This window comes from Cajanus cajan, chromosome 5 (genome assembly GCF_000230855.2).
Source record: "Cajanus cajan strain Asha chromosome 5, NIPB_CcT2T_4, whole genome shotgun sequence".
Taxonomy (NCBI): domain Eukaryota; kingdom Viridiplantae; phylum Streptophyta; class Magnoliopsida; order Fabales; family Fabaceae; genus Cajanus; species Cajanus cajan.
In genome coordinates this window covers 71542516-71684340 of record NC_138521.1, presented here as the reverse complement: position 1 = coordinate 71684340, position 141825 = coordinate 71542516, and the positions used below count along the sequence as shown (strand labels likewise).

Genomic DNA, 141825 nt, shown 5'->3' with positions numbered 1-141825 from the left:
GTGACTAGCACAAGAACGTCGGTGACATTGAGGTTCTTCATGGAGAAATAAGCGGCATCAAGCATGGCGTCGAGAACGTTAGTATAGTGAAGCAAGGTGTTGGGGTCGACCATCTCTTTATTAGGAGTGAGGGGGTTGAAGAGGGCGTTGTCGAGGGGAACGACGCCTTTGTTCTGCATGAAGACGTAGTAAGGGTAGAGGTTCATCATGAGAGGGGAAGCGGTGCGGGAGAGGAAGTTAAGGAGAGGGAGAATAACAGGGAGAAGGGTTTGGTTGAAGTAGGCCTGAGAGGGAGGGAAGGGGTCGAGGATGATGGAGGCGGCGTGAGGGGTTGAGAGCTTGATGTGTTGGTGGAGGTTCGAGGCCACCAGGGCGTTGTGGAGGGACTCCAGGGCGGGGAGGATGAGTGGGGCGGAGGAGGGCACGCTGGTGAGGACCTCGTCCCCCACGGAGATGCCCGTGATCAGGGTTTCTGGGTAGTAAGCCACCACGTTTCGGTCGATCCATGAGGCGGCGGTGGCGTTGGAGGAGCCCATGGCCAGGAGCTGGTTGTTGGGGACACTGATGACGACGCCAATCTTTGTGCCCGACAGGGCTTTCAGGATGTCCGGGTTTGCATCGTAGATGCGGACGTGTGTTATTTTCTGCACTTGGAGGAACGCCACCAGCTCCGAGGCTTCTGGAAGGTTCGATACGTCTGTGCCTATGTTCACTCCCACGAATGGAACATTCTCTTCTGCTTCTGCTGCAATGCAATGCAAAGTGCGTTAGTTACTAATTTGGGTTTTCACATGTTTGTTGGCTGGTTGAATAAAATTAGATACCCAAAGTAAAGAAGAGGATGTGAATGAGGAGGAGGATGAACTTAGATATTGCCATTCACTGAGAATGAGATGATGAAAAGGAGCGTCCACTTTACTTCCTCATCCCCTGCTTCTGCTTCTGCTACAGCTACAGACTCTTGCATTATCTCATCAAAACAGATTATTATTTATTTGTTTTCTAGTATATAAGGTAGGTGGGAGAGTGAACAGAAGAAGAAAGGGTAGAGAGGGTTAAGAATTTAAGCAGAGAGAGGGATGGTAAATGGTAATTGGTAGTGCATGCATACTCACTTCACTCTCTTCTCCGACTTTACTGCAACCTCCTTCACATTCTCTATAATGCCCTTCATGGAAAGGAAAAAATAAAAACAAGGAAAGATATCATCCAAAAAACATTTTTAAACTGTCTTTAAGATTTAAATATTTTACACTTTTTTCTTTATTCAAATTGGATTCCCTCTGGCCTCTGCTATGTATTAAAATTAGGATTAGGAAGAAATACATCTCACGGACTTAATTTGGGAAAGGGGGTTGGCTTTCTTTGTCAGAGTTTAACCATTTGCGTTGCGCACAAGAAAGATAATTGTCGGGACTTCGGACAACATGGCTGGGGTAAAACTGTAATTGAATACTTATTTGGTGGAAGACAGTAGTTTGCCTCCTAGTATTTCTTTTTGCTACTATTTGCCTTCTTTTTCTTTCTCAACAAAAATATAAAATGGCCTTCTGTAGTTCTGTTTCTACTTTCTACCCAATGTATCTTCTAATGTGTGTGCTCAATGGGGAATGCTCCACACTCCACACTCCACAGAGATATAGAAAATTAAAGCCAGAAATAGAATGAGAAGAAATTGAAAAAAAATATATTTGACTTTAAAATAATTAAAAAATAATTCAGAAAGGTAGAGTGACAGTTTTACTCCGGAAGCAAACACACAAAAAACAGGTTGCTCGTGGCTTTGTTAATTACCATATGAGCTAAAACAGTCATACGGAATATAATACATGATGTAGTGAACCAGAATGACATAGTGAACCAGAATGACAGAATCACATGTGCTCTCATGTAGAATATCACAAGCATCGAATCAACCTTTCACCATTGTCAAGTCATTGGGTAGTTGAATACCCCTTAGCATAATCTATCTTTTGATTGCTTATTGCTTAATCTCAAGAAAGATAACTTTGGGCCACCAACAAGCCCCACTCATATATTTGCTACTTTGAAGCTTTATATTTTAATAATAATTACAATAATTAGTGAAAGACTAACAATCATTATGTTTGCTTAGATGGGCGATTTTATATCAACAAGGAAGAAAGGGAAAGGTATTGGGATGTCCCAACTCGTGGCCACTAAGATACTCTCTATTGGTACGATAAAAGAGCTTAGGATACCATTGAACCATCACACTGGGGTTGCTCAACCACAAACTAGCCACATGTTCCCATCCCTATGATAAAATTAAAAATAGAATAGACCTTAAATAACGAAAAAGGCAAAAAGCCGAGCATAAATAGACATAACAAAGTTATATATATTAATGTACTAAAAGTTATGTCACCTTGCTGTTGAACTTGAAACAGTAATAAGCTGTTCTGTCAACCTAGCAAAATGGTAACTGTAACTTGCAACAGTTTACTTTTCTCACTTTCCATTCACTGTTTCTTTTCCTGCAAACAGCACTTTGTCGGGTCAATTTTCAAATCAGACCATCACTAATTCGCTGCAAACATAATTGAGAAGGCAAAATTTCTTAACATGTACTAAATCTTGCCAAACATAAAATGCCAGTTATTCATCGTAAAATTACCTAACACATATAAGGCATCACTAATTCGTTGAATTATTTACTTGTCCCTGTATCTAAATCTAATCCCACATTACACAATAGTTAATTTTACTTGACAAACTAAACTCCCACTTAAGTATCTGAGTAATTGAATTTAAAGAGCAGGGAGTAGTGACAAGAACTCTGCAAGTTCTGACAGACCAGTACACTGCATGAAGCTATTGGATTGGCCGCCAAGATTGCTGCATCCATGAATGGGAGGAGAAATGTGTCATTCATGCTTTTGCTTCAATTATGCCTGCAATTGCAAAATTATATTTCATCCTAAGGAAAGGAACGCATATTTTACTGCAAAGAGAAAGAGCGTTTCTTTGCAAACACCAATATTTAGGCAAAATTAGATAAAATATTTGCTTAACAACATCAACTTGATATTAAAAAATGATATAATTAACATGTTAAACCCAATTAAAGGAAATGGATAACTCGAATTCAGATAAAAATTTAAAGAATAAAAAAAACATTTTAAAATGATTAAAATTAAAAGTGATAAACACGTATTAATTTATTAAAAAAATGATATTTCATGTTAATATTAATATATTTAAGTATATGAAAAATAGAAACAAAAGAAATTTCCAATTTTAGGAGCTAAATTAATAAAATTTATACATGAGAAACAAATTTAATAAATGATATATGTTCAAGGAGTAAAATAAAAGTTGAGTCTAAAATTAATATATAAGGTATCAAATTAAAAGTAATGCCTTCTTTTAAGACCTAATTACCTAATTAATAGACATATATCTTATAATTAATCAGAGTATATGTCATATATTATTTTTTTTCTTCTAATTAATATTTATCTTTATTCTAATCTATTAGAGTGCATATTAATTAAAGAGTTTATAAATAATATATTTTATTAAATTAAGAGAACATATTTTAATTAGAAAAATTTTAGTCTAAAAATAATTAATATATAATAAAATATAAATTGAATCTTATATATAAAAAAGTGATTATTTTAATTAATCTTATAAATAAGAATAAAAATAGTTTTTTTTTTCAAGAAATGTATCTATACTAAGGATTACTTATTAAAACAAACTAAATTTTTTGTAAAAAGTTATATGTTCCAAAGTCTTACTTGTAAAGAACTAGTTTGAGATATGAAATAGGAATAGGATTGGGATATATTAACTTGAGAGATGACAAGTAATCACTAATCACCTATGAAACAGGATTTTATTGAATAGTAGTTGAGGAAGAATGTTTCAAATATTATGTGATACATACGTGATTAATTTGTATGAAACATGATTTTATTGAATAGTAATTGAGTAAGGATGTTTCAAATATTATGTGATATATACGTGATTAATTTGTATTAAATCAGAAGTTATAGTTGAAAAGAGAAATGAATATTAAAAAGATGGAGTGTATATATTTCAAATTGAGTGGTAACTTTTGAACACTCAAATAAAATAACACACTATTGATATATCTAATTTGTGTTTATCTTTTTTTATTATTTTTTTTACATATTATCAATTATATTAATCACTTATCTTTTCTCTTATTTTATATCTTTTGAGTATAATTTTTTTTCTTTATTCTTTCAATTTTTAGGAATTAAATGATAAATTTTACATCCGAGAAACTAAATAATTGAGAGTATAATTTTCAATAACTAAAAGAAATTCTAGTGCATACAATTATGGGGTGCCGAGAGGCAAGTTTCACGCCTCTTTGACTATTAATCTATATATTTTGAGAAGTATGAAATATAATAATAGGATAAAAGTAGCTATTAATGAAGTATATCTCGATATATTCATAATGGAAAAACTCACATAAGCATTGTCTAATCATAAATAAATCATTCATCTAGAAAAGAAGAAAATCAATTACTCCCCTACAGACTATCACAATACCACCATAGCAAGATGGTCTAAAAGTAAAACTATTCAAAACTGAGGATCTTATTTGTATAGACTAGAATCAAACCCGCCATTTTCACTTCTAACTAGTTATCGGAAGAATCTGTGAATGAATGAATGGTATACCGTGTAAAGAAGGAGCCTGTACGTATGCTCACACTTGAATTGCAAACCCAAAAAAGAAAAAATTTCATGACAGTCCTCATCTCAAGGCATTTACAAAAGCCATCAAGGAATCAACATCTCTCTTCTCTGAGGGATACTTTATCGGGCGAGACGAATGCTTTGGGAAAAATAATATCGTGGGGAAGCTTCCCAATTCCAATTCACGTTTTGCAAATTCTTTCTCCTCTCCATCCGCTCTAAATTTTCCAACCTTCACCCCTGACCCTTCTAACTTGTCCGCCAACTCAACATAAGATTCCTCCATTGCCTGTTGCAATTCAGAATATAGACCACATTAGAGAACAAACATTTCAACCTACCATCATAATGAGTGACACAATCTTAACAAAATACAAGATCAACAAGTTGAGTTTACCTGGCAGTAGGGGCACCATGGTGCATAAAGCACAACAAGCCATGGTTCTTTCCGGTTCTCCAATTTTGCCAAATTCTCAATTCCAGTCCTACTCAAGTTAACCACATTATGGCTATTGAAAATGTCAGGCACTGCGGCAGCACCATTAGCCTGAGATTGGGATACCCCATTCCCATTTCCATTAAGGTGAGCATTAGCATCCTCCCCCTGCTTTATATTTCCTTTGTGAAGACCACATTCTTTGGCTTTGGCATCCTCCCACCACCACCTTCCTTCCCTTTCATGTTGTCCAGGCAAAACAGGCCTTGTGCAGGGCTCACACCCAATTGAAACATATCCTTTTGAATGCAAGGAATTCACAGGCACATTCATGGTCCTAAGGAAGTTCCATACGTCATTTCCCTTCACATTAGCAACCGGGTTCCACTTCACCAAACTGCCAATTCCACCATCCATTCCCTCAAAAACAGGATCAACCTGAACAACCGGTATTTCGGACCTAGTACCAGGTGACTGGTCTTTTCTCTGACCCGTTATCCATGCTCTGAGACCCTTAAGGGCCCTCCTCAAGGGCCTCACCTTCCTCACCCTGCAGCACTCTTGATGACCATCCTCATAAAACGAGAACAATCCCTTACTCCTCACCAATGCCTGAACCTCAACAGCATCAGGGAACATGTACTCGATGTGGATTCCATAATGCTTTTCAACCGCATCAAATAATTGATAAGTTTCCGGGTTCAGTCTCCCAGTGTCCAAACTGAAAACCCTAAAGGGTCGACCCGTCAATCGTGCATACTCAATCAAAGCAACATCTTCAGCACCACTGCAAAGACATCAAAATCCAGATAGAAAAATATAAACAAGTCACAATTTTTCAACGCCAATATATAAAACACAAAAATGAATGGCACGCAATTGAATTTTGAGTAATAAAAGAAATAATGGATGGAATGAGGTACCTGAAGGCAATGGCTATGTGGTTGCCGAATTTGGCGAGGGCTGTATCCATGATTTCAAGAGGTGAAGCATTCTCAAGATCAGTTGCTATTTGTTCAAAATTTTCCTCTTTTGTCTCTGCAAATTGAACACGTCGTTGCTCATTACATTATCTACGATTTCATTAGTAACATAAGGTGAATGTGTTGATTGATTTATAATTAATTAATTATACGTACCGGAAGCAAGGACGGTTGCTGCAAGAGGAACCAGGGAATCCTTGCGTGGCGATTCGGCATTAACGGGCTTTAGGAAGCTCCGTCTTTGAGCGAAATTAAAATTAACCGCGGCTCCATTGGGCCTCTCTGAAATCCTAATTGATCCAATTTGCGGAACTGAAAAAAAAAAAAAGAAGAAAGAAATGGGCCCATAAAAAAACGCAATTGATGAGATGAGAGTTGAAAATAATGTGAGAAGAGAACTGAGAAAGAAAGAGAGGTGTTACGTTGTTTAGGGTTAGGGTGTGATGATGGGAAGGGGGAAGATGGTGCGGAAATCGAAGAAGTGAAAGCGAGGGCCATTAACTCTTGTTATTCGGAAATGAAATGAAATGTGTTATAACTTATAAGGGAGAGGAGAGTGGATATATCATATATAAAGGCAATTTAATGGGTTCATTGAATGTGGACGTGTTTTCGGCATCCACTTGTGCCCTCATCGCTTCCGTCAGATCTTCCATTCACAACCACAACCACACTCGCTTCCGGGATTCTTCTCCTTTCTTTTTCTTTTCTTTTTTCCTGTCCTTTCGATTATATATATTGCATTTGCATCACGTTTTTTACCAAAATTATTATTCAATATTCACTTTTATTTCCTTTCCTTCACTTTTTGCCTTTCTATCATGTAAGCCACATCTTAGGTTCTATTAATAGAGAGATTGTCAAAGTAACACAGCCATAATAACCACATAATTAATTAAAATCTATTTAAAATCTTTAAATGGTCATGTGGTAGAGGTTGGAACTTGGAAGGCCCAGCTGTAATTAATTAACGAATGATTTGGTTAATGAAAATTAAGAATATAATTTGGTGTAAGCAATAAAATTAAGTGCATAAAACACTTAACAATCCCCACAACTAACCCACCCAATGATTCAATGAACGAAGATCTAAAAAATAGCCTCGTTGAATAGACACTAGTTTAACAGTACAGAAGAGGCTTGAAAAAGTTCAAATTGTTTATCACTGGATGCTTTCTGTCAATTTTTGTATGAGGTTCGTGGGATGTATCCAATGCCCCTTGGAGAAGCCAAGAGATTTCATAATAGTATTATTTATGAGAAGTTAGCAAACTACCCACACGCAGTACGTACTCAAAAAGGAGAACAACATCTAGGATAATTATGTATCATATGTGAAACACATGTAATATATAAAGGGATTAATAAATAAATAATTAAGAATTAAATTATAAATATGTTTAATGGAATAATTTTGAACAAAATTATTATTTAATGAGAATAAAAAGGATATTTGGGAGATAAATATTACAATAGTACCCGTGTCTATTTCATTAACAAATAATCATCTTCATCATGTTGTGAATAATTCATGATTGTATTCACTTATGTAAATATTTTTTATCATTGTATTCTTGTTTAATTAGTAAAGTTGCGACACTTTGTGTCTTTATATTTTATTTAATAAAAATATTTAAAAATTATTAATATTTGTTTAATTAATTGGTGTTGTGTTTGATTTTCAAATCTCAAAACCTTGAGTTTGAATCTTATTTTTATAAAAAATAATTAATTTTTAATATTATTATTTATTATTTAAAAGTTTCTGGATTAAATCATCTAAAAAATTGTGTGCATCAAATTCGGCTTATTGCCTTTATATATGTTATAGAATAGGGGAAAAGTGACACTATGTTATGGACTATGGAAAAAAAAGACACTACTTATATATTTCTAAATACTTTTAAAAGTAAAATAAACAAAAAATTATAATAGTATGAAATTATTTAGAATTTGTTCTTACCGGAAATCTGCTGTAGAGCTGATCCTCCGAGTAAGATTGGTGAGCCTCCTTCGCTGGTACGCTTGATGCTCCAAGATGGGGGTGATACCTGCAAAAGAGACTCCGATGTTAAAGTTAATGTTTGTGGATGTAAGAGTCTCGTATAAGTAATGCACGTACCTTTGTGTGTATTAGGGTTTTGTTGGGCCTTGGGCCCGAGATCAGTTTATGACCTAATTGGATAGCGAGCCGATGTCGCATAGCGCGTGTCCGAGGTCACTCCGCGATGTGATGCCGAACTCGAGCTCGACATAGCAGTACGGATAGTACACTAGCCCCCCGAGCTCCGAAGACCGAGCTCGACAAGGGGTCATGATTTTTCGCGTACGCCTATTTGTCATGACGCCATGTGTCATAACCGTCACCTCGTTCCCATAGCGCGTGGGCGGCGCGGTGACAAGATTGTATTTTTATTTGTTTGATGACGTGGCCTCTTTGGGCCGATGTGGTGTTCCGATGTTCATGTTTCATGGTCGGGCTAAGGAGCTCGGCAATAATGAGCTTACTGCTTGGTTAGGCTGGTAAACCTTTGACCGAGTCAGCAGATTGGTGAGGGACAAGTCGACAACTCGGCTGGCCAGTACACTTGCCCCCCAAGCGCCGAGTGATGTAAGAGCAAAGGGGCTTCTAAGGAGTTCCCAAATTTATTGTTTGAAGGTTCAAATTCGACCTTGTTAAGTAGATGTGATCTTAAGGTTCGGACTCGACCTTGGCATATCAAGGTTCGAACTCGACCTTGGTTAAGAAAATGTGATCTCAAGGTTCGGACTCGACCTTGGCATATCAAGGTTCGAACTCGACCTTGGTTAAGAAAATGTGATCTCAAGGTTCGGACTCGACCTTGGCATATCAAGGTTCGAACTCGACCTTGGTTAAGAAAATGTGATCTCAAGGTTCAAACTCGACCTTGGTTAAGAAAATGTGATCTTAAGGTTCGGACTCGACCTTGGCATATCAAGGTTCGAACTCGACCTTGGTTAAGAAAATGTGATCTCAAGGTTCGAACTCGACCTTGGCATATCAAGGTTCAAACTCGACCTTGGTTAAGAAAATGTGATCTCAAGGTTCGAACTCAACCTTAGTTAGAAAATGTGATCTCAAGGTTCGAACTCAACCTTGGCATCAAGGTTCGGATTCGACCTTGGCAACGTAATTTGTATTTGAAGGTTCGAACTCGACTTTAACATCAAGGTTCGAACTCGACCTTGGCAAGTCGTCATGGTTAATGTGCCAATACCGAAAATGTATGGGAATGGAGTTGCTTTGAAGATTTATTTCTGAGGTGTGCCTCGTTAAAACCTTCCTTGGCCAAAAATCCTTTTCTTTAGTGGGAAAAAAGGCTGAGGAGGAAAAAAGAGTACATCACCTGAATTTACAAGTTAAGAGAAATAAAATTTAAGGTGGGTGGAATTCCAAGTTCCAAATTTTCCTTTGGAGGGGTCTGTTCTTACTTCTCCCCGTAATCGCCAAACAAGTCGCCAACTTTAAATGTTCGTGGCCTGACCTTGGTCTTGCTTTCCTTGTGGTTTGTCGCGAATTGCCTTGCGGAACTCGGCATGCTCCTCCATCTGGATGTACCCAGCAGCGCGAGCTCGGAGCTCGTCCATGTCGGGAGGAGGTCGTCGGCAAAGGCTATCGACGAAAGGTCCTGGCTTTGCCATGAGCATGGAGTGTAGTGCGACCTCGGGATTCAGATTTCGGATCTTTACCGAGATGGCGGCGAATCGTTCCATGAACGTCCGGAGTGGCTCGTCGTCACTCTGTCTGAGACTGGCCAGGGCAACTGATGTTATGTGATGAGGTCAGCTCGTCGTATACTGTGCTGTGAATTGTCTGACCAGGGTGCCGAAGCTGTCAATTGACTCGGCAGGTAGCTGGGTGTACCAGTTGAGCGCGGCCCCCTTCAGTGAGGTTGGAAAAACCCTACACAAAATAGCATCGTTGTTAGTGTAGAGGTTTACCTGTGTCGTATACAGGTCGATGTGCTCGTCTGGGTCCGTCGTGCCATCTTAGCGGTCGAGGTGGAGAGGCTTCCACCCATGAGGGAGTGGTGTCTCCATAATGCTATCCACAAAAGGGTGGCGGCGGAAGGTTGCCTGATCCCCCGCGACATGAGTAGGAGCCTTGCTGACTTCATGGGTCGGCTTGTGCGTCGGTGCATGAGACCGATGTGAAGTAGGTCTGGGGGTTGGGACCCTAGTTGCAGTCCGGGATTGGGAGACTGAGTGCTCCTCCTCCTCATTATGGTTGCTCGTATGAGGAGGATGATCAGAGTGGTGTTGAGGGAGTTGAGCGCGGATTCGCTCGTTCTCGGCGCGTAGCGCTGCCAGGTCGGCTTCATTGGCGGTCCGCATCGTCGCTAGGTCGGTTTCGTGCTGGGCACGCATGTTTCGCAGATCGGCGTCGTGTTGCTGCTGCATCTGTTCGACCTGGTCGATCAGTCTCCTCAATGTGGCTTCGTTGTCCATGGTAGTTGAGTGATCTGCGTCGTCTGTTGCGCGTCTGCTATGGCTTCTGGTGAATACCATAAGCGTGGCCGATAAGAGCTGTCTTGATCAGCCCCACGGTGGGCGCCAAATGTTCTTACCGGAAATCTGCTGTAGAGCTGATCCTCCGAGTAAGATTGGTGAGCCTCCTTCGCTGGTACACTTGATGCTCCAAGATGGGGGTGGTACCTGTAAAAGAGACTCCGATGCTAAAGTTAGTGTTTGTGGGAGTATGAATCTCGTATAAGTAATGCACGTACCTTAGTGTGAATTAGGGTTGCTTTGGGCCTTGAGCCTGAGATAAGATATGATAAGATTAGATAGTGGATCTCGTCTGAAGCGAGATCCCTCGAGATCAGTTATGATCTGCTTAAATGCCGAGCTGACGTCGCGTAGCGCGTGCCCGACCTCATCTTGTGTTGTGATGCCAAGCTCGGAGCTCGGCTTCGCGGTACGGACAGTACAAAATTAATTAATAGATTACTAAAATTATTATTTTTTCTTAATAATTAAAGATATAATTATGTGGAGACGAAAAATATAGTTATAGGGGGAAGTATTCCTATTATGTATAGTATAGATAAATAATGTAGAAAGAATCGAACGAGGGCCGATAAATTAAATTTAGCGGAGAATTGTTCTTGCTTCAGATTCATTGCAATGGCTATATACAGTTCAATCTTATTAACTAGAATATCATCTTTGCATTCGAACGCAGTAATTTCTAAAGTTGGTAATCCTGACTTTAGAATGAGATTTCTTCCCTTGTTTTTCATATAAAAAGATAGTGTTAGCAAAAAGAACAAAACACGTTTATAGTATAGTTGGATTTAATTTTCATTTCATTATGTGGAATTCCGAACGTTCAACTCAGTTGCATTAACTGAGATAGTATATAGTTTATAAGTTTTAAGTTTCTTTTCAATCCAGAAAATGAATAAATTGAACTCAACTATAATATTAAAAAGGTAAAAAAAAAAAAGAAGAAGAAAAGTAACTCCTTTTAATGAACAAAAAGAAACTATTTTTCTATTGGCTTGAAAGGTAACCTAAACTATTTGTACTATATCTTATAAGACTTTTTAAAATAAAAGGTTATATTTTTTTATTAAAAAAACCTTATACTTTTTAAGAAATATAGGTCAAACACTGCCTAAATATGTTATTTCTTCCTCATTCATTTTACATCCGCAACTAGAGAGTGGGAATGAAATTAATACTTGACAATAGGGAAAAAAAGTTCCCAGGTATTGACTTTTTATTGGCCTGAGAGACATAGGATAAGGACTGTACTATAGCTTGTTCTTTTAAGTGGGCCGAATTTGTACTACGAAAATTAATTTCTTACTTTCGACCGATAAGAAAAAAGGCTCATGGTATATATATATATATAAATTAATGTACACTTTTTTTAATAAATGAATAAAATTTTAAAATATTTTTAATTTTACATTTAACATTCAATTTAATACTTTTTTCTTATTTTTTATACATATTTTCTCTCTCCAATTTTTGCATGTACTTCTATATCTTTTTTTTCTCTCTATTTATTTTAGTAAGTAATTTTAATTCTTTTGATTTTTCATTACTTTTTTTTCTCTTCTTTCAGTTTTCACATTATTACCATTTCCCTCTCCTCTTTTAGTTTTTCCATACATTTGAAATGTAGAATTAGTTTTCGATAATGTTATAAACGCATATGACTTCTCGATAGTATCAGGTCAAATTTGCATTTTTTCTTCAAATATTTTCCCTCATTTACACGTCTAATTTTAAAAATAATTATTTATGTAATATCATGTGTTGCGATAAATCTAAATATGGTATACATGTACTTAGATATATATATATATATATATATATATATATATATATATATATATATATATATATGTATATATATATATATAAGAAATTTCTTCTGAGGCAGGTATATTTAAAGTTGATGGAGTTGAATGAGCACGACCTATTATAAGCCTTAGGTGCAAACAATATAGTCAGGTGTTAGCCACTAATTTTTAAAGAGGTCTAGAAAACTTTATGTTTTGTGATCCTTTATGGATCATATTGTCACACATTTGTGGATAAGATAACTATCACAAGCTCAAGGTGGTTAGCCATGTTAAAATGTTGCTTTTTAAGATTGAGCATGAAAATGTAATAAGAAATGTTTAGAGGTTTAGGCTAATGTCACTTCAGCAATCACGATATTGGTGTCTTGTTTATCTTTGTTGAATGGTTGTAGAATGAGACTAGTTCCTTCCATCTTTCAGTAAAGGAGATGGCCATATCACTTTAGATGATGGGTCATCTCTTCTACATTTATTTATAACTAGGAGGATACGTTTCTTCTTGAAATTGTGTTAGACAAAGAGACACAAGTACGTCATGCATATAATCAAGGTTACCATTGACCAAACATTAATTGAGACATCAAAGTGTAGAAAAACACACGTGATTCAATTGCTTGTGATACTTATATGGTGCATGCACTTGGGTCAAAAACATCTAAGCAACCAAGTGTTTTTTGCTACATTTGACAGGTTTCACCATCCTTATTAATAAGAGTGACACATTAATGGATGCATCATTATTGATGCTTGTTTTGCAACCTTGATAAATGTACTATTTTTGTGTCTATTTCTACGGAATGTAATTAAAACTTTGGTTAGTATATTGGTTACATTTTTGACAATATCACTAAAGAAGCATGTGTCCTTAATTTAACACAATGCATGGACAAATAAATTATTTGGTTTCACATATTTTTCATCCGTATATCATACTTGCATATGAAGAAGATTCTTCATAACATCTCCTATAAACAATTAGACAAGTATAATTCAAGTGACTCGTTATTTGATAAGTACACACAAAATTCACACAAATATATTTGTTAAGTATTGAATAGTAATTACACTTTAATAATACTTAGTTGTGTTTTTCTAGGAACAATTTGAAAAAATTTGAGATATTTTGGACAATGCTTGATCAACTAATGGTCACTGAAAAGACTAATACTTAAATTTTATGGTAAAATACATTGATAGTTGCACAACAAACATAAAAGTGAGTTGTGCATATTAGAAAAAGAAAAATAATTATAAATATTTTTTTATTGTGTTATTTTGTATCTAATATATATATATATATATTATTTGATTATGTTGATGTATTTTATTTTATCTATTATTTTCCCCTTATGTATTATCTATCAAGTTTTTCAACTTGAAGTTTTTCACAATAAATAAAAATTAAATGTCAAAATAAACAACATTAATATGTTAATATGTACATTTCATTTAACAGATTATTCAATTCTTAAATATTATTTGGTGTAAAAGAAAACTCATAAATATTATTAAGTTATTTAATTAAAATTTAAAAAATAAAAACATGCAATAACTAATTTAATTACATTACAGAAATTAATGATCACAATGTATAAAGGAGACAAGTAAATCGGATCTCTGATAACTTACGAAAGCATGATGTTTTCATGCTAGTCCGCATGTCTTTGATTTGATTTTCATTTGTATTTACTTATTATGAATGAAATGATATAAGTGTTCCCACTCAAATAAAAAGATATAATTACATTAAAAAAATTAATTTTGGTATGATTTTACGTTACATAAATTAATTTCTGTAAAAAAAAAAGTAAATAAAAAAGGGTAGGGGTAGGAATCGGACACAAATTAGAGGAATCTCCGGACAAAGCAGTACTAAAGTGGTATGGAAGATCACGACTTTATTCGAAAGTCGAAACCATCCAAAACACAAAAACAACTAAAGCATTCTACTTTAAAAAAAAAATGATTTTGGCAAAGTTGTGTTTGTTTTGGCAATAAGAGCGAGATGAACCAAAGCTTCACAGAAAAGCGGTGAGTCGGTGACCCTACAACGCAAAGTGCTTTCTGCTTTGCTTTTAGTTTATAAGAAATCCATATTATTTTAAAAATAAATATATATATTCCATATGAGCGTGTGAGCATATCAGTAATTTTCTCATACACTATAGGAATATTTTTAAATAAAAAATTAAGAAGAATGTAAATTTTATTTTTTTAAATTTGCATAAATTAGAGAAAATATTTTAAAACTAAATAAAGATAAACTATTTTTTGTCCATAAATATAATTCACGAGTGTGTTACAGGATGAATTTCATTGGCTAAATATTATTTGTATTAAAAATAAACTATTTGTATTAAAACATATTATTCTTATTGTAAAAAACCCGTTATTCTTACAAATGTGGTGTGTTAAAATTTTAATTTTTAATTAAAACTAATCGAGAGAATGACAATCTTAAAATTTAATGTATTTAGTAATTTTTTATTTAAAGATTGAATTGGTTTTCATATATCAAGTGCAATTGTCGATCTTGAGACTGATTTGCTGGTATGCTTATTACTACAGTCACATCACAGTGTCTCGATTTCAACACTGTACACCAAATATTTACTGTACTCTATAATCACTGGGCTGAATCCACTGCATTTTTTTTTTTAAAGATTTCAAATGTAAATTAAAACGAATTATTAGTAATAATATTCGAGAGAAATAGTAGATTATACATACATAAATAAAATAAAATAAAATATTAATTTTTTTGGTAAAGAAATAAATATTTAATTTGAAAACGGCACAAGATTTTTTATAAGAAAATAAAATAAAATAAAATAAAAATTCATTAGAAAATGAGGAATATGAATGTAATTTATTTCTTAAAGTATAAAAATGATTGCTATGGCCACGCGGCGTGGGCTGTGATTGTGAAACGCTGTATTAAATTCGATTGTTTTGAATAAAAAAAAAGTAGTTCGTGTGAATAATAAATTGACGCACTTCGCCCGTTCTAGACACACACAACAGTCTACTGGTTAGTCACCTCTCAAATTTCTCAGACATTTCTTTCATTATAATTTGTGTTTCAGCTGAGATCACATGATTTACTCTTGTGGTGTTGTGTTTATTTGGTTTAATTATCTTGAACCCAGAACCCCATTCTTCTAAACGTGACATTTTGTTCATATTTTCTGATCCTAAGAGGTTTTATTTACTGTTGATGTTGGTGCTATGCTCCTAACAATGCCATAAGCTTGGTACTCTACCTCTTTGTATCTTGTTTAAGTCTTAAAACAAACTGATCTGGACCAGTTATCGGGCTTTCCCATCTTCTTCTGTGACATTTTTGCTTGCTTAAAATTATGATATTATGCATCTTTAGTAACTAAATCATATCTTTTCACTTTTTGTTAATGCAGAATGACGGGGTTTAATTTGCTTGTTTTTGTTAAAGTTATAGTTTTTATGCACTGTAACTGTAAAACCTTTTTGGGAGATTCTGTTTAATTGTTTCTGGCTTGTGTTGCAGAAGCAGACACTGAATATGGCTGACTTGTTGGAATGGGCAAAGAAAGATAATCGCCGCCTGCTTCATGTGGTCTACCGTGTTGGTGACCTTGACCGCACCATCAAGTTGGTTTTTTGTGACATGGGTTCTTGTTAATTATTACGTTCTTTGTGTTCAATTAGATGCTTAAAATTTCCTCATTGTTCTTTCAGGTTTTACACAGAATGTTTTGGGATGAAGCTTTTGAGGCAAAGAGATATTCCGGAGGAGAAATATGCCAATGCTTTTCTTGGATTTGGCCCAGAAGAAACCCATTTTGTTGTGGAATTAACATATAGTATGTTACTCTAATAACAGTTTCCTAGCTGCATATGTGTTGATCAGTGGTTCTCTGATTATATGTAGTTTTTTGGTACAATGATACAGTTTTAATGTTTTTCTGTCAGTTGCTTAATATTTGCATGTGTTGTACTACATGTATTTTTTCTTGTAACTACTTAAGTATATTTTTCTTTCTGTCAGATTATGGGGTGACCTCGTATGACATTGGAGATGGCTTTGGACATTTTGCAATTGCAACTCAAGATGTAAGACAAAATCCACTTTTAAAAAAGTTTGAGTATCTATTTAAGCAGTGAATGAACTGAATTGTTTATTGCTTCAATTTTTTAGATTTACAAATTGGTTGAACACATCCGAGCCAAGGGTGGAAACATCACTAGGGAGCCTGGTCCAGTTCAGGGTGGGACTACTGTTATCGCCTTTGTGAAGGATCCTGATGGTTACACTTTTGGACTCATCCAAAGACCTACAGTCAATGACCCATTTTGTCAACTAATGCTCCGTGTTGGTGATTTAGAGCGCTCAATTACCTTTTATGAAAAGGTAACAGTCCATTTTGTTTGTGTTCTTGTTTTAATATAGTTTAGTCATGTTAAAACTCAACTATTTCAGGTTTCTGTTATGTTATGGCTTTTAGTTAGTTACAAGGGAATTCTTTTGTGAAGTGTGAACTTTGTTGCACAGTTCTCTTCTTATTCATTTCATTCCGTCTTTATTGAATTGATGAATTTTTTCGGTGGGTTACAAGACTAGAAGATCGGCTAACTGTGTTGCTGTGGTTTGCAATTTGTAGCAACCACAGAATGACTGAAACTTGATCTTCTACTTTATATGGAACATATTTGGATTAGTTACCAACAAAGGACCTGGAGTAGGAATTGATAGCTTTTGCTTGTGAAGCACAAAAGTAGAATCACAAAACTGCTTTGATGAATTATAATTTTTTTTAAATCAAATGCATTTTATTAACTAAGGCAATTTTCCTTTGGGTCATATTTTGTACAGGCTCTGGGCATGAAGTTGGTGAGGAAGGTTGATAAACCTGAGTACAAGGTGAAATTTCTTGCCTATATCTTTGCAATATACATATGCTTACTAGCTGGAACATTTTTCATGTGAGTCATTCTGGTAACTAGCAACATGTTGCATGTCCTACAGTACACTATAGCCATGCTCGGGTATGGAGAGGAGCACGAGACAACTGTGTTGGAGTTGACATATAATTATGGTGTCACTGAATACTCTAAGGGAAATGCTTATGCACAGGTTTGTTAATAGGTTGTATTACCTGATCTTCATGAAGCCCTAAACTGGCTTTCTATACTTTTTTCAGTTTCTGCACTCCTTAATGATAAAAATTGGTGTGCCATATATAACAGATTGCTGTTGGTACTGATGATGTATACAAGAGTGCTGAGGTGGTTGACCAAGTCATACAAGAGGTTGGAGGAAAGATTACTCGCCAACCAGGGCCAATTCCTGGCCTTAATACAAAAATCACTGCGTTTTTAGATCCTGATGGATGGAAAACTGTAAGCCTCCTATCCGAACCTCCAATATCTAGTGTCATGTAAACTTAATGTTTGAAAAGGGAGAGGCTGGGGTTCTAGATTCTGTCTCATGACCTAAACAAACATGGATAATATGCTAACCTCTAAGTGGCTGGTTTAACGGAACTTGCATTATTTTGAGAACAAACCTTTTGTGCTTTTGAAACTACTTATGCTGGATATGAGCAAAAACTATTGTTCTAAAGAGCTAGATATGAATTGATATATGATCATTAATATAGAACAGAAAACATCTCATGGTAGGTTCTTAACACGTGATGATTCTTTCTTAACATGTGAACAAAGAAGTGAAGTGGCGTACACTTTCAACATGTTCATCATGGCCCGTATCAGCTCCTATTTTGTTATTCTTTCGTCGTATTAATAATTAGTTTGTATGATTCATTTTGTTTGAACTTTGTAGGTCTTGGTTGACAATGTTGATTTCTTGAAGGAACTGAAGTGAAGGGCGAGCTTTACGCGAAATAAATAGTTCTGTTGCTTATGTATGGCTAAGTTGTCTCGCAGTGTATCATTATTATGTGTGGTATCAGTGTACCAGTCATCAACATGTTTGCTTTTGCTTGCTTTAGTGAGGTTCTTTTGTTGACTTGAAAGCACAACTGAAACCTCATCTTGCATGCTACCTATGATTAATCTACTAATTTATCATATATCGAGTCCTGCTGAACAGTGTTTTAAAAGTGAGTTTATGCAATGGTTTAGAAAAGTTGCTGAGTTCGGATCAATTTGTTCAATTGTATAATCGTTTAAATCAAATATTAAATTGGTTGATGTCATGAGTAGAGATAAGTTTAGTTGATAACTTAAATAACATGACAAAGTATTATTTTTGAGTTTTGATTAGACTGAAAGCTTGAATAGATTTTAACATGAATAACATAAAAAAATAGATAGCTTGTATTATAATTTTCTTTAGAAGTAACAAATAATCAAAGTGGGAACCACATCTTAATCACTACACCAACTTGATAAAAAATGTAATGGGGTCATATCATTGTGGATTGATTGGTAGAGCACTTAATGGAAGAAAATTTTTGGTGGCAAGCCACTCATATATTTGCTATAATTCAATAGAGTCGTTATTTATATACCTTGGTCATTAAGTTTGCATCGCAATTCCTTTTATTATAAAGGGTCTAAAATCTAAGAGAAAGAAATTACACAATGACGATGCCCGTAGCAGCATTCACGTCGCTGTCAAAACTATGATGATACTCCACAGCACCTCCTTAGGAGATGAAAAGAATTTTGAAAGAGGTGAGTGGGGCAATGCATTTAAAGGATACTTTCTCCCCATGTTACTGATTGAAGATGAACATCTGGTAGTAGCTGCTTATGTTATCAGCAAAATGAACAGCATTGACTGTTGCTCCTAGTTAAGGCACTAACACTTTATAGTTCTGTATCTATAGCATAACAACCAAGAATTCGAAGAAATCTAGCAAATTCCTGAAATGGAAATGAAATAAATAAATAAACAGATGTTAAAAACAATTAGAGATAGCATTTAATTTGAAAGCTACCTTTGAAGAGTCCTCAACTAGTCAACTTGGTTAAAGAGTTAGTCAACATAGACAATAAATCAATCTTACTTTTTTGTAAAAACAGCGAGGACCGCTGGGTTTTGTGATTATGCACGAATTATGAGTAGTTAAAGGATTTTTAACAATGTGCTGCGCAACTGATATGGAAAAAGAGTTATAGTTAGTAAAGTAAATTTATCAAACTGGTGCGCTGCTTAACAAAACAAAAACGGTTTCCTAGCAGGATTCTGAAATATGCAAACGGGTCAAGCAAGTTGCGAGAAACAAGATTTCTTTTCTCTACCATATTTTTTTTATTTACAAAACTCAAATTTAAGATGTTATTTAGAGAAATAGAGTCTAATATTACTCGAATAAATTGTTGGTGTAAATTGACATATTTAATACTAAAAGTAGTTAGTATAACTAACTCAATCATTATTAATTTTAATTATTTTTCTTAACTACTAAAGTATTTCTACTTTTTTTTATCATCTAATAAAAGTACTTTTTACAAAATTTGTCATCCTTTTGTTAGTTTCTAAAACTCAATATTGACTAATTAGACTCATTATTTATAAATAATAAAAAACACGTATTATTAAATAATTATACAGATACACCTGCATAAGAAATTTATAGATTCTGACAAAAAGATAAATAAAAAATATGACTCAATAAGGAATAAAATGAATAAAATATTAAACTCGAGTTATGAGATAGCGGGCAGACCTGCAACTGTCCTAAAGCATTTTGTGCACGAGGTTCTGCCATAGAAGCTTCAATATCAATGTAGAAAAGGTAGTCAAAGTACCTGCAACCAAAAAAGTTTTATGCCAGAATTATAGTTTTGCAATACACTTCCAAACAAAATACCAGAGTCATTATATCATAATCATGAAGTAAAACTGAACCCCGTTTCAGAACTCTTTCCTTTCAGTTTTTGAATCGAAGGCTTGGAATTTTTTAAAGCTTTTTATAATAAAGCTATGATATATATCGGTGGGTGCTTGGAAGTGTTAATGGAAACACTTATCAAAATAAGTTTTTTTTTCAAGTTATTTCAGTAAATTTCATAGTCAACCTTACGAACAAGTTCTTATTAAATAAGTGTTTAATTAAGCTTTTTACCCAAATACACCCTTGATAATATAGTACTTTGACTCTCTAGGGATTTCAACATATCATGAATTATGTCATATGCCCTCCCATTTTTACTCTAACAAGCTTCTTGCCCATCAGTTGTATACTCCATCCACACTCCCATTATCATCATAAATGTTCACAGGATAAATTATGAAGCATGAACCACAGGTCAACTTGCATTTAAACTAAAAAAATTACACCCAGAATTTTACTGAGGCAAATCTTGAACAGTAAACATTACTTACTTAGCAGTCCCTTCATTTAAATCATTCACAACCCTTACCGGGCGCTGCTTCAGTGGACGACTCTCTATCTGAATTTACAAGAAAGAAATAAGAGTAATGAATGTGTTTTAATTTCAAAAGACCAATTTCAATTAATATAACCCACCTTTGACAAATTAATATTTCTCATAGCAAAAACTGCCAAGGCTTTGAACAGTACACCAGGACCTTCTTTTAGACTGAAAACAATGCTAGTCTGAGAGAAAAGTCATGAACTCATCAGCAAATTCCTAAAAATATAAATGTAAACACCTAAAATTTGAATACCTTATAGGGCCTGTCAGTTCCTGGAATTCTAGGCTCCCTTGCAAGGATCAAGAAACGAGTAATATTCTCATCTTCATCCTATCAAAATTGCAATGAATCAGCTAAACTTTAATCTTGACTTGCCAGCAACTACAAACATGTATTTATGGAGAAAGGATTTTATTTTATTTTTAAAGTATATGTATTCCTCAATGAATAATGCAATCATGAAAACTGTATTATATTTTCTTTGAGCAGCCATCACAGAGCACCAGCTGATAAACTAAAAATATAATGTTGAATACTATGATCACACACAATACAACAATACATTTGCTATCCCAAATACAGAAGTCTCTTACAAAATTTTCTCTTTCCACAAACTGCAAATAGCTACACCCTCCCTAATTACACAACCTATTACCAAATATATACTCCTAATGCATAACAGTTATTTTCTATGCATAATTGCCATCATGCAGTTTCTAATATGGAACTGCTTTCTAATAGACTTGCTAATACAAAACAAAGTTATTTTCTATTACATGTACTCCTAATAATCAGCTACCTCCAATTCATTAATGAATCCTTTCCTTACTAACTTGGATCTTAGTTTCCATCATTACTGGCTGCTGAAAAATCCTCCTTGTCCTCATGGATTAATGCATGAAACTAGTTCTTTCTCATTATTTTTATCCATTCAATAGCAATTATTTCTCCATCTTCATGTAGGGCTTCATTATCTCTCAAAATTACCAAACTTAGTTGTTTCTCTGCCAACTGATGTAAGGGATAGAACTTTTCTCCACACATAAAACACAAACCCTTGCTTTTCCTTTCCATCAAATCTTGGTATGTTAGATGGCGTAGGCCTTTACTTTTCGTGTTAAAATTATACCTATCTCTAGTCACTTTTTTGCTCAAAAGATGCTGAAGTGGAAAGACAAATTTTATCATGCGAATCTCTTGGCTTACTCAATCCTATGTTTTGATTTTTTCCTCAATTCAATTTGTTGCTCTCTTTAGATAAGGCAGACACAGAACTTGAAACTGTGACGGGTCCCATGTTGCTTCCTCCTGTGCTGCTTTTCAATGGCCAAACGCCCACAAATGCTGAAACTGTTACCACCATTCCGCCACCCACAACTACCCACAGGTGAAGACATATGTGAAGTTTCTACGTCTAATTACCGTGCCAATTGCATGGCCTGAGCCTGGATTGAGGTTTGAAGGTAATGTGGTTTCTTTTCAGTTTCAAGTCACAAGTTTCCTACAAAATAACCCAAGTATTGGTCCTCACACCTCTGGCATTTCCTCAATTGAGAAGACAAGAATTTGAGAGCTTTTATATAGTCATCCACTGTCCCTGTTTTCTTCAAATTTTTCAACTCTTCTCAAGTATTTTCAACATTTCTCCTTCCAAACCTTGCAACCATGGCTATCTTAAATTTTTCCCTAGTCAAAGGTGCCTTGGTGTCTCTTAATAAATTGAACCGATGGATAACTCACTCATCCATACTTAGTGTTGTCAATGTAATTCTGTCACCATCACTTGTGTCTTGCACTTACGAATAGGTTTCGGCCCTTGTCATTCATCAAATGCGATCTTCTCCATTAAAAGTTAAGGTAGGCAGTTCCACCATTTTGACTATCATAAAATATTCATCGAAGTTGTGAGGACAATCTGAATTAGACCCATTTCCTGCAAAATCTATCTTTTTAAGGTTGAAACTTTCATGTTCTTCCTCCACATATTTTCCCAATACCTTCCTCATTTAGGTCAAACAACCTCTCAGCCATGGAAATTTCCATATTTCCTTTCTTTTTCTACCAAGCTAGCATTAATTTTGGCTCCAACCCTTCATGTTTTTCCTCCAACAAATACATATGCTCAATCACCTTAGTCATGCTGAAATGAAGAATTTGCTGGCTGTAAAACCTCCTCTTTTAGATCTGGCGGGTTGGAGCAAAATGATACAACACCAATCGATTAACTCAAAATATATTACTGGAGACTGAAATCACATAGAATACAACAATACACTTGCATTCCTAGAGACAAAAGTCTCCTACAGAGTATTCTCTGTCGACATACTGCAAATAACTACACCCTCCCTAATTACACAGCCTACTACCAAATATGGTTGATTGACCATATCCGGCAGTTCCCAAACTTATTTACATAAATGGGGTATATTTTAAACAATATACACTTTTGGGGCACTTTTTAACGGTGTCGCTATGGTCCATAGCGACACAGGTGACACGTGGCATTTTTGTAACTCCAGCGAAATCATGAAAACCATATTGATAATGTCGCTACAGCCTATAGCGACACAAAACAGCTTCACTGAAGTCGCTATAGCCTACAGCGCCACATATTTAATATAAAAAAGACAGTTTTAAAAAAATATAAGTAAATAATATAAAAAAGAGAATTTGTGAAAGTGGCGCTATGGCCTATAGCGACACTGTGTCGCTATAGCCCATAGCGCCACCCGTTTAAAAAATAAAAAACAGAAATAGAAAAAAACATATAAAATAAAGAAAAAACAGAAAAGATAAATATATAAATATATATTTTTATGATATTCATAAAATAAATTAAAATTTGGGAAAAATTAATTTCTTTAATAATTTAAAAAAAAACGTCAAAAATAGTGGCGCTATGGCCTATAGCGACATAGTGTCGCTATAGGCCATAGCGCCGCTTTAATAAATATTTAAATAGATAAAAAACAAAAAAAAATATGTATAAAATAAAGAAATTACAAAAATAATAAATTTATAAATATAAATTTATATGAGATTGATAATATAAATTAAAATTTGAAAAAAAGAAATTAATATAAATTAAAATTTGAAAAAAAGAAATTAAGTTAATAATTTAAAAAAATAATTTACTGGAATTAAATAATTTTTTGTAAAATAATTTACTGGAATGTTGAGTGTATAATAATTTTTAACAGATATATTTTATTTTAAAATTGTGTATAGTGTATAATAAAAAATGAAAAAAATAAATTTTTTCTACGGATAGAATTTATTTATATAAATGGAAATAATAAAAAACACAAAAAAAATGAATTAGAAAATAATTTTTAGAAAAAAAACTAGTACAATAAATCTGGAGAAAAAAAAAAGACCCAATAACCCAAAAAAAACGAAAATTTTGAAAAAAAAAAAGCTGGTGTCGTTACGGGCCATAGCGACACAAAGTCGCTATGGCCCACAGCGACATCAGCCTTTTTTTTTATTTTAATTTTTGTTTTTTTTTTCTACCTAAAGTCGCTATTGGCTATAGCGACAAAAAGTGGCTATGGGACAAAAAGTCGCTATGGTCCATAGCGATATCAGCCTTTTTTTATATTTTAGTTTTTCGTTTTTTTTTTACCTTAATTTTTTTTCTTTCAAAATTTTTGTTTTTTTTGGTTATTGGGTCACTTTTTTCTCCAGATTTATTCTACCAGTTTTTTTTTAAAATTTGTTTTGTAATTCATTTTTTTTGTATTTTTCTACGTTTTTTCCCTTCACTTATTTTTTGCCCAGTTTTTTTTTTAAATTTACATATAAAAAAATATTAATACACTTAAATAATAAATTTTCTTTAAACTACATAATTAATTATTTTTAATTAAATTTATTAACAAATTACTGAAAATATATTTTTAATTATATTAAACAAAATACTTAAAATATAAATTTAATTAAATTTGTTTATTTTTGTACTTATTTAATTAAAAATGGTGTCGCTGCCCGTAGCAACACCTATTTTTCCTTTTTTCGTTTTTATATTTTATTTACTTATTTTTTCCACAATTTTTATAAAATTTAACATATTATAATATAATTTTATTTAAATTATTTAGTTTATGTAATTTTAATTAAAAATTAAAAGACGCAAAATTAAAAATAAAACTTCATTATTGCAAAAAAAAAATAATACAAAATGTGTGGCGCTGTGGGCCATACCGACATAGTGTCGCTATGGCCCATAGCGCCTCCTTTAAAAAATACATATAATTTAATTTATAAATTAGATTTTTAGAACACTTAATTTTATTTTTATAAATATATAATAAATAATTTAGTTTATTATTTTTATTTTACATTTCTATTATTTTCATTTTTTTTTAATTTTTTTTTACGGAGTGTCGCTATGGACTACATCATTTTTGTTAGTCCATTATCTGTGCTGGCGAAGCCTATAGCGACACTCATGTGGCTCATTCCAGCCCAACCAAAACCAAAAAAAAAAAATGCCGCGTGTCAACGGTGTCGTTATGGGCCATAGCGACACCGTTGTAAATAGCCCCAAAGGTGTAAATACTTACAAAACAGCCTCATTTATGTAATAAACTTTTAAAATAACCCCACTTTGATAAAAAGCCACCAAATATACACTCCTAAGTACGTATTTTCTATGTATAGCTGCCATCATGCAGTTCTAATATAAAATTGCTTTCTAATAGATTTACTAATATAGAACCAGTTATTTTCTATCACATATACTCCTAATAATTAACTACTTCCAATCCATTAATGGATTTTTTTTTTTAACTTAGATCTCAGTTCCCATCAAGCCATGTACATTTCAGCACCGTCACATATCAAGGCATTCTAGCATATTGCACTTTTCTTTGTATGTTACATTACATTACAGGCTTTTTCTCCAGCTTTACCGTCAAACTTAGAGCCTTATATACTTGACAAACAAACTACTTTCATATCATTGAGCCATAACATTTCAAAGACAAGTTTTCAAGCAGACAACTGATTGGAAAAAACAAGATATATGGCTTCCTTTTCATCAACATCTCGGTCCAACAAGATATAATCTTCCACAGAATCAAAACATGGGAAGGAGGGATTACTAGGGTTATGTTATGGTATTTGTCTATGAGATATATTATTCGAGAGGAGAGTTAATTATATTTTGTTTTTATCGGTTATTTACACATAACTGCACAATAATAAGATATTGTTCACTTTGAGCTTACATCCTTATAGTTTTGCTTTCAACCATCACCCAGAAGGTCTCTTATCAATGGAGTATGTCTATATTTTATAAACTTTTATTTCTCTTCTTATTATAACAATGTGAAACCTTATTTATATTTCAATAGGAGACACATGACAAATACAATGTACAAACGCTATCACCAAGCAAAATACAACATGTTCAAATTCATTTTAAGAAAATTATTAATTAGGGTAAAGCCCAATGCATTTTTCATTCTAAAAATGATTACCATGGTTCCTTTTACTCTCTCCCTCTTATAATAAGCGTTGTCCTAGGTTTTTTACACAAAGCAAGAAAAACAAATAAATAGATGAATGAGAATAATAATTTTATAAAATAACCTTATTATAAATCTTATTTTCTGAAAACAATGCAACACAGCGACAACATCCTAAACCAATATTATTAGAAGCATAAATGGAAAAAAAAATTAATATTATATTGAAAAGTTAAAATGACACTTATTTTAGGACTTGTTTTTTCTATTTACACAACACTTATTATAGGACAGACAGAGTAAAAGATTGGCACAAACCTCTAGAAAATATCAAATAAAAATTGTCCAATCCTATCTCAAAGGAAATCAATAAGTGGAAGAGGCATTAGCTCCTGACCCTTGGTGAAGATGATATCTAATGCAATAATTTGCATGCATTAAATTCCGTGTTGTGATAAAAGAAAAACATGAGCTAAGGCAATATACTCAATCTTCCATAACATGTAAAGGAAGTCTTACCTGAATTCTTTCTGCAAGAATGTCAAGCCCATACACTTTTCCAGCTCGGGAACTTGCAATAGCTCCAATATCTCTTGCACATTTTGAGGCCACTGTCTGTCCTCAAGAACGTAATTGTTAGGACATGCCAATGTACAACCTAATCAATGCTTACTTTAAGACAAAAAGAAAATTCAAAATAAACCTCAGCAGCAGTAGCAGTATCACGTGCACCAATCTTGAGAACACCTAAATCGCTAAGGAGTATCTCACATTGAGCTAAAGCCTGCATGTAAAATTATCATTTTGTAATATTTTTAAATTTCTTAATAAGGCTAGATATTTGGTTGCCAATAGGTATGCTTAGTTTGGCGACAGAGTCAGCTGTCTCAAAAGTCTGCAATCATAAAAAACCAATTAAAGACTTGAAAGTTGGCATGTTGAGGTTAGCCATTAGCAGAACAGTAAATATGATTGATGCAATCCAATAAATTGTACTATTGTGAAGTTGCTGCTATCTTAAGGCAGAATCATGCATACCCATTCACTTTGTTCAAATGGGAAACATAATTATATTTATTCACTCTTTACGACAACGGGAAAAACAGAAAAGAACTATATGTAATAACCAACCTGGGGATGACTGACAACAGCTTTGAGCTCCTCCTTTTTCACACCATGCAATCCCAAAAGGCAGTGGTTAACACGCATCTGCACCTCCCCAACAATGTGCAGCCTATGGCGAAGGAGTAAGTCATAATTGCGGTGGATGCTTCCACCAACAGAATTTTCAATGGGTAGAACAGCTTTATCCACTAACCACAATTCAACTGCCTGCAGAGAGGAGGAATACAAATAAATCACTGCAGTAGGTACGGTACCCATACACAGAGAAGATACAATAAAATAAGAAATGGAACCTTAAATGCAGCTTCAAAATTGTCACATGGCACAGTCTCACATTTTGGATACGCTTTCAAAGCTGCATCCTCACTATACGCCCCTGGAATTCCCTGTACGAGCCAATTGACTTGTTAGCAAAGGCAATAATGACATGAATCTTTTATTCGAAAAGAAACTATTAAGCATCATACCTGATAAGCCACGCGCACCATTGATCCATCCTTTTGAGAAGAGGAAATGTCAGTTAGGGTTAATGGCTCTGCAATTGTTGAAGTTACATAATTGTGATAAAAGGAAGAATTAAATAGTAAAGGTAATTACATCACTTACAGGCTACTGCTAGCATAAAAACATAAATTGCACCCATTATATTATAAAATTTTGTTTATCTGCTTGCATATGCTAGCATTGGTGCATAGCGCAAAGTGCATTAAACTAAAACATCAATTTAATTTACTGTAAGAAGAAAGAGCAATTTGATAATGATAACACTATATAAGAAAAGTACAGTTGTAATTAGCCGAATAACCTAGAATTTATTGGTTAAGCAGCCATGAAGATCATTCAATTGCATATATGTTGTTCTGGTACAATTCATAATATCTGAAACCATAACTATATAGACACTTAAAATGTCAACCACTCTTCGTTGATGCCATCATACTGAGAAAAGAGTCTAGCCAGTGTCACCTTGAGTCCATGAGATGACAGATCACCAAAATGACATCAGATGCAATGGACATCGTCAACCATTTGGAAAATTTGGTGTTCCATGCCATAATTACTCTATCGCCTTTCTACATATCTTACAAGCACATTACAATTGTAAGTAGTCACATCACAAACAATATCTTCTCTTTCTGGCAGTTTTCATTTCCAACAAGAGAAGCCAAGTCAGAAAAGGGAGAGGTTTGACCCGCGGAAAAGGGAGGGGGGGGGGGGTCGGTATATGGCATGTCATCTCCCTCTTCTCTACATATTTGCAAATTTCAGATTTTGTGTGTTTTACATAGTAGGGTCTTCTTCTGTCTTGGCTATCTTTACAACAAAAATTCAACCAAGAATACATGTAGCAGAAGAAAAAGATCATTCAGCTGCAGGGGGGACGGTAGGGAATTACAATAAAATCTTTAAGATGCATCAACCATTAACATAGGACAGCCCCCGGGTGGGCTTGGTTAGTTATTTATTAATGGAGAGAACATTCATATGTCAACATTTGAATGGAGAATTTGATGGCAAGGATATGAAGAACTTGATCTCTATGTTTTATACTAATTAAAAAAAAAAGTGGTCCTTGGAAGAGAAAAACCCACAAAGATAAAAGTAGCTCAATGCCGATATTTCATATGCGGTATACTGTGAAAATCTTGCCTTGCCAGCTTCAACCCCAAAATTGTATGTGAAAAGTGAAAACAAAAAGCATCCATCACTAACAAAATTATCCCTCCAAACACCAATCGGATAAACATTAGTTGATAAGCAAAATTTGATTCTGAAATATATGCAACATTAATAATTTAAATCATCAGCACAGCACTATAATTCTCCGAATGCCAATTAAACACAAATAAAAATTTTATGGTGGGGAGGGAGAAATCATATAACTCACTAGGAAGGAGGTTTATGTCCTTGTGAAACCCCTTTGACTCATTTTGGAGAAGGCCATCAGCAGCACCAGAAGGGTGAACTGAAGGGGGGACAACCCTGGGCCTCTCATCTTCAACAGCAGTGGTAGCTTTCTGAGGTAAAACTCCCAAACAACAACATTCCCATCTGCGGCATTTGTCAAAATCATATCTTAGATTCCCAATCAGAGAATTGGCAGCACCCAATTGAGGAGGAGGTTTGGAACAAGCCCCGATGGATACAGTCTTAAGAGCCATCAAAATGAAGCAAACCAATCTACAATGTGAGGGAATAAAGAGAGAAAGTGAGAAGCTGAGAGTTCAGAGAGTGGTCGTGGTTGGTGAGTTTGGGCGATTCACAGTATGACATTGTTTAAGTAATACGTAGTGTGGATGAATGAAAGAATTACGGTTGGTTGGCGCTTGGAGTAAGGGTGACCCCACAATTAAAGGGAACAGATGGTATGCATATATGTATGAGAGAATTATGAACTGTGCCTCCACCAGTTGCCAGTTTAAAGGTTTTGTTTGACTGGGGATTCAACTGTGAGAATGAATTCAGAAAAAAATGACCAACAAAAACGAAACAAACAGTTGGCGAACAAACGGGTTGGTGAACCGAATTGTCGCTAGTTACAAGTTTCCTTAGATTGTAATAATGCTAAATGTTGGAACAGTCATAATTAATATATAACATATTGTAATTGTATCTAACGTGACAGAAATGGAATGGACTAGCTTCTCCAAAGTGACAAATATTAATCAAGCCTAACCCTTGGCTCATCAAAATGGCCAATTTTCTCCAACCATGCTCGATGTACATTTTATCTATAAGAGGAATCCTGACTGTACTTTTTGACATTTTCTTCAGCATTTGCTTTTATTAGGTAAATGACTGGAGTATGAGGATCTTCGTTTTTGTTCACTGAGAGGGACATGCAGACTAGAGTAGATAAAAGTGCCAATCACAGACATATTTATCCTTAATTTGAATTAGCTTCATCTCCGGTAGTGAGGATTGCTTATAAGCAACTTCCTGTGCCACATCATTGTCATATTAGCTCTGGTTTACTTTATGACTTACTTAAATTTTAGCAAAGTTGTTTCTACAAGTAACTTTACAAAAATTTAAATAACTCATAAAATGAACCAGAACTGATATGACAATGTGGCATAGAAAGTTGCTTATAAGCAACTCCACCCGAAATTTATAGAATGTTTCGATTTCAATCCACAATATATACAAATTTCTATAATATAATACACTTTATATATTTATAAACTTTTTTTTATTTCTTTATTTCGTTATGATTATATTATTGGTGTGAAATTTAATGTTAGAAATCAGGTTGACTTAGAAATCTTTCTTTGTCAAAATATAGATTTGATTATTTAAGAGATATGAATTTAATTTTATTCGAATTAACAACTTATTAATGTTTGTAAAATGACGCATGCGTACTTATGTGAGAACCAATATATTTTGCAATTAAAAAATTTATTTTGGTATAGAAAAATATAGTTTTAATTTTAATAGTAAATAATATTTTATTTTGATATAAGGAAATATAGTTTTTATATTACTTTGTAATTGCAAATATTCAATTGATTTTCTGTGATGAATTACAAAAATATTTATCTATTAAATTTTAGTTTTAATATACTTTTAGGAAATATAATTTAAAGATCAAAAGAGATACATGGTTAAAGAAATTAAGTATACAAATAAAAATATAGTTTGATGTGGTTGAGAAAAAAAAATTGTCTGCTAACATTCGAAAGAGAGGAGAAAAATAATACCGTATGTGAATCTTTTTATAAGTTGTTTCTTATTAAAAATTGATAACTTAAAAAAAATTAATTTTAAAATAAATAAGAAAATAATAAAGTGAAAGAAATAAGAAATTAAGACAAAATTCTAAAAATACTATTGCTGGAGTTTATATACAGAGAATAACTCTTAAAAATGTTCTTATTCAAAATAATTATTCTAGTTTATTTACAGAGAAAATATTATTTTAACATATTTGGTTACTTGAAAATTTTATCTAATTATCTACAGGGTCCATTTACTTGCATTTTCATTTTCCATTGTTATTTTCTATTTTCACTATTAATTGCAAAAAACATTACTTTATTTTTAATTTATTTCCTGTTTTGAAATATTTGTATAAAAATAAATATAAAAAAATACATTTTTTGTACAAATATTTGAAAATATGAAACATGCAAATTAAGAATAAGAGAGCAATTTTACAGTAAAAAACAAAAAAAAGAGTAAAATTCTCTTAATTTCTAAAATTAGTCACACTTCCTAACCATCACTTTAGTCTTCTGATGGTAGATGGTGTCAATTTGGTACAATTAAGTTAATAATCTTTTCAATATCTAAAAGGCTAAAACATTACTTCAAACCTATTATTTCTAGAGTAAATGGGCAATTTAGCTCTTGAACTTGTACCTTTTCGTTATATTAGTTTCTCAAATTAAATATTAAAAAAAAACTCAAATAAGTTTATGAATTATTTTAGGGTTCCATTTAAGTTTTTAAAGTTAAATACTTTTTTCATTTTCATCTCTAAATATATGTTATTATTATCACTTAAGATTTCAAATTAAAGATATAAAAAAACATTTTAAGGGTTAAAATAAAATCCTAAAAAATTCAGGAATTTATTTGAACTTTTTTAGTTTCAAATAATACTAATATATAGCTAGATGCAATTTCAGAAACTAAATTAGCCAATTCTCTTACTTTTCTAATTTGGAATTTTAGTTTCCAAAAATTTGATAGAGATACGTATCATTATACATTGACTTATTGTTAGAGATACGTACCAATATTATACATTAACAGTTTCCCTGGTGCCAAAGGCTGATACATTAACTTATTGATTAAATTGCTGTTTTATTAAAGGTAGGTTGTTTTTATTACATTATACCCAAACAAAATTGTTAAGCTAAGTAGTGATTTTTAGTATGAAGTCATATTTGTATCATTTTGAAAGAAATTGAACTGCATTTTTATATAATATTTTTTATTCGTAGAAATTTAAATGACAAAAATAGAATTTAAACTTAAAATTTTATGTACTTCTTCAACTTTTATCACATAACATGGATACAGTTTATTTATTTTATTTAATTATTTTTTGTAAAAAAACTATCACTTGGATATCACTGTGCCACGTTGCAACTTTTCAAAAATTTTAATTAAAACAAATTAATCTAAATATATTTAATTATGAAACAAAATTAAAATTAGTAAAAACTTAAACAAAATATTAATTATATAATACATTAAATCAAATATTAATTATTAAACATATAAAATATTAATTATTCAAGATATTAGATAAATTATTAATTATTAAATATATAAAATAGTAATTCTAGAAATATATTTACTGGGTATTATATTAATTATATAAAATATTAATTATAAAATAAATGAATAACCTTAAATAAAAAACAGGCTTTTATAAAATATTAATTACTTAAATATTTTTTTTATTTCTTCAAATATATGAAGTAAAAAAAATATTTCATCAAATTTATAATTATATATTTTTAATTATACAATTCAACGAAAAAAATTATTTAAGCCATTGTAATAAAATATTATTAATGAATCTGTAAAAAAAAACAAAACTTGTATATTATTAAAAATATGATACACAATTATTATTAGTAAAAATATTTTATTAAATTTAATATTAATATACGATTAACTCAATTATTGATAATAATATTACATGGTCTTAAGAAACTAAAACACTTTGAACTTATAAAGACCAAACAAAGGAATTTGTATATTTGTGAGATTAAGTGACATCTTGTTGAGATAGAAAGTCCTACATCAATAAAATAAGAAAAAAATAACAACTTATAAATCATACATATAGAGAGACCTTTTGGGTAATGACTAAAGCGAACAATATTTCATCATTATAAAATATGCTTGTGTAATAACCTTATAAAAATAATTCTTATAAAATAACTTCATCTCTAGTATCAAAGTCGTAAGGTAACCCTCATATTGTTTGAGGAAAAGATTGTTAGGATATTGATAAAATAAGAGAAAAAAACCTTTTGGGTAATGATAAAAAATAAAACTACAAAACTGTGAGGGCTTAGGTCCCAACACAAAAATCATTATTAATTATTGTGAATTTTATTATGAAAATTGTTGCATATTTGTATAGATTAAAAAAAAGAAGATATTTATATGATCGATTAAAGCTGGGTAGAGGATGAATGCAGAAATCACCAACCAGTTGTGTCAACAACTACACATTTCCTGCTCCAATTTAATACCTTCAAATATTAATTACAAATAGGTAAGTCAATGATAAACGATGAATATACTTTGTAATCACATAATTTGGGTCAAACATCAAATGTAAATTTTCCACTCTTCATACACCACCAACCACTTGTGTCAACAACTACACATTTCTTGGTCCAATTTAATACCCTGAAATATTAATTACAAATAGGTAAGTCAATGATAAACGATGAATATACTTTGTAATCACATAATTTGGGTCAAACATCAAATATAAATTTTCCACTCTACATACACCACCAACCACTTGTGTCAACAACTACACATTTCTTGGTCCAATTTAATACCTTGAAATATTAATTACAAATAGGTAAGTCAATGATAAACGATGACTATACTTTGTAATCACATAATTTGGGTCAAGTATCAAATATAAATTTTCCACTGTACATATACGTGAGGCACCACGTCTTTTAAGTTTCCGCTGTACACGTGTAGATATTTAAGTCTAAACTTTGAATCAAGAAGGACGATACGGAAAACAAATACAAAGGAAAGTAGAACACTCCCACTCTGAAATTTGGACCATTTTCTGAACAAGGGTGTGTTTTATAAATAAAATAACTCAATAAGAACATTTTTTATAGTGTATTTTAAATATATTTTATTGAGTCTTACAATCTCGTGTCATATTTAAGCCATTATAAGAAATTTATGTACACTTTGATGTAATGGCTTATCCTAATAAGCGATTCACACTTTTATATTTGTTTTTTTTTACATTTAAATAAGTTTTTTTAAAAAATATATATTTACGAATAATAAATTATGAACGATTATATATATCGACTCAACAAGTCCTTATATTTAAAATAATTCAATTATTTTGCAATGAAAATATTAATTCAAATTAATTATCTTAAAATTTTCATGCAACAATTACTTGGTCATTTATATAATATATACATGTATAGGGCAAAAAATAAAACAACTACAATCAACAAATTTCCTTGTGAGATTATATATATATCCTGGGTACATATATACATACATACATATATATATATATATATATATATATATATATATATATTCTTTTTAATATATATATTCTTTTTAATAAAAAAATACTAGTACCAAACTATTTATTTAATCCTTAAAAGCTCCCTTAACAATACAAGATTTGTAATATTAAAAACGTATTATAAATGGTATTAAAAATGTCATTATTTTTTTTTCCAGAGTTAACAAAAGGGTGAAGTCCTACTTTTGTTATTAGTAAAAAAAGTTATAATAATAATAATAAAGGTCAAATTTAAATTTTCAACTCTTCATATCTCAAACTTTTTCTACTAATCTTAATAATTAAAAACAAACATTAAAAATTTAACATTAACTTACCATGTATTATAATAAAATATTTAATGAGTTAAAAATATGTATTATATATGTAAAAAAAATTAGTATAATATATTATAACTTTTGATAATCAATAATTAAAATTTTATTTGGACCAAAATCAAAATTTACTTATTTTATAAAAACAAAAAATAATGTCTACACATCTTAGAAGGATGAAAAATAAATTCAAATTTTATAAGAATCAAAATTAAAACACATTCATTTTACATAGATTAAAGACATATTTAAATTAAATATGTGTAAATTTGTATGATGAAATAATCGTGTAAACTTTACATTATAATGTTAATCACTTACAATGTGGATGCAAATATGAGTGTGCTTGTTTACACAGTGAAAAATTAAAAATGTTTAAACATCAATTCAATCCAAACTATTAAATAGAGTATGGAATAAACTCTTTTAATAGGGTAAAACGTCAGCTGAGGTGAAGTTATCTTTTCAAATTTCATTATCCCCACAATTTCATTACTTGTGTTAGTATGTTTAATTTCACATTCTCTCCATAATCACATCGAAATACCAGTTATATGAATTTGACTAGTATATTATTTTTAAATAAAAACATCCAAACATAAATTACATCATATTAAAATCAATTTTAAAATTTTAACAAAATTTTATAAAAGTAATTTAATTGAAAATTAACTTTACAAAATTAAATTCATTCAAAATCACTTTTTTTAACGCTAAGGATACTAGTTTAAAATTATATTTAACAACAAATGCATTTTGATGAAGAAAAAAAAACTTGTAAGTATAATTTTTCTTTTTTCAACTGGAATAGAGCTTCCGAAACACACCCTAAGGCTTTGATTGGATTTGAGGATGGAAAATGGAGAGTGGAAAATGAGGGATTTGAAGAGAAAGTGAGTGGAAAGTGAGGTTGATTGGATTAAGGGAAAGTGAGTGGAAAGTGTAGAGAAAGTTTGTGAAAGTTTGTGAATGAATTGATTGATGTGATAGATAAAAATAGATTTTTTAATTAATAGTTGTGAAAGATTACTATTTTGCCCTTAGGTTAATTTTTTTTATATAATTATTATAATTAAAAGATAAATATATAAATTTTAACTAAAAAAATTATAAAAAATTAATTTAAAAATAAATTAATTTAAATATTTGCTTTAAATTTAATGATAGATAAAAAATAAAAATTTAAGAGATGAATATATAATTTACACTTGTACCCTTGGATTAAAAATGAGTATAATATTATTTATTGTAATTAATAATAATTACAATAAAATTATATTAATAGGGTTTATTTACTAAAAAAATAATAAATAATGATAAGAATAATAATAAATATTAGAAAAATAATAAGAATCATAATAAATAATAATGATACTATAATTATAATAAATAATAATAATATTAATAAAAATAAAAATAATAATATTTATAATAATAAATAATAATAACAAAATATATTATGATAATTATATTTTGTAACATTATTTTATTAATGTTTATGAAAGTGTTATTATTATAATTTTATAAACATGTTTTACTTTATTTTTTTTATATTTTCACTTTTTGATGTTAATATTTAATATATAATACCTTAAATTAAATATAATTATTTAATATTAATATTTAATATATATATATATTAAATATTAATATTAAATAATATTTAATTTAAGGTATTATATATTAAATATTAATATTATATATATATATATATATATACACGTATTAAAAACAAATTAATGTGCCCAGAACGGCCCGTTCCGAAAGTGGAACGACCGTTCTGGGGTTATAAAGTACTACGCAAAGGCCAAAAGTGGAACGACCCGTTCTAAACGTGGAACGGCCCGTTCCAAAATTGGAACGGCCCGTTCCAAAATTGGAACGGCCCGTTCTGCTTTCTTATTTTTCTCATAACATGCATTTTTGGAACGGGCCGTTCCGATTTCCACTGACAGCGAAAATACCCTGCATAATCGATTATGGTTGCCACATAATCGATTATGACCTTGCATAATCGATTATGGGTGAGGCATAATCGATTATGCAATGCCATAATCGATTATGTGGCCAACCATAATTGATTATGGCCTTGCATAATCGATTATGCCTCACCCATAATCGATTATGCAAGGGCATAATCGATTATGTGGCCAATCGATTATGCTCCTTCGTTGAACGTGAATCCTCTGCTGCATGTCACATGCATGGGAGGGGCATTTTCGGATTTTCACAAATCATACGTGTCTTTCACCTCTTTTCTTCCCTCTCGTGCGAGGAGAGCAACAGTGCTTCTCCTCGCTTTTCTTCGCCTTTCCATCGTCGCAAATCGGTGGAAACAAACGCCAACTTTCCTCGCCTTTCGTTGCTCGTAAACAGTAAATCACCCGAAATAAGCACTACGTAAAACATGGTTTTGGTCCATTAATTACAGGTGGTTGATATTTAACAATTTACCCATCAGAAGCTGCAGCAATATGACATTTTTTTTTGCCTTCGTTATGCATCCATCAGACTAGTACTCTCATATTTCTGATGTGCAAATTGAGCTAAGAAACAAAGGCTCTGAATAGCCTTTGCAAGGTTTGTTGCCGTCGTTTGCTCCACTTTCTGAAGCCATTGAAACATTGTCTGCTGCTGGTTATCAGTAGAAATAAGACTCTTGCAGAGTTCATCATTTGTTGCTGTGCCTGCAACTGATGAACTCTGTCCATTCTGTGCCTGTCGATGATTATGACCATGGCCAGGTAGTTGTCGTTCTTTGTTTATGTATAAGCAAACTTTGGTGCAGATTGTAGAGGAGTTAATGTTAATGTATCCTCGTCCCTTCATATTTATAGTGAAAAAATTTACATGAAGTTTCATATTATCATTCTGTATTTTATATTTATCTTCATTTAATTTCCCTCAGAAAATAAAAAATCCAATTCAATGTTCCAACTGAAAAATGTCTTTAATATATAGTACCCTAGACCACCTTCGTCTGAGTTACAGTGAGATTAGATGTCCCATTTAAACAAAAATTTGGCTCATTTTTTGTTTTTTTTAGATACTTGCATCAAGTACATTTAGCCAAATATGCATTCCATCCTTGAACACGGGTATTCACGAGCTGCTTTAGCTGGATTTGCTGCTTTGATGATGCCACCCCCACAATGATGATGTCATTGCCCCTATTAGGCCTGAATTTAGAAATTTTGGACCTTACGCAAAAATTAAGATAAGGGTCTACGTTAATATAACTTAATAATTTTTATATTATTTTTTTTATTTTTAAGTTGTAAAATTATTTATAAAAATTTTATAATCAAGTAATTCTAACATATCACTCTCAATAGATAATATAGTTAACTCATTCAATCTATTTTATAGTATAGTTGATCTTAAATATGATTGAATCAATTTTAATTTTGAAAAACTTATTTCAGCAGTCTCAACAATTACAGGTAATGTTAATAATATTTTATAAGTAATGTTTGTATTTGGAAAAGAACATGATCTTTTTATATAGTTCAATATTTTTAATGGTGTGTTAATTTCATTTGTTAGAATTTCTTTCAATAACTTTAATTCTAAAAACAAATCAAGACCATCAATATCAAAATGGTTCTCAAAACTCAAAATCTTTTCAAGATTGATACAATATTTTTTCAATTCATCTTTCCCCAAAGTTTTTAAATTTATTTGAATCAAATAAAAAACAAAACATATTTTCATATTCTAAAAATTGTTTAAGTCGCCTCTCAATAGAAGAAATAGATTGATGTAATATATACAAAAAATAATCAATGCAAAAAGAATCTTCAACAGAATGAACTATTTCATCACTATCAATGTCATCAAAATATTTTTTCCTATGAATCTCACGTTTTTCATTGAACTTAGGCTCTATATCCATTTCAATAGTCATTTCTTTGGTGGATTCTAATATAGATGCAGAACCATTTTTCTTATAATTTTTTAAATAAGTTATAAGGCCTCTTAAATGATCTATAGTAACATATATATGCATATCTTTAGATTGTATAATCTTACTTACAAAATTAACTACAAAAAGTATATCATACCAAATAATCATTCCTAATAAAAATTCAAAATTATCCATCTCATAAGTCGCTAAACACATGACTACACTTTTTATCTTAGGATCTTCACTAGTTTTCGATAATTAAACAAGTGCATCCCTTATTTTTTGTGCTTGAAACTTTATAGCTTTAACACTTTCAAGTAATTTTAATAATAAAAAAATAAGAAATATAAAAAATGTAAGATATGTATTTTATAAAATATTGGGCCTTATCTCAAATATTATTATTTTTTTAAAAATTAATTTATATCAATAATACTACTATTAAAAAAATTTGGAGATCTTATAAGTTTGAGAGTTCTAGGCATTAGCCTTACTTGCCTTATTAAATGTCCGGCCTATCATGGACTATCTGAAAAAATATTTGAACTGACAATATCAGTATTTTCAATACAAGAAAATTCAAGGGTTAAATGAGACAACTATCATCTCTATACCACAACCACAAGACAACCAAGTTATCCGTAAGCGAAAATAAACTCGAAAAAAAAAAAAATTAAAATCACTACAGTATGTGTTAAACACACCGAATCCTTCCTTGTGTATGCAGCCGCGTTAAATCTTGGGGCCAGCTATCCCACCCTTTGAGGTGCCTCCAACGTAGCGAGGAGATTAGTCACTGCTGTCGGCGGTGGATACTCCAGGGACGAACCAAAAAAAAAAAAACACACCGAAGTAAACTAGGACCAAAGGAAAAAAGTTCTTAATTCAGAGGCCAGAGAAACTAGTTAGTTTGCCCATATGAAAGCCAATAATTCATTTTGCATCTTATTATTTTTATCCTAATAGTGATATCTACAGACTAATTCCAAAATATCCTTATCACTTATAATTTGAATGGCCAAAACCATATTTGGTGATATCTAATTACCAAGACAGTGTTAACTTCTTTTAATTCAGCTTCTGTTTCATGCTCAATGCAGAAAGCAGGGGGCTGCACTTTCCTCAGCTCGTACTACTGATACACATATACTAGTATACCCTCCCGTTCCATTTCCCTTATCCTTTTTTCTCCACAAAAATTCCTTTTCAACCTAAGAGTGTACAACAAATAATGGGGGAAAAATACTTTTGCATGTTTTTATCTTAAGCCGAAACTTACAGAATATGGAGTGCTATATTGCTGCCCTAAAGCATCGCCACCAGTTACCATTTGAACTCCAGGGGTTGCCTGAATGAAAGAAGGGTTCATAGGTGCCCCTGGCCATGATGCTGGATTGACTGAGATGAAGCCAATTACAAAGTCAGAATGATCCTCGGCAATTTTTACAGCAGCAGTGGTATATAATCTCCTTTGGCAAGGTTACCAGCTGAACTCATTTCAGCAAGCAGTAATAGACCCGTACCACGAGGTAAATCCTGAACATGATTCAAGAAACATGCTAGGCCATGAGTTGAGGTGTTGCTATGGTATAGTATAATTAAATTACATACCTTCAATTTTAATCCATCAACAATTCCAGGACCTGAGATTATGCGAGCATTTACTATATGAGCCCAATCCAATATATGAAAGATCCCTCTGAATTCTGAAATAATGGGATAACAACAAGTCACATTGAATGTAGAAAAAAATCAGAGGAATTCAGAAAAGGTTGCAACGATAGTTGAACAGTCTTACCCTTCATATTGCATGGTCACTGTGTTACCAATATCAGCAAATTTACGATCCTCAAAGATTAAAAAGTTATGTTTTTCTGCAATCTTTAATAGAATAAAGCATATATTAGATGGAAGTATGCAACTAGAACAGAGACGTAAAAAATTGCCTAAAACTTATCACACACAATGCTCACAGTACATAACACCCTTATCATAGGTTAAAGGCATTTAAGCAAAATAGAGCATCTTTTAGTGCTACACCTTGAGAAGCTTAGAGCCAAAATCAGGAGTAAAATCTGGAAAAATATCCACATGAGTCTTCAGCAAACATATCTCAGGTCCAACTTGAAAGAGAAAACCAACCAAATTAGTTAAAAGAAAAATATATGATCATGGCCAATCTTTTAATTAGAATATGTACTAACCGTACTTCGCACCCGGGTTCCTAGCCCGGATTAGTGTTGCAAATAAGTAATCCCGGGCACGCGGTGCATGACGTCAGCCCGGCATTTGAGCGAATCATACCTGATTCCGAGGATCTCGTCCCAGACCAGATCCGCCCTTCAATTATATCATATCATATCATGATATATTTTATCTCAAGGTACGTGCATTGTATATATGAGACTATTACTCATGCAAACCCTAACTTTAGCATTGGAGTCTTTTTTGCAGGTACCTCCCCCATCTCGGAGCACCAATACACCCAGCAAAGGAGGCTCATCGATCTTACTGGACGGATCACCCCCACGACCAAATTCCGGTAAGAACAGAATCCAATTGATGTTAATAAGCTAGAGAACACAGGATTCTTTCATGCATATAAGCAAGAAAACAAAATTAAATGACAAAGCCTTGAGCTTAGTTGCAAGCTTCTCCACCTTTGCATTCTCCTCTAAAATTTTCATAACAACCCCTACCATATCCTGATCAAATTTTCCATGATTGCTCAAAATTTTCACCATTTTAGTCAATTTAATAATTGCATGTATTGCTATTCTCCTCCAAATTCTCTCTCCCTCCTTGCTTTCTATCAATCAAAACAACAGCATCACTGATCTTCAATCCCACAGCGCGCAGTGGTTTCCAAAACTCTGATATGTATTGTAAACAAAACATAGAAAGGAAAAATGTGATGAAATTGAGTTGGAAGAGAATGAAGTATATATTTATGAGGTCACTATCCTTACATTAGTAAGATAGAATATAGGAGTTTAAAAAAATAATAAGTTAGCTAGTTGTATTTAAAGTATTTAATGAAATCGGTTAATAAAAAACTGACCAAATAAAAAATAGCGAAAAGACTAACTTAGACATAGGACACATTTATTTATTAATTATTACTATATATACAATAATCACTTTCAATATTTAAATTTATTTTTAACAACTTGTTAACTTTTTTAATCAATAACTTGTTAGCTTAAAAAGTATGATAATAATTTAAAATTTATATTAAAAATAGTAAAAGATTGATAATTTTATAGTATGGAAAATTAGCCTATTTAGATATAAGTTATAAGCAGGTTTAAGAGTTCTTCTATTAAAAATAAAGAATAGTTTTAAATATTTTTTTTTTAAATTATAAATTTATATTCAAATAATGTATATAATGTTTTGCCGGGCGTACAAGTTACATGAGAAGGGGTGGAAAGTTTTCCACTCTAGTAGAGATTTTTAAACAGATAAATTTCTCTAAATTTGAATTTGTCGTTTACAACTTTTTTTTTCTCAATTAGTTTTCCAATTTATCATTCATAATGTCCTTTTATTTTTTTTTTATAAAAAAATCCTCTTTGTCTCTGAATGTGTACTGGATAGATCTGGAAGTTGAAATATCGTGAATGAGAACATTTGAACATGACAAGTAGAGTTGGTCTTAGTGGCAGAGAGCTTTTACCAGCGCTTGCAATTTGAAGGACCCAGTGCTTTCATCCCTATGCCCTTGTTACGAAAGCATGGTGGAGATCATATACTTCTTGGAGACACTTGGCAGAGTAGTTTAAAAAAAAAATAAAAAAAAATAGTTTTAGACGTGATCATTATTGAGTCTAGAGCGCATCCAACGGTTATTTGTAACTTTGGTGGTCTATAAGTTAGAAGTTAGAATTAGATATGAGGAAGAAGTAATGGTAAGCACGTGATGGCATTGATTTGATTTGAATTAAAGCATAGAGCAATGTCAACTGTGGTTTTAATATCCCAGTCTGAGGCTCTGGCCTCTGAGCAAAGAAAGTAAGGGAATGACAAAAAGGCCCCTGGAATAAAGGGAAGGTGACAGAGGTGAAGTCCAATTGACGAGTGCTACCTCATCCCCCGGCACAAGCAGTGCAAAATGTCTTTCAACAGTATTACAAAAAGCCGTGCCCTACCAATTAACAATTATGACAAAAATACCCTTTATAGTGCTAGTAATTCATGACATAACATAACCCTCGTTCTCGTTCACTGGGAAGTGAAAATAGAAAGCCTAGGGTAGTGGAAGATGGCCAAGTCCGCCACTCCTCCCACGATAAAGCCGGAAAACTACGCGCACAGTCCGGTTCACTACGCCGTCGCATTGGCCGACCACACCACCCTCTCCAGAATCATCTCTTCCCTCCCACGCCTCCCCGATCCTTCTCTAATCCAAACCGAATCCGATTCCCTCGCGCAAGAAAACATCGCCGATCAGATCTCCGCCGTCCTCGACCGCCGCGACGTTCCCTTCCGAGAAACGCCTCTCCACCTCGCTGTCCGTCTCAATGACCTCTTCGCCGCCCGCGCCCTAGCCACCGCCGGCGCCGACGTCTCCCTCCAGAACTCCGCCGGCTGGAACGCCCTCCAGGAGGCGCTCTGCCGCCGCGCCTCCGACATTGCGCTCGTCCTCCTCCGCCTCCACCACCGCAACGCCTGGTCCAAGTGGCGCCGCCGCCTCCCGCGCGTCATCGCCGCCCTTCGCCGCATGCGCGACTTCTACATGGAGATCTCCTTCCACTTCGAGAGCTCCGTCATTCCCTTTGTAGGCAAGATTGCGCCCTCCGACACCTACCGAATCTGGAAGCGCGACGGCAACCTCCGCGCCGACACCTCCCTCGCCGGCTTCGACGGCCTCAAGATTCAGCGCGCCGACCAGAGCTTCCTCTTCCTTGGCGACGGCGACCACGCGCACGACGTCCCCGCCGGTTCGCTCCTCGTGCTGAACCGCGATGAGCGGAAAATCTTCGACGCCTTCGAGAACGCCGGAGGACCGATGAACGAGTCCGACGTTGCCGGATTCTGCTCGCAGACGAGCGTGTACCGTCCCGGCATGGACGTCACCCGAGCGGAACTCGTAGGAAGAACGAATTGGCGAAGACAGGAGAAGACCGAGACCGTCGGGGAGTGGAAGGCGAAGGTGTACGAAATGCACAACGTCGTTTTCAGTTTCCGGTCACGGAAAGTGGCCGGCGGCGAGTCCGACGTGGCAGGGAGCGAGCAGGTGCTGCCGTTGGAACTGGACGAAGACGACGACGGTTTTCTCGTTGCGGAGAATCCGAGTTTCGCGTTTCCCACGGCAGACAAGAGAAGACACAGTAGCTTCGTTCGAGAAGACAGAGAGTGGGTCCCAATGGGAAGAAAAAGCGTAGACCTAACGTCCGTGACGGCCCCAGCGCCGCGACGAGCATCGGCAACGGTGAGTTTGGCACAAAGCAAGGAAAAGGAATACGTTAGAAGCTTACGGCCGTCAGTGTGGCTAACGGAACAGTTTCCGTTAAAGACGGAGGAGCTTCTACCGTTACTGGACATACTGGCGAATAAAGTGAAAGCAGTGAGGAGGCTGAGAGAGTTACTCACTACGACGTTTCCGGCGGGCACATTCCCGGTTAAGGTACGGACGTTTCGGGAATAATTGCAGTTTTAGTGTTTTTTATAATTAAATTAATCCAAAATGAGATTGTATTTGGGTCTGACTCTGGGGATTAGAATTAGAGAAGGTGAGTGGATGGTGACGTGGCGCTGGATAGCGATGTGAATGTCGGGGGGGTTGACCGTGATTTGTCCAGCACTAACAGAACAGGAAAGTGGTGTGAGTAATAATTTTTATTTTTGGTTTTGGTGGGTCAGGTGGCTATACCGGTGGTCCCTACAGTTCGAGTGGTGATTACGTTCACAAAGTTCGTGGAGCTGCAACCTTTGGAGCAATTCTACACTCCATTCTCGAGCCCTAGGCATTTGGTGAGTGATGAACAACATAAACCGGAAAACCGCGGTTCCTCCTCCACGTGGCTGAGACGGAATACCAGCGTGTCGGGTAAGCATCAACGATGTTCCTCCATGCCATTGGATTCGGACCCTTTTGCCATTCCCCCGGGTTATACATGGACCAGTGTGGATGATAAATCGCGTAAAATGAAGAAATCTAAGTCCCTCAGAAAGTCTAAGTAAAGTGCAATATTGTAGATTGTAGATATACCGTCTAATTTTTTACTCAACAAAGGTCGTTAGGGCTACAATATTTCTTTATCTCTCTTCATTTCATACATTCTTTTCTTTCAATTTCTTAATTCTGCATACTCGGGTCGGGTGCGGAAGGAAGTAGTGTGCATGTTAATTTCTCCTTGTAACTTATATCCAGAAATTAAAACTGGGGCAATGCACTTGCTTTGGAGTATCTATTACCTTCTCTTGCATGATGTTTTGGGGGTTGAGTGTCCCCGATTGGTTTTGGGGCTTGGCTCCCGTGTAGAGTATAGTGTCATCCAAATAGAAATTATCAAATCCTGGATTGCTTACATCAGTGGTCGTAGTTCATGCTTTTTAATTGGGAGGATTTTATTCCTATCCTTACCAACCATTTCTACCCTCGAATGGTCATGGGGAAAAATATTTTCAATTATTTATATCATCTCTATAATGTAATAATTCATTTTAATTTCTTAAAAATATATAATGTTATTTTTGGATAGCCATGTAATGTTGTTTTGACTATACTGACTAAATAGAGTCATAGTAATTTAGTCTTCTGACTATTAAAAAAAATATAAGTTTAATTACACTTTTGGTCATCAGAATTTCATAAATATAGTTAAAAAAATTATTTTTGTCTTTAAACATTATTTTTGTTCTCTTTATGTTTGTCTTTTAAGAGATTGAAAAGAGAAAATTTATGTAACTAAAAATTGAAAGAATTTTTTTTTACAACTATAAAACTAAAAAAAAGTATTTATTAAAGGGAAAATTTATGAAATCATAAAAGTTATAATAATAATTAAATCAAGAGTATATTTACTGTCTCAACTCTTGTTCATTGAAAAGTTCAGCATAAATTAAGTATTGACATTAGTTAATTAATTTTGTCACGGTCTTAAAAAGTAGGTTTAAGTATATTTTTAGTCTTTTAAGTTTAAGATAAATATATTTTTTGGTTCCTCAAATTTAAAATTGTTATTTTTAATCTCTGTAATTATCAAAATTTAAGTCTAGCAAAAATATTATTATAGTATCACAAATTATTAATAACATATCTGAAAGCAACAAATTAAGACGGTTATGTAATATTAATTAAATTTAATGTGATATTTTCAATAATATAGACATCAATAGATAGATTTTATGTAATAATATTTGATAAATTTTTTAACAAAATTTGAATATTAGGACTAAAATAAGATTTTTTAAAATTACAAGAACTAAAAACATCAATTTTAAATTTTTTAAGGGATTAAAAATAAATTTACCCTAAATTTAAAGAACTAAAAATATATTTAAGCCTAAAAAGTAATATAAATTTGATCTTGAAGATGGAAATTTTAATATCGACACCGACTTTTTTATATTATTCTTGTATATATTTTTATTATAAAAGCGAGAAATTCAAATAAGTTATTATCCCCTTTTAATAATAAAAAGTGAGGTAATATGAAAATAAATCATGTGAAAAAAATAATTTTTATTATCCCCTTTTAATAATAAAGAAGTGGTATAAGATGTGATGAGTTCATTTAACAAGGACTAGAGAACAATCAATCAGTTTCAAGCATTAAGGCGCAAAGAGGCTTGAGTTGTGTTATGAATTTGGAAGATGAAACCTATAATAATACATAATCCCTTAACCTTGAACATTAAAGCATGAAGATGATTGGATTTAGAAGTCGTTCACTCGAGCATGAAGTGAAGTAATACATAACTTTTTAACTTTAATGTCAGGGAGTTAATGTGATAATGGGGACTGAAGTGGTACACTTTCTTATTTTATATTTCTCTTCCCTCAATTTCTGTAAAAAAATAATAATAAATTTTTTTTTATTGTAATATTGTATGTTTTCGAGTAAAAAAATTAACAATAAAGTTAATTTTATAAAATTATTATTTATTTATTAATTTTTCTTAATGTTTATCAAAAAAAACTTAAAATATATATAGAACATAACGAGTAAGATAACACATAAAGAAAATGTTTAACTAGTTTAATAAGTCTTTATTATTATTTTTTATTTATATAACTTTTTACTAGTGGTAATTTTTTCTGTTTTTCTTCAAATATTTTTTCATCAATTTTATTTAGTTTTTCTTTTTCTTCTAACGTAAGCTTATATATCTTTGACTATGATAGCATATTTTGTTTGTTTTAAAAATAATTAAAAAATGAAAAAATTACACACACACATATATATATATATATATATATATATATATATATATATAATTTCAAGGGACTATAAAATAAGAAATTAGTATAATTTTTAAAGAATGTCTCACAATTTAATATAGAAATGGATTACTTAAAAATATTTTAAATTTGAAATAATCACAACTTGCAAATTATACTAATTTCTTGAAAAATTGGCATTTGATTAAGAAGGTGAATATAAAATAAGTAAATAAATAAGGAACTAATAGGAAATTAAAAAAGAAAAATTTTGCACTGTTAAAACAACTTTTTATTTTTATTTGATAAATAGAGACATGTAATCTTCAAGAAGTTATTATCACTCTCAAGTGTAAAGGTAAGTAATTAATTCATCGTGTAATAAAAACATAATTAGGTGTAGTTGAGTGGATTTAAATTTGAATAAGATTTAGGTTTCACATACCTTGACGTTATTGTTGGATAAATAGAGCCTCCTTCGTACAGAAGACGTTCCTTTTCCTGTCTGACTCTCTTTTGACAAACCTTCCTTTTTCTTTTTAAAGTTTTTTGATTGTAGCATTCCACCACATTTTTGGCTGGATCCAATTAATTCAAGGGCTCGGTCCCCGCATGAATCCCGGAACGTTAATATTTCAAGAGTTAGATAATTTTCAGATTTTTCTTTTTTTTTTTGCGTTCCGTTTTTATATATAACAATAAAAGCATTAATTTTCTAAAGATAACAACAGGGTACTATTACCACCATGCAAATTAGTTTCCCAGGAAATTGTGAAAGCAGGTTTCTTGGAACTTAATAGCAAAGAAAAACAACAATAAAGGTGGTTGAAACTAGTAGTCTAAAGATAGATAACAGGATACTAGACTAGTGTTTATTATTGTACCTTCGAGTCATAAAAGGCCACCCACTAATCATAGTTTGATGAATATATGTTCTTTATCTTTTTGCCAACAAAAGTATGGGTGATAAACAGTAATTTAATGCTTGTTGGGGCTCTAAAAAAGCAGGGTTAAATAAGATTTTTATCCCTAAAAAGATTTATATAAATATTTATTAATGAATATTAGTCTCTGTGTTTAATTTCTTGTCCTTTTGATGCTCATTTTTAATTTTTCACGGAAACTAAAAATCTATTGTATTATCTTTAAAAATTATACTTGCATGATTTTTCATAGGTTAACACTAAAACTTTTATATAAATTAAGCTCTAAGTAAATATAAACGAGAGACTACAAATAGGCAATTTTTTTTATATAAAAATTAAAATCAGAAATTTAAAATTTTGTAGGAATGATAAACTTATTTGACCCCGAATAAAAAAGTACGAGAGAGTGGCAAATCCATGCATTGTCAAATGTCAATGGACAACAACGTTGGATGATAATTGACAAATACCTTGGGCCTTCTATGACAGTGGCTCACAACCACACCAAAGCTGAACATGACCTTAGTTAAAAAAGTATCCATCCACTATTATGAGATAAGGTTTAGTATTTAAAATAAAATAAATAAGAAAGATTCCGCACCTAGTTTGCTTAACCAGATGGGAATACTCAAACAAATGGGTGAGTTGTCAAGTCCTATAATGAAAAAGATAAAGATAAATTAGAAAAAGAAAAGGCAATGTAACAGGGAGAGTGATAGACAGGCTAGGCCATCTAACATGGTTAGTTACCCTTAGCCCTCTATATAGCTATCAATATGGTTTACTCCTTCTGTCCCTTTTAACTCCTCCATCAACCTTCTCAAATCTTCTGCATCCAACTTCACCTGAGTCCTTTGAGGTACTGTTCGTGTCTTTTAAGTTTTTCAGTTTCAAGTTTTCAATGCATACACTTGCCAAATATTTCTAGATTTGAAAGCTTCTTTAGTTTTATGAGATGTGTCTTGGATTTATATGATAATCATGTGCTCGATTGATGTTGTAATATATTTTTCAAGACAAGTAAAATTTCTTTCCTTGGTGTGCCTAAGATCAAATTGGCTACAAATTCACCCTAGATTTGTTCTGCTGCAATGATTTAGAATTTGTACAAACTTTAATTAGTAGTATTATTTTATACTCTAGACGTCAGGAAACATGGAAAGCGAAGCACCAAGTTGGGCTGATCAATGGGGTGCTGGTGGTATTGGTGCCATGGAAGATGATGACACAAGATCTCAAAAAGACACTGCCAAGAACAAGAATTCAGGTTCTAAGGGTGGTCTCAGCAAAGTCAAAGCAACTGCCTCAAATTGTGTCAAATGGATAAAAAGCCTGTGCAAGAAAAAGAGTACATCCAAGCAGTAAATGAGAGAATATACAGTGTGCACTTGTAATTCAGCACCATGGCAGATACCAGTTTTGTAACTTTTTTTCCCTTTTAATGAATTGGTGTTTCACTCAGTTATTAGTTAAGCTCAATTGAATGCCATTAGTTGATTCCCGAGAAAGGCTCTGTTTAAAGTTGGTGTTAGTGGGTCAGTAACTCACTATTTTGCCGGGAGAAAAAATCACTACACTGCATGATTCATTGCTTAAGAGACAAGGCATTCTTAAGTATAGTGGGTCATTATTTCGCTTAACAATCCATGATGACAGTAGATTAAAAATAATTCTCAAGTTCATGTTGGGAAAACATTTAAGGAGCTTATCATACTAAAATTTATTTTATTATTATAGGAACACGTTGCTGTGAAGTTGTTGTCTCTCTTCTGTCATAGGTCAGTTGTGTTGGAATTATGGAAAGATCAAGAGTTGTGGTGAATGTCTAAATCCGTGAAATTTAACATTTAATTACTTTTATTGCATGTTTAAAGTAACTTATTTTAAAATAAATAAGAAAATTCTAATCGAATTCATTTAAACAGAGTTCCACATAATTTTATTATTCCAAACCTCACTTAAAGACTACTCTAATTTAGTCTTCGGAAACGATCCAAGACGACAATTACAGAAGACAACAAAATATGGATAAAACCACATCAACATTTTTCGTAATTTCTGAGTGTCTAGTACATAGACAGCATTTTGAAGCGTCATAAATATTAAACCCGGATAGAACAACATTTGGTTAGGATATTGTTACAACCTTACTTCGAGGGAAGGAACCTCCAGAGAAAAAGAGAAAAAGAGAGAGGAAGAGATGATCAAATAGGAAGAAAAAGAATAATGCTTAATTCATTATCCCCTTCTCAAAGTTGACACAGTATGTATATATAGAAAATATATAACTGATTTCAATTTTCACTCCTTTACTACCCTTATTGTAATATCTAACCCTTTATTCACTTAAGCCTTAGGATTGGCTCATAACAGACATGAATTGAACAGAGGAACCAACTCAAAAGGATAGGATGTCAAATCACTAGGGCCACGGTTTTCAAGCAGCATAAATTAAAACTACCTTGTTCAATTGAGCAATGGCATGGACCACAATATGGTCTCAGGAAAGATCACAAATTCAGGACATAGACCTGAACAGGTTCACACTCTTTTGTAGCACAAAGCTTTTCAATAATGCAATAATTTTTTAACCATTGTGTGACAATCATGGAGTTGGGAGCCAAAACTCACTACCAATCTCTGCAAGTCACTGCATTACCCCTTTTTTTTTTTTTATTGTATCAGTTGCGATCCTTAATCACAAAAAATAAGCACCATAGAGTACTCGTTACCAAAACCAAAAGAATAAAACGAAAATAAGAATTACAAATTTCTGCCCGGGACTAAAAAGAAAAGAAGAATTAAACGGTGAGAGCATATAATCTAAATTTATATATTGAAATCCATAATTTAAAGACAGGGCACAACTGCACATGATCAAAGAGCAGGAATACTGCTCAAGTGATACGTAAACCATAAGCAATCAACAGGATAGGCATTGACTATCAACAGCAGAAAGTTTACATATTGCAGCATCTATTTACAGTGGATATAAATCATAGAGTTTGACCCTAGCGGAAGCCGAAAGTGTTCTCTCCACTGTATGTCATATAAAGAAAGCCATCATCGTCCTTATTTTCCTCATAAATAGAAGACATCAGGGCAGCTGTAACGAGAGATTCAATTCATCAGTACATCCAGAACTGCCAACATAATTTATAATTCTGCTAGAGCAGTGACTAATACTACTTACCAGTTGGAGGTAGAGTGTTGTTGATAAAAACGAAAATAGCCTTCTCCGCACCGACCTTAATCCTTTTACGAACAACATAAACAAACTGACCAACAGTCAAATCCGCTGGGACAAGGTACCTACAGCATCACAACAAGAGAAACAGAACCAAGTGAGAATCCACTAATGCACAGAATCATAAATTGATGCATTCTAGCCTAACTTACCTAATGATATATCAATCTTTGGCAAATATCTTATTAAGATGAAGTTGTGAAGTGGCTGCAAACTAGTTCATTAAATAATTTTCTACATACAGGTGATAAGCATTTAACTATTTACATTAAAAATTTGTTTTTTTATAAATACAACCAAAGGAAAATATTTCATTCATTTGGATCATAGAAAAAAGTAGCTGACTAGGCTACAAAAACAAGCTGCAAATTGATAGTCGTTCAGTAATTAAGAGGGCATATAGGGTATACGTAAGGCAGGATAATAAAAAGGAGTAACTAATTCTAAATGATTTTGAGATACTATAAATAGGTGGGCTCAACAAGGAGTTAGACGGTTATGAAACCAGTACAATTCTGTTAGCGCACCATGTACTTGGAATTCTTGGCTACCATAGCCTTCGCTCTGAATAACAGTTCTTGTGTCAATTTTGCCCAATTCCTTCATTCTTTCTCCTATACCAGTTGAGTAGTAGAAAGATCACATTACATAAGTGTATCCTGATGGTACGAGCTGCCATTATGTTGCCATATAGAGCAGCAGCCACTGAATGCGCCAATAACAGAATGTTTCATTCTTATGAATCTATACTTCCATGTAATATAATGCCAGTATGCCACAGCTAGGCTTTGGTGATTGGTTTCTCCCACCACACAAATTTTATCACTAAGTTACAAGGTTATAGTTAGTGACATGGATATTTGCTACCACCAGTAGTATTGATCAATACCAGCACTCTGTATGTTTATCAGTATCAACTCTGTAAGAATATTGGGAAAAGAAAAGAAAAATTAGAAGTAGCTAATGTTTGGAAGCTATTAAAAAATGAAAGAAAGTATGGTGTTTAAGAAAGCTAGGTCGAGGTGGCTGAAAGAGGAGACCTCTAATTCAAGGTACTATCATGCTTGTTTAAATAGAAGAAGGATAGACTAGGTGGATCTGCTTAAGAAGGAGGTAAAAGATAACTCAAGTTTCCAAAACTGTTTTTTTTTTTTTTTTTGGGGTTCTGTAAGGTGAAGGAAAAAGAGTGAGGGAGGGTTGGGTATAAAAAATTTAAAGGCTTTTAATGTTTCTTTATTAGGTAAATCAAATGGAAAGGGAGAATAAAAAAAAGGAATACTGTGGCATGGAGTTTTATCATCCAAACCTCGCAATCAGAGACCTTTTTAATTTCCCCCAACTGAGATTATCTATTGTTTCAGTCAAAAGATTGAACCAATGGATGGTTGATTCCTATGTTGCACTTCAAAGGGTATTTCTACCCTGGTGATCTATCCCACAAGGCCTTCCCCATTGAAGGCTGGCAGTTCCACTTCCTTAATTTCCACATGATACTCTTTCTAACCTATGAAATTCGAATTTGATCCATGATTAGAAGAACTCCCTTCCTTATAATTGGAATTCTCATTTTCCTCCACTGTTCTTTCCTAAACAGACTCTACATCTTAGAGAGCAGCCTCTCTCCACGCATTTTGTTAGGTACTAAACATAGAAATGGGAAACAAAAGAAAGATTTTAATTTAATAATTAATGGAAAGAAGAGAAAATGGGAGAGAGAGATCTCCTCAAAGGGCTTCCTCTTCACCAAGGATTTCTCCATTCATGAAGAGCAAAAACTCAATCTACAATTGATAACTGAATAAAACGAATCCTTTCCCCTTAATTTCCCCTATTTATATCTAATTAATTCCTGTACCTAACTAATTGACTACTCCAACTGTACCCTTGAAACAAAATCTTCACAAAAAGCATAACTTCAAGCAAAAAAGAAAAGAAAAACAATTATATCCTTGAGACAGCAAAACTATACTCAAATAGAATAGTGTATGTGGCATATGATAAAATCACTAACTTCTTTTTATCGATGTCTGGGATGTCACTTCTTTCAGCTTTCTCAACAATCACCTGCACACAATGACTGCATTTCAATAAAAGTGCCTCAAGAAACTACAAACAACCAAACAATCTATATAAAAAAATCTTACAGGTATTCTATCAGGATACTTGTCTCTAATGCGAGCAGACTCAGCCTGTCTTCTTTCTGACAAGGGGAGGACCAAGAAGTTCAATTCAAGAGTTCAAAAGGAAAAATATGCCACAAAGTATGCCTTAGATATCAAGTGAAAATACAATTGCCGTAAAAGGGTGAAAAAAATTGTCGGAGAGAAAAATACATATGAGCCATTTTGTTTAAACTTCTCTTTTTCCTAAAAAGAAGCACTTCTTTTGATAAAAAAAAGGTATTCGTCGAAAATTTAGAGATGTTTGGGTAAACTCTTCTTAAAAATTAGAAGCAGAAAAAAGCAGCAACTAAAGAGATGAAGGTTTAAAAAAGTGTTTTTTATAATTGTAATCAAACACAAATAAGCTGACGCTTATATAAGAATCTCTTAAACACAAATCAATTGTTTTAAAATTACTTTTTTTAAGCCTAAACAAACTGGAATAACCACCGTTCAGTATTCTATTCGAACAGAGAATAAGCCAAAGATCCTTTTCAGTTGTCCTAGACTAAATAATCCCAATCAATTCGATTTCGATTTAGATGATTTATCCTATACCATAGTTTTTTATTTTCTACATAATCCAAAAGCCATCAATTTTGAATTCGACGAATCAAAAGGTTTCAATTATACTAATTAAACACAATTCTACTAAGCACAAAGCTGTGTTGTGGCAAGTGGCAAGGGAGCGAACCATGGGAACCGAAATAGCACAGTAATAATATTAAAAAGAAAAAATGAAGAAAAATACCTAAGGGATGTTCAAGCTTGAAGGAGCTTTTGGCCATGGTCTCTGAAAAATTGAAACAGCGAAACATTAGAAATCTGAGTTAGGAAAGGAAACATCGGAAGAGAAAGGATTGACATACCAAAGGGCGAAGGGCGAAGAGGATGAATGATTGAGAGTTGGGAGAATCGAGATTGAGAGAAGAATGGGAATTGGCCTCTTTCCACCTTTATTTTGTTTTTTTATTCCTAATGTCACCTTCCTTTCCCCTTACTCATTCCTTCCCCCCCTTTTTTTTTTTTTTTAATTAATAAATTCCATATCTTATAGCATATTAATAACAAAATTTAAAAAGTTGATCACCTATACCTACATAATGACTAATTAATGCTCAAATAAAATTTTCTACTGTATTATAAAATTACTACTTTATTATTAAATGTTTATTTTATTTTATGAGTAAATAAATTATGTGTATGTCCATCACAAATCATTATATGCACTCTTTTCCGCTTTTAATGTGAAGCCCCTTTCTTTTTCCCCTTCCCGTTATTTTCTCCCCTACCCTTACACACTCTCAACTCTCACTCTCATCTCTCTTGACTCACCCACTCTTTTTGCTTGGATCCTTCTTCTTGGCTGATTCACTTTCTTGGGCTCAAGGTGGTAGTGCGGAGTAGCTGTGGTTTCATAGCTGAGTTTCGGAACCTTCTTTTCCCCTCCTTCGGTTGTTCAAATTCTTCTTCAACCCTCTCCTCCATATCTCATTCCCGGAAGCTCGAATTTCGTCACCGAGGTAAGGTAAGCTAGTCCTTTGTTTTGTGTGGCTGAAAACGAGTTCTAAGAACTCTTCGGTGGTTTAATGGTTGCTAAATTTGAGCTGAGAACTGCAGAAATTGATGTTTTCGGGTTTTCGGGTTTTCGGGGTCTTTGAGGAAATTTTGAGAAATGCTTGTTATATGGTTGCATGTTGAAAATGAAGCGTTTTTACTGATCTTGGATGAAAATGAGAACTTTTGGCTGGATTGCATGCTAGTTTTCTGTTAAGTTTTGCAGGTTTTGGGCAATTTTCGAACTTGGGGAGAGTTACTGATGAGTTCGCGCTGGGCGCTGTTCTTCGCGCCGGACGCGCGACCACCAGGAGACTCTGTTTAGGCAAGCCCGCCGGGCGCAAAGCTGTGTGCGTCGGGCGAGCTTGCAAATGGGAGTCTCTGGTTGGCCCGCATCGGGCGTGACTTGGGCTGCGCCAGGCGCGATATCAATGGTGACATGTTTTGGGTACTCTGGTGCCACGCTAGGCGCGCGTTTGGACTCGCTGGGCGCGGAGGCTCCTTGGGAGTCTCTGCCAAGAGGGCGCTGGGCGCAATGCGAATTGCGCCGGGCGCGAGACCTTAGTAGGTCTCTGCCTTCCCCACGCTAGGCGCGGGTTAGGCCTCGCTGAGCGCATGAGACTCCTTAGAGTCTCTGCCTGGCAGGCGCTGGACGCAACTTGGAATTGCGCCAGGCGCGTGACAGCCTTGGACTCTCGGGTTGAGTCTCGCCGGGCGCGAGTACTCTGGCGCTGGGCGCGATGGCCCCTGGTGCTCTCGGGTTGAGCTGCGTTGGGCGTGACCTCGAGTGCGCCGGGCACGAAAGGAAATATTGAGATATATGATGTTGGCTGTTGAATCGTGCTGAGATTGTTAGTCAATGATGTTGTATGCGGAACTAAGTTATATTTGATGAACATGTTGTGATGACTAGGTGATAGTACTGAGAAAATGATGTGAGGCTGTAATAGGGATATATTGTTGAGCTGGAATTGATGAATTAAAATGAAAAACTTTATAGTATAGTGGAACTATATAGAGTGTTGGGCTGAATCGTGAAAATAAGTATGTTGAATTGTTGTGCTGTGCTATGTTGTGCTGTGTTGTGCTGTGTGGTGCTATTAGGGATGACAAATATACCCGTACCTGCGGGTAATACCCGAACCCGTCCCGACTTTGACGGGAAATACCTGGTTTGACCGGGTACGGGTACGGGTACGGGTAAAACCCGATATATTAAATCAGGTACGGGTACGGGTATGGGTATGTACTTACCCACCCCGTACCCGTCCCCGTTCTTATTTTTAATTTAATATTCACTTTCAATTTAATTATATTAAAAAATTTTAATATTTTTTTATGTATGATTATTTATTATAATATAAGATAAATAAATAACCTAATTATAATTATAATATAATAAAAAAATAATTTAAAAATATCATTTTTTTTTACAAAAAATAAAAAATAAAAAAATTGACGGGTACGGGTACGACGGGTACGGGTATACCCGATACCCGACGGGGACGGGGATGGGGATGAAAATCTATACCCGACGGGTATGGGGACGGGGATGGGGATGAGTTTAACTTGCGGGGACGGGGACGGGTATCATGAAACCCGTACCCGCCCCGCCCCGTTGCCATCCCTAGGTGCTATGCTGAGTGGTGTGATATTATAGCCGCTAAGTCGGTGCTGTATTTAGCCACATATGTGGTGCTGTGATAGCCGCTAAGTCGGTGATGTTGTTGCCGCTTTGCGGTGCTGTTAAAGCCACTTGAGCGGTGCTGTTATTGCTGCTGAGCAGTGCTGATATTGCCGCATTGCGGTGCTGATATTGTTACGTGTTGTGAGTGGTATAAGCTGTACATGTGTGCTGATAGCTGTAGCTGTTGTTTATCCTATTGATATATATTTGTATGTTGAGTTTTAATTACACTAGCTTACCCTTTGTTGTTTCCATGATGTTTGGACTGCAATGATCATACTATGTATGGGAGCAGAGCAGGGATAGGTGGGAGTCTTGTGGTGAGTCTCCAGCAGATCGGTGGAGCTAATCTCTTTTATGATTCTTTTTGTTGTTGAGCTACTTGGGACAGTAGTATATGATTGTATTCCTTTTTGGTACACTTTAACTCTGTTTCAGATTGGATCATGTATATGTATATTCTAGACTCTATATGTATAGAGTTGTTCTTTTCTGTGCGGTGTTTCTAGTGTGCTGTGCCGTGTGTAGTGACTAGCCGGGTCTTTACATTTAATATAAGAGACGATTTAGAAATGAACAAAGATCATTTTTATAAAACATTAATTTTAGTTTTATTTTTATATTTATAAAAAAAAATTATGGGTAGGTGCGCTTTTTTAGTTTAATAATACTTTCCTTATCCATAATTTTTTTCATGTTTTATTTATTTTTTACATATTTCTTAAAAATATTTAATAGTAATCATATTTTTAACCAGAGTAATTATTAAATAAGAATAACAATAGTTAAGCATGGGATATATGTGAAAAAAGTTTACTACCCTTTCTCTTTATTTTTATAATAATAATAATAATAATAATAAAAGGAGAAGTACGAATTTTCTAGTCCAAATGCACTCTCCTTTTCGAAATTTTATTTTATTTAATCATGATTAATTTTATAAACTAATATAATTAAATTAGGATAATTTCTAAATAATTACAATAATAAATATAATAAAAATAAATAGTCATTATTTTATTTATTTATTATTTATCTATAAATTTCTCTCAAATTCTTCTTCTCTTCTAATTCAAATAATTGTAACTCTTCTTAGATATGTTTGTTAGCTTGGACAATATAAGAAAACTAATAATCTAAGTAAAATTAATTAAATTATTATTATTTTGGCTCAAATCAAATACAAACCAAATTAATAATGCTTTACAAATATATTTAATCTCACACTAACATTAATTATTTTATAATATTATATATTATTATTTTATAATATTAACATTTTATAGTTTTATTATTTTATTAGTTACACAATACACTTAGTTACTTATCAATTACTATATCTAGATCTAGTGTTCTAACATTGACTAAATACCAAACAAATTTTAATAATTAGTTTCACTTAATATATTATTTGCAAGTTAATATTTATGTTGAAAAAAGAATGCACGAAAATTACTTACATAGTAAATGTAATTTAAATAATTTAGTTATGTTCGAGAGATACCTAAATTTGAAATGTTGGACAATGTTACATTTTGCGAACTATTTTTTTCACTTTACTCTTTTATTTATGTTAGAATATTATTTACACTCTTTTAATAATAGTTGATATTTAAATTTTGAGAAAAAATAATGTATTTTATATGTTTTTTAAAAATAAATATATATCTTTTTTCCTTCAAGAAAATCAATTAATCCAAACTAAATCAATTTATTGTTGATTGGTTTGGTTTGGTTCAAAACATAATATTTTTTGGTCGATCTAATCTGAATCATACCAATCAAAATTAATTGGTTCTTAGTTTACCTCAAATCCAAATTAATTTGGTCCATGAACATCTCTACTTTTTCTTTTCTTTCTAATATGATCTCTCTTTTCTCTACATATGAATATACTAGAGATTCTTTTATCTCTATGTAATATCACTATGACTACTATGTAAAAATAAATATACCCATCTCTACAATATTAGGGAAATTTCAATAAGAGCAACTCACACGAATTGTTTAGTGATATCTACTATGTTATGTCATTATTAAACAACTCATCTAATTTTATTTCAATAGAAGAAATTATAAGAAATTTCAAGAAATTTGTAATTTTAACTTTATTTTTATTTTATTTTAACTTGATAATGTAATAGTTGCTTGGTGATTTCATTGAATCTAAAATGTTTTATAATGATTTAATTATATAATGATAAGAAATAATTATTTGCTAAAAAAACTAATAAAAAAAAAAATTAGAAAACTTTCATCACCATGTCAAATTGCTCCAATACCATACTTCTAATAATTGGAACTTCATTGAAGTACCTCAACAAGCATTTCCCATAAAAAATGCTCCTAGTACAAAATTGAGTTGTCTTTACAAGGTAAAGTTTTTCTTTTCTTTGTTATTCTTCTTCAATGTTTGGCTAATTTGTCTATGTTTCATTTCTCCCATTTTTTTAATTCATTTTTCACTCTAAAAATGTATTTTTTTTTTACTTTGACTCACAAATAGATCATAAATTTTAACTGAATTAAAAAAAACAAGCATCATGTGTATATAATAAAAAGAAATGTTGTTCCTTACATACGAAGGATATTGTGTCAAGTAATATCACTTACATTCACGTCAATATTTTTTGTATAATTTTAAATGACACATTAATAGTAGACCAATATTGTTTAATTTTAAAAACTAGAGAACCAAAATTTACAATAAAAAATTTGGAGGAACCAAAATTACACATTTACGAAATTATAGAGACAAAAGTAGATTTAGTTTTTTTTTTTATAATAATTTTCAAGATAATTATTTATATATATATATATATATTATTTTTTCTGATTCCATTGAAAATAAAAATTGTTAATGAAATGAGTTGAATTTGTTTTTTATGCTTCAGTATATATCATTCCATTGGAATTGGAATCCAAGTTGTGGTTGAGTAGATCCTTGGTATTAATCCAGTGAATCCAGAACCCAGAAGTCGATCTGTTGTGGGAGGGCCACTGTGTGAGTCAGATCGTACCAGGACCACTATGCCATTCGAAAGTGATCGATGCTCATTCCCAATTACTCCTCCATACATTGCTCAATTCTCTTCACACACATACACACACACTTAATATTCCTCTCTTACACTCTTCACAACAACATAGGACACACAACATGGATAACAACCGTTACTCTTCCACACCTTCTAGTTCCACACAAACTCAACCACATCGCTGTGAGGAGGCTTCAAGCTTGAAGAAGAGATTCCTCAAAAGAGCCAAGGAACACAAGTCCAGACTCTATATCCTAAAGAGGTGCATTATTATGTTACTGTGCTGGCACAAGTACGAGCAATATTGATGATATTCAAAACCTCTCTTTAGCAGGTCGATACCATTAACTACACCAACCCCACTTTTTTTTTTTTTTTTTTTTAAGGTAAACTTTCAACTTTCAAAATCACAGTATTACGGTTTTACTCAGATGGATGGAGCTAGCTATTGGTGCTGTATGTGCTATCCCTTATTCCAATGACCATGTTGAGCACTTTATTGCACCTATCTGAAGATTCCATGAATTCATGAACATTAAAGGAGATACTAGTTCAAATTAATACTCAGGTTTTATTAGCCAAAAGGAGGTGGGATATCACTTGCAGGATTTACACGTTATAGTGTAAACAGGCATTACTCAATTCAGCTTGTTTTCTAGTGTAAAAGAAGCCGAAAGAAAAGGCATTATTTCACATGAGGATAGGGACATATCGTGCCTGCTAAGTACATTAGCGGTTTTGGTAGGACTTTGGTCAAGATTCAAGAATAACATTTCCCTACTTTTCTGTTTACTGTGCCACTTATATTACATAAACCTTTAATAAGTTCATCTAACAAGCTTCAACTTTTCTCTCTTTTTTCCATTACGGTTCCGAAATTCGTCTTTGATTTCTTTGTTGCCAGCAATTAGCTACTGCATTGGTTTTATTAATATGGGATGAGTGCTTGAACACAGAGTACAAGACTTGTGTACATTTTGTTAGACATAAAACAATGAATGAGTTTTTAGCTAACAAGCTTCTGGAAATGATTATTGATACGTGACGGTGCATGTGCTTCTAGTAGTTTACCTAGTTAATTAAAATCGCATTTCATATACTTATACAAAATTAAATTAACTAAATTATGTATTAAAAAAATGGTTGAAACAACCTGATTAAACGCAGAGAAGATGAGCTATGACATTACATAAACTTTACATGCAATGTCAACCACCAGTCCTATACCTTAGTGACCTATTGATGGGGGTAAGGGTTTCCTCAGCTCCCTGCTGTTTTTTATTTTTTTATTTTAATATTATAAATATATATAGGCTTTATTTTTTAAAATTATAATCTTAATTTATAATGTAATTATACTTTTTTTAATCATGTTATTATTATGAAATATTTACTGATTTCTATCAGAAAATCTAACTAACCATAATATAATTATATATAGAGTTTACTCATAATTTGGTTCCTAAATGTATTTTGTATAATTTTAGTTCATTAATGTTTCATTCTATTACTTAGTTTCTAAAAGTTTAGTTATTTATTTTTGGGGATACCAATAAATAAATTAAAAAAAAAAGTTGCAGTAAAATTCATGTTTGATCCACCAATTGTATATGTTTATTGCTTGGTCATGTGTTCGAGATTTTGGAAGAAAATTGACGCCATATATCTACACATACAATATGATTTGATATTCTAAATTTTAAGGTAATGTTTTGTTTTAAGGTATATTATTGTATTTTCAAAAATCATATTCTTGAAAATATTGTGCTTAGAAGTATTATTCTCATAAACATGTTTCATTAGCCTTTAGTAAGTTTTTAAAAAAAACATTTAATTAAAAATTGAAAAATAAAAGTAAAAGAAGAAATGTAGAAGGATGAAGTGAAAATAGTTAATTAATGTAGAAAGTAGCTTCTATTTCCATATAAAAATAAATTATTCACCTATGAGGAGAACAAGAAGTAAGACAATATATAAATATTTTATATTGATATGAATCAATAATATTTGAGAATGCTTTTCTATAATTCGTAATATATAGAAATATAATTTTTCCAAATTGTCGTTGTCGAAGATAATATTTGATACATATAAATTTTCTGGAGCAACATTAATTTCTGTATATTAAAACACAGAAGGTACTTGGAGACAGCGTGTAAAAACAAAGCTACACCCTTATCTGGGTATTTATTTGAAATTGACATTTGGCCAACCCTTTGGTATACCAAGCTTCCCGCTAGAGTTGGAGATTTGAAGTATTTATTTTTAGACTCCAATACTCGTCATTTTTGGGGTCTGTCCCCAAAATAGTGTTCAGATGATTGTATAACGCATGCCCAAAACATTGTATTACTTTATTAGAAACTCAGTGTTCTAAATTCTAATAGTACTCTGTTCATGTACAATGCAAAATAGGACATGTAATGTTCATAAGGGTGATTGCCGCGGTTATAAGAAACGCACTGTTCAAATAGTACTTTCTGCTTTTCTTTTTTAAACTATAGTCATTAATCACGTTTATACACAATTCTTCAAATTAAAGCTTAATGCAATCTCAGCCAGCATTGCTTCATGTTTTGCTCTTGCATGCATGATCAGAGTACATAGAGGTTAATTCATAAAAAAAACCATTGCAATTTTTTAGTTATTTTTGAAACCTTCAATTTCCCTTGCCATCATAACTGGTGGTGCTAACGTGTTGATAAAGTAAAACTTTGGGTCCAAAAACGTGTGAGAACAAATCTTCCCCTTAGTTATGGGCATTACTGGCGGAAATACTAGAAGCAACAGTTGACATCACAGGGTCCCTCCAGGCATGCATGGGAACTAATTAACACTGTCAATGCTAACCTATTATTCTACTTCTGTCACCAAAAGGGGAATTTAGGTAGAACCAGCTGGCACCACAACTATATCAAAAAGAGTAATACCACATAAACAATTCTTTTAACAACAGTTTGTTAAAATTCATGTATCTTTGTCTAACATTCATTAGCTTTAACTTTAACTTTGTACAGTACTATATAGTTCTTTTCTTCAAACAAGCATCTATCATATTTGAGCTAAGGTAATATAAACACCTCCATATATGTATACCACCAAGTCCAACACCTATTTTCCTAAGAGTGCATCATAATGAATTGAACATTCCCACATGATGTGGATTTTGTAGATTCAGTTCATATGTTTTCTGAAGAAGAAAGAATATTAATTAATCATGAATTGAACAACTAAGACCTCTCATATTCCAAAAAGAATAAAATGAAAGGAAAATCTTCCCTGTAAATGATGATTCATGAATATACTTTCCTATGAGCTTTTTTTTATGGATTTATACCGAAGACCGTTTCTTTGTTTATCTTTAACTAACTCCACTCACAGGTATATCTATCTATCTCTGCCTTTGAATGTGGAAGAAAGTGAAGATCCGTTTGATATTGACGAAATCAAACTTTATGCACACATAGATGTTAACTGAAATTGGTTCCAAATAAAAAGGGTTGAATAGAAAATCCATGAAATGAGCTAGGAAGACTCAATCAAATCAAATAATCACAATGTTCACACCAACCACTAACTCACTAACTTTCGAAAAGCCAATTCCTATTTGAATTTCAAATGTGGTTGGCAGCAGTAGCAGACCCTCTGAGGTCATAAATATAAAAACCTGGAAGCTAGACTCAGTTTCTTGTCACAATTCAAAATATGCCTTTCTCCATTTGTTTTCACTCTCAAAATTTAATGTGCCCCCTCCTATTCTTTGCTGAGTCGTTGGCAAATTAAATGCCACCATATTTAAGGCTCTGCATCTCTGTCTCTGTCTCTGTCCAACCCTCTCTCTTCCATTATATTTTAAGAATCTCACAGGACACTATACTTACTCCATGCTGCCTTCTTCATCACCCTTCATCAAACTTTCCATGTATTGTGTTTTCTGGTGAAGGACATATTGGAGTTACCAAGGGGTAAGCTTTTCTTATCACACATACATATATATTAACCAATGGTTGTTTCTTTAGAAGGTGCAGGAAGTGGTGGAGGATCAGACTTCAAACGTATAATTAAGAACTTGGGATATTGGTGCGGTTCAATCAGAACGCAGTGTTTTATGATCCAAAAGCTCTGTGTTATTTGATTGAGCCGTGCCAATATCACATGTCATCTTTGGCAATTGCAGCACCTGAAACTCAAAGGTTATTGTTTCATGAATTGTATTATCATATACTTACATATGTTGATTGCTGGCATGTGCCTAGAGTTATGAGTAGCAATGCCAACTAAACTAACTGTGACAAAGAAAGTGAGTGCCATAAATTGGTTCTTTTTTTCTGCAGATTTGAGCTTCATCCTTCTAGTTAGCCACTTTATGATTGATGGCCCACCTTTCAACCTATTTTCTTCTTGGTGTCTCCCATGAGTGATGATCAATTTTTTTTGGTGTGGGATCGAATGAATTGGTATGGTAGGTAGGAATTTTGTTTCAGCTTTTTTTTTTCTTTCTCTCGAGTGGTAGGGACTTCATTAGAGGTGGATCAAGTGGCAACATAAATCTTTCATTAGGTTTACTTTGCTTCTATTTAAAGCTTCGTTCTTATACCAACTATAATTGGTCTAAGTGGTAGTAAACTTAATTTAATAAATTTTTCGAGTTTGAATAAGCTATATATTAATAAAGCGGATTCCGAAAAAAATAAAATGATTCATCTCAATCTTTTTGTTTTTTAAGACAATATAGTAGTTGACTATTTGAGTGTCTTTAATATTATCATCTAAACCACTCGTATTAATTTTGGAAATGTTTTCAATTATAAAAAGTGTCAACACTAAATTGGTTCTCTGAATATATTTTGATTTGAAAGTATATTTATTGTCCTTTTTGATTGACTATTCAAAAAGAATGATATGGGTTACATCGAAGATAGTATATCTATTCTCTCTATTCTTTTTTACTTGTCGATTTTTTTAGTAAAATTTTGTTTTTATTTAATTATCATTTTCACATTTTAAGATAACATTAATAGTTGTGTTTTCAATTATACTTTTATATCTCATCTAACTTTTAATTATTTTACAAATGACAACTAATATACATTTATTATGAAGCAAAAATGAATGAGGATACAATATGAAACATTAAAATTATTTTATGAAAAATAAAAAAAATATTACATTTTTTAATTTATGTAAAATAACCTTAAACAACTATTATAAAATAACGAAAGTAATAACTTATATCCTCCTTTTCCAAATTTGATGAAAATATTTTTAATAATGTGCTTCTGAATGGATATCTATACATGCACTAAATGAAATTTTGATTAATTGTTTAATGCTACCTCTAACTGCAATAATTCATTAGATGTGCTATTCTTTTTATGATATTAATTGTAATAATATTCTTAATGATATAAATTGTTACCTCTCCTAGTTAGCTTAAAATTATCTATTTGTAATATTTTTATTTTGCATTAACAAAGTTGTTTAAATTCAATTTTATTTTATAATAATAATAATAATAATAAATATTCAAATAATATATATATATATATATATAATACATATAATAAAGGGGTTTACTTTATTTGGTGTACGTATTTTTAGACACTTTTATCTTTAAAATTTTAAATAATAAAAATAATATTAAAAATTAATTATTTTTTACAAAGATGAAACTTGAGATCAAAATCTTTAAATTTGAAGACCAAATACAATATCAATTAATCTATCGATAATTTTTAAACATAATGATTAAATAAAATATAAAAATATAAAATATATGGATCCCATTAATATATATATAATTATTGTAAATACTTAACAATTTTGAAAAGAAAAAAAAAAGGATTCTTTTATTCATTAGCCTATGGTATAAGGCTCACTTGGCGAAAGAGACCTAACGAACGAAGGTAGCTTTGCCCCGCGATGGTTGACAGTTGACAATAACCGTCTGTAACAGTCCCCCAATCGTTGCAACCATTTTTCGTTACAAGGACACATGGCAGTGTACCCAACCCAACGCAAAAAAATAAATATCCAACAATATCATGTCCCAGTGGCTTCATATTACGAGCCAATAACTTTAATCTTAAGAGCAAGAGGTATGTACTTGTTTGTGTAAATGTCTTTTCTTCTAACTTTTTTTTTTTTTTTGATTTGGTAGAATCCAAAATCCAGCTTAGATTTAAGTTAAGCTCCGACTAACCTTTAACTTTGCTAAGCCAACTTCAATTCGTTCAACTAATGTCAAATACAAGTTCATAGTGTTCAGGTTAATTAGTTTCTTGTAATCACCAAAAAACAAAGAGTTCAGTACATTTTTGTGATGCACGATGTTCATGGATAATTTTTACAATTAAAGGTAAAAGTAGAAACTGTTTTTTAAAAACCAAAACATTATTTCTATAATTAAAGAAGAAATAGAAACTTAAAAAAAAATCAAAATATAAACAATATATTAGAAATTTAGAACCATATTTATCTTAGCCAAGGTTGCTTATATATATTAAATGTAGTTATTTTTTCATTTAATTTATTTTTCCTATAACAAGGAAGATACTGCAAGCAAATAAAAACTTGATTAGAAATTTTCTTTCTATATAAATTATACTAGTTATCTTCAATAAGAAGATTATTACGAACTATTCTTAGACAAAAAAACAGGTAAACTAATAATGGTTAGTGAGGAAAACAAAAATGACAAAGTAACACTTTTGAGAAACAAATAAAAATATAATATTAAACTTGTAATAAAAGACACAAGTAATTATTAACAAGCGTTAGACGTGGCAGAGAACTAGAATACAAATTACAAAGGCCTCCAGCCACTTAACAAAAGAATGGGTTGGTTGGTTGCTACTATACTCTTCTCTTCTTCATTCTCTTTGGCTGCAGAAGGGTTATCTCCTCAGTTATGATAGCAAATAGCAGCTACACCTATCTATATTAATATTATCCTACTACTCTCATACTTACTTACGTGTATATTATAGCCTGCATGCACCATTCATATTCTTTAGCTTAGAAGGTTGCACTCCACAATGCGTTTTCATCCTCTCCACAACGCTGGTGAACTTCTTTCATCCTCTCAACAGACCTGCAGATTCCACTGCATTTCCAATCAAATGAAGCCACGCAGATGTTACCGGCCTGCGCCTTCCACTCGCAATCTGCACAAGGGTAGCACGTAAATAATTAAAATCTTGACATACATGTTATGATGTCTTCTATTCAAGAAACACCACGGAAAAATGATCATTATGTCAGGCTTAAATGGAATTGCGGCAGCCAGAGTATCATAAAGGATGATATCTCAAACATGTATGAACATTCAGATAACAAGTTTTTCATTGGTGTTGAGATTTATATATAATGCTCCTGAAAAAGTATTGGATCAATGATACTGGTGTGATATGAATTTTCTTTTAAATAGATCATGTTAAAAATAAAAATCAACATACCGGGGGGTGTGCCACAACACATTCTCCTATCATCAACATGATCCACATCTAAACCAATAAACCAAGATCCCAATGAGACATCTTCATTAGCATATTTATGCAGCACCTCCCTGGCATTTAGAATCAAATTGTCATCAATCAACCAAAGAAATACTATATGCCAGACTACTTGGTGTAATATTTAATTCTATACTAGTAGAGAAGACTCCATGAAATTGTTAGTCTGCACTTATTTCTACCTAATGAAAATCTCAATTTCACTGACATCCAAACATCCCCTTGCCTTTGTGTGCCTTAACAGTTTTGAGCAAGGAAAACAAGACTTACTGATTTATTGATATATACGAAGCCAAATCTTGTGAAATGACATATAGTTGTCCCGTAGCATGACGGAAGTACTTGTTTCCCACCTCTCCAAACTTCCAGTATTCTGGTTCATGGTATTTCACTCCCCTGTGGTAAGACAGTTACGCTAGGAAAGTGTATGTAAACTATAACTGTAAAAATAAAATACAGGTTTTCTTACTTCTGTGCAAGGACAGGACCAGATTTCATGCACCCAATATACACCCGAGGTTTTGTACGGTGCATAGTCAGAGTCGATCCAAGCGTTGCTGAGATAGAAAAATAAACAATAAGCACAATGAGAAAAGTGATGCAATGTTTATATAACAATTATGGTAGCATAGTTACATAACAATGATCATGACTTTGCCATTTGACCGAATCCACACAATCTACAAAGATAACGAAGTATATATTATGATTTATGAAGTGTAAAGAAGCTAGTCAAACAAAACCTAAATAATCAAGAGTCAAGTGGATTTTATGCATTTCGTTCTTCTGTCAATTTGTATTTAAGTCCATTCAATGAAGCAAAAAACTTCAAATACAACTATGAGAACAACATACAAGACTGTTCGATAGAGAATGCACCAATCCTCAAATCACTGCAGAATGCATAAAATATAAAACTATACCATAAGCTCAGAGAAGATTTTAAGCATTGTCAATTGAAAACGTATGTAATGGTGCCTTGTCAACCCTATTGCAGATATTTTAGTCTAACCCCAAGTCCTCAACTTTTTAATGCAATCAATTAAAAAAACTGCAGACGGATAAATGAAACTAGTTGTGCTACGAGATATGGGATTTATGCTCTCATACAGCACAAGAATACAAGTAGACAGATTTCAAAAGCCCATTGTTAGTTGAGCCACCTGTGTTGTTTCTCCTACAAAATCAGTCATGTGTACCACCCTTAGATAATTTATTTTACTTCATTATTTAGTACCACCCTAGGCAATTTTACTAATAAAACAAAACACAAAAAAATCCTGGTCTAATATAATGTTAAATCACAAAGTAAAAAATTCAATAGGATTTTTTACGGCTAAAAACCTAATTTAGTCCCTTATTATAATTGTTTGTTTCAATTTAGTCCCACTTTAATTTTTTGTCTCAATTTGGTCCCTAATAAATTAAATTGTTGCAATGTTGGACTTCCGTCCAAATTATTTAAACGGAGTTAACTATTGGCCACGTGGATGCATAGGTGGATGCCAAATTTTTTTAATGCATTTGGAACTAGAACGGCCCGTTCTGATTTCATTCTTAGTGTGTTAATTTTGCACCTGGAACGGGTTGTTCCAGGTCCAAAATTAACACACAAAAAGTGCAACCAAAACGGGCCGTTCTGGTTCAGAATGTCAAACACAAACGGTCGATGATTATAGTTCACGGTTGTGAATCGTGCAAGGAAAAAGATCCAATGTACAAAGCATTTCAAACACTGGATTTGGTAATATTGTCTATGGGGATTGATAACTTCAATTGCTAAACATTTGGGCTATACAGTGTATCATTAAGGACAATATAGTATATCACTAAGGACAATGGTAGCAAGTTTTATTTCATTGTTAGTCAAACTGGAGTGAATCACTTACTACCAAATTGACACTATACAGTCAAGGATGAAACGACATTGTGTTTCCCCTTGAAGTCATTGACCGATGTACCCCAACAACAACCTCTTCTTGAGGAGGTACAACCTGAAGTAAAGGAAGAAGATACATAGGACAAACATTTCACCACACAACCACATGTACAGGTAGATAATGCTGATATCCTATCAGCCATTCAGTGTTATATGGTGGATAAGATATATTATTGATACCTTCAACGTTATCCAGATGATTTCCCTTCTCAGTAATTTCTTTGAACTTTTTTAGTATATGTTATGTTACGTTATGAATTTTTATTTTCAGTTTCTGAACCATATTTCTGTCTTTGAATTTATGATATGTTATGAATTTTTATTTTCAATTTTTGAATCACATTGCGGCATTTTGTTGAATGTACGTATGTGGTTGGCGTTTTGGAACGGCCCATTCTGAATCCAGAACGGCCCGTTCTAGAACCAGAACGGCCCGTTCTGCTGCACTCGTGGTGTGTTAATTTTGCATATGGAACGGTCTGTTCCAAATTCAAAATTAACACACAACATGTGCAACCAGAACGGGTTGTTCTGATTTCAGAACAGGCCGTTCTGGTTCCAGATGCATTAAAGAAATTTTGCATCCACCTATGCATCTACGTGGCATCTAGTTAACTCCGTTTAAATAATTTGGACGGAAGTCCGACATCGCAACAATTTAATTTATTAAGGACTAAATTGAGACAAAAAATTAAAGTGGGACTAAATTGAAACAAATAATTATAATAAGGGACTAAATTAGGTTTTTAGCCGATTTCTTACTATCATTTTTAGTAGTACCCTTCCTCATTCAGTTATCACATTCATAAAACATTTGTTATAAATTTAAATGATTTATTGTTCTTTTATAAAGGCATGTGATTGTGAAGTTATTGTCATGCATATACAAGTAAGACATGTGACTTAGACTTATCACTCCAATTCATCGGAGTTACTTCTCCTATGATTCCATGCATATCATATAATTATTAATGGTAAAACAATGAATATTTTTTCTATTTACCTAAATTCACATGAACATCATCATCAACTTTGACATAAAACTCTGCATCCCACAAGGCAACAACAGTTGAAAAGTAGGTCTTTGTCTTAGCTGATAGTTCTAGGTAGCCCTCAACGTGATTCTGCTTAACACAAAATGTAATTTGTTTAATCAACAACAATAAGTCAACACAATATGAATAAGATATAGGAGTGTGCATCTAAACAAAAGGGTGGCAGGAGAGAAAGATCACCAGCCTCAAAAAGTCATCATGAAGCTTCTCCTCTGCTTCAATAGCTCTGTCAAGAATGCCACCGGATGTAGAACTACATATAAAAAGGCTAATTAAATCTAAGGTTATTGGTTAATTTAACTCAAGGACATACAAATTCAACCCATCATGTATGAGACACCCAAGGTTTCATGACTTCGTATCATTGATTTTGACAATAATTATTTATAGTTCCTTCAACTAAAAGAATGAGTATACTACCAATTAACAACGTAAAAAAAATTCTGTTGGATAGAAAAATAAACACAACTTGCATCAGAATGAGAGAATAACAAATATCTATTGGAAATAATTTGATGAGCACAAAGTTATGCTGAGCAGATCATGTGGGAAATTAAGTGCAACAGAATAATCATAAATAGGTAAACATGCCAGAAAAGGACAGCGGATATCAGGAATCTAACCTGTGACCTATAACAAATCGTATGACTATGCCCTTTTCTTCCTCTAACTTCTTTCTTTCCTCAGCTAATGAATTTCCATTAGAAAACATGGATCAGATACATGAGGCATATGGAATCACGTAAAGCCTTAAACAAGCTAAAGGAGAACTTTTAATAGAGGAAAAATTAGAAAATGTTGAAATATCATTAAATCACCTGGTGGCATCCATGTTGCACGAACAGAATCTCTTCGCTTTCTGCTACTAAAAGCTGTATTGATGCCTATAATCATGAAATATTTTTTCCTTGCAGTTGAATCAACTGTCTCTGACTTCCCTGATACAGGACAACCATTCAGCATAAATTCAGGAAGTAGCGGAGCAAAGATTCAGCTCCAAATTAGATATTGTCTTACTCGGTTTCCTGCAATTCATGTATAGAAATAAATTTAGCATTGTAGTTATTTAATAAGTGTATAAGTAAATTCAATGAAAAAAAGCATTGGCTTGACTTACTTGACAACATTGTTGACAACATTCCGTGTATTTGAAACTTCCACTTGACTGTAATTGGAGTTTGGCCTTACAACCTTTAGACAAAGGCAAAACATCAAGTAGAACATATCATGATTATATATCTTTTTACTTTTCATAAATAGCAGAAGATGATGTAGCCATTAGTTATACCCTTAGATTTAAACTATATAGATATTAAAATTTCAAAAGCTACCTTAGGGTAAAATGTAATAGATAAAAAGCATTCTTGGTTTGCACCTAACACCTAATCTTTTGAAATAGTTGGTCAAGGGCCCTGCAACCAAGCAAGAGTTCAACCCTTGTTCCCCTTGTTCATATTTTAACTAAATTAAACTTAAATCAATACAATGTATTGGTGCCATGTGCTTGTTGTCCACACTTCAGTCCATATGAGAGAGCATATCAAAGACATGAGAGGTTGGGCAAAATACATTTTTCCCCATTCCATTAGTGACATGTCATGGGGAGGGAACTTTTAAGGTTGTTATAAGTGACGGTCTATTGTCTACATAATAGGGGATGGGGGAAAAATGCACGAAAGAATAATATCAATAATATAACGTGTAAAAGAGTAACTGGTATACACTTACTAGATTTAGATTACAATCCTCGGAGTTTAATTTTATTCTTTCAATCTCACTAGAAGTCCTTGAAAATTCTTTATATTCAGACATTGACCATATCCTGATACAAAACAGGAATTAGCAGCATTACACGTATATCATAATACTTGGCATAGAATTTGGACAAAAAGAAGACCTGCACTTCCAGTTTCTGATAATAAAAACAAAGAGTGTGAACACTTAATTTATAAACCTAGCTTCATAAGTGGACATTTGTTCTCAAACAATAAGGGCGAAAATCAAGGGAGATGAACAAAGGTCAATAAACTGATGATGACAGGTCATGCCATATGAAAAGAAGCCTCCATTTAATTAAGCTCACTCCAATACCTTCATTCGATTAAAACTTCACGATTTTCAGCAACTACATGAAGAGAGAGGGAGGGAGGGGGAATAAAATATGGACACCTACTTATCCCTTTCCTGACTCAGCGGAATTGAAGGAGATGCAAGAAGTGTATGACTTATGAGGGAAGAATAAATTGAGCTTGGTCATTTAATGAAACAAATAAAAAATCATATGGGAAATTGTACACAAACAATTACTACAATCTACATAGAAGCATAAAACAAATAAACAAAAAACAAAAAGAAGAGTGGATTAAATGCCCTAATGCAGAAGGCACAGGGAATAAAATGTTCTTCCTTAGAGCATAACCCTTGGAAAACCATAAGCAAATTACCTATTGGTGAACAACATTCCAGCACAGAAACTTGCCGCACAAAGCAGAAGAGCCCATTTCCTATGTAGAAAATTCCTAGAACTCAGTTCTAAACCTCCTCCCTTGCTCTTCATAGACATTCTCCTTCTTCCTCACCTCACTATAATGATTAATACCCACAAATGCAAACAGTGTAAAAAGCACAACGAGAACCAAAGATGAAATAAATGCAGGGAAAAAGAAGCAAACTTTACAGCTTCTGTGGTTCGTTGGTGGCAACAGAAGAAGACCCACCAAGCCCCCCCTTATCTTGCAATGTTACGGGAACCGTCCCTTTTCAACAAACGCCTGTTCACACCAGAAGCGAAATTCGGAACAACAAGTAACGGTAACAGTTATTGAAGTGTTCGATCACGGTTTCTCTTCTCAGATCTTCTCTACCTTCAGTTATGTTTCTCCACACTGAATGTTTCGTTCCACACGGTGTATGGTTTCATAAATCATAATTTATTAACACTAACCCGGTAACCCCCAAAACAAAACCCATTGAGAAAAGGGTGAAACAAAATTTGTGAGCATTAATTAGACTTATTTCAAGAGAATGGTGTTTTAATTAATTTGTTTGCTTATAATTTGCCTTAAAAAGTGTCGGTTGGTGTTAAGTAACTATTATTTTCACAATGCATTTGAAGTTTTGTAGAAAGTGGGTTGAATCCAGTTCAAATGGATCCCACCGAAGCCGAGTGTAGTCTCTTAAAGTAAACGGGTTTGGCTTACGGTCAGAATCACCCAAAATTAGATATGCTGTTTTACTAGCTGAACTAAGAATCAGTAAAAGACCACTCACTCTGACACCAAAAAATGTTGAGTTATCCTAGGCCTAGGGTGGAAACGCGCTCACTATAACTTATCGTTGGAATATTAGAGAAAGGGCCATAGAAAAATGAATGTATCAAGAATAGAAGATCGTGCCTAAGAGACAAAGGGAATCTCTAATGTTAGAAATTTACGCTCAGCTTAATCTTAATCCCATGGTAGGTAGATTAACACAAAACGACTTAATCTCCGCTAACTCTAAAATCATACATAATGGTTAAGTTAGAATAATCCTATGATAAGCATAAAAAATCCTATGTCAGTTGATTAATACTTTTAATTGTCATAGGTTAATTTACCTGCAATAAAAATACATTAGATGATTTTAGCAGTGGAATTTGCCCAAAATTGTTTGACATGATTGTGCAGTAAGTTGCATTTTTACCCCGGACCAATCTGATGAGAGTGTGATTTGACATTATGGGAACATTAATTTATACTAATTTGTTATGCAGTTTATATATTATAGGTGCACAATGGCCAAATAGACCAATATATAAATATAAAAATAGAAGAAGAAAAAGGGATGAGTGGTTGAAAACGAAGCAAAGCAGCCGAAAGTTGCACCTATTTCAGGACATGGCAAGCCGAAAAGATAAAGGGCCGTTCCATAATTTATTCAAATTAATTTCAAACACTGAAATACATGTTTTAATATAAAACGTTTTGTTGTGATTAACTTAACTATACTATTTTAATCAACTCTTTTATCGGTGGAAAACAAAAACAAAGACAAACAGAAATTACAATCTTAAAATAGATAGCATCAGCTAATAAAAACTGTCTCAAAAGTCCATGTAACCATTGTACTTGCTAAAAGGAAAACCTTGCCTAACAAACCAATCAACACACTGGTTATTTCCTCTGTACATAGGTTGAAAGGTAAGTTGCCATTACCTATTTTAATCACATTCAGTGATATGAATTATTTTTATTTTTTGAGAAATAAATTAATTGTATTAAAATTCAAATAACCAAATACAAGTATTAGTTCCTCCATGGGAAATAAGTTAAAACAGCAACTGAGGAAAAATTAAGCACACAATTAAAAAGTTTATAAAATTAATGATATTGTTATCAATATTTATTTTATATTTTTCATAATTTACTTCTCATAAATAAAGAATTTTATTTTTGTGGGCACGAATGAAATTTTTTTCGTAACAATAATACTGTAAATGGGTCGAATTTATCCTAATTTAGAATTCGGCCCAATTATGTTAATGAAACATAATTGAGCTGAAACAAAATCCAGCCCATTTTTTTTAAAAGGGGAAATCTGCCATTAGACATTAGTGATTGGCAGATGATAAACACACCTCCACTCTCATATAAACACACCTCTTTTTTAAGAAAAAATATATAAAATGTCTAAATTACCTTTAAAATAAAATAAAATTTTTAAATTTACACCCCCTTCCCCGCACCCTACATCCCCTTCCACCAGATTCCCGGCGAACGCGGTGGCTCCATCTCCGTCCGTTTTCTCTCTTTCAATTACGTCTTTCCTTTCTCTTCCCTTAATCACTAACATCAGGCTTCAAAATCTCAGGTGAAACAGGGTTAGGCCCTCTTGCTGAAAATGATGCCACCACAGGAGCTGGCCTTACACCAAGCCTAGTCCCTTTGAACACAATTGTAGCGGTCGCTGGCGACCGCGAATTCCCAATGTACCTCCGGATTTCGTTGCCGCCGGTGGCACCGACCGAAGTGGCGGGCAACACGTGGCAATCAGCCACCAATCCTTCACCATCAAACACACCATTAGCCAAAATCATGCCAACCGCTCCATTTTTTTTCACCTCCGCACCCTTCGCAGTCCTTGAATTAATGCCTCTATCACACACAACAATTTTCCCCTTCACAAACTTGGGATCCAAGGAACCTTCTAAACAAAGTGAAGATGAATAACCATCACCACCACCAAATTGTTCTACACCAGCATACACGATCGGGTACATTCGACCCGGAGTTAAACCCGGTCCATCGTAGATGCCAACCTCAGGTACAATTTTACCATTTCCAAGCTTCACATCCGTCGGAAAATTCCTATCCATGGTCCCGGCGCCGACAGTAGTCACCCACGGCGCCACATTGGTCACCGTAAGCCCGCCGGGGCCGCCGTTTCCGGCGGAGGCGGAGATAAAAACGCCGTTAGAGGCGGCGCCGAAGGCGCCAATAGCAATCACATCAAGGTGGTAGGGAACCACCACGCCGCCGACGCTCAATGACGCCACGTCGACGCCGTCTGCGACGGCGGCATCAAACGCGGCGAGGATGTCGGAGTCGAAGCAGCCGCTGCTCCAGCAGACCTTGTACATGGCGAGGCGCCACCGCGTTCGCCGGGAATCTGGTGGAAGGGGAGTGTGAGGGTGCGAGAAAGGTGAGTGTGGGGTGCGGAGAAGGGGTGTAAATTTAAGAATTTTATTTTATTTTAAGGATAATTTAGATATTTTATATATTTTTTTTTTAAAAAAGATGTGTGTTTATATGAGAGTGGAGGTGTGTTTATCATCTGCCTTAGTGATTTGATGGTGTGTTGGTTATGGAATGATCTTCAATTTAAGCCTGAATTGGGCTGTTATAAACTTTGCAGCTCAACATGTTTGTTCACGGAATTTAGACCCAACATGTCAGTCTAGAACAAATTACAATCAATATAACTATTTTTTAAAATTTCTTTTTAACTTCTTATCATATATTTTATACATACCTTTTATATACTTGAAAAAAATTATTTTGCATTTCTACATATTTATTAAAAAATAAAATAAAAATATACAATCATACGGGGAAAAAATAAATATATATAATTACCCGATTGTTTTTGTATTATTTTAAAAAAATAAAATTTAGAGACATTTTTAATTTCTATAACATGAACATGTTTTAATTTTATTCTTTATTTTTTTTTATCATTCTAAGAAATAATATTTTTTCTTCTAAAATGAATAAATGTTTATTTTGGTCTCTATAAAATATTTTCGTTTAGTTTTTATAAATAACTTTATTTTGATTTTATTTTGTAAAACGGATTAGTTTTTATTTTGATTTTAGTGTGAGTTAAGTAATAATTCACACTATATTTTTTTTTTTAAATTTAATCTTATAAACAATTTACATTTTTATAATTTTTTTTATTTAAGCTTTACTTTTGATAATTTAAAAAGTTAATGAAATTATTATAATTAAATATAATAAATAATAATTTTTTTTATTTATAGAAGTTATTTGTATTTTAAACAACATTACTTATTTAAGAGTCATTATTTATTTTTAAGTAATTTATTGTATCATATTATCACACTCCGATAGAAGTCGCTAATAAGTAATGATACTTATTAGTAAGATACATCACAAAACACTGTACTGGAGAAGAATTCTAATTAATGTTTATTTATTTTTTTAGAATATCTCAAAGGAAAATAACAGTTCAAAAATTGTTTATTTGAAGGGAAATATTACTTCAGAAATTGTTTCTTTTTTATTTTATTTATTTATTTTAAATTTTCTCAAAATTAATAACTAATATAATTTATTATGCTATTACAATTACAATTTCTTATAATTAATTTTTTTAGAAATCTCAAGATAAAATAATGCTTCAAAAGTTGTTTGGAAAGAAATAATATTTAGAAGCTCTTTATTTATTATTATTTATATTTATATTAAAACTGCCAATAATTAATAAAATTACTATTTTATTATGTTGTTACAATTTTAATTTCTATAATTAATTTTTTACGTGAATTTTTTCATTATAATTTTTTATATGTAAAATATTCTTTATGTGAATTTTGTGAAAGAAAATTTAGTAATTTTTCATATATATATATATATATATATATATTACATAAAAAAATTAAAAAATAAAAAGTGAATTTCCATTACAATTTTATATACGAGAAATATTATTTACAAGATTTTTGTAAAAGAAATTTTAGCATACTTTTATTTTCTTTATTTATTTTAAAATTATTCATAAATAATAATTAATATAATTAATGAATTTTTATTCTAATTTCATATACATGAAATATTCTTTTATGTAAATTTTGTGAAAGAAAATTTAGCATAATTTTTTTATTTATATTACATAAAAAATGTGTGAATTTCGGTTACAATTTTCTATACGAGAAATATTCTTTACAAAAATTTTGTGAAATTTTTTATAACATAATTTTATCATTTATATTCATTTTAAAAATGCTCATAATTACTCATTAATATTTTATTATGTCATACAGTTTCAATACTTAATATTTTTTTAAAATATTGGAAGAAATAATATTATAAAGAGGAATTATTACTTAAAAATAATATAAAAAAATTATTACATAAAGAATTTATGATAAAGTTGTAAGTAAGATAAAATAAAATAAGATAAGGTAAATTTAAGGATATCTAGAACTAAAAATAAACACAAAAGAAACAAAATATATATAGAGAGAGATAAAAGAGTGTAAATTATATACTCATCTCCATCTATTTCTCTTATCATTAATTTTTCTAATTATTATTTATAACTTAAGCATAATTAGCATTATTTTAAAATTCCTAAAAATAACTGTAAGAGAAATCCAATGTCTCGAAACTGGATTTGTAATGAAAAACAAGTGAGTTTTTTTTATTAAGAGTTCCATTTGTCGGAGAAGTAAGATTGTCAGTTCGAGAAGAGAAATGATATTTTTTTTATATTATTTTTTAACAACCTTTTACCACTTTATTTAAATAAAAAAAAACATAAAGAGTGTTGGGAACTTGGGATGCGTATTTTTATTTTATTTTATTTTATTTTATCAAAATTTTCGGTAACTTCTATTTATTTAACTCAAACATGCGTAAAGGTATTACGATTAAAAAACAAAAAAAGTGTAAGCATTTTTTCTCCATCCAGTATTACAGATTCTTGGCCAATTCATTTTTAATTTTTTACATAGAATAATTGCAAAGATTGAATGAATGATTTTTTAATTTTATAATTTTAAAAATAATTTATTTTAATCTTCATTCTCAAATTATGTTAAAAAATTTATAAATACTATCACATAAAATTTATCTATTAATATTTTTATTAATAAAAATATTACGTTAAATTCTATCAATATTATAATACACTCGACATTTCGATCACAAATTTTTTAAAGAATAAAACGAATGCAACTTTTTTATTTTATTTTGGTACAAGCTCTCTTTGCAACAATCATTTTCATCTATTTATTATACCTTGTACCATATTATATTAGTGGTGGTCCCTGCTTCTAATGGAAACGAAGTCATATTCTTCGCGCAAAAAAAAAAGGTTGCGGTCTTGATTTACTAGTATCTATACATTGAGTTGAGGACTTAAAAATTAGGTTCCAAAGTGATAATCATAACTCGAATATACAAGCAGTGGTTTGACAATATTAAGTGTCGAAAGGGATTGTACCTGAATCAGGATGATAATGATAAACAGTATTGTGAGGTGGTAACAGAGATCATGCACGAATGATGTACTAAACTATATATATAAAAGCAATGATAGTTAACTAATGATAAACCAAAAACGAAGCAGAAGTGAAAACTTGGAAGACTAATAAACTCTATATAAAAACACAGACTCCATTCGCCTAAAGTCTAATACAAATCCAGACAAAATTTCAGAGGCTGCCAGTCCCCTCCTCCCAGAAAATTTAGAACAAGAAAACAAAAAGAACAAAAAAACAAAAAAGGGCACCACTGGCTTTCTCGTACAGTTCAGGCTCTATTATGAGTTCCGCAGCTCACTCACATTCCATACATGAGTGCCAACATAAATCAAATAAAAGAGATTGCATGTCATGATGGGATCCTAGTCTAACAATGATAATGATGATGACTTCATTGCATGTGGATATGGTGATGCCAAATATGAAGTCGATAAAGACATGACCATCACTATGACTATAGACTAGAGACTATAGACTACTTCTACTCTATGAAACCTGTTTTGGTCAAAATAGCATTTCTCACTTTGCTCAGATCTCTCCCTTTCAGTGTCCTCCCAATCCCTTCACACACAGAGAAAGATGAAATCTGGCTCCTTGCAAGTTTCCTAGCAATCCATTCATGAGGAGGAATCATGTCATCGTCATCGTCGTCGTCATCATCACCATAATCACCATGGTAATGATCCCCATGATGACTACAATCAAACTTCTTGTTTACACCCTCCTCCTCAACACACTTTTTCCCATATATTTTAGACCAGTCAGGAATGTCCATAGGTGCTGAGGATCCTCGAACCTCATTTGCATCAGATTCCAAGGAGGGTAGTAGTGTGATACTGTTAGTTCTTGGAATCTTTCTTGGTGAGGTTGAGATGCGCCATGCAGAGGAAGAAGAAGAATCAGAGGACTCCTTAGATACCATTATTTTTGGGCTTAAATAGTCCCTCTCCATGGTCACACCTAACACATCTTCTTCGTCAAAGTCTTCATTTCTCGTTGACCCCCCACCAAAACCGCTGGTTTTGTTCAGAAAACCACCCCAATCTGCCATTGGTATGAGTTCTGCAATCCCTTCTGCTGCCTGCAAATACAGATAAAGGGGTGGTTGTGAGAAAACAAACCAAGGGAAGTGTGGCAAAAGGGAGTGACACTGTGACAGATAACACAGTTATCTATTTCATATATATAGACATAGATGACTTAAAACTTTTTTTCCACCTAAATGAGTCATGGTTACTAATGCGATAAAAAAAAAATGTATTTTTTCCCCTTCATTGGGAATTAAAAAGCAGAAAGGTGTAAGAGAAGAGAATACTATCAGGAATCTACCTTGCCCTTGTTTCAATAACCTCCAAAAAGGAAAGTGTTTTGAAAAAAAAATTCTCAAATGGGAACCCTGATAAACCCTTTTAAAAACCAAGCAGGGAAAGGAACAAAGGCTAGAAAATTCTTCCCCGGACCTTAATAGCTCCAAGGGAAAATCACAGGTTTCAAGAGGCCAGACTCACAGAGTGGTACCTGAAAAAAAGACAAAGGAGCAGAAAAAGACAAGAATGTGTACACACGAAAAAAGGTTGTATTATTATAGTTTAGGTCCATAAGTGAAAAAAAAAAAAAAAAAAAACTCATGGATATTAAAGAAGGCTGAAAGAAAATGATGGGTCTTGGAGTGAGTCTGAGTTGATCTCTCTCATCATATAAGTTGGTTAATTGCAAAAGTCCAAAAGAGCACAGAAGAGGGACATGGGCATAACGGCATCGAGCAAATGAAAAACCCAAAGGGAAAGTCCCATCATATCATAGCATAGCAGCACTGTTAAGAAGATATAAATTAACCACAGCCTGAGGCTGCTGTTGCAGATGCAGTGTATGCTATGCTATGTTATGTTATGTATGCAGCCAGAAAAGAAACTAAATTGAATCATTTTTGAATATGTTCTGAAAGGCTGCATCTGATTGGTACCTCAAGGATCTGCAACCTTATCCTCAACTCAACCAATGTTACATAGTTGTAACTCATTCGGCGGTAAGAGAAGAGAAAAGGTGGTTTCAATTGGGTGACTGAGTGTGAAACTTGAAAGTGTGAGCCTTTATTATTAATTGCCTCTTTGTCCTTGGAGAGGGTGCGTTCCTGTTACCAAGTTTAGTAGTTGTAAGTAAATGGCATTTGGTTGGCTATTACTATAACATTGAGATATGTAGCTGACAAATAACAATGCCTTTCAACTTTCAAACTCTCTCTGATTTTCTTCCACTTTTTCCTCCTTCTCCTGCCTTGTGGGATCGATCATTATTAACCTTCACTCAATCAATTATGAATCTGCTGCGAATGGTGGTCAAGGGGGCCATGCCATCTTATAAAACCATCATATCCACAATTTATTTCACAAACCTATGTTTCCTATCGTTGGTGACTTCTCTGTTTAAAGGGGATCTTGCGTTTAAGTCTAACTAGATTTTTTCAACTAAAATTAGTTGTTAACCATGTTTGTAAATACTTTACAACAATAACACAGTTAAAAAAAACTTAAGTTATTGCAGTTAAATTAGATGATAATATATTTCAATTATGATTTTAGTTCTTACTTGGAGGGTATGAATATAATATCACGTGGATAACATAGTCTATTTTTTTTTTATTTTTTTTTCAGTTCATGCGTTGAAGCTCTTTTATCGTGGTATCCTCCCTATTACGGAGTATTATTTATCAGAGCAAACTACACTGCCTCTCTAATTTTTTTCATCAAATTAATCCTTCTGATATATTTCTTTTTTTAATTTTACAGTAATTCTCATGATTTTTTAAAAATATTATACTTACATCTTTTACTACGTTAACTTTTTAATTATTTTTAAAATATTGCACGGCATACATATTCATATATTAAGGAAGAAGGATGGTTGTAAATGTTTAAAAAAGGTCATGTTTTTTGAAACAAGAAAAAAATATATGCTCAATTCATTAGTAGTAATGGTTACCTTTTGGGCTTTTGGCCAAAACTGGTGGTATCCTGTTGCAGTTACGTACATTATTTAAATATACATGATATAGTATCACAAAGTTAATTGTTTTAAAAATTATGCATGAAATATATGGTTAGTTTAATTTAGACATATCTTAGTGACAAAGCACTAATTGTTTTTCTTGTGCTCCACTGAGTAAAGTTCTTATCCACCCATTACTAGTGGCTGCAATTGTATACTGTTAGCAATTGTGCACGTATATCAATTTACATTTATTACTTAGGATTCGCAACAAGCTGTTTTGGAAACATTGACAGCTAGCTATCTTGGCACAAAAACCATAATCGATTTATCTTCCTATAGGGTTATTCTGACGCCATTTTGTATTCATTATTACTTGCATATATTAATACCATACTTGCCTATTTTATATACTACTCCGTACACACTACTACTTCACATTACATAGCATATATGAAAACATTAATTTCATGGAAAAAAAAAGGGTTAGGCTACTTTAAGAAAATAATAATTCTGCGTGAAAGCATATATGTATATTATATACAAATTATTCTTACATAAATTTGTTTTCTTTCAATCAACTTCATCCCAATCCTTCCAAAACTAAAGAACCAAATATATCTTTTAAAAAATTATGCAACATCCCTTACTTTACTATTTACAAATGAAGACATGGCATCAGGTAAAAAATAAGGGAGAAAAGTAAAATTTCATAAACAAAGAGGGTATGAATTATATTTCATTAACCTGAACTAGAAAAGTGAGCTAAAAAAAACCAACATACACCTGGTTCGCAAAAATAGTGCAAGATCCTGAATTGTATTTCTTATAGCATAAGTTTTACATTCCTTGGGAACGATTGAATTTTGATTAATTATTAAATAGATAATAGTATTTTGTCTAAAAATCTCTAATATATCCTTAACTTTTTGTCAGATATTCAAAGGAGTATCATCCCGTATCAATCATGTTATATGTTATGTATAAAAAATATCATCATATCCATTTAATGTAGCATGTTAATATGCCAAAAATAAAATGAACAAAAAATATTATCAAAATATGTTTAAAAAATATATTTTTTACATAAAAAATAAAATTTTATTATAACAACTAATATTTTCATTTTATAATCTTAAAAGATCATTGAAATATAGTGTTATGTTAATTATAACTTGTTTAAATTTGGTGTATTAAAAATAAAACAGTAAAACTCAGCCAATAATGTTTCTGGACAGATCATGATTCTTTCAACATGATATTGAATTTTAACTCTTATAATTTATTTGGGTATTATCAAATTATTTAACAAATTTGACATTTTATATATGTTAATATATATAAAATATTTGGTTAATTCTCAGGTGCATTAATTTTGAGATGCGTGGTATTAAATACGGAGTAACTCATAGGAGAAATAAACACGAGTTGAAAAAAAGAGCAGAAAAAATTATATAAAAATAATTGTTCAGTCATGATTCTTGCTATTATAACTTCATTTTTTGTTTTCAACATGATATTGAATTTTTAACTTTTATATTTATTTTGATCGTAAAAAAAGTTTTATATTTATTTGCGTATTTTTCATCCTCATCTTATTATTATTTTTTTCTTCAGATCAGAGATGGATGAAAATAGATTATTGGAATCTCCAGCATGGTTCTTACTTCTTAAAAAAGGCGAGTTAGACAAGTTGAAATTCTTTGTCATCCTTATCTTATTTTATGAACATCAAATATTATTTTTATTTATTTGTGTGCTTATTGTGATAATTTTAAGAACGGCAAAATAAAAATAAGAATCCGAAGATTGGTTGTGAAGTGTAGCTATGAATAATAATAAAAAAGAATTTCAATTTATAATCCGACTCCAAACAAAAAATGAGTTCTAATTCCATGCAAAATCCTATCGCATTATTCTAAAAATGAAATGCCAAAATAACATTTTGCATATAAGAAAAGGAAAGAATTATTTAATCTTAAAATGTGAAGGATTTATATGATACGAAAATAGGGTGAGTATATAAGAATATAATGAAAGAATCAAAATTAAAGAGTGGGAAGGCAGAACACAAAGTTGATAATTGCATTGTAAAATAGAATTAAGTGGGGCAGTTAACCTCCACTAACGAATTCGTATGGTAGATGAAAATGTTCAATTCTTACTTACCGTCCATAGTACCTATTTTCCATGATACCAAATATTTGAGAATCAAGTACAACTATGACAATTTCATATTCTTTCTTCTCATTTACTCGAGCGAAAACTGGTGTCTAATAAAGTAGAAAGCAATACTAATAAGTTATTGAAAATGGTCCATTGAATTTGCTTTGTATATTTATGATTTCCGCAATTGTTTTGTCGCTTCAACACCCTTCAAAACTTTGTGGTGACAAGAGGCAAGAAAAGAAAGCGTAGGTGGCACTCCCAAAATACACAAGCTTCCCTCTTCATTGCCAGCTTGCCACCTATATATGTTTAGGGATTTAGGTCATCGACGTGTCTAATCAAATATATGCCTTCCACATAAATGTATCTCCATCACACTCCCATTCAAAGTGGGGGACAAGTACAAGAAAAATAATAAAATTATTTTTCTTTAATTAAATAAAAACATTTTTTTTAATTTTAATAATATATTCTTTAACATGCTTAAATATCAAAATTAAATCCAAAAATATTTAAGAGATTCATTTTTATTCTTTAAATTAATGCATGTCTTGACAAGAAAATGAATAAATATAGTTTCCTCATTTTTATCTCCACCTATTTTTTCTCCTTCCTTTTTAGAATGGAGTCTTGAGTGGATGGATATTCACAATTCATTTCAAAAGCTACAAAGCAGAATAAGAAAGAAACTGCAACAAGTCATAGTTTAATTCAAATTAATAAACCAATCGGTGATTCATTCAACAATAAATTTCTTCTGCTACAGAGTCAAGATTCAGAAGATAGGACACTTCTGCTTACAGTAACAGCTTATGCTGGTCAGGTTACAAAAGGAGAAATTAGCTAGGTTTCTAATCCTACTTGAACAACTAAGGATGTGGTGTTTGGTTTTATCGTTCAGATTCAGTTCAATGACACTACACCCCATGGAACATGCTTTCGAACACATGTGAACTGAAAACCAAACACATATACTAACCCCAAAATCAGGTTATGAAGGAGAAGTAACTTGTTTTCTAATTCTACTTGAACGCCTAACAGGAGTGATGATAGCCTCCTCATCCCCATGTCCCTGAAAAAACAATGTAGCACATGAGGAACAATTCACCAGTGATGCTCTCTTAAGACAAGAATAATAAATGTTTGCACACAATATTACATTTCTCATAAGAAAGTAAGAAACAAGTACTCACCTGCTTGATTGAAATTTTCTCATACACAGTTAAGCTTCCATAGGACGGGGAATCCATGGAATAGTCTGATGAAGAGGCCAAGGATTCTCTCCTGTAGTTACTCTTTCGCTTCTTCTCCGGGACTTGCCTGTGACCTTCATTCACAACCTTTTCGCTATAGAATGAGCTTTGCTGAAAGCTGCTCGTTTCTGAAGGACATGATGAATCTTCAAGCACGTCCATTTCTACAGGCCCAGATGACTTCTCCGGAGAAATCTTCTTGTTCTTAGATGGGAGGGAATCGTTTTGCAACTCAAGAGGTTGCTCTATGGAGCCTTTGCTTTTGCTTTTACCCTTTCTTGGCCAGTTGAAAGCTGCACCTGCAATTAAAACAGTACCTACACAGAGCACCAAATATAGCACCCCATGTAGAGGAATGTCCATTCCCTTTAATCGCTCTTCATTCCCTTTAATCGCAGCATCTATGCTAACAGAATTTTCCTGTGCATCATCATTGACGGCAGCAACATCGGAATCTAAACTTTCAACATTTTGCTCGTTGACACTGAGTTTAGCATTCTTTTCTTGTGTCTGCATTGTATCCAATCCATATGCTTCGATAGTTTCACCAACCTTTGCATCCAAACTTGGCTGATTTTCAACATTTAAGTTAGCCTCAGCTTCTTGTGCCAGATTTGCTTCTAAATTTTCTGCTTCAGCCAGTTGATCTGATTCCATAATACTGAATACTTCCTCAGATTCAGGAGCATCTGAAGCATTTTCAACTCCAGCAATTGTTTCAATATCTTCGTGAACTTGTTCTTCGTATAGTTCATAATGCTCTGCTGAAATATCCTCCTCAGTATTCTCATCATTTTCAATATCCGAGACAACATCACTTTCTTCGTACACTTCATAACACTCTGATGAAATATCCGAGACAACATCACTTTCTTCGTACACTTCATAATACTCTGATGAAATATCCCCTTCAATATCCTCGTCATTTTCAATATATGAGACAGCATCGCTTTCTTCAGCACCCCATATTGGTTCGTGAGTCTCGCCTATTTCATTTTCATTATGATCAAATATAGGGTACTGATCCACCAAGGAGGTATCGTGCTGAACTGTCAAGTTATAATATTGCAACTTGCTCAAATTGTGTGCTCCTCTAACATCTGAAATCAACACAGAAATCGAAGAAAGTAACTTGGTAAACCAAGTTTGAAAATTTCTAGCTATCTCATCAAAATTTGTTTTTGCAAACCGGGTGAATTGATCAAAGTTAGCCCTAGCAAACTCTGAAAATCCAGACGATTCATAAGCCTTGTAGAAGTCTTGAAACACAGTTTGATCAATCACAGGAGAATATGTGACTGCGACTGATGCAAAAGCAACTGCTAGAAGCAAGATCAGAGCAACAGCCTTTGGTCTAACTGTGAAACGTGGTTTTGGCACCTCTTTTGCTTCAGCAGTTTCCTCTGGCATGAGAGTCCTCCTAGCAGGACTGTGCTCAGAAATCTGGTTCTCTTCTTCCTTAACAGTTTCATCCGAAGAAACATCCTCTGATTCCTTCTGTGAGCCATCAGACTGGGCATCCTCCGTGACTTCTGTATCTGAAAAGCTTCCAGATATGAAGCTGTCCTCTAATTCCCTTTCCCTGCAGAGTTCTATTCGTGGTTTCGGTTTGTAGTGAAGAAACCGCGGTCTAGGCGAGAGGTAGTTAGTTTTAGGGTCATATGGGGGCATCAAAGGATCCGCATCAAGAGGAGCCACGACGGTAGCTTTCAAAGAAACAGGAGGAGTTGCAGTAGGGCTAAGCTTAAAAGAAGGGTCAAGGTTAACACAATCAGGCTCAGTTTCAAATGATGTTGAAGCGTGAATGTCATTCTCTAGAACCAAAGGAACATTCACATCCACATCATTGACAGATTCAAAGGACAAATCTGTATCATTCTTAGAAATCAGAGGAACATTCATATAATGAGTTTCACTAGTTTCACTCTCACCACTCAAATCATCACTAGTCAAGGAAGATCTGGGACCTTCCTCAAAATTGGGGATGATCCTATCAATCCTTTTCTGTTCCAAAGGCTCAGCAAAAGTTACCTTGCGAACGTGGCTTTTTGGATCCCCAGGACTTGGGACAGATTCATTCCTCTCAACCAGGACTTTCTTTCTGGGAGACTCATTGATCTTGCACGCAGCGGAAATGGTTGGAGACATGAAATTCTTTGGGCCCTTTACGCAAGCAGCTGGCGATCGAACCTTCGCCGGTCTCAAAATCTGATCTTTTCCGTTTTCTTTGTCGTCCACGAAGTCCCGCAACGAGCCCCCGCTTTCTCGAATCCCCACAGAGCTTCTTCTGGAAAAATCTGCAGAACACAAAACCCTAAACCATCAAAAATCTATTTTTTTCATCAATTTTCTCACATTTCCTTAGCAACCAAACAATAACCGAGAGAGAGAGAGAGAGGGATACCTGAAGGGCTATTGACGGGTGTTTTGGCTCCGTGGTTAGGAACGATGGAGGTTTTGGAGAAAGGGTTTCCAGTGAAACTCCTTCTCATAGGGTTACTGATTTCTGAGTTTCTTGGATTAGGGTTTGACGGCATTGAATATGATTTGTTATGAGGCATGATCGCTAGTTGGATAGAATTGATGAAGGGAAGTGAATAGAAGGAAAGGAATGATGAGATTGAATTGAATTACGGAAATTGGATTGAAATCGATTGGAGAGATTTTTAAAGATTGGGAGGGAAGAGGGAAGATGGTTGTAACGGCTATTTTCCAAACAAGAATTCAAACGGTCGACAAATCGGAGCCGTTGGATTTTTTTATCTGACTAGCCGTTGGACTTGGAGGGAACCTTGTGATTACGAATCAAGCATTTCTGCTTTCGGCATTTAATAATCTCAAAATAATAAATTAATGACATTTTTTTTCTTCTGATTTTCTCTTCAAACCTCAAATTTTGCACTCCACTTAGGCAAAAGGGTTGTTTTTTCTTTTCTGAAATTTCATTTTTAATTTCTTATTTTTAAAAAATGAATTTTGGAACTTTCATTTTTAAAATGCGTCAAATTTTTACTTTGTCACAAATTTTATCATAAAATGAAGTTTTATGAAAATAAATTTTGATATATTTTAAAAACTAAAGACCAAAAGTTGATGTTTCAAAATGGGAGCCTAAAAATGATTTTTTTACCTATTTTTATAGATGAAAAAAAGTGTATCCTAATGTTAATATAAAGATTTTTGCATTAATAACTAATTAAAAAATTGCTTTAAATATATCTATTAAAGTAATCATTATCGAAATTGACAATTTTACTATATATTATATATAACAATTTATAATTTGATGATACCTTATTAATATATTTTAATTAAAGTTTTTGATTCTTTACAAAAAAAATTAAAGTTTTTGATTTTTAGTTTTTCTTTTAATTTTATATTATTTTTTAGTATAAACAAAATATATAGTTAACTAATATGTAATTGGTTATTTTCCTTTGACACAAATAAGTTTTATCTTATCCAACAAGGGTTTTTATATGTACAGTTAGATAATTGAACTCTTATAAACATATTTAAAGAATTCATTTATTTATTAAATATTTTGGAACTTGCAAATTATGCTCATTAAGTTTTACTCTCTTAACTTCAATTTTGTTTTAACTTTACTTGATGCCATAAATTATATTTATGTCTTTATTATTATCTGATTATGTCCATTTTGATTTGCATAAAAATATAAAAATAAAATATTGATTTGTTAGCTAATTAAATATTAATACAAATACTTTTTCTTATGAGATTGATGCGAATTTGAATGAATATTTGTAATTTTTTTTCTTATTCTTAAGTTTTAGAATTTAATAATATTTTAATTGATTATCCAATCCTAACTCATTCCATCTTGATTATATTTGATTAGATTGAATCTTGAAATAAGTCAAACTCCACTAATCATCACATTAAGGGACATGTAATATCATATCTTGTCTATTAGTGTAGTGTAAATTTTCAAATCAAATCCTAGAATTATGTACATACTCACTAAAGCCATTGTTAATCTTCTTTATCACATTAGTTAAAATTTGGAAGATGATGAAAAGAAATTAAATAATTTTTTATTCAATAAAGCATTTGCAATCAAATATTTCCTTCTATATATCCAATAAAAAGTGTTTGTCAATATCTATCATATATATCTAAAATAAAATGACTTTTACTCTCAATTTTTAATTCTCTCAAACATGAGAACATGCATATCTATTCTGCAATACTATTTAATCACAATTCATAGGTTGTTCAAATTAAAGACACAAAATTCTTAGCATATATAAAATTGCCATAAAATGGCATAAATTGTTGCTTGCTAAAAAGTAAACAATTTAAAGCTTGTTGTTATAGCTTTTCACCTCATAGTTGTCATCATGTAGGATTTGCCATATGCATTTTTGTTTGTTTAAAACAAAAACTTACTACAAAGTATTATACAAATGGCTGAATCTTAATTCCTGTCTAGTCAAATCTCATGTTAACTTACGTGCAGCATGGTAAAGCTCTAGATAGTCAAGAGCAGGTCGATTCCAAGACCAGTCTTGCTCCATTATTGTCTTGCATAAATTGTTAAACCAATCACGATTCTCATACCATGTAACTATTGCCCTGAAAAAGTCCATTTTAAAATTAATATTGTACTAAAAAAAATTAGGACTTTATAAACTAGTTTATATGCATGTGTGCAAGGTTATTAAGCAAAGTAGACATTTAGTCGATATGAATATTTAAGTCCAACATTTAAGCCTGTATAATAGGACTTTCAAATTTGTGAAAGGACTTTTTCCTTACAATCTTAAGTCATAAGAGACTTTTGAGAGTAATTATGAAGTTTTACTTTTGACACATTTGATTTTCTCGTATTCAAAGACAAATGTAAAGTCATTGCACAACATATAACTCACCTATTAAGGGCATAATCAACACCTTTAACATCAGCTTCATCAAAAGTAAAGCCATTTGGTTCAAAACCTTGTGCATGTGCTCTATCCCTATCACGCTCAACATCAAATACAGTATCACATAGTCCTACAAATTATGTATGAACATAGTTGAGACAATAAATAATTTGACTACCAAATATATTTTTAAGTCATTTATCTAGGTAAGATCGTTTTAAGAAAAGTGACAATTAAATTATATAATATTACATGGTGAAAAAATACCTTTATAAATCTTTACATATCTTTATACATATGTAAAGATTTATAGAGCTCATACCAATCAAAGAAAAACTAAAAACTAATACGAGAAAGCATTCCAAATATAAACGATGAGTGGTGACAAGTCAACAAAACCAATTATTATTTAAGTGACTAAAATAAAGCATGACAAACCTCCGGTTTTTCGAACAATGGGTACTGAACCATATCTCATTGCTATGAGTTGAGTTAGACCACATGGTTCAAAGATTGAAGGAACTAGAATGAAATCAGCACCAGCATATATCTAAAACAAAATGTTTCAAATAAGTCAATAATGCCATGTATGTTGTACATAAATCTGGTTAAATGATACCAAGAGGAATGCTAGCAAGTTACACACTTTTTTGATAAACTTTATTATTAGATGAAATCCATGTAGGTGTCACTAAATAGAGAATGGGGTGAATAGATATTGAGATCCATATCACTCATTGTGACTTACATAGCTTTCAACATATAATAAAATGTTTTAAAACAAGTCTTAGAAAGTGTGATTTTAGTATCTATTGTGTTGCCAAAGATTTCAATTCTGCAATAAATTACCAAGTGTGATAGCGGCTCATCATACATAAGACAGAGTCTAACACGATCATGATGTTGAGAGTGCAATTGATTGGCCAAATTTACAAAATCATTTTGGATACAAGAATCTGGAGCTGACCCAAGTAAAACAACCTACATTCAAATATTTCCATTGATAAGATATTGATTAGTTTAATAAAGCAACATTTATAAACAACTTCCAAATTGAAGTAGAAAGCTGATAACAAAATAAATCGTCCTGCTTTGAAATTAATCCTCTGGTTAATCAATATCATAAACACATGCTTGAGGCATAATTTTTTTTTTTTTTTTTGTAAAAGCATACATGGAGTTTCTATCTAAGATGAAAATATAATTCATTTTTTTCAATAATATCTCTAAACAATTAAAACCTGGATCTATAAAGTGACAAATAAAACTGTGTTTAACTACTTATCTCTAACATGGGAGATAATGGTTGAAACTCAAAACAATTTAATCATAGACACTTTAACATCACATCAATTATCAATTATTGATAACAGCATTGCCTAAAAGCTTGAAATATATTCATGTTTGTTCTATAGTTGTCTCCTTATATGTTATTATGCAAGCAATGCATATACATGGTAATGTCAACACATGATTTGATGAAAATAAAAAATAAAAAAACCTGTCCACCACGCTCTAGGGTACGATATATAGCATGCTTCATGAGATGAATTCCTTTCTGATGAGTCAATCGAGAAATAACTCCCAATAAAGGAAGGTCAGCCTTTTTCAAACCAAGCCTTTTTTGCAAGGCTTCCTTGGCAGCTTTTTTACCTTCAACAACATATTTGGATGTGTATGATACCTACAACAATGTTTGATTAAGCTGGTCATAATTGGATTAGTAGAATTAAAATAATCCTAACAAAGTCAATAATACTTAACTAAAGAATAAGTACAAGATGGGTATAAGGGATAAGGTAATGTTTCCAAGTCATTACTAAACTTAACTACATTCACTAATCTATCAATCCAGCTTTCTTAAAGCAATCATAGTTTATTACATTATAATGTTAAACTTAATTTGAGTTGTGTGCAGTTGTAGACAGTTAAGTATACGATTCTTCCTGACACAAAGTTATAGAAGGAGTATGACACAAGTATCTTCACTCTAATTGGTTGTATTATTGCAGGGTCATAGAAAAATACAATATAAGATGGGTTTCATCTAGTAGAAGTAAAAGCCAAGGAGAAAAAATGGTCATTCAACACCTATATTGCATAAATATAGGTTCAAGTATTTTGACAAAATTTGAAGAATTTAAGACGAGTATATGATACATTATATAATTTTGGAGATAGGATACAAATATTAATGGGTTATCAAGTACTCAAGCAATGATAGTTGGGATTAAAGTTTGATAATTACATTCAATATTAAAATTGGTTCTTATGGGCTTTGCCCCTCCTTGTAACCAAACAAAAAATTGCCTTCTATGTAAAAAGAAAAAATTGCATATATGCCTACTTACAGGAATGAACTTATCATTATATGGGTCCCATATATCTGGGTCAATTCCATTTATAATGCCATGGAACTTGTGAATATGAGGGGCAATTGCAGGATTCCCAGAAACCTCCTTAGAATAAGTTGGGGAGACCTGTCAATATAAGCATATATGACTAAGATCCCATATTGATAAGAAGGAAAAGAGAATAATGTACAAATGTAAGAACCAGTTTTAGGTTTTCCTTCCTTCAAATATTGTTGATTTTGATTAAATTTTTAAATTGTATTTGTCATCAAGTTTTTTAGTAAAATTATAATACAAGAGAAAAAAGAAATTTGTTTCATATTAAATTTTAATCATACTCACATATGATAAGTGCGAGGTCCCAAAAAGATGTGATGAATTAATTCATTCATTTTTCTCTTTCATGACCAACTCAACTTATTCTCCCACTAATATACATACTACCTAGTAATTTGTCAATATTACTAGAAAAAAAAAAATCATGGCATGATTTCTCTCAACAATCCTACAAAAGAAACCCCACGAGTGATAATCACTGCGAACATATTTTTTTTTGTTCAAATCCATGAAGAAAGTGAATCAATCAACTTCTTGCCTTCATATTCAACTGATTTGAAAAGTGCACCAACCTTAAAGCTAACACTCTTTATATACTAGCAAAATTCCTTCTACTCTATAGGTAAAAAGACAAGAAATTCTAAAAGAATAAAGCAAATATTACAACTAAATAATACCAACTAATATAAATAATGAAAATGATAATGAATTTTTAAAATAAAGTTAGAAAAGTAGACAAATTTAGTGTCAAACCAGCACTTACAGTTGTTGCTTTGTCTGTGTATGTCATTGCTTTTCCAATGAAATGAGCTCCAAATTCTAGGTTATGAATTGTAAACACAACCCCTACTTTGCTTAAATGGTGATGTTTATAATGTTCTTTAAATAGCCATGCAACTGGTGCACTCGACCAATCATGACAGTGGATGATATCCTGTCCATAACCATACATAAATGGTATTAACTTAAAGTCAAACGATCAATTTAGTGTGTTTTTGAGTGAGCAAAATCGATTGATTAAATTGATTTTGAATGAAGTTGATTGACGTGATTTATATTAAATAGTTTTATTATAAATATAAAAAAACAAGTTAATAAGTTAAGTCTAATATTTTGGTTACAATTCATAAGTTAAAAGTATATCTCACAGGATTGAACAATTATTTACATAAGTAATTGGCAAAATGTTAATCAAATGATATATCTTACGGGATGAAATTCATTTTGATGTAGAAATTCAAGAGCAGCATGACAAAAAAAACCAAATCTCTCTGCATCATTCCCACAACCATACACACAGCCAACATGAAAGAATCTGCATGAAAAAATATAAATGTTGTTAAGCATAATTTAATTTGTGAAATAGTAGAAATTTTCCTAGTCATCTTATTAATAATGATCATGAAGAGTAAAAACGAGAAAAAGTAATACAGAATTACTACGCAGGGGATGCAAAGGTCATAGACAGACACAAAGTATATGCATTTTTAGTACTTATGTCAAAGACAATATAGTCAACAGTTATCATTTTAAATTTTTGAGTTTGTTACAAAATTGATACAATTGTGTCATCTTCTTCTTCTTCTTCTTCTTTTTTCTTCCAAGTTTTCTTCATACATAATCATGACTATGTTTTTACACACGAATAATATATTTTATTCTCAACTCGTTTTTAAAGCAATACAAGAATTATTTCTTTAGCCATAGTTTGAGTTTGTTGCATATTTTAAAGAGATAATTTTGAATTTCATATATATATATATATATATATTAAAATAGTTCTTGGCCTTGTGCATATATATACTTGGGATATTGATAACAAAGTTACCAAATTTTACAAGCCTGGAAATATTTAGGCATCATGTTTGATATTTATGGGTGAAGTGTTCCTATATTGTGTTTAAAAAATTTCACACCAAAATGGCTTGGCCCCACCATCCTATTATTTCCATATTGTGTTGGTGTTGAAAATCCATCACAAGTGAAATTCCCACCCCCTCCCCGCCCCCCTTCCCCTCCTTAGGCAACTCTATATAGTAAATGATATCTGAATGAATCCAAGTCCTTGAGATAGCTATCAACCAATTTTGTTATAAGAACATTAAGTTCAATTATAATATACAATCACTATGTCCTTCCCTAAATGTTATTTCAAGTCTCAACACACATTGTTGTGACCTAAAGTTGATTCAAAGTGTGTTTTCAAAATAAGTATGAACTTCAATTATAATTCAAATCTTCTAAGGTGCAAGCTCCTTACAATTTGAATCATTAGTATTAGTGGGATTATCCATGTGAACAAGTAGTAAATCATAAAAGGTTACAATTTTAGATAAAGATTCAATGTCTATCGTTTAAAGTTGAATTGGGAAGTTTTAATTTTTCTTCAAAATAAATAATTGAAAAATACAAACAAAAGAAGGAATTCCAACGAAATTAGGTGAGAGAGACTCCCTTCCCGATTATTTACATAAAATTAGAATACCAATTCCCTATCTCTTAGATCTGTCAACCCCTATATATGGTGTTTCTCTTAATAGTTTTCCCTAAAAACAAGGATAAAAATAAATAAAAGAAAAAAAGATAAAGATAAATAAGGAATGAATCTTAAACTTATTTCTATTTACTAATTTTTTTTGTAAGGAAATATTTCCTAACAACTTTTAAGGATAAAAAAGTCAAAGTTCTTACCCGTTTTGAGGCTCTAAGAAGAAGACAGATAGACCTTCCACCTTTCCATGCCATACTTTTATTTCAGTTCCACCCCAAAAGTAATTTTTATGATAATGAAAATCTTTTACCTACATCAAAAGACATATTTAACAAATATTACAAAATGGATAAATTACCTAGTAGTTCGTGAACTATTTGAAATTTTTTAAATATTTCTCTAAACTTATATATAAATATATATATATATATATATATAAGTTTAGAAAAATATTATATAATATATATATATATATATATATAAATTAATCGAACCCTTGATCATGTAATCTTTTTTTAATCGAGTCTCTATAGTTTTAAAAACTGATATTAGTTGTCATTATTTTTACAGTTTTAAGCTCTTACAAACTAATCTTATGAAGCTATTTTGATTTCTAGAGAGATAATTATTTTTAAAACAAGATAGTTTAGAGACCTATTTAAAAAAAATCAAATAAACTAGGGACTTATGTAGTTACTCAAACATGCAAAAATAACTCAACAATAATTGTTTACACGTTTAAGAGGGCAATGTAATGCTCAACAAACAAATGTTAAGAAACATGCTCATGAATGTCTTGACTAATTTCTAATATTTTTCTTTTTCTCCTTTGTTTACCAACTAGTTTCACGTTGAAACTCAAGATATAACACTCTTATGACTAACCATCACAACGTGCTCTTTCAATATGACATGCTAGAAAACTCTTGATTTAATGAATAAACTCTAAATATTCGATGTAGGGTGATATAACACAAGTGCTAAAGCAATAGCAAAAAACTTACATTGCTAAGGTTCAAACAATCATACTTTGGAAGAATAATATCCACATTGTGATTTAAATCTCTAACTGCTCGTGATAGACTAGTAACAACATCACCAAGGCCTCCAACCTACCAAAAATATAGATCATCAGAACTAAAAGAGCATGTTAAAATCTTTCACAACATGTTTTAGCAATGTCCATCAAGCATGTTGCATTCTAATATCCTCAAATTGCATTATAGAATTCACATATTATAAAATCTCCAAAATGATTGACTTTCATTATTTCTTCTCCCTCATTGATAAAATTTTAACATCTGAAACACTCAAAATGCTAATTCAATAAAAATGCTAATTTTATTCTTACGATTACACACATTTTAAAAGTCCACATTTTATATACACCTAAAAAAATAAAAGAACTATGATCGACATTTTGATGTTAACTTTTTTAAGAGATCACTAAATACTATAACCACGTGAGAATTGTATTTTTCATTAAAAACCCATGTGGTAATGGTAAGATTTGATATTACTTCATTGTAAATTTCAAAAAATTTCATCATCAAACAATAATGTAGATGTATCAAGCTAATTACCTTGGCAATTGGGGCCATCTCAACAGCAATATGGACAATATGCATGGGCATTTCCTTCACAGTACCTCCCAAAACAGGTATGTGATAATCCATTGTATTGTTATTATCAAAAATTCCACCGTCTTCTTTCTCAGAGAATACAAAATCCATCATGTAAGCATCCAATGGAACCTTAACTGTAGAAGCACAAAATCATGGAGTTTATTCAGAACAAATGTATAAGGCTATATGTAAATGAATTGGTTTTGTCCTTTTACCATTACGTACATATTGATTGCACAAATACATTAATTGTATCAAGTTGCGAAATTCCAAATAATATGCTAAAATAAATGTTACACTATCTTCCTTGAAACACTTTTTGTCGCTAATCTGACAAAAGATTTATAAACATTTCACTATGTTACATTGAATTTGTATGTAAGCAATATGTTCTTTTTCTTTTCATTTTTTTTAATAAACACCACTTTTTCCATAACATTTTTTAATGACGAACATTCAACACTTATACCAAGGCCAATTTACAACTTATAAAACACATGAATAGGTAGCACAATTCATTTAATAGGAACCAAAAAATTATAACACATTTGAAAGGAACTTGAAAGTTGAATGTATTTTAGAATTCACATATCCTCTCCATTAGTTCTAACAAGAAAATAATTAGTTCAAAATTTAAGCAACCAAGGAGATATTAAAAACCTTGATATTGCTAATTATTGGATTACTATATTCCATTGTTTTTTTTTTTTTCAAATCTAAACACTGAGAGACTCACCAAAGGCTTTGACGTAAGTACCATTCTCTGTAGCCAACATTTTCTGAGGTGGCAATGGACCATTACGATGAGTCCATCGATTAAATGAACATTTAAACCAAACCTCTAATTTCCCATTTAGGTTTGTGTTGCAAGGATTATAAAATACAGTCGTTGTGCTCCCTGCTTGAACATGAAGAGGCTCAGTGAAGACAATATGCTTTTGAGAAAGCAAAAATCTTTCTAAAGTTTTTTTCCTTGTTTCAGCTTTTATACATGCTGTTTTTTCAACCTGAAACATTAACAAGTCCAAATCAAGGAAATGTTATCAATATTATTTCTTCCCAAAGGCAAAAAAGCGTAATGCTTTTGTTTGCCGACTAATATTTAGATAAGCAAAGTTTTGGGGATAACCCTAGGACTGCAGTCTCAACACAAATATTTAAATAAGCTACCAGATCAAAGTCAAAAAGATAAACTCCATACCCCAAATATGCTAGTTACACTATAGGTATATATGTTATCCCTAACTTTCTGCATGTTTTTATATTAAAAATAACATGAACATAATAATACAATTAATACTCAATGTTACCATTTGAAAGGCATCTCTTGTGAAAACTAACCTTGGCGCGTATAGTTTCCTCTCTTAACCTCCTTTTCTCTTGCAATTTTTTATATATCCTTTGCTCTTCCCAAATCCAAGTCTTTTCATCAGGTATAACCTTTGTCACGATAGCATGGAAGTCCTCACGGTTGTTGTTATCATACACATTCGCATTTTGAGGTGGGCCATTAGCAAAGACCCAATCCAGGACAACAGCTTGGTCAGGTACAACAACTGCATCAAATGAAAATTAATTTTTCAAAACTCTTATTCACTTCAAGTTATACTTGAAGAGAAGAACACGTTTTTACCTCACTTTTCAAACACTATTATCTAGGATAGAGTACCATAAAAAAACATTTATCCCTTTTTTGCCATAACAATCATTCATGTTAACAAACTTGCTTAATTAATGAAGTGATCAAAAGTAAAACATTAATGCTTTATATAAGAACTCTCTCTCTTCGTGACTTGTCACTTGAAATATGGACATAATAGAAACCCAAAGCCTTAAGTAGGAAATCCTTGTGAACCCTCTAAAGTTCAAAATTTTGATCAAAATGACGAGCATAAATACAAATGTCCCAAACCCTTAAATCTGCAACTTTTTCATGTTTATATTAAATGATTGGCACATCAAAGATACAACTGTAATTCACTTCTATTTTAATTCTTTTGATGGACAAAGAATGTGCTTCAGAATCATTATCCACATACAATCTTATAAAGGCATTCCATTCACCTTTGTGTTCACAATCGTGTACCAACAAAAAATATATATATATATAACATTACAGTAGATTCACATTTTTCCACCTTCAAGGAGAAAACACGTGTTTGTTCTAACATAAATATATGTCAAACTCCACCTCCTTGCAACTCACATAATAATCATGTTTTCTCTATCCATACATTTTATATGTCTCATAAACAACTAACTTCAGTTAAATGAACTAACATCAGAGATGAGTGACAACATAAGTAAATAAGCATACCATCAACGTGCCACCAATCACCATTCTTGGAATCACTTTTGACAAGCCTTTCAACAATTGTTAATTTGTCTATCCAATTATTGTGTCCCCCATGAATCCATACTTGTTGAGCTTGTGCAAGAGGACCTGATCTTTTGTTATAATATAATCTGACCAAGTCTCTGCCTTCGAATTCACTAGGTTTTATATACCAAACATTGTCCATGGATTTTACTGCGTTTTTCATCAACTGTTGCAACACTTGTTTCTTCTTTTCTATCTCCATCCTAGCTTGTGACATGTCCTCTTCTTGTGCAACTCTCAGTGCTTCCATTTTCCTTTTCTCTTTTTCCTGTTCTTCCTTTTCAACTTGCTCCTTAGCAAGTCTTTCTAATTCTTTACACTTTTCCTCAATCAAGAAATCCGCAAATCCAATTGGATCCATTCCACCATCAACAAGTAGGGAGAAGTCCTTTTTGTCATTATTTTCATAGACATTTTGCCCATTAAAGAACACAAAGTCTACTTTATAGGCTTCTTTTGGAATATGTAGCTGGCAAGACCACCAATCACCATTAAGGATGTGTGTTTTGTTTAATCTAATGGTAAAAGATTTCCACCTCCAATCATTAAATGCTCCTTTAATCAAAACGTTTGGCTCATTGCATAGAGTTGAAATACTTCTATTAAGAAACACTTCAATATCTTGGTCAGGCTCAACCACAGGAGGATATACAAACAACTTGTTTTGTAGTGACAAGCTTTCCTGTGCAATCCTCTCTATTTCTTGCCTGCGCAAACTTGCTTCCAATTGTAGCTTCAACAATTTAGAAGCCTCTTTCTTTACTATATCATCAGAATCATCATTTATTTCTCCAACTATGGTTTCCCTAGTTACTCCATCCTCAATGTCATCAACATCGTTTGAAGATTCAACATTCCCAATGTTGGAAGTGTCAAGAACATCCTTTTCATCGACTATATAAACACTTCCATTTTCTCCAACTAGATTGCATTGAACAACGCCCTGTGTCGAGGTAGACAAATCTCTCTTAACCTTTTGCTGATGGCTTGTTCTAATGGATGGTCTCGAAACGAAACCCTTTGAATCAAAACCATGGTCCTTTGGCTTTGCAATAAAGATCCTCCTCTGTCTCCTACGTGAAAAATCTACCAAAAGATAAAAAGGCCAATTATATAGAAGAAATTTTACAAACTTGATTAGAATAGGTTGGAAAGGATCCATCATTTGGCATAACAAGTATAAAAAAAATTAGAGTAAGGGCAGATAATAAACCTGCACTAGCATTGATGCAAATAGAGCGTCGACCATCCTTGAATTTCTGTCACCAAGGTAAATAAATAAATAAATATATATCAAGTCTTTTATATTTGTAGAGATGTCTAAAAGTATAAACACATTAAGATAACCCATAATTATGGCACAAGAATCTAATCAATTATATCTTTTTAATAAGAAATTACGATATTGATTAGTATTTGCTTGAAAGAAATTATAATCGTTAGTTGATCAAGGTGAACTACAACATCAAGTTTAAGAATAAACTAATAAGAAAACAATAGTAGGATGAATTGGGATATTAACTGGTTGGGAGCATTGGCTAATGGTATGAAAGAACAAGCCATTGCCAAAGCACGTTATTCTATTGTCCAACACCGTTTTGCAATTCAGTTGCAAAGACATCTCCATGATCGCTATTGTTGTTACTTCCAAATAACAATGCTTCTACGCTATGCATGAGAAAATGTTCGATCTAGCAATCATTCTCTCATAATCTGTGCAACAAAAATATAAACGTTATTACAGTGTGTAATTATTTAAGAACACTTGAATGATTTTAAAATGATACCTATGGCATGTACCAATGCTGATTCTCTGATAATGGCATGACAGAGAAGGGTTTATATGACCAAAGATTTTACGTTTGCGAGTAGTGTGATGTGAGATCTTGTACCGAGTCTTTTTAACAAATGCCTAGGTGTTAGTTACACACTAAAAAGACGCAACAATGAGAATCAACTAGGATTCGCAATGTGAAATGAGAACATGCCACATGGAGCAATCTTCATGGGAGGTATATGCCAAAGCCAAATATGCACTAATTCCTCGTTGGATCTTATCGTGATGTTAGCATCAAACCTTTAGCATACGACTTGCGCAAACCATTGACTAATAATATCTTGTTTCAAAAGTAAAATTAAAAAATATTTTTTAATAACATTTTATCTGCTATTGATTAAAATTTATTGGAGAAGATGCTGTAAACATTCATCTTTAACTCAAACCTCAAGCCGAAACAATAATACCCTAATTTATTTACTTTCGTGATTATTTTGCATATTTGGATGATTTTTTTAACTATCATAAACATAATATAGCACGTAAACAATTTGGGGAAGGAGTGGGGCAAGGCCCATAAGTTAAGGAGTCCAAGAAAAGTAGCATAGCATCGCATCGCAGTGGTGTTTACTGTCAAGTGTCAACAGAATGGAGTTCGAAAAGAGAAAGGCGGCGGCGTTAGGGTCGCTGAGCTCAACGGAATCGGACAAATCTCCGAAAGGTTCGTTAGACACAGCAATCATCCCTCTCATAAACACTCTCAACCAAAACCCCTCTTACTTCACCACCAGCTCCTGCTCCGGCCGAATCTCAATCCTCTCCCAACCCCTCTCTCACTCTCAATCCCCAAACCCTAAAAAGAAGGCCAGAGGAGGCTCATGGCTCTTCGTTTCCCACCACCTCGCCGATCCCGACTCGGTTCTCTCCCTCCTCTTTCCCTCCGAGTCGACTCATTCCCCCGTCGCATCCGAACTCGTCTTCCGATTCGAGCCCCTAATCATTGCCCTCGAGTGCAGGGACCTCGACTCCGCTCACTCCCTCGTTTCCCTCGCCATCTCCTGCGGCTTCAGAGAGAGTGGCATTACCAACGCCAAGAAGCGCGTCATCATCGCCATTCGCTGCTCCATTCGCATGGAGGTGCCGTTGGGGGACACGCGCAACGTCATGGTCACGCCCGAGTATGTTCGCTACCTCCTTATGGTCGCAAATGAGAAAATGGAAGCCAATTGGAAAAGAACTCAGAGGTTTCTCCAAGTTTTTCAGTCCACTGGATCTGTTGTTGCTGATAACAGTAACCATTTGTCGTCGGCGAATGAAGCTTGCGACCACCTGGAACTCGAGGATGAATCTCGGCTAGGAAACGGGAATGCAGGAACTTCTTCAGGTGTAATATGGTTTTATTTTGGCTTAATTGCACGTTCTGTGCTCTTACTATTGTCATTTCCGGAAATTCAAAATTTGCGAAATGACTATAGCAGGGAGATTAAAAGTATAATTAAGTCAAGGAATTTTCATTTTAGTCAACCCTTTTTCAACCGTAAAATTTAGTCAACTTTTGCATTAGAAAGGGATTTGCGACTTGATGTTTTACTTTATAGTTTAAAGGAACGTGTTTGTAAGTGTAGCGCTATCAGAATGCATGTGTCTGAGTGATGGAATTAGTACTGATGCATATCGGTATGTATCTGATTGCAGGACAACTTTCCTTTTAATATCGATGAAAACTCTGAATCTTTGAATGGTTGGCAGGGATTGTGGGTTCTTCTCCTGGTTCTGGTCTGTCAATTGACCATTTCGAAATTGTTGGTGAACCAGTGGAAAAGCTTTTCCTATGGGGCCACTCAGCTTGTGCATTGGATGATGGTGATCACAAGAAAGTTGCTGTATTTGGTGGTTTTGGAGGCATGGGGAGACACGCCAGAAGAAATTATTTGTTGCTGCTTGATCCATATTTGGGCAATCTTGAAATGGTTAGCACTGTTGGCTGTGCTTCTCCATCTCCGCGTTTGGGCCATACAGCTTCCTTGGTTGGGGATCACATGTTTGTGATTGGAGGCAGGACTGGTCCTGATAAAATTCTGAGTGATGTATGGATACTTGATACAACCAAGAATTCTTGGAAGCTACTGCAATTTGGTGATGATGTATTTCCTCCCAGGTAATACTTAACAGCATTCTTGCATTATAACTTTCAGCCTTTCTCCAATTCAAAAGAAAGGCACTGGTCAAACAATTTTGCAGTAGGGAAAAAAAACCTCGTTTTTTTTTTTTTTAATTTTATTTTTAGATAACTTGGTGTATTGAATGAAAAAAAAAAACTTTTTAAGATGATGTATTGAATGAATTCTGGTATCAGTATTTTAATTCATGTGCACAAATGCTTACAATTACAACTGTACATTGGAACTCTATCATAAAGTGTAGTGACATTACTTGGTGTTGATTGATTTTGTAATATTCTTTTTACACTGTAAGTCTAATATATAGTTCTGTACACGTTGGATAGGCATCGGCATGCTGCAGCTGTTGTAGGTTCCAACATTTATGTATTTGGGGGGCTTGATAATGATGTTATCTTTTCTTCCTTTTATGTTTTTGACACAAACAATTTACACTGGAAAGAAATACCAGTTTCTGGGGACAGGCCATGTGCACGCCACTCACATGCTATGGTGGCATCTGATTCTCAGATTTTCGTGTTTGGTGGATATAATGGTGGGAAAGCACTTGGGGATCTGTATAGCTTTGATGTTCAGAAGTGTCAATGGACAAAGGAAATAACAACTGGAAGGAATCCACATTCTAGGTTCTCCCACTCAATTTTTGTATATAAGAATTATCTTGGGGTTCTCGGTGGTTGTCCTGTTAGACAACATTGTCAAGAGTTGGCTTTACTTGATTTGAAGCTTCGACTATGGAAACATGTTACCCTCAATTCTGTAGGTAAAGATTTGTTTGTGCGTAGTACAGTCAATGTCATTGGTGATGATCTTGTTATAATTGGTGGTGGTGCGTCATGCTATGCATTTGGGACCAAATTCAGTGAGCCAGCAAAAGTCACCTTGCTCAATTTAGCACAATCACATGATGAGCTTATGCCTGTAAAAAATCAAAGAAAGCCTATAATTAAACAAAATGAAGGGACAAGCAGGAGTAACATTGAAAATTCTCTTGGACTCCAACTTGAACATGCACCAAATATATCTGTAGATGAAAGTTTATCTTTTAATGATAACTTACCTTGCTTGAATGATCAAAGTCAGACGATTGCATTGCATTATGTTTTGCAACTAGAAAAGAAATATGCAAAATTGGGAAAGGATATATTGAAGAAATTTGGATGGTTAGACCTGGGGAGGAAGGCATACTCTGAAGAGGGTGGAGTACATATCTGTTTTCCTGTCCATCAAGAGTTTTTTGCTGTATTTCATGAAAGGAAACACCATTTGGGAGATGCATTTGATGGAAAAAATGAAGCTCCCTTTTCAAAACCACTAAAACGAGATGAATACTTGTTAAATGAGTTATCAGGTTCTGATGCATTGACACTTCTCCATGAATATGGTGCCATTGTGCTGGAAGACAAGATTGTTGAAGAAAGAAAAGCTGCCAAATCTCCTTTGAAAGTGATGACTGAAGCAATAACATCTTTGGTTGAACATAGGGGCCTACCACCAAGGCTTCTAGAGGAACTTCCAGCAAGGTTCTTTCTTTAAAATTGCTTTTATGGTGCCTGCTTACCAACTTCTTGCTTATTTTCCATTTACTTGGATTTTCACCCTTGTATGCAATCCCTTTATTTTATTGTTGTGTTCTTTGTATGTATTATTTATTCTTTATTCTTCCAGATGGGATCGGCTTGGAGATATTTTTATACTTCCAAGTACTTCTTTTAAGGATTCCATGTGGGACTCCATTGTAGAAGAGCTTTGGCCAATTGTTGCCAAATGCCTCAAGGCTTACCGTCTAGCTCGTCAGGTAATCACATATACATGATTAATACAATCATTCTGATTCATTTATTTCCCTGATGCATGATATATTTAAAATTTTCTTATTGAATATACAGCACATATTAAATATATGTGAAAGATAAAGGAATGTCTGATGATGAAATTTTACAAGTATGTGAATTACTAAAATTTTCAATAGCAAATTATTTGTAAAGGTTAAAAGAAATTCAGTCTAGTATGGAATCCAGATTTAACATCTTTTTCTATGATAGAGGGAATCAATGTCTAGACAGATTTATGAAGGCTAAACTTAAAAGAGAACTGAATTGGCAGTTCCTGATAAGATGCAAACCGATAGTGCTTTGCATTGATCTTTGGAAGGAAAAAGTCTTGGAATTACTAGTGATACTTTATACTGAGACAATTATTTTATAGCTTTAGTTTATTAATCAGTGTTGTTTTCAATTCTTCCCACAATAGCTTTGCAATGAATTCATTTATTTATGACATAAGTTGGGTTATTATAGGGCCCGGTTGCTGCAACTGGTACAAGAGATAGCACATTGCAGATTCTTGTTGGAGATAATGGTTGGGTCAATCATCGAGAAAATGGAATACTCTATTCTTTTGATGCTACAAAATGCATGTTCTCATGGGGTAATCTTTCTGAGAAGCTCCGGATGGCCAGGCTGGATTGTAAAGAAGAGGTTGTAGTAGACCTGTTTGCAGGCATTGGTTACTTTGTGCTGCCTTTCCTTGTCAGGTATTCTGTCTGTTTGTACTAGCAGAGCTGTGTATTGAACTTAATCTCTAACTATATTGTAATGTTTTGAAGTGTTGGGTATTGTGACAAAATTACCCTTTAGCCTTCAATGTTGTGTTATGATTGGAGGAAAGCCAAGTGACAAGATTATTTAGTGCTGTATAGAAGATATGGGTCCACTTGTACTTAGACACTTTGTGTCAACAACATTTGATAATTTATTTTTTGGAAACTTCATAAAATACATTCTGGATCTGAATATGAACATTTGATGACTTCGATGGGGGCATTCCTTTACTTTTATTAAACAGTGATTGAGGCTTTGAATTCTTATCTTGTTGGGATCCCACATCTACTAGGGATATAGTCAATGTAGTCTTCATGAGGCTTGGATAGTCCTCACCTTACAAGTTAGTTTTATGAGGTTGTGGTAGGTCCTAAGTCCAAATTCTAAGATGATATTAGAATCTATCCTAAATTCGTCATTGGGCCACCCATATTTGTATACCCTGTAAGTGACTATTTCTAGACGTGAGGGGGTATTGTTATTGGGTCACCTGCATTTCTCCACACCCCAAATGTGCATGAGGTGGTGTATTGAGATCCTACATCGACTGAAGGTGTGACCAATGTAGTTCTTACAACTTTGCAAGGCTTGAGCAGTCTTCACTCTTCACCTTACAAATTTTTTTTTTTTTAATATTTCGTAATATTAATCTATATATATTCTTATTGCTTTTGCATGTTTGCAAGCAGGGCCCAGGCAGCACTTGTATATGCTTGTGAGTGGAATCCCCATGCTGTAGAAGCACTCCAACATAATCTGCAAGCAAATTCTGTGGCTGATCGTTGTATCATACTCGAAGGAGATAATAGAATTACAGCACCCAAGGTATAGTGTGTGTATTTAACTATTTATTCACCCAGCAAGGAGAAATTTACTTTACCAAATCAGCTGGCCATCGCCCTGTTGAACTCCTCCTACCAGAGAAAGAGCTTGATTCAACACCTGAGAATTAGTCTTGGGCATAATCCATCTAAAGACCATGTTTTATGTCATAGATAAACCTTCCCGTACTCCCCATTAACTCAGCAATGACCTTGTTGCAGTTCCCTAGTTTCCTGAAGAAGCCAATGATTCATTTTTCATCATCACCACAGATCAGACACCCTCCTACCCAGTGTCAGTAATGCCTTGATTGCCCATAGGTTCCCTATCGCTGGCAAACATATTTCTAATTTAGGAGGATTGACCACAAGATTGATTACCAACATTCTGAGATGGTTAACATGTTTATTTGATTCACCTTTGTTTAGTTAACTCTTTATAAGTGGCCATTGCTCTCCATCATTAGCAAATTGTAACTCGCACTCAATTAAACCTGATTGTATACTGTAACTGTAGTAAATATGCATTTTCTGACATTATTAGAGACACTCTTCCAGCTAGTAAAGATGAAAGGAGGAATAAAGTGAAGGGGAAGAAAATTGTACAGAGAAATTTGAGTTAGGATTGTAATATTTTTCTTCCCTTGTTTGGATGAAAAGAAGATAAAGAGAAAAGGGAAGTTTTTTATCCCCTTGTTTGTTAAAAAGATAAATAGAAGGAAAGAAACATGTGATCGATGAACTATTTACTCTGTTCACTTTTTTCAACGAGTCACTATGGACACTGACTATTAAGGTGTGATGCTTTAGGAAAATGGATCCATCAATTCTTAACACTAACTGATGCATGTAGAAGGAAATAATTTAATTGAATCTGTTGATTTTTTTTTTATTTACAGAGCGTGGCTGATAGAGTCTGTCTTGGTCTCATTCCGTCTAGTGAGCTTAGCTGGGTCACAGCTGTGAGGGCTTTAAGGTAATTGGAATACTAATATGCATCATTGCTTTCAACGTATTTATCTGCTGTTACTCTGTTGTCCGCATTTAACCATCTTGGCAATCTATAAAATATTATTGGTGGTTGGGTCTTGTTTCCAGACCCATATTAAGTTGCATGTTTACTCTATTTTCTGTTGTCAGCATTTAGCCATCTTGGTGATTAATAAATTCTTATTGATGGTGGCATCTTGCTTCCACACCTATATTAAGTTGCCTGCTTATTTAGCACCATATAGTTTAATTATAGCTGACCTTGTGAACGGCAATGATATTATTGTTTGCTGCATTTATCTTCTGAAAAAATTCTTCTTTTCTTGTGTTCTCCATAGCTGACTATCTATGATGATTGACATTGAAAGAACTCTGGCACTGAATTCTTGTACTTATTTTCCTGAATTTAGAATGTTTATCTCTAAAAAAGTAAATATACAGCCAATGTGAATAAAATTAGAGATAAACTGTCATATTAGGTGACATAACAGTTTCAAAGTTTTAGCTGCAATTTAATTTGATGCATTATTTTAGTAAAATTATCTGCGGTTCTCTCTTTACATCCTGGTTCCCGAGTAATTTTCAAATTGTCTGGTTTGACAAGTAATTCTACCAATTTTAGTCATAATAATCCTGAAGCTGTGGTTCACATCTCATGCATTAAATTGCCTGATTGAAACCACTGCATCTGGAAACTGTATCAGTAACTAAATGCCATATTTATGACTCTTTTACTTCTGATGACAACGAAATCTTACAAATTGGAATTAATATATGAAACATGCGCTCCTAGGACAACGAAGAAAATTGTGTGGATATGACTAGCTTAATTCTGTTCAAATTCACTCTAGGGCCTCTACTTTTAATGATCAATTTCATTCTCTCGTTGAATCAACGTTGCAGGAGAGAGGGTGGGATATTACATATCCATGGGAATACAAAAGACTCAGAAGAGTGTCAATGGATTGATCATGTATCAAAATCAATATCTGATATTGCTAGATCTGAAGGTAGCATCGTGTGTTTTTTTTTTTTTTTTAAAAAATTATTCAACTTTGAAATTGATCCACTGCTACTCTGAAGATCAAATTTCTGTAATTAAGATCGATTAACCCACACTATTATGATACCCACAGGTTATTGTTGGGAGGTTTCTATTGAACATGTGGAGAGGGTAAAATGGTATGCTCCGCATATTCGCCATGTTGTAGCAGATGTAAGATGCAGACAGATCCAAAGATAGTGAATGGGACTGTTGGTAGTTGAGGTTAAAAACTGGTTTCTGCATGCAATCAATGTGAATATCATTTGGAATATTAATATGCCAAAATTCTAACTGATCTACGGTGGCAAATGTAAAATGCTGTCATTTCAGAAAATCCTTTTCAATCATTGGTCGGACTGGCAAATATTGTGCATTGCAGCGGTGGTGGACTGGATGATAGTTATTGAATTCGGCAATCACACATACCGCGTCTCATTCCACGTGATGCGTATTGCGATTTGATGTATAAAGTGTTGGAACTGATAATTTTATCCTTCCAAAAATAGTTTAAGGGGAGGGCTTCAATTTTTATAACATGAAGCTGGCCTAAGGTTTTGTTAGTTTGGGCTACGATGAAGCCCAAGTCGATAGTCGTTTGTTTGTATTCTATGCAGTGTTTCTTTTTTATAAGCTCATAATTTTTATTGTCATACTATTAATTAAGTTATCAGAGGGACTCTGGTGGTTTTTTAATCCGCTAGCAATGGCTCTGTCTGTAACTTGGTTTGGAAATGAGTCAGGTTTCTTTCGGTTCGATAACATTTGATTGAGTTTTATAATTTGACTCAAATTTGATATGAATTTTTCTTTTCTAGTTCGAACCTGATTCAATTTAAGTTTGATTCGGTTTAAGTTTGTTAGCTGTTCGATCCAGTTTGTTAATTTGAATCATATGGATTAGAATTTAGTTTTTTTAATTTTTTTAATTTTATACATTTTAAAATTTTAATTTAATAATATATATTAGATAAAATGATTTTTTTAAAAAAATAACAATTTATATTATTAGCTTTGCAAGATTATAAGATATAACTCTAAAGTAACATAATTATAACTAAAATTTATATAAATTAATTTTTTTTATTTGTATAAAATAATAGAAAACTTAATTCATGTTCATGAGATTTTAAAGTATTCATTTCTTTTACTATTATCAATTTATAATTAAGTTTTGAAAATTCTTTCAAGTATTAATAAGTTAAAATTAAATAAAAAAATTAATTATATAAATTATATATTTATATGTCAAATATATTCATAAATTAAATAATTTAAATTATATATAACTGAAATTTGATTATTTATTTATTAAATTTAATCTTTAACTTGATATCAACTCGAATTAAATTTAATGAATTAATTATCAAATTGAATTTTAAAATATTTTTGAGTTAGTTGAATGATTGTCACATACCAAAATGTTGCAATCACAATTCTCCTTAATTGAATACCGTTGGAAAGTGGTCCTAAGACGTAGTTAAAGGATGAACGTCAATCATTATTCTAAAGAGACATTTTCTAGTTGGTGCAATTCTTTTAGCTAGACAAGCATGTTTTCGTATGGCCTGTCGTTATGACGTTATTCTGATTTTCAAGAACTAACATTGAACCTTTACCTTCTTTACTGCTTATTGCTTATTGCTTATTGCTTATTGCCTTCACTGCAACGAATGAGTTACGTCCATTACATACTTTTTCCTCTTTTTAATAAATTCCTTTCTTTGGTGCTAAATCAGTACAAGTTGGCCACTGCAGTATATATAGAGCAACCTTTAAAATATGAATTTGCTATTCAAGCATAGGCCTAGGCCCCTATTTTCCCCCCACTAAGCAAATATTTTTATACAAGAGATCCTTGCGAATAGATGGAAATAATTTCGCTTTCACCTTCTTAGACAAATAAATCTTTTTCTGTAAATTAGTTTCTTATAGGAATCAAACTTTGTTGGGAATAATTATATTATTTATAGAAAGGTAGAATAATAAATAAACATGTTATAAATTTTTTAAAAGAATTTCATTATTGAGAAAGTGATTTGAGAATAAAAGATTTCTTTTTATCAAACATAACCTACGCGGATGATATCCTATTTAGTTGTATCATCCAAGAATCACAGGTGACTAGTGACTACAAAGTTTACAGGTCGCAAGATAAAGCGATTGTTTGTTTAAAATTTTAGAAGTAAAATTATTAAAGATTCTAAAGTTATCTATTAAGTAAAATTAAATTTAATAAAATATTTGTAATTTCATAAAATAAAATAAAAAAACAAATATATTTTTTTAGTTACCATAAAATGGATAAATTTTGATTTAAGTATATAAAAAAATATTTATTTTTTATTCTTCTAAAATTTGTAAACTTTGTTTTTAGTCCTTATAAAATATTTAATCTTTGTAAAATAAGTAAATCTTGAAAAATATATTTTTTTTATTATCATCTTTTGAATTTAAATCACTATTTTTTATCTCTAACAATGATTTTATGTATAGAAATAACATTTATTTTAAGAATTTATAAAAACTTTTTAGAGATGTTACATGCTAATATAAGATAACTAACAAATATAAGTGACAATTATAATAGTTACTTAATTTTTTAATGAACAAACAAGTAGTTAACAATAACTACATAAGAAAAATAATTTTAAATTTTGGAAGATGAAAAATAAATAATTTTTTTTACAAAGACTAAAATCAAAATTTATTTATTTTATAGAGATTAAAAACATATTTAAGTAAAAAAATATATATTAAAAAATATTTGAATTTTTAATTTACTTTTAAAATAGTTTTAAAATAGTTTTAAACAAATAGACAAGAAGGAAAAATATAGTATTGATTTCACGATGTTATTAACGGTTGAGATATGACTTACAAGAACGAAAAAGTGTATGGCATGGATTAACTATACACACACACATATATATATATATATATATATATATATATATATATATATAAAATAACAATCGTTAAAATGCTAGTTTAAATTTTTAATTAATTGTCACTATAAATAGGCAATAAATGCTAGCAAATTTAACCAAGCACAGGTTGTTGTAAAGGACAGTAGAGATTTAACACTTTTGTCTGGACTTGGAAGTTGCAAGACACTATTATTATAATATATTCTTTCATTTATTTTAGTTTTTAGTTTTTATATTTTTATTTTATTTTATTTTTATATTTATATTTTTAAAAAAAATTAATTCTTATAATTTAATATATTTTTTTTAGTTTCTATATTTACAATTTTTTAATTTATTTAATTTTTGTTTGTTAATTTTTGTTATAACATTATTTGTTTTATGTTGATATGGTAAAAGTTTTTAATTTTGTGAGAGTAAAATAAAAATATACTTCAACAATGGATGTTATAGTGATAGTAAAAAAGAGATACAAAATATTAAGAGATATAATTTAGAGTAAATTTAGCAAAATAAATTAAATATAAAATACACAAAGTTTAATTAATATATTTGTCAGCTCAACATAAAAGAAATAATATTACAAAAACAAAAAAAAAATAACAACGACAGGAACTAAAATAATTAAAAATTCTAAATATAGGACTAAAAATATCTAGATTTAAATATCTTTTTAGTCTATCAAATTTAAAGTAAATTTATTTTTAATTCTTCAAATTTAAAATTAGTCCTTTTATTCCCAGTAATTTTAAAAAAATTTATTTTAGTCCTTGTACTTAAATTTTGTTAGAAAATCTATCAAATATTGTTCTATTAAATTTACCTACTATTATTCCTATTAGTAAAAATATTAAACTCAATTAATATTGCATAATTATCTTAATTTATTATTTTCAGATATGTTATTAGTAAACTAAAAAAGTAAAATATAATTTTATAAATTATAAAAATTTAAAATAATAAATTTAAATTTGAGAAACTAAAAATATATTTATGTCAAATATTTATTTTAAAGTATAACAACTAAAAAAGGATAAAAAGATAAGTATTGAGAAAAAAATATTTTTTAAATTATAAAAATTAAAAGATAAAATAAATAAAATTATAAAATATATATATATATATATATATATATATATATATATATATTTACTATTATAATATTATATGCACCGAAGAGGTTTATCATACCCTCCCACTTTAGAGTAAATTGTTATGATTGCGGTGTATTTTGGGTTATAAGAACTTCTTCCACATGTGCTCGAGGTTCGGGATAATATACTTTTTATCTTAAAATTAAATAGAGTAAATTATTTTAATTAATTAGATAAAATCATTCTAATTAGACATATGTAAATTATTATATCGGTTACTCACCAATTTAATCAAAATAAAGACCCATTATTTTGTTGATTATATGAACTTCTTAACTTTTATGTGTTCGAGATTTGCAGATCGTATACTTTTTGATTAAAGTTAATTAGAGTATACAATCTACTATGTCAGTTATAAAAATCCAATAATTATTATAACCAATCTTTTATATATTAAACAATCTTTTATGTATTAAACATGAATGAGAATATTTTTAGAAATTATTATTTAATGATAATATTTTAAAGATTTTTTTATAATTTTTTATTAAATTAAATTTTTTAATTATTATATTTACTTATAAATTAAATTTCAATATTTTAAAATAAACTATTAATAATTAAAAAAATTATATTACAACATAAATTATTTATTTTAAATTTAAATTATAGTTTATATGCTTAAAATTATTAATTTATATATTTAAATATAATATTTATTTGTATATATAATTAATTTATTATAAATTTTAATTATATATTATTCTGATGTGAAAAATATAATAGACATAACCTTTGTCTAAAATATTCAAAAATATATTGTTTGTTTTTATCTTAAATGATAATTTTATACTTAATTATTATGTCTATAAATTTGAGAATCTCAAAATTATATAAAAATTTATTTTTTATTAAATATTATATTTTAGTACGTAATCATAATTATAAATGATTAGATTTTATATTAAATATATATCTTAAGTTAGATAAATGTCAAATTATTTTACAAGTATATTAGAAGATACATATAAAATAAAGATTTAGAAGGTAATATAAATGTTAAAATACTAATTATATATATTAACAATAATTAAAGTTCAATATAGTTATGCTAGAATACTTTTGATATATATCTATAGAGAAACTGATAATTAATTACATCCAAGTATATTTCCTCCAATGATTAAAATGAACAAGTTATACTATTAAATATTTGACAGATCTTTCTCAATAATTTATTATTATTATTATTATTATTATTATTATTGATAAGTATTTATTGTCAAAGATGAGATAATCTTTATCGGGTTTGATAAGGACTAAATTGATGCAGATTCCCTCTTAACAGGAATTCTTAACTTGAATTACGAGGATGATAAGTAAATTGATGAATTATTTGGGTTTTCTTTAGGAATTTGTTCCTCGTAATAATAATAATTATTAGTATAGATTATTTGTGGATGTGTGAGTGTGATGGAATGAAAAAATATATATTATAGGTTAAAATAGTATTTTAGTCTCTTATAATAATTATTTGTTTCAATTTAGTTTTATTTTTATTTTGTTTTAATTTGGTTCTTAATAAATTAATTGGTTGCAATGTCGGACTTCTGTCCAAATTATTTAAACGAAGTTAATTATTGGCCACGTGAATGCTACGTAGATGCACAGGTGGATGTCACGTGGATGCCCATTTTTTTGAAAACACCTGGAACCAAAACGGCCCGTTCTGAAACCAGAACGAGCCGTTCTGGGTGCACTCTTAGTGTGTTAATTTTGCATCCGGAATGGCCCGTTCCAGGTGCAAAATTAACACACTAGGAGTGCAACCAGAACGGATCGTTCTGGTTTCAGAACCGGTCGTTCTGGTTCCAGGTATTTTTAAAAAAATTAGCATCCACGTGGATTTTGTATAAAGCATTTCAAATATTGAATTTGATAATATTATCAATAGAAATTGATAACTTCAATTGCTAAACAATTGGATTATACAGTGTATCATTAAGGACAATGCAGTGTATCACTAAAGACAATGGTAGTAAATTTTATTTCATTTCATCACACAGCCACATGCAGGGACGGATCTAAGTTAATCATAGTGGGGACACTTGTCCCACTAAAATTTTTTTCATTCTTTTTTTTATATATAAAATATTAATAATTTTATAAAATATATATTATTAATTATATTTTAATTATGTTGTTATATTTAATATAATAAATACATTAATATTTTTTTATATTTTATTTTATTGTTTAATTGTTTTTTATTTTGTGGTAAAACTATCTTTATTTTTAATGAAGAAAAAATTTACTTACTTCAAGAGTAAGTCTTGATAGATTTATTCTACTTAATAATTAATGTTCTATATCAAATTTTTAAAAATTTAATTGTTAAATTAAAAAACTTTTCATGTATAGATCAAATTTATAAAAAATTTTAAAAAATTAAAAACCATATGATACTTCGTTTAATTAATTCAAATTAACATATAAAATATTTTTGTTTTAAATGAGTATAAAAATTTAGAAGACACTAAAAGAAAACAAATTAATAATTTTATTATATTTATCTTATTAATTTTTATATTTTATTCCTCTAATTTTAAATAAGTTGCAAAAATTTATAAAGTGACACTTAAATATTTCTTCAGACAGAAAGAGAAAAAAGAAAAGTTATCACTCTATTTATAAGACAATTGTATTTTATAAAAATAAATAATTTTAAAATTTTTACCATAAAAAATATTTTTCAAAATTATTATATTTTTAATAAAATATAGAATATTCTATTGTCTTCTGGCGTTTTGGAACGGGCCGTTCTGAATCCGGAACGGCCCGTTCTGATGTACTAGTGGTGTGTTAATTTTGCATCTAGAATGGCCTGTTTCAGAAGCAAAATTAACATACTAATAGTGCACCCAGAACGACCCGTTCTAGTTTCAGAACGGGTCGTTCTGGTCCCAGGTATTTTCGAGAAATTGGGTACTACCTATGTATCTACGTGGCATCCACGTGACAACAGTTAACTCCGTTTAAATAATTTAGACAGAAATCTGACATTAAAATTAATTAATTTATTAAGGACCAAATTGAGACAAAAATAAAAATAAAATTAAATTAAAACAAATAATTATTATAAGGGACTAAAATAAATTTTTAGTCTATTTTATATTTTTATATATGTGGATTCCCCGGTCCCCACCTTGACGAATGTGGAAAGCATATAATACTCACTGTCGGTGGTCACAGAGCCGGCTTCACGCTCAGGCTCAGCCATCATCATTTCTATTTCAATTTTTTACTAATCACATAATTATTTACACAAGAAGGAATTTTTTGGCAGGATTTAACCGAGTGTGAAGCTACTTGAAATAGGTGACTTTTTGCCAAGTGCAAGCAACTTCTGCCATTTGTCAATATATGTCATTTAATCTATCCCAAATCTTTCTGCAACTTCCGTTACTCCTTTTACGAATTCTCATGCATTTTTAATATCTTTATAATATAAAATGATATGATATAGTTTGGACCATGATGGATGAGGCCACGTCACAAACATTTTGAGCATATTTCCCGTTGCTTCTACGCACCCAAGTCCAAGTTTTTTTCAACCTAAAAATAGGATAAGGTGAGTTGCACCGATTCCCCCAAGCACGTGGTCTGTAATCAATTCTGTAAAATAAATGAGTGAGTGTATGAATTATGATGAAAGCATCAACGTCACACAACACCACCCGCTTTAACCTAAACTTATTTTTCTCCAAATACGGTTTACGTTTTGGAAATTAAATTAACTTTATCTAAACATAAACTAAAGATCTCAGACTGTATAACACAATCACTTTATTTAAAGGAGCAGAGAGTAAGGGAAGTAGGTGAGTGAAGATAATGGGTCTCAAGGGTTTCATCTTTTTTGCTATCTTATCCTTTTCAGCTCTGTCCCAGCTGAGTCCTTCTTTTGCTGAGGAAGAGCAAGGTAATGGCCTTGTTATGAACTTCTACAAGGAAACATGCCCTCAGGCTGAAGACATCATTCAAGAACAAGTCAAGCTTCTCTACAAGCGCCACAAGAACACTGCTTTCTCCTGGCTCAGGAACATCTTCCATGACTGTGCTGTTCAGGTAACCTTAATTGCTTTCCCTTGTGCATGTTATTGCCTATTTGTTGCTTTTCAGTTAACTTGTAACTGAAGTGTGTGTTGCGTTTTTAGAGTTGTGATGCCTCACTGTTGCTGGACTCCACAAGAAGGAGCTTGTCTGAGAAGGAGACAGACAGAAGCTTTGGGTTGAGGAATTTCAGGTACATTGAGACCATCAAAGAAGCTGTAGAAAGGGAATGCCCAGGAGTTGTTTCCTGTGCTGATATCCTTGTTCTCTCTGCCAGAGATGGCATTGTTTCGGTAATTATTTTTTTTTCACTGGATCTGTATTCTGCCATTTGCTACTTCTTTTTTCCTCAAAAACAAGTTTACTTTTCTAAGGTAATTAAAGGCTGTGTGTACATATATATATATATATATATCCTATCCACATGTCAATATATTAATCTTGCTAGATCGGTCCATTATTAGCGTGAAGGGAGTAGTTGGAGACTTAACTAGTCCAGATTTGTTTTGACAACTGCTTTAATTGTTTATCCATTATTACTTGGGAGTTGGGAACAATTGAGGAATTCCTTTGTAATTAAGCCTCTAAAATAAATGCTTTTGCAGCTTGGAGGTCCTTATATCCCTCTTAAAACTGGAAGAAGGGATGGTAGAAGGAGCAGAGCTGATGTGGTTGAGCAATTCCTCCCAGACCACAATGAGTCCATTTCTGCAGTGCTTGACAAGTTTGGTGCCATGGGAATTAACACCCCCGGCGTGGTTGCATTGCTTGGTATACATATATGCGCTACTATGCACCTTCCCATAACACATCATGTACATACATACATTCACGAAAAGGAAAAGGACATGCCCCTATATATATAAAAAAATTATTACATGGTCTAGCCACTTGTTTATAATTTCAGTAAATCTCTGTGACACGCACTAGATTTCTTTTTTTAAAAACTCAATCCAAAACTATGATAAGATAATCCTTCATGCATGTAAGAACTTCTCCATATACATACACATATTAATAAAGCATACATAAATTAGCATAGGAATCTTTATGCATCCTATTTCTTTTAATAAATACACGTGGGGTCCGCTTGATTGATCTCTTGGGAGATAAAGCCAGATGCATGGGTACATGTCCAAAAGGAAACACGTGGCATATTGTTGCTTAAGGTTTGAAGTTATAATAATTGAGATATTGTTTTTGAACAGGAGCACACAGTGTTGGTCGAACCCACTGTGTGAAGTTGGTGCACCGTTTGTACCCAGAGGTTGATCCAGCGCTGAACCCTGACCATGTCCCTCACATGCTGAAGAAGTGCCCCGATTCCATTCCAGACCCCAAGGCCGTGCAGTACGTGAGAAACGACCGTGGCACCCCTATGATTCTAGACAACAACTATTACAGGAACATTTTGGACAACAAGGGCTTGTTGATAGTAGATCACCAACTAGCCAATGACAAGAGGACCAAGCCTTATGTGAAGAAAATGGCCAAGAGCCAGGACTATTTCTTCAAGGAGTTCTCTAGAGCCATCACCTTGCTCTCTGAAAACAACCCTCTCACTGGCACAAAGGGTGAGATCAGAAAGCAGTGCAATCTTGCCAACAAGCACCATGAGGACCCTTAATTAATTTCTTCCCCTTGTCAAATCTGTAACATATATGCAAAATAATTAAGGTGTGTCGGCAGGTTCATGGAGATGGGAGGACTAAGATGAAGATGCTTTGATTTTCAATCTTCTGATGTGACAACTGTTGTTTTTTATTATTTCAATAAGGATATTATTTTAGTATGCAAGTAGCTTAATTTGTGTCGTGTAGATGGGCATGTTCATGGACATGGTGTTATGTTATGTGAATGTACCTATGTGAGTGATGTTTCCAATGGCAGTAACAATGTTTATGATATCCATACTAGTAAAGCTTGTTCAATGATTCTATATCTACATAAATAAATCATGGTCCATGGTGATAAATAATAACTTATAAAATTAAAAAAATATATTCTAATGATTGAGATTTTTTTGGATAATAATCAAAAGTGAAATTGTGAAGATTTAGTTTAAAATAGAAAATATTTTTACTCATTATTATAAAATTGTGTGAAATAATTTTATAAAATTAACCCATCAAATATATGCTTAATCATTTAAATGGAAGGTTGTCAAATGAATTAAGCAAACAAAACGTATAATTGCTGGTTGATAGGACAGGTGGTCCCAAAAAGAAAACGATGAAGTAAACAATAAAACAAAATAGGGCCATTGATGTAACTGAGTTTTTGTACACGCGGAGCTCTGAAATGGGATGAGTGTTTGATCGAAAATGACCACGACGTGCAAAGGATAAAATGCCAAAATGAAATCACGTTCCTTCTGTTTGAAATTTTATTTCTAATAAATAAATATTGTGGGCTACATATATTTGTAATATTTATATTAGTTATTTATATTTAGTTAGACTTAATAAAAGTGATCTAATTTTAGTGAGCCTTTAGACTGCCAACAGGAAAAATTGATATGAGTCCAAATAAGTGGAAACCAGATTTGGCCCGTTAGGGGTTAATGGGAACCCTAATAGGTTTAAAATCATAAAGATGGTCATAGTCCCCAATATGTCAAATCAGAAACACACGTCTCTCTGTCTCCCCATCAGAAGAGTAACATCAAGTCCCATCAAGGAATCCAGTGATTTGGCTGAGGAAGATAATTGCACCAAAAGACTATTCCGCTGCAACCTTTTGATCAACGTCAATGGATACAAGTACGTATTATTAACATTAACTCTGTAATTTGAGACAATGGTTCTTAATATTGATAAATGGAAAATTTCTATTTGACTTATAAAAAAAAAATTTATCCCAACACCTTCAGCTGCCTGCTGGCTTATTCCTATACTTCTGTACGGAGAACAAAAGTTTGGAATTTCTCATCCGAATGAGCAACGAGAAATGACAAAGGACGCCAGATTCTTGTCGGTGATTCTTGGTTCTTGGTAAGTTATTTTCTAAATAACACTGTAAGAGTAAGATGGTTAGTCAAATACGATCATATTATGTTTCTCAAATAGTATATATGATGACGGCTGTTGATTTTGTTCGAATCACAACTTTGGATTCCCTTTCAAAATTTAAATGTAGTCGTAGCTGTACTTTTGGGGAGTAGCTCGGGTGACCTTCCTCCTAAGGCTAATTTTCATGGTTTAAGTTTGAGCCACCCTATTCAAAACTTGAATAAAAAGGCAACAAATTATGCACACAGTTTTAAATTTAATGCAACTATATTTTTAAGTCTAGAAACTATTAAGGCTTGTTTGAATAAATTTAGCTATAAACACCTGTAGAAAAAGAAAATATAACAGAAAAATAAAATAATTAATTTCATCATGATCTAAAATTAACTTTATACATAAGTTAAATTTTCTTTTTTAGAAAAACAATATAAGAACTTTTACAAAGTAGTTTATGAATTGAATAAGTTAATTTTAATTTTTTTTAAATCATAAATTTTTATGAAGAGAAAAGGATCCTCTATGGCCTAAGCTATAGCATTAGCAAGGTGATAGTGATACCCCACTTGAGCATGGAAACCTTTTGTGAAAGACCCATCATCATCTCTACGTAAAGGGCCACCACAAAGGCTGCATTTGCGATAACATAATCCATTTATTAATCACCATACAAGGCCAGATCCTTCACGTACGGCCATCCATAACACAAGGTCGAATACTTCTCGGCCATTACCAAGTAAAAGGAAAACATGAAAAGATAAAATTAAGATATCTTATCTTTTCTCCAAGATTCACACAAGTGTTTCTATTAAAAAAAATTTAATAATAGATAACACCCAATGACATATAAAGATGAGAATAGCTCTACAATGTTTGTACATTAAAAACACCAATTCTCTCATACATGTAAACACACTTATATTTGACTTGAGCCTTGGATAGTATCTATGAAGGTAATTTCTACTTATTCATAAGACTTGAAAACCGAGAACAACAAAAAGAGCTTGAGAAATATATCTGAAACTCGTATCAGGTATACTTTTAATTTTGCTTATGGTAAAAAGATCGAGTCTTTTTAAAAGAATGTTATCTATTAACTGAGAAGCAACCTTACATACATGGATACAAATATATAACAATATTAATCCTAAATATAGGCTTAAATTACATGTTTGGTTCTTAAGTTTAATAGAGATCATGAATTAGAAACTGAGTTAGTTGTAGTTTAAGTTAGGATGTTACTAGTTAGTTATAAGATTAGGCCACAATAAACTATATAAATAAAAGTCTCAAATAATGCATCATTTACTATTTTTTTTAATCAATTGAATATGTTGTCTCATGAATATTAATATGTTTTCTATCTTTCCTATGAGTTTAATCTTCATCCTTTTGATCCATGGACATGTAACAGTTCTTTCAATTTATATTTTCCAGTGTGATTTTTGCTTTTAATTTTTTGTTGAATTTAATCAAGTCCCTCTATTCTTAAAATTAAACAAATTTGACCCTTTTATTGATTTTATCCTATCTAATTTAAAACTTTCAAAGTCTCATTTTTTATTCAAAAATTTTATAAATTAAGTCAATTGAATTATTTTAAACTTTATTTTACAAAAAAAAATCACCAACTAAAACATCAAATTTCATTAAAAAAAATTCTCAATTTTCTTCTCAGTCCTAATCTTACATACTACAAATTTTTTTATTTTAAAAGACGTCAAATTTTATCATTATAAATAAAATAAAAATGTGATATTTATTTATTTATTATGAGAGTTAGAAATATAAATATATATATATATATAGGAAAAGAAATTGGATTAAAAAAAAGTACAATTATGGTCTGTTTGTTTAAATATTTTTTTTCCATAAAAGAGTTTCTTTTTTAAAATAAGCAGCTTTTTTTTAAGAAGTAATTTTTATCAATTTGTTAAAGAATTACTTTTATTAAAAACTCTTATATAGAAATACTTCTTTTAAATTTTAAGCAAGGCACTCGGACATCCCTTTTAAATCATGGAACTTGATTTGATCATATAGAGTATGTACACTGCCCATGAATGCTCTTGCAGACACTAGAGAGAAATTGAGTGCAATTATTTTCTGTCTGCCATTGCTCTAAATAGTGTCAATTATGCCCACATTTGAGAGCCCTCTCCTTCTGTTTGGTTTTTCCCCTATCCTTCACCCATATAAAAAAAATTATTAGTCTCTCAACATCGTATTTCCATGATTCTAACTAACATGTAATTGAATTTTTAATTTATAAAATAAGAATTAATAAAATTTAATTACGTGTTAACTGCCACAATGATCTATCTATTTAATAATTTCTCCGCTCTCGCCAAAGAAAAAATACACTAATCACTGGTCAATCTATAACAATAACAATATCCACAACTATGTAGTATATGATGTAACCTTTCCTTAGCATATTCTTTGCTTAATAGCTATGAAAATTGAAAAACCAAACATCCTTGAGAAATTGGAACAACCCTCGGATTGTATTTCCGGGAGGAAATGAGTGTTCAATATATATCAGAGATTCATAATCACATTAAGACACATAAGTTTTAGTCACAAGCTGCACAAAAAATCTATGCATGATGCCACTTCAATCATCTACAAAATGATTACATTGCAAGTACATGGTTTATGTTATGGCGTGTCATTGTAGCAATGAGTCCATTATTTGTGAAATGCCGGTCTCTCCTTACTCTCGCTACACCCTGAATTGCTGCTATCAGAGTCACTGTCACTTTCATCAGATGCTAAATCATTCTTTCCACTGCCTTCTAACATGTTTGGGTGATTGTAATGAGGCTGTGTTTGGAATGACATGTAATTTCCCGCAGAAGGAAAAGAGTGGTATCCATATGTGGAAGGATAGGGTCCAGGAAAAAATGCATTTGGTGGAGGCCAATACATAACTGGTACAAATGTATTTGCTGGCTGAGGTGGCAGCATAGAATGATTATTAGTACTGGAAGTGGCAAGAGCTAGATTTGGCATGTGAGAAGTGTCTTGCGAAGAGATCTGAGATGGCATTGAATGAAATGCTGCCATTGCATATGTGTAAGCAGAAGAATAGCCAGTTAAACCAAATTGAGTGGCTGCTGAACTTGTTGGTTTTGCCTGTTGAGATGGGGTCTTTTGTGAATTATGTGACTTGATGATTGCATTAGTGTGCTTTCTTCCCTTGGATTTTGCAGCAACTGTCTTTTTAGTTAAATTGTGGGGTTCATGAGTACCCTGCTAGAACAACACAAACACAATGTAGAAGCCTAAGAGAGTAATCTTGGCACCAAAAAGAAGAGCTATTTTAAGGCCACCAAAATCAATAGTGTGATAAAATTGCAGCTATTATATGAACATGTTATGAGGATCGTGTGAGAACTACAATTTAGACTCGTATGTTCCATGTATACAATTTAACAAGCATTATATGAGATTTGTAATCTTACATTGTCACATGCGATTGAATTTGGAAGAAACAACTCCTCCCCCTCAGCATCCTCATCAGTTCTGTAAAGGGAACATTAAGCGTTAGATGAAGAAAACAACAGTGTATTAGGCATGTCTTAGACCAAAAAGAACTCTACTATAATTTTCTATAAATTGAAAGAGTTTCATTTATTGGTGTTATATACAATTTCCTGATTCACTACGTATGTTTTGGTATTTAAATTCCCATCTTTTCATATGTTTTAAGGGATGACATTGATTTAGAGCAATGCTCCTAGAGATTTGTGTGCCCGTTATTTAACTAAACATATATAATTATATATCTTGCTGTTTCATTTATTATATATGCTTCGATTGCTTGCTATATATAATTTGATAAACCTGTAATATTTCTGAAGTAAGTCCAAGTTACGGTATTTTGTTTCTCTCTGAACTAGATCATCAGGAAATCCTGCCATAAACAGGAGTGTGATACCCAATGCCTTGAAGAAAAAGCTTCCACTGCGATTATGAACCAACATTGCCATTCGGCACATAAGTGGCCCAAAAGACTTCAGTTTGTTTCTTCCCATCCGCTGCCTCACATATCTGTATTATTATTCAATTCACAAATTGCATATAAATATTTTGAACCGAAATATTCATTGGGGCCAGCACCATTTATATTGAAGAAAAAATACTCAAAAAATAATAATAAAGCTGAAAAGGACTATTATCATTCCAAAACTTACTCATTTTGAGGAAGATTTCTTGTCCTTCCACCATATTTAATGCACAAGAATAACCATGATGGACAACTAGCATCAGATGGACGCATGACCCTTTCTTCTTCTAGTATCTGAACAGGGCATAATACGGGGTTTTCTCGATTTGGAAAAAATATTTTCCTCCGAACACCTGGATTCTCATATAAAACATGCTCCTACATGGATTCAAAAATAAATCATTGCATTAATAGAATAGAAACATTTGAGCCAAAATTTTATAGGTCTAAATTCAAGTTTGAATGCAAAAGAGTGATTTGGTTCCTGATAGAATTTGGATAATGATTGTATTCTCTATGTTGGCGCACAACTAGTGATTAGATTAAAAGCATCATGATCCCAAGATCCTTCCTTTTCACAAAGACGTGCTATAAATTTTAAGCAAAATGTTTGTTTCTGAAATTGTTAAAGAGATGAATTGAAGGACACAAAGTTTAATTTGTTAAATTTTAGAAAAATATGATCCTAAGGAATTTTTTGAAAATCACTAGATGCAAAGTGCATGACACAAATGAAAATAAGAACCATGTGACACTGTCAAATTTTCTCTTCTTTTAATTGACTTGTTCCATCAGAAAAGTAGCATTGTAAGGATTACTCTTACCCCAGGGTTCCTTGAAGACACATATGGTTCTCCTTTGTTCAAAATGCTAAAATGATTGAAGTCCAGCTCGTACATATCCTCACATCCGTGCCTTATGCCAAGTGATGCAAAAACTAAAATTTTCCTTATAGTGTGAGACTGAGCATTTTTTTGTAAAAGGGCTTCAGACTCGATTATCCTTTTAACTTCTTTTGGGCAGAAAGCTACCTTTAGAGGCTTTCTATTCTGTGATGTACGTGCAGGTCCTGAGGAAGGGACATCAAGTGCTGCTGTAATTGTTGCTATCTCCTTAATTTCTTTCCCTTGGTGTGTTTTGACTTCACTCTTCTCGGATAATGGAGCAAGTAATATGCAACTTGTCTTTTTATTTTCATGATCACCAGAAAGGTTTCCCATGCATGTTGTATTTAATGCCTCGTCAACATGGTAACCTTTTTGTTCACTAACCGTTTCATTTGTGTCATCAACTTCCTCATGTCTACGATTATTATCCATATCATCATCAAAATTATCATCACATGCATCATCACTATCTGTTTCATTGAAATCTGCAACAGAGTCGCAGTCTTTAAATTTTTCAGCATACATATTTTGGCCATCGTCCATGCTCATCCAATTAATTAAGCGCTTTGCTGGATCAATCTCCTTAGGAATATTAATGCCTTCAGCATCGGGCTTGTACTGGGGGGCAGTTTCACATTTCACACTGCTCCCATTTTTCCCATCATCTACCATTTCTATCTTCTGCCTTTTGATGTTCTTTAAGCTTCTTGCAACTTCATGCTGATGATTTTCCTGCTATCAAGGGAGAATTTTTCACCTTTAATAATAAAATTAAGGGATGAAAACTTCAACAATCAGGGAACATAAACAATAATTAAAACGGGCATCATGGTTCTGAGTGTCATTAAAGCTTGGTCATTGGTTGATAAATCTGAATTATTCATTATGGATACACTACACATAACATTTACTCCTATATCATTCCTCCACACTCCAACCATAGGATAATTGATCTTAGTGCCCGAATCCATATCAACTTGAAGACTTCAGCTTTTGTCAAAATTACAAGAGAATACAGAAGTATCCAGAAATAATTCAACACACTACGAATTATCCTATTCCTAGTTGAGCCAATGAAGATTTTAAAAATGGTTTATGTCAACTACTAATTTTGGTCTAATGGTAAAAATTGGAATAATATACACAAGACTTAGATTTGAACTTTGTTGTCATTATTGTAATTATTCTTATATTTCAGAAGGTATACTACAACAATTTTTTGCAGCTGGCATGATTCATCAAGTTAGGGAATGAACTTTCATACATAACACTAAATTTAAACAGGTATGCACTTATTTAATTTAAGCTAAAGTACAGAGACAAACAAGAAAAACTAACCGTACATGAGATTCCTTGTTTCTTTCTTTTAACTGAGCTTCGAGCATTGATATTCTCTCCATGAGCTCCGCATTCTTCTTCCTTTCCCTTTCTAACTCAGCTGAAATCTCAGCAACAACATTGACACTATCTCCCCTCACTTCTTGTTCTATACCACACAATGCCGAGGCATTCACCAAAGTAGCACAGGATTGAAGGTGAAGTTCTACCATTTGGAATTAAGTAAATAATTATATATGAAAATCTCTAATTTTGAACTCAAGTTACGTCAAGTGACCGACACCCTCTAACCCCCTAAATAATAATAATAAAATATCGTTGAATAAAATCCTTCCACTGCCAAAATCTTCCCGGAAAAAAAAAATGCACTTTCAAAGTAGAACTAATAACACCTATGAAACAGAAAGAAATATTTGGGCTTCGTAAAGAAATATGGCTGGAAACGCATAACGTTAAGGTCTTTCACCAAAGCGTACATATTCCTAACAGTGCATTATTGGCATGAAAAATGGATTCTGGAATGGACCATTTAATTTGAGTAGTAAAAGGGTATTGGAAGACCAAAAAACTATACAGTGTAAGGAGGAGGCAAATCAAACAATTGCAGTGGAAACAAAATGGCAAGAAGAGAAGTTAAACTCATTAGCCAATGTTAATGAAGAGAGGCAAATGACAGTGATCTCAATGCAAGGCAAGGTGGAGTGAGTCCTTTTGTAATTTGTATTTGAATAATATCATTCTCAGTTTGGTAAAAGGAAAAAGAAAAGGAGAACAGCGAGAGGTAGGAAGGCATGCATTAACATTACCACGTGCGCTTCTCTCTCTGTATCATTGTATTTCGAGCCAATAGCCACACTTTTGCTATTAACTTCAGATTGTAGAAAAGCGAATTCTTTAACAAGTTTGTGCACGAATTGGCTACCCCAGAAGCTTAAGTCACTCAGCTTCTTAAGATTAAGGGACGTTGAAAAGTAATAGTATAAAATAAAATAAAATAAATCTTGTATTTGATGTTTCGGTTTTACAAGCTCTTCCAAAGAATTAATCGTACGTTTTCTTTTTGAACTTTTAGTTGTTTTGCTTTTCTTGTTTCAAAATCCATGCGCACTAGCTATATTAAAGTAAATGCAAGTTTTAATTAACCAACCATGGTTTGCTGGCTTCAATTTTCTTTTGGCATAGCATTAATCTGCTCTGCTACTGGTAATGACAACTCACCGCATGTTTTAATTACAATTGCATTGTCTTGTTATTAAAGCCTGAGGCTGTTACCATGTTAACAGCATCCGAGGCACCATTCACATATATTATTCTATATTTAACTCTACTCTGTCCACTTCAATACTGCTTGAAACTTAGAATGACAAATGTTACATTTCCACTTCACCCTTTAGCCATAAAAAGATGCACATCCCTTTCCAAAGCTTCTCATCTTTGACGCTTTCAGGACATCAGGGCATATTATTATATCAAGATAGGGATCATAGAATAAGCACTCTCTTTATAGAGTGTCTGTGAGAATTTTTCTGTTGACTCGTATTTCTCTCTTTGTAGCAAAAATAGATTGTATAAAGTCATTGTATAATTTCTCTTTCCCAGGAATAGATATATAAGAAAAAAGGCGTGCACACGTGCACATAATATGATAATATTTTACGTAGCGCCAGTGGGATGCATAATACTAACCAGTATAAAAAACAACCTCACGTGGATGAGTAACTTAAATGGTTGTCACTTAATACAATTTTTGTCAGGGGAATATGAAGCTAAAACCTTGGATACCATCTTATTAATATTAAACTAACTTGATTAGCGTCAGGAATTTCTCCTTTTACAACAATTGGAGAGCCCTTTGATTATATATTCTTAGGAACTGTAGCCAGTTTACTTTGAGGTTACCCCAAGAAATGAAATATGAAACTTCGGACCCACGACTCTTCTGATTTCTCAGGATTATTTAAAAAATAAAAAAGAAAGAAACAAAAATTTCTCATGATCACTGCATTTCTAGTTTCTTTTGCTGGATTCTGTCCTTAATTTATAATTACTAACAATGCTATTGCTCAACAGAATATCATAAACTGCAGATGTTCTCCGTGTAGACTACTGCATTATGTTCGCCAAAAAAAGTATTATATAAAGTCAATATAAAACCTAACTCTTAAATTAAAAAGAAAAAAAATCTAAGTTTTGAAATTGAATATGAATCATTATAACATAATAAAGTACTCATTTAGTTGTTGTGACATTACTACCTATACTTGTACACAAAGGGTCTGTTTAGCGAGGTCAAATTGTTGGTTTACAATAGATAAGCTCTTTTGACTAAAGCAGAGGTGTTTCATAATGAACTTTATCTTATTAGTTTATAGCATTTTTTTTCACGACTTGGTCTTTTTTATACCCTAATTAAAGTAATTTTTGAACTTGTGACGTATGTTTACCCCTTGCTATTTTAATTAAATTCCTATTTTATTCTCTCTCGAATAAAACACAAAAGCCCTAACTCTATATTTTCCTCTCACGGATTCCTCCCTCTCTCTTTGGTTGATTCTGGTTTGTAGGATTTGTAGGTGTCGTTTTTTTTTATTAACTATGGTTGCTGGTATCTATTTTGGGTATTATTTGGTTCTATTTTCAGTTTCCTAGTGAATTTCCATAAAATGTTTGAATTATAATGGCTATATGCTTTTAAAGTATTATACATATTGCACATACAAAATTAAAATTTCGCACTAATAGATCTTGTGACATATGTCACAATCCTCTCACATTGTATCGATAAAAGATAAGGCCTCTGTAGCGTCAATATGGATAGAGGACCACTTGTAAAGAAAACCTGGAAGCACAAGGAAGGAATGCATGAGAGAATAAAAGAAATTTTAGATAAAAATAATAATTTATAATAAATTAAAGTATATAAATTTATAATTAAACTAAAATAATATATTAATTAACAATATGATACATATATATATATATATTATTTCTTTTGATATTAATTTATATTTGTCAAGAAATTCAACTGCCAAATTTACGAAATCTTTCAAATAATCAACTAGCTTATGCTATGGCAATTATTAGTTATAAACTCACCTATTCATCTACTATTAGGTATAGGCTATATAAAGTTATATAATTAATCCACTGCTTAATTTTTATTTACAATTTTCAGTCTATTAAGTAATTGTCATAGACGTGTTTTATAAGACTAACAAAATCCAACATAGTTAACAGATAATTGAATTTCTTATGTATATTATCAGAAGTTTGATTCTCTAACTGTATGAAAAATAAACTTTGTTAGACGCCTTCAAATAAATAGACTTCTGACTATTGGTTAATGATATCTAAGGATATCCTTAGGCAAACCAAAAGAGATATGTCCAATAGGACCAATACGTACATGGCACGTTATTTTGCGAGTGTCCATGCTTAGCACAGGACAAGTGCAATTCAAGCATCAAATTCTCTAGTGTTTCGTTTCAGGGCAAGGGATGACTTACCTCCTGAGATAGCCCTAACCAATTGGAAAAAGAAGACAATCTAGCATTTGCACAAAATATTTGATTATCTAAACATTATGTGGACTAAGCATTCAAGTTTGTACTTCCATGTACAGGTTAAGGAAAATAGTTCCCTCCCCTGATTACTCATTACTCATTACTCAGCCACGATAAAAATGAAAACCCTATACGATATCAAAGTATCTTAATAAAAATTCAGGCTTCCATAAGATACTTGGAAAATGTGACAGCCGTAAACTAAATGTATACAGAAGTACAAATCCACTTTTAGCACAACAGGCACAATAGCAACCTTGTATGAAAATTGGGATTGCAAGGAAATCGTCAATGCATGAAGTGGCTTGTTGCACATTGCTGGAGACAATGCTTTTCCCAACAAATAACAAGTCACTCAACCAAAAGGCTTTCTGATGAATTATTAGTAACTTTAAAATAGCTGTCCCTGGTGTGGCGTTCCGCTTCTCATCATTGCACAGAATTCCTCATAGTTTATTCTCCCATCCTGTTAGTTTAAAAATTATTAGTAACAAGATCAGCATTCAATAACCTGATAAACCAAACTAGAACCAACTTACGTTATCTGTATCCACCTCAGAGATTATTTCCTTTATTGATGCTTCATCACCCATTCCATGTTGGGTCATAGCAGTCTCCAATTCATCTCTAGTAATAAACCTGCCAGTGAATTTAACAACACTCATTCTCAGCCATAAATCAACAAGTTGATTTGGTAATTCAATTTTTAAATCAATCAACGATGTGTGTCCCTGAAGTCAGGCAATCAGGTTATTCATATAGACTTAAAGTAAATTAATGCGGTTTAACATACAAAAGTTACTAATAAAAGCTTCATAGTGAAGCCAAAACAAAAGGCTGAGAATGCCATGCTATCACATCAGGCTCTCAGGCCAAAATGGATGTCATCTTTATTCATTTGTAATGGTAATGACTAATATGGACACTAAAAACAAATTCTCATAGCAAATTTGTCATCAACGTTGAAGAACTTAACTACAATAAATGCAGAGGATAAAACAGCTCAAAATTATCAAGATGAGTGTGTGAATTCAAACAAAACATTATCTAGTTGTTCAAACACAATGGTTAGAAATAAATTACAAATTTGGAAACACTAAAATACCATTCCTAACTCACCCACTGTTATCCTTGTCAAAATACTGGAATGCTTTAAAAAGATGTTCATCCCGTTCAAGTCTGTGCCTATGCATTGTAGCTGAGATGAATTCAAGATAGTCAATTGACCCATTTCCATCAACATCAGCCTGAGAAAATTATAAACAAGAACAACAATCCTGCTGAGTTTGAGATACAATGAACTTAAATATGTTCAACTAGTTATACTCTCGGTAGAGATCAGTAACTACTTACAGCTTCCATGAGTTGCTTCACTTCAGCCTCGGACAGTCTTGATCCGATTTGAGCCAAGCCAGTCTTCAGTTCTTCATAGGTGATGGTGCCACTATTGTCGGTATCCATATTTGCAAACATTGCTTTGAGACCTTTAATCTCCTCTTCTGATAGATTTTCAGCAATAACCTAGTGAAATTTTCACCAATGTTGGTAATGGAGAAATAGTTAGAGAAGAAATAAACTGGAACAGGCAACTCGTAAAATGTTCTTTACTTCTCAGCAGCATGCAATGAATAGGAAACACTATACAGCTATCAAAGCCTGACAGCAATAGAGGATACCTTCCATAATGAAAGCAGTATCTGGAAAGCTAGAAAGCACAAAGAATGCAAAACGGGCATATGTTAAAAATTCAAAAAATCGTAGGAGACAACACTACTAGAATATAGCATATAAAATTATAAAACAAAATAGTTAATCAAAAGAAAGAATTGAACTTATAAAAATGAGCTCAAGTCATTACAGATATAGGCATAATAAAGTGCTTTAGTTTATCTGTATAGGTATAAAAAATTCAAAATAAAATGTAATGAGGAGTATTTGATATGTCAACAAGGGTATATGTCTGACACTGGTTAGACACAACAGTTTACTATTTTGAAGTGTTTGTACTTCCTTGTTGGAATGTTTAAAATTTCAATAGAACATTTTTTCTGTTTTATATCAATAGAATGCAAGTTTTACAAAATAAGTCCTTTATTTGGTAACACTGTTGTAATATTAAATATGATGAAAAGAAATTGGAAAGACCAATTGAAAAGACATTATCAACTTGTTTCAAGCGAAAGAAACAGAGGCTTGTATACCAAATATAACACACAAAACACTTTCATAATATTATATCCATAGTTATATTCCAGAATGGGTGAATGTATATATATTTGTGAGGGTGTGTCCACAGTTTAAAAACTACAATCAAAACAGAAATCATCATTTCCCAACAATCTCGAGGGCCCACCAAAAAAAGGACATCAACAGTAGTAGCTTTTAATCCAAGTTTGATGCCATACCTTCAATGCCAGCTTCTTGAGCTTATTCATTGCCCTGAATTGCTTCATTCTGGATAGAACTGCACTGTCGATTGGTTTATCAGATGCCTCTCCGCCTTCTCTCATCCAGGGGTGTTCTTACCAAACAAATCATCAATCTTAGTCAGGTTAACTTTGACAAAAAGTAGACAAAACAGTAGCAATGCAAATGATTGATGAGAATTTACTTAGTTGATGACATTCTGATCACCACTTATTATTGATGCTATTAACATTTCCCTGGACAGAATTTTGTTTGTCATTTCTTATTTTTACAGTTCAACACACAAGTCATATATTATTGCTGCCTATATGTTACACAACTTGGGAAAGTAGAAGAGCAGCAAAAATAAGTACCGTAACAAAATCTGAAAGGCGGGCAATTAAACTGCTAAACTAATACTAACAAAAAAAAACAGTGTTTTTGATATGATTAAATAAGTACTGCATCGATGAAAGTTACTTGATTCAAAATAGAAACAGTAGTCTAATACCAAGGACTTGAGCAGAAGTAATCCGCTTCTTTGGATCCTGTGTCAGCATCTTCCTGACTAGATCTTTAGCACTGTTTGATATGGATGGCCATGGTTCACTTACAAAATCAATTTCACCTTCCAATATGGCGTTAAATATTCCCTTTTCAGTTTCTGCAAAAGATATTAACAACATATTCTCACCCCAATTGTACATCCAAGAGTTAATTTTTAAATAATAAACTCAACCTTAAAGTGCAAATATGGAAACATTTTCAAATTACAATTTAATCTTACCAGCCCAGAAAGGTGGTACACCACTCAAAAGAATGTACAATATGATTCCTGCACTCCAAATATCAATTTCCTTTCCATAACTACGACGCAATACCTCAGGAGCAACATAGTAAGCACTGCCAACCATATCACGGTAAACCTTGCCTGAAATAGATTTTAGACAACACTATGAATCATCCACTGTGAAAGTTATGGCCTCATCACGTAACAAGATGCAAGTCCTTTAGAACTACCATAGCAGTCAATGCTTATAAGCTGTATCAAAAACGGACAAAAGTATTGAATATTGTGGACACACTTCAATAATCACCTACTGAAAAGGAATTATAAACCAATGACGAATGTGGTACCTAATCTAAAATTTGTTTAAAAGCAGAGAAAATGTCACCTTCATCACAAAAAAAAAAAATGGCCGGCCTAATCAGATATGTAAATAAAAAATGAATCTGACTCCAACAAATCAAGAATCATTGTGGTAATATGAATAAAGTAAAGAAACGGCTGACATTGGAGAGAGTGAGAAGGAAAAGTTGGGGTACGAATGAATGTACTTAGGAGTTGAGGAGGCATGTGGAAATGGGTGAGGAGTGGAAATAAATAAAGTAGCAAAAGAAAGAAGCATAAGGAGGGGAACCTTGTTCAATGAAGACAGAGAGTCCAAAATCAGTGGCCTTGAGCGTTGCCTCAGGGTCCTTACTAGAGAGCAAGAAGTTCTCAGGCTTGAGATCGCGGTGCATGACACCCATGAAGTGACAAATGTGAACAACGTTAACAATGGCTCTGCAGAGCGAGGCAGCGGCTCTCTCGGAGTAGTGTCCCTGAGCGATGATGCGATCGAAGAGCTCCCCGCCGGCGCAGAGTTCCATAACAAGGTGGACCGAAAACCTATCCTCATACGCTCCCTTAAACTCGACAATGTTGGGTTGGCCGGACAAATGCTGCATGATCTGAATCTCCCTCTTCATGTCTTCTCTGTCGGCCTTGGACACCAGCTTCCGCTTGAGAATGGACTTGCAGGCGTAGGTGGCGCCGCTGGAATTATCGGTGCAGAGATAGGTTATCCCGAATTGGCCCCTTCCCAATTCCTTCCCCAGAGTGTAGTACTTCTTTATGTCGTCAAAGGGTTTTCCCAGAATGGTGCCTTCTGCTTTAGGCGCCGCCATCGGAGCCTGTGACTGTGACTGTGATGGTGCTGCTGCTGCTGCTGCTGTGTGTACCTGCCTAGTTGTTGCGCTTGCGGGTGGCTCAACAGTGTGGTAACCAGCACTTTCACTATATTCTGCCGTTGATTTTTTTTCCTTGCTACCGTGACAACCCATTATCGACGGAGAAATGAGATCCAAGGAGCTATCTAACTATCTATGCTAATGCTATTCTCTCGTTTCCTATTTGGGTTCAAACTTCAAACTAGAAAACGAAAAGAAAAGAAAAAGGCAGCTACTGTCCAAGTCCAACTCATAATCACACCTTCATATTTCCCAATCCAATCAAATTATTCATCACGCTGTCTGTTTCTTTTATTCTTGGAAAAATAAAATTAATAATACGTGTAATTTATTAGTTAATTTAAGAATTTTTTTACGTAAATAATATTTTTTTAAAAAAATTACAAAAGTAACATCTATACAACTTTATTTACTCAACTAGAATCAACCACTGTTCATGGGAATCGAATTCTGAGCTTCAATATTTTTTTTTTCCTTTTTTTTGTGTTCAGAATTCGGTTCCCGGGAAACCGAATTCTAAGTTGTTTTAAATTTTCTTTTTTTTTTGCGTTTGAGGCTCAGTTTGGGCGGAAGTGGAATGGACCGTTCCGGAAGCAGAACGGCCAGTTCTGCTTAAACACATAGAGTGTTATTTTTGAAATTGGAACGGTGCAGAACGGGCCGTTCCAATTTCAAAAATAACACTCTATTTGTTTAAGTAGAACGGCCATTCTGCTTTCGGAACGGCTCGTTCCACTTCCCAGAAACGCAAAAAAATTAAAAAAAACTCAGAATTCGGTTCCCTGGAAACCGAATTCTGAGCACAAAAAAAAAAAATTGAAGCTCAGAATTCGGTTCTCGGAGAACCGAATTCTGAGCATGAACAGTGATTGGTTCTAGTTGAGTAAATAATGTTGTAAAGATGTTACTTTTTTAAAAAAAAATATTATTTATGTAAAAAATTCTTAATTTAATGGCTTAAGTACTTAGGAATTCCATGTTTAATCTCAGTGCACAAAATTCTTCCAATTAATTTCTGACTCCATATACCAATAATAGGAAAAATAAAATATGTGTTGCCAGATGAAATTTTAATCGGAGAATAGTATGAAAGGGTTGTCTCATGGATGAGTATTTATATTTGGAAAAAAGGATAGATAATGAGAGGCGTAGAAATGGAAAGGGCAGTAGGCTTAGTTGACTACAGATCATTGTCACAGACTCAGACCTGATTGCGTGTGAACTGTGAAGCATGTAGATTTACCTTGTCATGTTTATGCTCAAATACCCATCATTCACGTCTTACTATTCACTATTATCTTTAGGGATGTAAAATTCAAATTCATAACTAAACCAATTTAGATTACTCGATTATTCCTATAAAGGTGATGGGTTTTATTTTTTGCGAAAAAATAAATCATATATAAATATAAAATGAATTTTACTACCAAAAATATATATATACATATAAAATGAATGACCAAATTGATTTGATTTTAAAAATTTTAATCTATTTTTAGAAAAAAATTAAGCCAATTTGTTTTATGATAAAACATTTAATAAAGCAAATCCTTTTTTTATAAAATAGATCAATTTGAGTTTTTTTTTTAATCCCCCTTAATTACTATTGTACATTTTTTTTTCTAAAATTAATGTATTTGCAAAAACGCTATCACGCATAAAGGAAATGGTGATTCAAATATAATTATATCCTTCCTTTAATTAGGCGATACAGTGATTTCAAAACCAAAGAAAATAACTATTTGAGAATCAGAAAAATAAAAAACATGAATATGAAAACTTAAAACGATTTTTAGAGAAAGATAAAGAAAAGTGGTATATACACAATTTTCATAACAAAAAAAAATAGTATTTTTTTCTCAATTAAATAGTCAAACAGTTGACTTTAGAGGTAGATGTTAAGATGCTTTTCTTTTCTTTCTTTTTATAGTAAGGAAGTGAAAAAAGGAGAAAAGAAAAAAAAATTTGATGCACTCTAATATTAATAAATCGTACTATCAATCAATTAAAAAGTTATGATTGATATAATTTTTAAGATAATTATCATAAAAATTAATATACTCGTGATTGAAATGTCTGGTGCCAATTGTGCGTGGCCTTTTTTCTATAAAAAAAAAATTAATAATAATATACCTTTCTTGATTATGGTTTTCTTTTTTTTCTTGAATAGATGAGGGACAATGTATTCGTTAACTGATACGTTTAGAATTTTCACATTATATATTTTGTATTATTTATATCTATTTTAAATAGAATAAGTGTGTCAATAATTATTTTTTATATAATATTTCAATAATAAATTTGAGAGATTATCCATTTTAATATTTGTGTTCTTTTGATCTTCCGATTTTGTCTTTAAAAAAATATTTTAATAAATTAAAAAGGAAAAATATTTATAAATTATTTTAAATCTCGATTTTTGAATGATATGAAATTTTTAGATATATTTAAATAATATGTATATATATAAAAGTATATAAATATTTATGTAATATCTATATATATATATATATATTTACAAAATAAAATATATGATTTGGATATATTAACATTTGATATCAACCAAATAAGATTAAATTTTAAAATTAATAAGATGATAAATAATTAATTAATTAACTAATTTGAACGAATAACAAAATTAATTATTGGTTGTGAAGAAAAAAAAAACTGATTGTTAAATAAAATAGTAAAGTTATATAAATCCTCGTACTTGTATAGGCCATATGATCTAATTCAGATAGTTGAAAAGGATGCATGAATTATTGTAAAATTTTTATATCAAATTTGATTCTTATAAATAAAAACAAATTACATACATATGTAAGTAATAAAACATAACTATCTAATTATGCATTTATATCCAAATTATATATGTTATTTTGTAAATATCTGGATATTACATAGTTCTTTAGATACTTTATTTATTTTTTATATAAATAAAGGATTGTGGAAACATTTTTATTTTGCTTAAAATATAAATAAATAAATATTTTATCCTATTTATAAGCAACAATTATGCTGTCAAAAAAAAGCAACTATAATTAATAGACAAAAATTGTAACTTATATAAAGACTCTTTATTATATATGTTTAACAATGTATTGATTTGCGGTGTCAAAAAACATTGTATTGATATTCATTACATCCAACGGTGTAATTATCACCCTCATTAATTATAATTGCAGAAGTAATAGTCATACAATTTGAAATTTAAATTTAATTACTTTTTGTTTTCAGAAATTTGATTACCTAGTTAATGTGTGTAAGAGCAAAAAATAGAAGATGATGAATGAAGAATACTTACTCAATTCGTTATTATTGAAATATTCTTTTAATTATGTTGGTAATGTAAAGTATTTATTGATTTTGTAATGATTAATTTTGATTAAAGAATATGATTGATTAATTTTAGTATACTTTTTTTTACTAATTACATTTTCTTCTTCATAAAATTTGAACTTATCTTATTTAAGAGATCCAAGTTCAATTCTCAAACTAATAATATATTGATTAAACTTTTTTAATTATATTAATGGTATAAATTAATCATTAACTTTGTTAATAACTATCTTTTTCAAAAAAAAAAAACCAATCATATTTATTGAAACCTCTCATCTCAATTAAATTTTATTTTATCGACAAAACTTGAATGCAAAATATTGTTTAAAGAGATGTGTTCTTTTAATTACGAGTTCTTGTCTTTATTTTTTTAATTACTAGGATAATTTTTATAATAAGTAGTTTTATTAGCTTTTAGTATTTGGTATATTTAAAAATTAAAATTTTAATTATTTATTATACTTTTATATTAAGTTTTCTTTATCCATTTAAGTTTCAACTTAAATTTTTGTTATTTATATTTCAAAATTTCAATTACTTGTATTCTTAAATTAATTTTTTATTTGTTAAAATCTCTCTCTTCTGAATTAAATTACTTCTGTTTTATTAATTTATCTGAAACAGTTATACATATTTTTCTAACTATATTTTTTATTTTATGCTCTAAATTTTAATTAATTTGAATAATATTGATAAGGAAAAAAATCAATTTATATCTCCATAAGTTAAACAAATTCATATACAAAAATTTGTTTTTGTAAAATTAAATTTTAGTCATCAGATCGTTACACTTATTACAACATAAAAACTACGCAATAAAAAACTTAAAGAATCTACTAAATTAGGATAACCATGCAATAGTACCTAAACATCTATATGATAAATATATGTATAAGGTGCAAAATAACATAAAATAACCCCTACAAATTTTGACTTTAAAACATAAATTTCCTTATGAAATTACAACAAAGCCATACATACATACATATTGAAAACATGAAGCCTTAACGTCGATCAAGCATAACTATACACAAATTTTATCAGAATAACCAACAAGACATACAAACCATCTCTAGCATGGTCATCCACCAAGTATTCCCTCCAACCTAATCCCGTCATGTTCTTATAAGTATGATCATCACAATCCAGTAACACAGAAAGTCAAGAGTAAGGTTGAATTTAAAAGAAACAATATATCAACACGAAATAAGAATAACGTAGTAATTCATCACAAAAAAAGTAACACCTCAACTTCAACACAACACAACATAGTAACATATCAACTTAAACAACATTAAGTTAAATCATAGCATAGTACCAACTTACTATTAACATTTACTACATGCAATAGTTAGTACAACACACATTATGTACATCATTCTCCACAACATACTCAACTTTAATCATAACTTAAATAACCTTAAACAACTAATGTGTTATCACGCATATCAATTATGGAGATCTCTTATAATTGAGGTGAATAGTCTAAGTGTCTTGACCCTATTGAATCACTAGTTATAACCTATCGCATCCAAATCAAGTAGATACAACTTTAGAACTCTTTGAGCACCTAGTACATAACTTAAAACTGATTTCTCAAGTTTCGTCATTTAAATCAGAAAAGTTTAATGTTGTTGTCAAGAAAAAACAACTTGGGTATAATCATACCACGATCATAACATGTATATATAAGCTTCATATGAAATTAGCTCGCTGACTACCCCAAACATACTACACACCTTTTTTGATAATTGGTTAAGGATTTTAATCATCATCTTCATACCTTACGTGGTTGGTCACTTTATACATGTATGTTTCGACCTTACCATTATATGTTTCTACATTTGGTCATTTTATACATGTACTATTCAACCTTACTTCCATACAATTTTACATTGGATCACTTTATAATCAGTATGATCCGACCTGACTCCTATATTGTATCAACTAAGGATTTAAAGAGGATTCAACACTTTAATTTAAGAGATAATAATACTCAAAAAGGATTTTTTTAACAATTGGACTCATAGAGTATCACAACACCATATCCTTACAATGAGATGTTTGTATGTTAAAACATCATTTCCACTCTAATCGTAAGTCAATCAACATAACACAACTACATGTTTTATGCATTCACAACAATGTTCAACACAACATGCCTTGTGCTTGTGCACATCACTTTTCAAAACCACTCAACGGAATTGGCAATTCCTCTCAACCCCTTCAAATTTGCCCAGCAAAATTCCTTAAAAAACATCCTTGATTCTCGTCCCCGATTTCACTCAGTAAAAAGAATTTTGCTCAATGAATTCGTGATTGAGACCATCTCTGTTTTTGGCGATTAAGGGGTTTCCAAACATATCTAAACCATCATAAGCTACCTACAAGCTCCAAACTCAAATCTAAACCATCAAAATTCATCTAAACATCATCAATACATCAAGTCCAACAACCAAAAATAACTTATAACAAGGATTTGTGTACAAAATCAACATATTCAAGATTTTTCTTCAAAATTCCAAATACTTCAAAACTCCAAAATCAACTCACAATCTTGACGTAATTTGCCAGCAATGGGCCAAACAACATAAAAATCAACATATACAACTCTAAGGAATCAATCTACAAGTTTTTCTTGTAAAAATAGCATTTACAACACTTTGACATATTAGTGATACTATAGACACGTGATCAAAATCCCTGTTTATAATATTGATATGTAATTTATTTTAAAATAGAGGAATTAAAAAACTACGAAATAAAAATGGATGACTATAATCAAATTTGACAATTTTTAAAGAAAAAAAAAACGGTTCTGTTAGCCTATCGCTGCTGCTCATTGTTATGGGCCTGGACATGAATTGGGTTTAACAATGTGAATTTCACTGAATATGGGCCCCTGTCTTTTGTTATCGGTAACAACTGTATAATAAGGGCAGGCAGAGTTGGGTTAAAATTTCATTCATACTAAATTGGGCTTATAGTATTTTTCTTGCTAATATCTGGGCTCCAACTTTTGTTTACATGCCCAAAATTACAGTTTTAAAAATCACAAATAATTAGTTTACGCATCCTCTCTCGGATCCTAGTTGATATATATATATATATATATATATATATATATATATATATATATATATATATATAAATTAATGTGTCCTTTCGTTTGTCCCGTTAGATGGGTGTTTGGCGTTCAATTTAAACTGGAATGAGAATTTTCTTATAGAGGCATATATTGAAGCCGTAATAATAATAATTGTAATTTATGCAAATGGTGATTTATTATTAATAAATTTATATAAAGTAATTTTATTTTCATCAATTTAACTGTTAAATTTGAACTAAATATTGTAAAAATGGAATGATATATAGTATATGATATATTACGCGTTAAGATTTGTATAATGGTGGTACTGTTGTTAACATGAACATTTTGGTTGAAGTACAGGCTATAGGTAGAAAAAGTACGTAAATTTAATGAAGGTGAGCATCAAACTTTGAGTTTACATGGGGATTCCTCTTACTAAAGCACTGACATCCCTTTTTTGATTCTCTAATGGAAGCACTTTGTAAAGGAAAAATAATATACAATATTTGGATGTATAATAAGGGGTTTTCTGAAAGCATTGTAGCACCTTATAAAGGAAAGAGGCATTGAGTGCGTGCTAATCTTTTGTTCCATTGGTCAAAGGCTTGAGTGGTTATCTGAATATGAACGTGGTATAGATTTTTTAATTATGTAACAAAGCCAGCAAGTATGTATATCTATCTATCTATCAAACTTTGGCAAAACCAGTGGTCACAAAGGCACGAGTTGTGAGCCCAACATGTAATGAGTTGCGTCATTTTCATGCAAAAGACTCCCACTCTTGGACCCTAATTAACCTGTCCCAGTCCCGTGCCACCATCCATCACTTTTCCATTAAAAGCACCTCTCTCTCTCACTACCCTCACCCTCTGTTCTTGTTCACAATTTTTTTTTTGTAATGGAATATAGTAATTTCCATTTAATGTTCCTCGATTTGACAAGGTATTACAGTTTTTTCTTTTGATTATTATTATAAGAGGTTTAAGATTTTATGCCCAGAATATGGGTTTAAAATAAAGTGCAGTTAATGTGCAATGTACAGTCCATATCACATCTTCATCTCTATATATGTTTGTAACTTGTAAGTGTTAAATTTATGACTCTTTTTTTCTTATATAGTTATTTATTAATCAGTTTTTAAAGTATGCCGTATAGGCATATATACATTTACATTTGAATTTCCAAATG

At 32.2% G+C, this 141825-nt stretch overlaps 15 protein-coding genes, 2 long non-coding RNA genes and 1 pseudogene across 29 annotated transcripts in view; 6 read left to right on the top strand and 12 right to left on the bottom strand.

Moving 5' to 3' along the window:
- Positions 1 to 2924, bottom strand: part of LOC109808990 (glucan endo-1,3-beta-glucosidase 1) — a 4865-nt gene extending 1941 nt beyond the window's left edge. Inside the window, exons 1-4 of one of the 3 annotated variants that reach the window (XM_020372195.3) lie at positions 2819 to 2924; positions 2390 to 2498; positions 825 to 1168; positions 1 to 745 (exon numbers count right to left, since the gene is read on the bottom strand). The exon at positions 1 to 745 is cut by the window's left edge and continues 527 nt beyond it. In XM_020372195.3, the coding sequence (XP_020227784.2) occupies positions 1 to 745; positions 825 to 879 (800 nt within the window). In that variant the 5' untranslated portion in view covers positions 880 to 1168; positions 2390 to 2498; positions 2819 to 2924. Of the gene's footprint in view, positions 746 to 824; positions 2279 to 2389 lie in introns of those variants that run through there. The other 2 variants (XM_083075913.1, XM_020372197.3) reach the window with 2 other exon arrangements.
- A 1500-nt stretch (positions 2925 to 4424) lies between these two features.
- On the bottom strand, positions 4425 to 6786 carry LOC109809738 (5'-adenylylsulfate reductase 3, chloroplastic). The gene is made up of 5 exons (XM_020373125.3): positions 6546 to 6786; positions 6280 to 6435; positions 6064 to 6178; positions 5102 to 5927; positions 4425 to 4993 (listed from the first exon to the last, which is right to left on the bottom strand). The coding sequence occupies exons 1-5, from the start codon at positions 6619 to 6621 to the stop codon at positions 4763 to 4765; spliced, it is 1404 nt and encodes a 467-aa protein (XP_020228714.1). The 5' UTR covers positions 6622 to 6786; the 3' UTR covers positions 4425 to 4762.
- An 8569-nt stretch (positions 6787 to 15355) lies between these two features.
- LOC109809756 (lactoylglutathione lyase GLX1) lies at positions 15356 to 18610 on the top strand. Of its 2 annotated transcripts, none has more exons than XM_020373150.3 (9): positions 15356 to 15495; positions 15991 to 16094; positions 16182 to 16306; positions 16492 to 16556; positions 16642 to 16854; positions 17317 to 17364; positions 17470 to 17577; positions 17691 to 17843; positions 18286 to 18610. In XM_020373150.3, the coding sequence occupies exons 2-9, from the start codon at positions 16006 to 16008 to the stop codon at positions 18325 to 18327; spliced, it is 843 nt and encodes a 280-aa protein (XP_020228739.1). In that variant the 5' UTR covers positions 15356 to 15495; positions 15991 to 16005; the 3' UTR covers positions 18328 to 18610. The 2 variants fall into 2 exon arrangements, with proteins under 2 accessions (XP_020228739.1, XP_020228740.1); XM_020373151.3 differs by lacking the exon at positions 15356 to 15495 and adding an exon at positions 15573 to 15718.
- Positions 18611 to 18906: 296 nt separating this feature from the next.
- ADT1 (arogenate dehydratase 1) lies at positions 18907 to 30305 on the bottom strand. Its single transcript, XM_083075911.1, has 12 exons — positions 29764 to 30305; positions 29338 to 29630; positions 27917 to 27984; positions 27743 to 27835; positions 27456 to 27656; positions 27028 to 27108; positions 26844 to 26939; positions 21106 to 21183; positions 20945 to 21034; positions 20800 to 20867; positions 20141 to 20222; positions 18907 to 19334 (listed from the first exon to the last, which is right to left on the bottom strand). Exons 2-12 carry the CDS (start codon positions 29609 to 29611, stop codon positions 19278 to 19280), a joined length of 1188 nt encoding a protein of 395 aa, XP_082932037.1. The 5' UTR covers positions 29612 to 29630; positions 29764 to 30305; the 3' UTR covers positions 18907 to 19277.
- Positions 30306 to 39209: 8904 nt separating this feature from the next.
- Positions 39210 to 41083, bottom strand: LOC109807412 (uncharacterized). Its single transcript, XR_014434272.1, has 4 exons — positions 40987 to 41083; positions 40745 to 40827; positions 40558 to 40652; positions 39210 to 40482 (listed from the first exon to the last, which is right to left on the bottom strand). It is a non-coding gene; the product is annotated as an uncharacterized LOC109807412 (long non-coding RNA).
- Positions 41084 to 42818: 1735 nt separating this feature from the next.
- On the top strand, positions 42819 to 45362 carry LOC109809406 (Ankyrin repeat family protein). Its single transcript, XM_083075910.1, has 2 exons — positions 42819 to 44575; positions 44812 to 45362. Exons 1-2 carry the CDS (start codon positions 43211 to 43213, stop codon positions 45130 to 45132), a joined length of 1686 nt encoding a protein of 561 aa, XP_082932036.1. The 5' UTR covers positions 42819 to 43210; the 3' UTR covers positions 45133 to 45362.
- Positions 45363 to 48939: 3577 nt separating this feature from the next.
- On the top strand, positions 48940 to 49722 carry LOC109809405 (ankyrin repeat protein). The gene is made up of 2 exons (XM_020372711.3): positions 48940 to 49120; positions 49405 to 49722. The coding sequence occupies exon 2, from the start codon at positions 49417 to 49419 to the stop codon at positions 49624 to 49626; it is 210 nt and encodes a 69-aa protein (XP_020228300.1). The 5' UTR covers positions 48940 to 49120; positions 49405 to 49416; the 3' UTR covers positions 49627 to 49722.
- A 1348-nt stretch (positions 49723 to 51070) lies between these two features.
- LOC109809451 (autophagy-related protein 8C) lies at positions 51071 to 54694 on the bottom strand. Of its 2 annotated transcripts, XM_020372775.3 has the most exons (6): positions 54540 to 54694; positions 54422 to 54463; positions 53653 to 53708; positions 53520 to 53572; positions 51455 to 51573; positions 51071 to 51367 (listed from the first exon to the last, which is right to left on the bottom strand). In XM_020372775.3, exons 2-6 carry the CDS (start codon positions 54456 to 54458, stop codon positions 51273 to 51275), a joined length of 360 nt encoding a protein of 119 aa, XP_020228364.1. In that variant the 5' UTR covers positions 54459 to 54463; positions 54540 to 54694; the 3' UTR covers positions 51071 to 51272. The 2 variants fall into 2 exon arrangements, with proteins under 2 accessions (XP_020228364.1, XP_020228363.1); XM_020372774.2 differs by lacking the exon at positions 54540 to 54694 and having other exon boundaries at positions 54422 to 54488.
- Positions 54695 to 63587: 8893 nt separating this feature from the next.
- On the top strand, positions 63588 to 64528 carry LOC145958458 (uncharacterized). Its single transcript, XR_014434271.1, has 2 exons — positions 63588 to 64145; positions 64287 to 64528. It is a non-coding gene; the product is annotated as an uncharacterized LOC145958458 (long non-coding RNA).
- Positions 64529 to 66660: 2132 nt separating this feature from the next.
- LOC109809411 (putative beta-1,3-galactosyltransferase 3) lies at positions 66661 to 73730 on the bottom strand. 5 transcript variants are annotated; one of them, XM_083075908.1, is made up of 12 exons: positions 72905 to 73730; positions 72189 to 72282; positions 71578 to 71651; positions 71279 to 71485; positions 71084 to 71147; positions 70641 to 70713; positions 70409 to 70529; positions 67936 to 68023; positions 67737 to 67862; positions 67410 to 67519; positions 66929 to 67118; positions 66661 to 66837 (listed from the first exon to the last, which is right to left on the bottom strand). In XM_083075908.1, exons 4-11 carry the CDS (start codon positions 71421 to 71423, stop codon positions 66970 to 66972), a joined length of 876 nt encoding a protein of 291 aa, XP_082932034.1. In that variant the 5' UTR covers positions 71424 to 71485; positions 71578 to 71651; positions 72189 to 72282; positions 72905 to 73730; the 3' UTR covers positions 66661 to 66837; positions 66929 to 66969. The 5 variants fall into 5 exon arrangements, with proteins under 5 accessions (XP_082932034.1, XP_082932033.1, XP_082932032.1 ...); XM_083075907.1 differs by having other exon boundaries at positions 66661 to 67118; positions 72905 to 73043; positions 73133 to 73723; XM_083075906.1 differs by having other exon boundaries at positions 66661 to 67118; positions 72905 to 73043; positions 73138 to 73723.
- Positions 73731 to 75279: 1549 nt separating this feature from the next.
- On the bottom strand, positions 75280 to 76080 carry LOC109807411 (subtilisin-like protease SBT1.5 pseudogene; annotated as a pseudogene).
- A 3241-nt stretch (positions 76081 to 79321) lies between these two features.
- LOC109808925 (uncharacterized) lies at positions 79322 to 81774 on the bottom strand. 3 transcript variants are annotated; one of them, XM_020372120.3, is made up of 2 exons: positions 81194 to 81774; positions 79322 to 80311 (listed from the first exon to the last, which is right to left on the bottom strand). In XM_020372120.3, the coding sequence occupies exons 1-2, from the start codon at positions 81248 to 81250 to the stop codon at positions 79712 to 79714; spliced, it is 657 nt and encodes a 218-aa protein (XP_020227709.1). In that variant the 5' UTR covers positions 81251 to 81774; the 3' UTR covers positions 79322 to 79711. The 3 variants fall into 3 exon arrangements, with proteins under 3 accessions (XP_020227709.1, XP_020227711.1, XP_020227710.1); XM_020372122.3 differs by having other exon boundaries at positions 80691 to 81630; XM_020372121.3 differs by having other exon boundaries at positions 80560 to 81629.
- A 3315-nt stretch (positions 81775 to 85089) lies between these two features.
- Positions 85090 to 88307, bottom strand: LOC109806821 (uncharacterized). Its single transcript, XM_083075904.1, has 3 exons — positions 88042 to 88307; positions 85578 to 87934; positions 85090 to 85456 (listed from the first exon to the last, which is right to left on the bottom strand). Exons 1-3 carry the CDS (start codon positions 88196 to 88198, stop codon positions 85376 to 85378), a joined length of 2595 nt encoding a protein of 864 aa, XP_082932030.1. The 5' UTR covers positions 88199 to 88307; the 3' UTR covers positions 85090 to 85375.
- A 1368-nt stretch (positions 88308 to 89675) lies between these two features.
- LOC109807410 (starch synthase 3, chloroplastic/amyloplastic) lies at positions 89676 to 101414 on the bottom strand. 2 transcript variants are annotated; one of them, XM_029273627.2, is made up of 17 exons: positions 101234 to 101414; positions 100956 to 101146; positions 100647 to 100692; positions 99371 to 100519; positions 98395 to 98609; positions 97790 to 98060; positions 97012 to 97187; positions 96433 to 96540; positions 95629 to 95738; positions 94147 to 94252; positions 93701 to 93871; positions 92878 to 93006; positions 92028 to 92210; positions 91376 to 91507; positions 90965 to 91076; positions 90533 to 90656; positions 89676 to 90236 (listed from the first exon to the last, which is right to left on the bottom strand). In XM_029273627.2, the coding sequence occupies exons 2-17, from the start codon at positions 101058 to 101060 to the stop codon at positions 90101 to 90103; spliced, it is 3273 nt and encodes a 1090-aa protein (XP_029129460.1). In that variant the 5' UTR covers positions 101061 to 101146; positions 101234 to 101414; the 3' UTR covers positions 89676 to 90100. The 2 variants fall into 2 exon arrangements, with proteins under 2 accessions (XP_029129460.1, XP_020225516.2); XM_020369927.3 differs by having other exon boundaries at positions 101221 to 101412.
- Positions 101415 to 101745: 331 nt separating this feature from the next.
- Positions 101746 to 109666, top strand: LOC109807775 (Met-10+ like family protein / kelch repeat-containing protein). Its single transcript, XM_020370395.3, has 10 exons — positions 101746 to 102594; positions 102960 to 103368; positions 103717 to 104913; positions 105059 to 105188; positions 105691 to 105926; positions 106683 to 106818; positions 107714 to 107790; positions 108708 to 108814; positions 108941 to 109071; positions 109180 to 109666. Exons 1-9 carry the CDS (start codon positions 101859 to 101861, stop codon positions 109045 to 109047), a joined length of 3135 nt encoding a protein of 1044 aa, XP_020225984.2. The 5' UTR covers positions 101746 to 101858; the 3' UTR covers positions 109048 to 109071; positions 109180 to 109666.
- Positions 109667 to 116704: 7038 nt separating this feature from the next.
- PRXR1 (Peroxidase superfamily protein) lies at positions 116705 to 118887 on the top strand. Its single transcript, XM_020372264.3, has 4 exons — positions 116705 to 116995; positions 117085 to 117273; positions 117586 to 117751; positions 118189 to 118887. The coding sequence occupies exons 1-4, from the start codon at positions 116762 to 116764 to the stop codon at positions 118605 to 118607; spliced, it is 1008 nt and encodes a 335-aa protein (XP_020227853.1). The 5' UTR covers positions 116705 to 116761; the 3' UTR covers positions 118608 to 118887.
- Positions 118888 to 122450: 3563 nt separating this feature from the next.
- Positions 122451 to 127196, bottom strand: LOC114916520 (uncharacterized). 2 transcript variants are annotated; one of them, XM_029273398.2, is made up of 6 exons: positions 126231 to 127196; positions 124825 to 125619; positions 124188 to 124378; positions 123838 to 124044; positions 123456 to 123516; positions 122451 to 123246 (listed from the first exon to the last, which is right to left on the bottom strand). In XM_029273398.2, exons 1-6 carry the CDS (start codon positions 126435 to 126437, stop codon positions 122680 to 122682), a joined length of 2028 nt encoding a protein of 675 aa, XP_029129231.1. In that variant the 5' UTR covers positions 126438 to 127196; the 3' UTR covers positions 122451 to 122679. The 2 variants fall into 2 exon arrangements, with proteins under 2 accessions (XP_029129231.1, XP_082932029.1); XM_083075903.1 differs by having other exon boundaries at positions 122451 to 123243; positions 126231 to 127194.
- Positions 127197 to 129777: 2581 nt separating this feature from the next.
- On the bottom strand, positions 129778 to 134447 carry LOC109807979 (calcium-dependent protein kinase 2). The gene is made up of 8 exons (XM_020370746.3): positions 133616 to 134447; positions 132982 to 133125; positions 132706 to 132858; positions 132194 to 132309; positions 131142 to 131309; positions 130908 to 131035; positions 130328 to 130427; positions 129778 to 130254 (listed from the first exon to the last, which is right to left on the bottom strand). The coding sequence occupies exons 1-8, from the start codon at positions 134298 to 134300 to the stop codon at positions 130180 to 130182; spliced, it is 1569 nt and encodes a 522-aa protein (XP_020226335.1). The 5' UTR covers positions 134301 to 134447; the 3' UTR covers positions 129778 to 130179.
- Positions 134448 to 141825: the final 7378 nt, after the last annotated feature.

Excerpts from the sequence above, each read along its gene's own strand:
- LOC109809738 (XM_020373125.3), bottom strand. The coding sequence starts at position 6,621 with ATGGCCCTCGCTTTCACTTCTTCGATTTCCGCACCATCTTCCCCCTTC. Across the intron at positions 6,436-6,545 it reads ACACCCTAACCCTAAACAAC|TTCCGCAAATTGGATCAATT; the intron begins GTAACACCTCTC and ends TTTTTTTTTCAG. Across the intron at positions 5,928-6,063 it reads CACATAGCCATTGCCTTCAG|TGGTGCTGAAGATGTTGCTT; the intron begins GTACCTCATTCC and ends ATGTCTTTGCAG.
- LOC109809756 (XM_020373150.3), top strand. The coding sequence starts at position 16,006 with ATGGCTGACTTGTTGGAATGGGCAAAGAAAGATAATCGCCGCCTGCTT. Across the intron at positions 17,365-17,469 it reads TTGATAAACCTGAGTACAAG|TACACTATAGCCATGCTCGG; the intron begins GTGAAATTTCTT and ends CATGTCCTACAG. Across the intron at positions 17,578-17,690 it reads AGGGAAATGCTTATGCACAG|ATTGCTGTTGGTACTGATGA; the intron begins GTTTGTTAATAG and ends CATATATAACAG.
- ADT1 (XM_083075911.1), bottom strand. The coding sequence starts at position 29,611 with ATGGCTCTTAAGACTGTATCCATCGGGGCTTGTTCCAAACCTCCTCCT. Across the intron at positions 27,836-27,916 it reads TGGTGCGCGTGGCTTATCAG|GGAATTCCAGGGGCGTATAG; the intron begins GTATGATGCTTA and ends TGGCTCGTACAG. Across the intron at positions 26,940-27,027 it reads ATACTGCTACTGCTGCTGAG|ACAGTGGCCTCAAAATGTGC; the intron begins GTTTATTTTGAA and ends TCTTGAGGACAG.
- LOC109809406 (XM_083075910.1), top strand. The coding sequence starts at position 43,211 with ATGGCCAAGTCCGCCACTCCTCCCACGATAAAGCCGGAAAACTACGCG. Across the intron at positions 44,576-44,811 it reads CGGGCACATTCCCGGTTAAG|GTGGCTATACCGGTGGTCCC; the intron begins GTACGGACGTTT and ends TTGGTGGGTCAG.
- LOC109809405 (XM_020372711.3), top strand. The coding sequence starts at position 49,417 with ATGGAAAGCGAAGCACCAAGTTGGGCTGATCAATGGGGTGCTGGTGGT.
- LOC109809451 (XM_020372774.2), bottom strand. The coding sequence starts at position 54,488 with ATGTTTCGCTGTTTCAATTTTTCAGAGACCATGGCCAAAAGCTCCTTC. Across the intron at positions 51,574-53,519 it reads CCAGACATCGATAAAAAGAA|GTACCTTGTCCCAGCGGATT; the intron begins GTTAGTGATTTT and ends GTGATGCTGTAG. Across the intron at positions 51,368-51,454 it reads CAACACTCTACCTCCAACTG|CTGCCCTGATGTCTTCTATT; the intron begins GTAAGTAGTATT and ends CTCTCGTTACAG.
- LOC109809411 (XM_083075908.1), bottom strand. The coding sequence starts at position 71,423 with ATGCTGAATGGTTGTCCTGTATCAGGGAAGTCAGAGACAGTTGATTCA. Across the intron at positions 71,148-71,278 it reads TGCAACATGGATGCCACCAG|CTGAGGAAAGAAAGAAGTTA; the intron begins GTGATTTAATGA and ends GAAATTCATTAG. Across the intron at positions 68,024-70,408 it reads TGATGTTCATGTGAATTTAG|CAACGCTTGGATCGACTCTG; the intron begins GTAAATAGAAAA and ends TTTCTATCTCAG.
- LOC109808925 (XM_020372120.3), bottom strand. The coding sequence starts at position 81,250 with ATGAGTTACAACTATGTAACATTGGTTGAGTTGAGGATAAGGTTGCAG. Across the intron at positions 80,312-81,193 it reads TAAGGTTGCAGATCCTTGAG|GCAGCAGAAGGGATTGCAGA; the intron begins GTACCAATCAGA and ends CTGTATTTGCAG.
- LOC109806821 (XM_083075904.1), bottom strand. The coding sequence starts at position 88,198 with ATGCCTCATAACAAATCATATTCAATGCCGTCAAACCCTAATCCAAGA. Across the intron at positions 87,935-88,041 it reads ACCCGTCAATAGCCCTTCAG|ATTTTTCCAGAAGAAGCTCT; the intron begins GTATCCCTCTCT and ends TGTGTTCTGCAG. Across the intron at positions 85,457-85,577 it reads AGAAAATTTCAATCAAGCAG|GGACATGGGGATGAGGAGGC; the intron begins GTGAGTACTTGT and ends TTGTTTTTTCAG.
- LOC109807410 (XM_029273627.2), bottom strand. The coding sequence starts at position 101,060 with ATGGAGATGTCTTTGCAACTGAATTGCAAAACGGTGTTGGACAATAGA. Across the intron at positions 90,657-90,964 it reads CATTGTTCGAAAAACCGGAG|GACTATGTGATACTGTATTT; the intron begins GTTTGTCATGCT and ends CATAATTTGTAG. Across the intron at positions 90,237-90,532 it reads GTTGATTATGCCCTTAATAG|GGCAATAGTTACATGGTATG; the intron begins GTGAGTTATATG and ends GGACTTTTTCAG.
- LOC109807775 (XM_020370395.3), top strand. The coding sequence starts at position 101,859 with ATGGAGTTCGAAAAGAGAAAGGCGGCGGCGTTAGGGTCGCTGAGCTCA. Across the intron at positions 103,369-103,716 it reads GATGATGTATTTCCTCCCAG|GCATCGGCATGCTGCAGCTG; the intron begins GTAATACTTAAC and ends CACGTTGGATAG. Across the intron at positions 106,819-107,713 it reads ATAGAATTACAGCACCCAAG|AGCGTGGCTGATAGAGTCTG; the intron begins GTATAGTGTGTG and ends TTTTATTTACAG.
- PRXR1 (XM_020372264.3), top strand. The coding sequence starts at position 116,762 with ATGGGTCTCAAGGGTTTCATCTTTTTTGCTATCTTATCCTTTTCAGCT. Across the intron at positions 116,996-117,084 it reads TCCATGACTGTGCTGTTCAG|AGTTGTGATGCCTCACTGTT; the intron begins GTAACCTTAATT and ends TTGCGTTTTTAG. Across the intron at positions 117,274-117,585 it reads CCAGAGATGGCATTGTTTCG|CTTGGAGGTCCTTATATCCC; the intron begins GTAATTATTTTT and ends ATGCTTTTGCAG.
- LOC114916520 (XM_029273398.2), bottom strand. The coding sequence starts at position 126,437 with ATGGTAGAACTTCACCTTCAATCCTGTGCTACTTTGGTGAATGCCTCG. Across the intron at positions 124,379-124,824 it reads TGTCTTCAAGGAACCCTGGG|GAGCATGTTTTATATGAGAA; the intron begins GTAAGAGTAATC and ends GAATCCATGTAG. Across the intron at positions 123,247-123,455 it reads ATTCAATCGCATGTGACAAT|CAGGGTACTCATGAACCCCA; the intron begins GTAAGATTACAA and ends GTGTTGTTCTAG.
- LOC109807979 (XM_020370746.3), bottom strand. The coding sequence starts at position 134,300 with ATGGGTTGTCACGGTAGCAAGGAAAAAAAATCAACGGCAGAATATAGT. Across the intron at positions 133,126-133,615 it reads CTCTGTCTTCATTGAACAAG|GCAAGGTTTACCGTGATATG; the intron begins GTTCCCCTCCTT and ends AATCTATTTCAG. Across the intron at positions 131,310-132,193 it reads TCAAGAAGCTGGCATTGAAG|GTTATTGCTGAAAATCTATC; the intron begins GTATGGCATCAA and ends AAATTTCACTAG.